At 38.1% G+C, this 144179-nt stretch overlaps 1 protein-coding gene, 1 long non-coding RNA gene and 1 gene segment (V, D, J or C); 2 read left to right on the top strand and 1 right to left on the bottom strand.

Annotated features, from left to right (window-relative positions):
- Nucleotides 1–22825: 22825 nt before the first annotated feature.
- Nucleotides 22826–35459, bottom strand: LOC148815475 (uncharacterized). Its single transcript, XR_016086086.1, has 5 exons — nucleotides 35425–35459; nucleotides 29273–29297; nucleotides 26897–27080; nucleotides 25933–26006; nucleotides 22826–24345 (listed from the first exon to the last, which is right to left on the bottom strand). It is a non-coding gene; the product is annotated as an uncharacterized LOC148815475 (long non-coding RNA).
- Nucleotides 35460–46943: 11484 nt separating this feature from the next.
- On the top strand, nucleotides 46944–53118 carry LOC148815476 (immunoglobulin heavy constant alpha 2-like). The segment is given in 5 exon segments: nucleotides 46944–47063; nucleotides 48725–49055; nucleotides 51079–51410; nucleotides 52926–53016; nucleotides 53114–53118. Coding segments are annotated over 5 exon segments (879 nt in total).
- A 3252-nt stretch (nucleotides 53119–56370) lies between these two features.
- On the top strand, nucleotides 56371–102930 carry LOC148815477 (immunoglobulin kappa light chain-like). The gene is made up of 6 exons (XM_088905113.1): nucleotides 56371–56389; nucleotides 81632–81937; nucleotides 82583–82903; nucleotides 84884–84985; nucleotides 85216–85271; nucleotides 102784–102930. The coding sequence occupies exons 1-6, from the start codon at nucleotides 56371–56373 to the stop codon at nucleotides 102928–102930; spliced, it is 951 nt and encodes a 316-aa protein (XP_088761239.1).
- The last annotated feature ends 41249 nt before the right edge of the window (nucleotides 102931–144179 follow it).

The raw sequence follows: 144179 nt of genomic DNA on the forward strand, positions 1-144179 counted from the left end.
GATCTCCCAGGTGATACACGAGTCATTCCAGCAGGAACGTGATGAAAAGGGGCCAGAGACTTTGGAGGGCAACCCCAAACATATGATGGTGTGGAGTAGGGAAAGCACTGGGTCTTGTTCTGAGGCTTGTTGAAGCTCCTGAAGAACAGACTGTGGCTCAGAGTGGTGTATGGAGAGTGTGTGTGTCAGAGTCTCCAGATGTGGTGGGAGTTGAGAGGAATAGCAAATCTTCCACTATGTTGTTGTATCCTGGAGTGAACTGCATGGAAAAATTGTACTGGTGAAGCCTGTCTGAGTGATGGAGCCTGAGTGCACAGTGACCCTTGCCTGATGTGGGAAGCCTGAGTGCCTGGTGGTTTATTTGCAGCATGAATGCACAGCCGTACAGGTACCTGTGTCACCTTCCGCGTGCCCAGAGTCTCCAAGGACTCTTGCTCACAAATATAATACTTCTGTTGAGCTTAGAGACTGGCAGCAAAAGCTAGGGGCCTCTCCATGCCATCATGAAGCTGGGACTGCACAGCCCCTACGGCTGTATTGAAGGCATCATAGATGACAAGGTTGTCTGAAGAGTCTGTTAAAGTGCACCAAGATGGGGGGCAAGGTAAACAGGGCCTTCAGGAGGGGAATGGCATCTAGGCCCAAGGTGAAACGTTTTCCAGCAGCTGACACAGTGGGGCTATAGTGGCTGAGTAGTGTGGTACAAACTTCAGGTGGTAAGCAGTCAACACATCAGTCATTAGAAGTCATATGCATAAGGCAGTAACCAATCATTCCAAGGAAGGAAGCAAGTAGAGTTGGTGTGGTGGGTTCAGGGATGTTCTGAATGGACTTTTTTTTAGACTGCAGGTGGGCGAAACTGACTGCTGTTGTGCAGACACACACAAACTCAATGACATCCACGCAAAGACATATTTTTTAACATTAAGGGTGAGGTAGTAGTAGTGAATCTTTCCAGAGACAATCATCATGACTTGCAACTACTGGGTCATAGAGGTAGCTGACTGACCTTCTGGAAACAGCAGGGAGTGGAGCTCAGTCCAAAAGGTGGAAGACAGTAGTATTCATGATGAAAGCGTGAATACGTGAAAGGTGAGGTTCTGGCTGTCAGAGTGGAGAGGAACATTAAGGTTATCCTGTCAGAGGGAAAGTTTTGTGAAAATGGTGGAGCCAGAGAATCGTGTGGTGAGCACCTCCGCTGTGGGGAGGGGGTACTTGTCTGGTATAACAGCATTGTTCAGTGCCCTCAGGTCCACACAGACTCGCAAGCCCCCTGACTTCTTCCCACCAGCCACCAGATTGGATATCAATGTGGAGACATTGACCGGTTCAATGATGCCAGCTGCCTGGAGTTTCTGGAACTCTGCAGTGACAAAATCAAAAAAGGGCCAGTAGGATGCAGAACAATGACTGAATGACTGGACGCACTGGGGTGTTGAGGAGGGGCTGGTGATTGAAAGCACAACGGCAGAGACCCTGGAATGCTGTAGGCCACTGAGACTACAACAGAGAGCTGACAGTGTAGATGTCTGACACACTGATAAACTGAGAGAGCCCTAAATATCAATCTAAGCATTGCTGTAGCCAAATGGGGTAGTGGATGGTGCATTTAGAAGCAGTTGAGAGAAAAGGTGCTCCAATGTAGAAAGGGTCAGGATTGAGACCATAGCCCCAGTGTCTAATAGCAGACGGATGCACACATTGTCCAGCTCGACAGTGCATGTTTTGAATGCTCTAAACACTGAGAGAATAGTGTTGATTGTGGTGGTAATAGCAGAAAAAGGTGAAGGTGGAGGGAAGTGCAGGGAAGAAGCAGGTGCAGAGCAACAAACTCTGGCAAAGTACTGTAGTTGTATTTCTCACAGCCCTGACATTGATGTCCTCAGCCAGGACAGTTCTGAGCCCTGGTGACATGAGAGGCTAAGACACAGTTCATGCAACGCAGATGAGAGGATGCACATAGCTAGCATGCATGAAGGAGTCGGGGCTAGACGATTGCAGTGGCTGTTCCATGTGACATGCAGCGAGAGTAGAGATAGAGGGAGAGGCCATAGAAGCAGCCTCCATTTGAGAAGGTATTCGAATAGTTCTACTTAGAGTCAATGCGTCAGGTTCTGTTAGTAATCTCTCTTTTACTTTAGGTTTATTAGAATTTTCAGCTAATTAGTATCTGATAAACTCATCCTCCAGTGTGCCAAACTGAAAAGAAAATGCAAGGGCCCACAATTCCGCTACATACTGAAGTTCTGACTCATCTGCTTGCAAAAGTGTGTTTGGACTTGAATATTTTCCTTCCGAAGAATTATGTTTTAAGGAGAGGAGAAGTGAGAGTTCAGAACAGCCATGACATCAGCACATTTTACGGCAGGGCTGAGAGTTTTGAAGGTGTGCTATCCCTAAGCAATATAGGAGGATTACTTTGTTTGGGGGCATCTGGCATGTTTTTCAGATCCAGTGCAACCAAGTATCGTATGTTTCAAGTGACTCTAGTCAGCAAGTCCAGGGCACAGATGTCTTGCAAGGCAAAACCAGGAGGGGGAGGTGGTGGGTGAAGGCTCCATCCTTATTGCCAATGTTATGTCACAAAAAAGGCAGGGACTGTACAGACATGTTTAGCAAACGTCTGCCATTTATTGTGCATTTCACAGAACTGCCACAAAATGGCTATGTGCCATCAAGACCCCCTTGTAATGAGGTATACCAAACATTAGCACAACAGTGTCGTAACAATGAACTAACACTGCATGCTGACATCACAGACTATTGACATTTGTAGCTGTAATTGCTGCCAGTAGTTCTTCCACCAAGTACTGATATCAAGGGTAGAAAGAATACAACGCAATGGAACGTGTTTTTTCAGGTTTAAATAGGCATTAAAATGTATTTTATCTGTGATTAGTCAGAACACAAAGCGCAAGAGACCAGAGAGTGACGGAACACCCGCAGAGACCCAGCTTAATGAGGGCTCATGAGCCCAGGCTGGTCAGTACTGAGAGGGAAAATGGAAAAAATGAAAACAGAACTGGATGGCCCCAGCCGATCAGCAAGAAAGAAACCAAGAGAGACATGAGGGTCTAGGAGATGTCATCTCTTTGTGATCCTTGTTAACTAAAGAGACTACAAAGCACTAGTCCCAAGTGAAACTGATCATCCCAGATCGCCGACCAGGACCCTTGGCTTCAGGATGGACTCAACCACTGAGCCCCCAAAAGAAAGGGGGCTGCATGGTTCTGGGAGACAGCCCTCTGGGGCACAGGCAGGGATGCAAACCCATAGGTTGAGGCACTGGACAGGGATAAGAAAAGCCTCCTCAAGGCACAGCAGTGAAATTCCTGTAAAATACCCCCATACTGTGGCCACTGTAGTACAGCTTCTCAGATATTTAAACTTCACCCTTCTTATGCAAGACTGGTTCCTTTCATCTTGCAGGACGAAAGAAGGATACAAGCAGCCCAGACTGTTGCTTGATAAACCTTTTTAATAAAAGGTTCTTCTAATTCTCTCTATTCATTTGTAGGTTTTGTTTCACACCTTTCCTCACCTCTCTTGACCTCGCACCACTTGATTGGCCTCTCCCCTGCTCCCGCGTCCTCCTCACTCCTGGCTTGTGTTTTCCCATGCTATATTATCTTTGCTGACGGCTCTTTCTTACACCCAAAGAAGGCTCGTTGTGTTTTCTTTCTTCTTTTTTCAGCATGGAATAAACCTTTTACTTATTCCTTTAGTCTACACATGCTGACGCAGCTACCCACCTGAACTACTTCAACCTTTTTAATAGCCTTGCAAATGCACTCACACTACTGAATTTGTACTCGTTGTGCCACAAGCACATTAGAGTGTGAAGTCTGATTTTCAATGTTTTAAACTTCAGTAGCATCCAAACAACATCACCTGTCATTCTTTCAAATGTCAAAGGATGTTTTTGCATTTTCTTGTTGATGATTTTGTGAAATTTTTATTAACTTTCATTTCATCCTTTATATTTATTTTGGAGACAATATTTCAATGTCAATAACTTTAGAAGGAGAGCACATAGAACTTTCAAACCACTAATGTACACAAGACCACTTCCAGCTATATACTATATTTATATTCATAAATTAACGTTGTTAATGATATTCAGAAACATTATTATACTTTGGCTATTTTTATTTTCAAATACCAAATTTTCCCTTAAGTTACATTATTCTATATTAAGTGGATTTAAAAAAGTACAACAAATTAATGTCACGATCGCAACCCCTCTTCTTAAGGGCACTCCAGCCTTTCCTTGTTAGTTTCATCTCCCACACCTGTTCCCCGTTCCAGCCCCTTTTCTGTTCCCCCTTAAAAGCCAGACGCAGGTGCTAATCTGGGCTCTGCATTGGTTTCCGCATCATGCGAGCCTGGGACCTGGATGCGCCTGGCTCCGTTATGGTTTTAAGTTTCTGTTTCTGTTCCCATTCCCATTTTCCTTGCCGGTCACGACCTGGTTCTGGTTTTTAATCGTCTGTCTCAGATGGATCGCTTGGCCTTGGATTTTTGCCGTTTTTGGATTTCCCATTTGTCTCATCCCTGGATCGTTTGCCTAGGCCACACCTACCCCCAACCACCAGCACTCCATGGACACGCCCCCCCGTTTTCATCCCCGTATCCTGCATGCCTTTTTTCCTAGTGTTTTCTCACTCAACCCTGGATCGTGTCGTGTGCATAAGGTCCAGAGAGAACTCTCCTTGACAATTAAATAAAGCTACAGTTTCACTAACATCTTATGCAACCCACAAGTGTCAACTATCAGTCTCCTTTAGCCAGTGAAAAAGCTAAATTCAGCCTTTTGGATAATAACACAGACAAGAGTTTTGATGCACATTTTGAATGGCTGCATCTGCATATGATCAACGTAAGACACAGGATGGAAATATTTTTTGTAATTTCATTATAAAAAGTAATTTAGTAAAGTTATAGGAACAAGTGCTCATATTTCCTTTCTTAGACAAGTGTGTATTCAGCAAAATTGTATTTTTATAAAACCATCTAACAATCCATCCAACAAACATTTAGTCATTAATAAACCTTCTTAGAATGAACATATATCTTCCCATTCATTTCTTGATTAATGAGTTTATTCCATTAATCCATGACCTTTTGTCTGAATTCACCACCTGAAACACTGTCATTTGGGATGGTGGTTATGTTCCTCATTTTGTTTGACCTCAAACTTTGATAACTGACTTACTGTGCACTGTATGTTCTCCCTAGTCCTACATTTTTAAGACAAACACAGATGTCCCACTCTATCATCTATTAATCTGTTGTGGAATTCCTGCTCTTCATGGGACCCTGTGTCGATTGCAAAAGGTAATCTCATAGGACTTTCAATGGTAAAGTGCCAAGACAGCTATTCCATTTTATTAATATGTTAATAACATGTTCATATGGCCCAGTAATTTAAACCACTAAATGAAGTCTGAGTATTTGAGATATATTCTACAATCAACATATTTGAGTATTTTAAATAATGTTTTTTATTTTATGAACTGCCTTTCAGGCACCTTCCCTAATTCCTTTTGAGTATGTTTAGATGTTCTGTAATATAGTATGTTATTTCTCAGGTTAAGGAGTAAAGATCTTTTCCTTTGCATATGATTGTGGCAGACTAGCAGTAATAATGTATTAGTTTCTGCAGACCTGCCACTAAAGGTTGTTTGGGCCTGAATCACATGTACAGTATATAGATCCACAAGGGGTGAATTAGATTCTCACAGGGATTTCAATTAGGCAAGGTTTGGTATACTGATATATGGCTATACAGTATATTGCCAAGTATGGCTATAGTGAGAGTTGGTGTTCAGTTATTAGATGTGTTTTTATTTGTTTGAATAAAGCTTGAAGAGCTTTATTAAAATAAAACTTTTGTACCATATTTTCATTGTGGTTTGTCCGTGTGCTCAGGCCTCACAAGCCATCTAAGGACAGTTGTCATACTAATGTAGACACAAAGATTTTTTTATAATAATAATAATAATTGCTTACAATTATATGGCGCTTTTCTGGACACTCCACTCAAAGCGCTTTACAGGTAATGGGGACTCCCCTCCACCACCACCAATGTGCAGCCCCACCTGGATGATGCGACGGCAGCAATAGTGCGCCAGAACGCTCCCCACACATCAGCTATCAGTGGGGAGGAGAGCAGAGTAATGAAGCCAATTCATAGAGGGGGATTATTAGGAGGCCATGATTGGTAAGGGCCAATGGGAAATTTGGCCAGGACGCCGGGGTAACACCCCTACTCTTTTCGAGAAACGCCCTGGGATTTTTAATGACCACAGAGAGTCAGGACCTTGGTTTTACGTCTCATCCGAAGGATGATTTTTAGGCTGATATTTATCTAACAATAACTTCATGAACTCACTTGATCTTAATTAAGCACTTCTTAAGTAGTTTTTTGGTTCCTTTGTAAATCAGACACTGTAAATATGAAAAAAACTACTTATTTGGAAAAGTAATTGTTTTTGCTTTGTCTTTATACATGTACGGGTACAGTGTATATTGTTTATACAAAATGAGAAACATGGGAAAGTGATGTCTACATATAATAATGTAACAACCGTGGGGGTCGGTAAGGAATGGAGCAGGCGTAGGACTCAGGAAAAGGGGTTGAACAATTTATTAACCAGAACCGGGGAAAGGTACACACACAGGGTCAGGGGTTACAGTGCTTCACCTACACTAACACAGACACAGAAGGGAAAAGGCATCCTCACAGCCCTGCCCCCCTATATACAGTCCGGTTCCCCCAAGTCCCACCCCTCGGGCGCAGTTCCCAGCTCGCCTTGCGTGCATATGGCTGAAGGGGACGGAGCAGCTGTTATATAATGTGACCCAGTGGTGAATAGCGGCCTGTTATGCCAAATCCACTAGATGGCGCTACCTCTTAGCTCGCGGTTCCTGTCAGTTGAGTTCAGCGTTCTGCGCGTGGGCAGTAGGGACTAAGAGGCAGTGAGTTACCGTTAAAAAGAACCCGAAATTACTACAGAGAGTTGTAACGGTAAGTACGGTGTTGTTTTCCTATTTACACCCTAAATAAGTATAAAGGGGTATTCATAGGATTGAGACAAGATTAGCAAGATGGATATTAGATTTTAACGGAGTACACTGAGGCGGTAGCCAGTTTTTAGACAACTATTCGGGCTGGGGATATCTGTTTATTGATTTGTAAGTAATGGGTTTCACATGCTCCTTGTATTTTCTGTTCCTTCATTGTTTACAGGGACTTATGTTTAGCACCGTTTGTTAAGTGTACACAATTGTAAGTATTGTAACGCAACGGGGGCTCCGGCGGGCGCCCTTGCCGCATCTGGTCGGCCCCATCCCGACTGAGGCTCGAACCCGGGACTTCCGCGTCTCTCTGCAGCGACCTAGCCCCGTGAGCTAAAGAGAGATCTCTCTACAGCCCAGTAGCTGTAGTCCTGCTATCACAGGGAAGGGCGGTGACGTCACCTGCTCTGGTACGCCGGCTCTTACACAGTACCTGTCGGCCGTAAGCGTTACAGTATTATACTAATTATTGTCGTAATGTAGTTCTCAGGGAGGGCTGAGAGGTGACCTGCGCAGCCTGTGAGCGGCTTATTTCTGCACGCGCTGCGTGGTGAGTTGTTTCAACTTCAACTGTGACGTCATTTATTTATTTTTTTGTTGTTCAGTGTAGATGCGTTTCTGTAACGGTCAGATGGAATGTAAAAAAAACTGTAAAACTAAACGTTTTCTTTGTTTTCCCCTCTGCGTCAAAGAACCACTGCCGTATTTTGTGTATATAGAAATATCGTTATATGTCATTTCTTTTGTTTTTTTTATTTTTATTTTTTAAACTAAGAACAGATCAGACCACATACTCACCTAGAAATAAAGAACCCCAAAATTATATTTGTGTCCTGTGCTGATTATTCTTTGCCAGGCTACAATAATGAAAAATTAAATAATAGTTTAATAATAATGAAATACTTTGGATTTATATCCAAAGAAGAACTTCACATATAGGAGGTTACCCACTTTATACATCACCACTGCCAGCTGCCCCACTACTCAATAGAACAGGTGGAGAAAACAGAGACTGGTTTATCAATTAAATTAATGGCCAATTTAATTAAGGCATAACTTGAATTAGGCCAGACTGTGCAAATGTAGAGTAGAAATTAGGAATATTTATGCCCAAGAGGTTAGGTACTCAGTTCAGTATCTCACCTAAAGAATGGAACCTCCTCCCCGCAACTAACATGAATCTGAAATGAACAATCCAAACCTCAGTAAATGGCAAAATTATTGAAGACCTGGTCATGAAAGTTGCACTAGATAGTACTGAAACTCATTGTGGAATGTTATTTACTCTCCAAAATATCAGATATCTGTCTTTTTAATATACAGTATTTAAAGTGATGCTGGATGCGAACAACAATAGAAAAAGGATCTCATGGATTAAATTAGCAGTTCTGTAGTTCATATTAACTTTTCTTGTAAATTGTTTGTTTAGTTTATTTTCCCACTGCTGCAGAATTTTCACATGACAAAAAGAACAGTTTTTACAACAATATAATTTATATAAAACAGTGACTAAAACTGTCAACTAGAAAGTAAAACTAATACTGTATGCTTGGCAAATTACTAATACCAACATGTACCCATTTCCCTTATTTTTGAATTGGTTCTCCTTTGGTATTTTAATTTTCTCAACATTTTGCAATAGTATACTTGCCTTCTCTACTCTAGGTTACAATGGTTTCATGTCCTTGCCTTTATTTTGGGGGATAGAATCTAAACACATTACTACGTTATCCTAGATTTGTGTCATGCCAGGTATCATGCCTCTAGACAGCACCCCTGCTCTCTGTCAAAAAAGTGAAATACTATTTCTTGCATTTATAGTGTACTTTGCAAAAACATTCCTTCACTGATATTGAATGTGTGCTGAACAAATACAGAAGTGAGAGTGCTTACAACATGTGCCAGCAGCCATGTCACCCTGCAACTTACAATTGGCAGCCCACTGAAGCTAAGCAGGTTAGTACCTGGATGGGAGACCTACTGGGAAAAACTAAGGTTGCTGCTGGAAGAGGTGTTAGTGGAGCCAGTAGGGGGCGCTCACCCTGCGGTCCATGTGGGTCCTAATGCCCCAGTATAGTGACGGGGACACTATACTGTAAACAAGCGCCATCTTTCGGATGAGATGTAAAACCGAGGTCCTGACTCTCTGTGGTCATTAAAAATCCCAGGGTGTTTCTCGAAAAGAGTAGGGGTGTAACCCCAGCATCCTGGCCAAATTTCCTATGCCTCCAAAGTAATTGGCTACATTACTTTGTTCTCCTCCCCCACTCTGACGGCAGGCGGAGCGATGCGCTGGTTGGAGTATTCTCAGTCGCATTTAATGGCAACGTCAGCTCAAAGATTTGGTTCAAACCACCAAATGGAGACGGGCCTGCCGATAAGCGGACCCTGCTGATGCGGGATTAACGCTAGGTTGCGAGAGAGTGCTTACAACATAATTATTTGGGTGGGACAGATCCAAAACCACAAGAAGAGCAAACTTAGTTCAGAAGAAAAGCAGTTGCACAATACTAGTTAACAGTAAATTAAAACTGTAATATTTGTAAAGCTTGTATGAAATCCTCAGAGATGAAGAACAACAAATCAGGGAAAAAAATTGTAACGTATACAGTATCACAGCTTTTACACTTTCCATTGGAAAATAATGAAACATTTGTATAATACAGTATGATGTAGAGTGGTACTGTTTCACTGTAACACTGAAACATAATATGGAATCAAATATTAGATTATTCCCTCAATGACTGAGGGAACAACCGTCTGATGATAAGGAAAACTACTGAAAAACCCCAGTACATGGAATAAACTAAGAACCTGTGAGAGGGTGGTGATGACATTGAGGAAGGGATGCAAAGAGATCAAGTTTTTACAAACCTGATACTGTTTCCAAGGTGGAGAGTGTGAAATTTGGGGATGTCATTCTCCTAAACCTTCAACTACAACTCTGAAATACATGGAGTTAGTAAAAACAAAAAAATATTATACCATGGATTTATAAACTTTTATTACAGAAAACATAGATCATAAATAGAAATATGGACCTAAATGTGCAGATAAAGTAATTCTTTGGCTTAAACTTAATTCTAAAAATTTGCATTTAGCATAGTTTTCCTTTGTAGCACAAACACACTGTTTCATTAATAACATGATGATAATTTATGCTTCTACCTCCACCATATTGTCTTAGGGTAGGGGGAGCAAAATGGGAATGATGTAACTGAAGCACTATGCAGAGTTCTGTTCTTTCTTCAGTGAAGCAGAAGGAGGTGCTCTAATACAATGGACATGAGCGGATTTGGGAGAGTAATGCTGTTTTTGGATGTTTTTTCTGTTTGTTATGCTGGGGACTATAGGGTCCAATTTTGTTAGAGTAATTAAAGTACAATTGTGTGGTCTTGTGGTGTTCTGTAGGTGCACTGGTGGCTCTGGGATATACAAAGAACTGCTGGCAAGGAGAAGAGTCCTAATGCCCTTAAAATTGCTAGGTGGTATAGTCAACAGACATCAGACATCAGGCACTTGTAGCTTATTTCTGCCAGAACTCCATACCTGCCACACTAGCATTTTTTATAAAAAAATCTTTTGTTATTTGTCTAATACTGAAACCATATCATTACTTCTAGAAATAACTTATTGAGAAGGGTTCATTAAATAACAGACTTAAATTTTTTTGTGCAGAAAAAATGAATAAGTGAAATTTTCTCTTTCTCCTTGTGTTTCATTTTTTCCTACATGTCATCACTGTATTGTCACAGACATGCCCTTAACAGGGCAGTGGATTAACCCACTGTTTCCCACACCCGGTTACTGTGACAAATATTTAATGTTTCTTTCAAAAAGCATAAACAATGAATTCCATCACAAACACTTCTTTCTTTTAGAATAAAATATTATTGTCTGCATTTGTGAGGTAGGTTGCACTTTTTTAATTTTATGGATAATGCACACATTGAAAATAATATACAGCTATTACTTCAAAGAGAGAAGATACCCCTACCCATGGACAGGCTGAGAAATTAATTATTAGACATCAACAGTGGCTAAAACAAAACAACTAATAGGTTGATTCCATGCTGAAAAAAAAGGGAGAAAGAAAACACAACGTTTCGGCCATGAAGCTTTCTTCAGGTGTGAGAAAGACAAGGCAGTAAGCAAAGGTAATGTAGCGGGAGAACAGAAGCTGGGAGAGAGGAGGAGCGAGAGGCGGGAGCAGGGGACAGAAAGAGAGGCCAATCAAGAGATGTGAAGTCAGAATAGGTGTAGAGAGGTGTGAAATGAAACCTTCAATGAATAGAGAGAATTTAGAAGAAAAGTAGTCTGTCATTAAGAGATGGGGGAGGTGTGATCCTAGCTTTCTGATTTATGAGTTCGGAAAACTGTGTTTGAGAACACAGACGGAGAGATTAGAGTGGTCATGGCCGTCAGAGGTGAAATGAAAAAAAAATGGGCTTGGAAAGATCTTTAATCTTCACAGCCCTAACATGTTCTCTGAAGTGGTCTCCGAGTCTCCTTCTTGTTTCCCCAGTGTAGATGGCTGGGCATTTACTGCAAGAGATACAGTAAATAAGGTTGCTGGAGGTACAAGATGCCATCTGGGTGATCTGGAATTGTCCTGAGGGGCCTTGAATGAGTGTGGTGTTAGATGTGTACTTGCTGGTGATACAGTGAGCTCTGTTGCAAGGGAAGGTGCCTGGTGTGGATGGTTGCTGAGGGCGGTCAAGGGAGCTGTGAACAAGAAGGTTGCGCAGATTAGGTGGTCGGCGATATGAGATAATGGGGCGGTCAGAAAAGAGGGCTTCAATGGAGGGATCATCCTCGGATGGAAAAGTTGTCTTTAATAGTCCTGGGGATAGGAAGTGTGTTGGGGTTATAGGGAAGCACCAAAGGAATGCAGTTGTTACGGCGGGAGTTCCTGATTGAGCTGATCGTCCGAGGGGTGTTTTTGGCTCAGGCAAGGGCCCTGTCAATAACACTGCTGGGGTATCCTCTGTTGATGAAAAAGGAGTACATTTTGAGGGCTTGGTTCTGGAAGTCGATGTCGTCGCCGCATAATTGTCGTAGCGGAAGGAACTGTGAAAAAGAGAGAGTTTTTAGTTTGTTTGGGGTGAAATGAGCTATACAGGAGATAGCTGTGTAGATCCGTGGGTTTGTAATAGACCGAAGTGGAAAGTAGGGGGTAGTTGATGGAGAAGTTGATGTCTAGAAACGGAAGAGTAGTGGAAGATATGTTAACTGTATATTTGAGGGACAGGTGGAAGTTGGTGAAATAATGCAGAAAGCGCTCAAGCTGGTCGTTAGAGCATGTGGAGACACCGACACAGTCATCAATGTATCGCTTGTAGAGGTCAGGGACATAGCCAGTGTAGGAAGCGAAGAAGCGTTCTTCTATCCAGCCAACAAAAATATTGGCATAGCTGGGTCCCATTCTGGTGCCCAATGCAAAAACAAAACAATTTGTGATGTAAATTTGTGTTATTTTATTTTGAACAAAGTAAAAACCTACAAATAGGGCAGTACCGAGCCTCTTCATAGTAAAATAAAAAAATAGATAAAACTCCACAGTAGTTCACCACTACATCAAGTTGGCATAACTCAGTGGTTATCAGTATTTACATAAGTGCCTATTTTGTTATTAAACATTGGACTACTTTATGGAGGTCAGATCCTTTTCCAAAACTGTAAAGTTGCATGGAAGAGTGACATCACTTACTTCTAAAAGAAAGTATCTCTAATATCTTAGAAATCAAAAGCACAAACCATGGTGTCAATGGCACAAACCAAATAAATTGGAAGTCCACACAATCTATATCCCCCAAGAGAATATCTGTAGTATAGTGAAGAAATTCTCAACAATCTCCACACAAGGATTCAGCTTCTACTTCTGGGAAAATGTGCTGATCTGTGGAGACCTCATATATGTATATGGACTATCTCCTTTGTAACACACAACTCACACTTTATACAAGTGCAGCCATGACAATACGTTTACCAAGAACTGTCATTTGGGGTCATCTCCTTGATATCTGATATGTTTGCTGATGACACAGCCCTGGTCAGTTAATTAAAGGACACAGAATACCATCATGGGCTCATTCTAAATGATTTTACTAACTGGTGCAACGAGTTCTCCCTAAAGTTAAATGTTTCAAAAACACAGGAACTGGTTATTGATTTTAGGAAAAATACCACACCCCCTCAACCCACTATAATTGATGGTCAGTCTGACTGGTCATTGACAAAAATCTAAAATGGGACAAATGTTGTGACACGATCTATAAAAAAGGCCAACAGAGACTCTTATTTCTTAGAAAACTCAGCTACTTTAAGGTAGATAAAACTTTTCTTACACTTTTCTACAAATCATTCATTGAAAGTGTCTTAACATACTGCTTCACTTGTTGGTTTGGCAACATAAGTACCGGTAATTGTAATAGGCTGGTAAATTAGTGAATATAAGTGGCAAAATAATCGTGAATAATCAAATCAACTTAAGCATCCTTTACAAACAGAGGGTGACTAAGAAAGCCAAAAGCATCAAGGAGTGTGTGTCTCACCCCCTCCATTGCGGATTCACACTTCTCCCATCTGGGAGACGCCTCTATGCCCTTAGGTGTAAAACCAACAGACTCAGGAAATCTTTCATTCCCACTGCAATTACACTATTAAACAATGCAAAGTACAGTAACTACCTTGTTTCCTGTTTCTTTTCTCCTGTTACACTACTGTATTCTCTTCCCTTTTGATGATGTTTATTTGTCATTGTGTTGTTTGACTGTGCCATAAAAATTTCCCCTAGGGGACAATAAAGCTTGAATTGAATTGAATTAATACTCCTTGGAAGTTAGGCCTGGGAGAACCAAAAGACTAGATGTTAGGACCACAAGACTGGAAAAAGTTAGTCCCAAGAGGACTGGACATCAAGACCCAAGGAAGCCAGCATACAAAGGACAAGAATAGCAAAGAGCTCCACTAGACCAGAGAAGCAAAGTCTGATATGCTGCTCCACCCTCTCCAGCCAGCAGTCCACACCCCTTGCCTTTTACCTTGAATAATAATTCAAGTTTATTAACACCATTCAAAAGTGCAACTTGCACTTTTCTAATTCTTTATTTTCAACCATTTCCTCATCTCTTTGTATACGCCTTTGTTTGAATTAAGTTTATTTTAATAATAAACTCACCTGTTTTAATAAACAGAAGCAGTCCTGATTTGAATTCCCACAGATCAACCTCACCACTATCTTGAATTCGGGTTGTTACTGTAAGCACTGTGTTAATTATCACATTAATCTGGCTGTGTTTTCACTGGACATGGTCATATAAGGGTTGGTGTGATGATTATCACTAGATCACGAGATCTGTCTTATACATGCTCTTGGTGTGTCAGAATCCCGGGACACGTGGTTTTGGTCTTGTGGTCGAACGTGCTTACAACAGGGTCTAAGGTTTAGTTACATGTGCTATCCTCCCAGAATATATACATGATTGACTGGAGGTTCAGGTAACCCTCTAAAACCACACTAAAATGGTGAATATAGTGAATTTTCATGTAGCTCAATCTGCATTGCCACACAGACAGTTTCAAAGTCTGCTATGAGCCTGAAATTGGAGTCTATAACTAAAGTTCGGGAGGGATGACAACAACCAAGCTCAGACTCAGCTGTCAGTAATTAGCAATCACTCCTGACAATCTATTCCCCTCCCAAATGCTATAAATACCTACGAGATCACTATTTCTCTCTCTCTTGCATGTCTCTTGCATGAGCCTCGCTGTCTTGCGTGTGTCCTTGCATAGATACAGTAGTACTACGGCCCTGCCTACACCATTCAATCAATATAAGCCAGGAACCGCAGATTTCCTTGTTCTCTGCGTACCAGGTAGCAATTGATCTGACTCTTCATTGCTTTTCAACATCTGCCAGCTTCATCTGCAGGTCATGCCTTTCCCAAGACCGTGACCCGCCGAGCTGTTGCTGATGTTTCTTCCAACTCAAGGCTGCCTCCTTGCTGCTCATGCGTATTTATTTTAATAAGCAACTCGCCTACTGTAGGTCTTCGGAAGCCTTCCTTCTTTACATACAGTAACCCTAAACAAACACTCCCCCAGCTGCTATCCAACCTCCGCAATGACCCACAGTTCGTACCAAAAATTCTTCTCACCTCCTCCATGCTTCATCATTCTGCATTGGTTGTTATGGGGTACCGCTTGATTCTTTTGGGGGCCCTGGTCTCCTTGTCCTCTGGCCAGGAGGCCAGCCCTCAACCAAGCGGGTTAAGCCACAACTTCACTCCATGACGCTTTCATCTTGGGTGTGGTCGTTCCTTGTGAATTCTAAATATAATATGTGCAAATTGAGTTATTGAGATATTATTTCAATATTAATTTTTATCAACCAAACTGTAAGTAGGGCTATTATTGACATTAAACAATTATTAATGATACATAATAATGATAAATCTGTAAAAACAAGTGCATGAGATAACTCTTGGCATTCACCTTCTGAAAGGTTACTGTCCCCTCACCCAGAGCAATACCAGTAAGCATTGACTGATCAGAAAATTCAGATATTATTGAACACATTCATGCATACACCTGGCTATAAAAAATTTAAATAGCATATTTAGTTTTGCATACCTCTTGAAGTGTTGGTTAGGAATAGTGCACCAATACTCTCACCACACATCACATAATTAAGAGTTTAGAACATCATGATTAACAACAGTATATGCATCAATTATCATGTGGACCAATTGAACAGAGGCCTTTCTGAGAATTTTCTTACTGGACACTCACAGTCCAGTATTTTTTCAGATAGTTATATTGTATAAATGCAACCATCGAGAATGTGTATCAAAATTCACGTCAGTTGAAAGCACACTGTGCTACAATTCTATTTAGCATGCTGGATTCAGCCATTCAATGCTCAAGGACAATTTATAGGAGGCACTTGTGTTGTAACATTGTATTAGATGTTACTGCAATTATAGCTTCATTTAATCTATTTTTCTTAGTCTAATCATATTTCTTGAAAATATAAACATATGTTGTACAAAATACAGTCTACTACCATTTTAAAATATAATGTGGCTGTACTTTTTTTTCTGAAAAGGAGATTATAAACCACAAATGGAATTGGCCTTACAGTGAACCTGTAAAGTACCACAGTTGTCAGACAAGTCAGTACAATATCAGATGTTTATTAATCCATTAGTGCTTTCCTACTATTGACAATTTCATTAAATATATTGATTACGTTTTTGAAACAGTATGTTGTTACCAAGTTGCACCAGGTGATATGTCACAATGCTGGACAATGCAAATAGAATTCTTGTTTTTTTATTTACATACAGTATACAGAATTATTAGTAATTGTGTAAATAAATAGTAATTGGAAAACAACTTTATTTTAATTATAAAAATATATTACACATAGTGGCTTTAGAAACATATCATATTTAAAAAGAAATGCTGTAAACATGCAAAAAACAAAAAAGCCCAGATTAAAATAAGTTTTGAGAAGTGATTTGAATGACGGTCCGATTGTAGCTGTCTATACTATATTTAGATCAATAAATTTAAATTGTTAATTGTCATGGAAATATAACTATCAAGGAAGCCACAAGAGAGAGTTCTCACCTGAGCAAGGTCTTTATTTCAATATTGCAATATTGGGAGCCCTGTCGCCACTTTACAAAGTGCAACCAGAGACTCAATTTGTTACAAGCAGTACAGGGTTTTTATAAGATGTTGCGCTGTAAGAGAAAGCTCAGCACTTTGTCCCTTCTAACACTTCCCCTTTCCTTAAGACAAAACAGATTACATCATAAAAACGAAAGAAGAAGCACCACTAGATTTGTTTTCAAAGCTTATCAGTAACTTTCGGCTAATCTAATGACCCAGACAGCATATATTGTTTTGGTACATTGTCTTCTAAAGTAACCTAAACAGGGCGTACTTTGTTGACACACTGTTTTCTAAAATTCTGCCCGTAGCACAGCAGTTACATCCTTGAAATATATTTTGTAAAAGCACCAATATATTTTTTGCAAAGCTCTCTACATTTTAAGAATCAATTTATTTATTAGATTTCCATTTCAATTCCCTCCTTTTTATTCTTAAAATATTTAAAAGTTAGATTCTTCATATGGATTCCCAGGAGGCTCCCATACTTTGGATTCTTGCGTTCTTATCAGAATATACTGATGCGTAAACATATTCATTACCATATTTCGAAGCATTGGAATAATACATGTCATACAACAACATAAAAACAGGAAGACAAGTATCACAGCCCCTATAATCGGTGTTAGTAACTTAAAGAAAAACATTCCCCCTGGCCCAAACAGTGATTCTAACCAGGAGAGAAATGGGTGAGGCTGTAGGATGAGGCATTTAAGCACATACATAACAAGATGCATTAAATTTCTTTAACTTTACAGTATGATTTATAAATTTATACCACAAATTACTCATATCTCCCTCATTATCAGTTTCATTCAGCCAGTTTGTATACAAAGAGGCTTCGCGTTTAGATTCTTCCTCTTTCTGGGTGGTGACAGGCTTCCACATAAAAAGGAAAAAGGCTGTGCACATCAGTCCCAAGCAGGTGATCCCCATCTGTCCTTGTGGAGACATCACTCCTGCGCTTTGCTCAGTTCGTTTGTGACCTTTTTACAGTGGGAAGCATGAATCCAGGGCACCTGGTACGGCCCCCTCCACCTGAGTGAACACCATTTCTTTTTCCTGAAGTCTTTCACCAGAATCCAGTCTCCTTTTTCACTCATTAGTTCTTACAGCACAGGTAAATCCCTGTGGGCTGGAGCCCAGCATCTTTCTTAGGGTTTTTTTAACAAGATTGGTCAACAGCTGGGTAATAACTCTTAGAAAAATCTACACATTGTTCCCCTGCCTCAGCTGTGCCGTTTTGCACAACAATTCTAGCTGAAGTTGTAAAACTTCTCTTTGTTCCGTTCCTGCAAAACATCTTATTATGAACAAACAAACCACAATAATCATTTGCATCTAGGGGAATCACACCCAAGGGTAACCCCCCTTAAAACTATATTGTTCTACCCATCAGGTTCTGTTCCTTCATTCCACTGTTCCAGCAGACTGAGGGTGATCTCAGTCCATCTCACCCCGAACAATGCAGCCACAGCCTGACACACCTTCCCTGTGAAGTGTGTCCCTTGATCATAATACAAGCGGTAGGGCAGTGCCCACCGAGGGCTTATCTCTGTCATCAAGTGTTTGGTAGACACAGAGGCAGTGGCAGCAACCCACTGGGAAAACAGATTATAAGAACCAAGGTTTCCCTTTACAATTGTCAATTTGCCAGTGCATGAAAGGTTCCTCAGGAGCAGGCCTTTTGAGCTGTAGCACCCGCACCTGAACTGTAGTTGAGTTCCTTTGATAAGCGTCACATTGAGATACCACATAAGTGGCTACTGCTTCAAACCCGGTCCCCACCCAGGTTTGGGTAACCGGCACACTATTTGACTCACACCCGGGTGTCCGACAGAGTGCATTTGTCGAGCTACAAAGGGCATTAGGCTGTGAGGGCATGCAGGGCATCCAGTGTGCTGGCAGCACCACACCCAATCATCATGCAGTCCCACATTCTTTTCTAACCATGTCCTTTTCTCTGCTTTAGAGGCCTCATCCTGAATATCCTGTAGCTGTCCCCTTTTCACCAACAGAGGTTTCACAGGGGTCTCAGACTCCTGTTCTACAAGTACTGCTCACCTGACAGCTGCATCTGCAAAGTTGTTCCCTCGAGTTACTGGAAACATTTCTTTATTATGTGATTTACCCTTTACCACAGCTACTTCAGTCAGTAGCTGCTAAGCTTCTAACAGTTCAGAGACAAACCCAGCATTCTTAACTGGAGTCCCTGCCATGTTGGGGAAATCCCTATTCCTCCACCGCCATCCAAAATTGTGGCATACACCAAATGTATATATGCAGTCTATATAAATCACTACAATTTTCCATTTAGCATATTTGCATGTTTCAATTAAATCTTTTCATTCGGTCTGCTAGTTCTACACCAGATTATTCACAGTTTATACAGCCAGGCAGGTAGCCTGCACAACACATAAACACGGCCCCTTGGCCACCGCATCGAGGGGTCCTGAATAACAATAACCCACCAGACGATGCCTATCTCCATGCTCCTGCACCAGCACAGCAGCTCACAACCCATTTCTTTCACTTACAGACAGATTACATACAGTACAGATGATCCGTCTGAGGGAATCCAGTCCAGGGCCAGTGCCTGCAAGAAAGCTTGTTTCAAAACATTAAAAACGGTTTCTGCTGCAGGGGTCAAGGCAATTTTGTTTTTAGACTGCACTACCCCCCTTAAGCCAATACGTCACCAGACGACCTCGTTCTGAGAATGCATTCACCCTGGCTTTATCATGTAGTTGGTTTTATACTTCTTTTTTTCCGTCTGAAGATCTAATACTTGGAGTAGCCCGGCCTTATGGATTCTCTCATTAGGTAAAACAATCACAATATCACATCACTCAAGTAAATTTGTTTTATTACTGTGGAAGTATCTTCATTCACTTCCTTTTCATCGGCTAACCCCGAGTATACTATCCATAAAGCTATAAACCTTTCTGTAAAATCTGAAACATCCTCACTTCCTTCTGCTTACATGCTGTTACTTTTCTCCAATCAGTTTTCGGTGGGTAATGCTCTTTCAAAAATCTCCACACTAATTCCCACCCTTCTCCCAGATTCTCTCTTAAGGCGTTCTATTTCTTCTTTTGCTTTTTCTTTTTCTGCATATATAACTTTGTTTCGTTCAGCCATTGCTTTTAGCTTTTCCATCAGGGTTTTTTGCGTCTCATCTATGATATTCTGTTGAATTCTCAAATATTCCTCTAAAATAAAAACCTTATCTGTTTATTTTTATCCCAATGTTCATACACTTTTCTACATTCCTGTTCAGCCTAAATTGCGTCTGACAGTCCATAACTTCGTTTTTAAGTTTCACTTTGTATTAATCTATTTTTTTTTCTTCACACCAAACCATTTTCACGTCTCCCACGTGCCCCGCGGAATCCCCCAGTTGAGACAAACTGACGAACTATCACAATTCGGGAACACGGACCAGGTTCCAAATCCTGGCCTTAAACACACAGTTGAATCGAGTTACCATTTTTGGCTCTTCTGCGAGTACAGTTCTAGTTACTACCTTCAGCCGTACTGCAGTCGTGTACCAGGATGCAACACCTGGATTTTTTCGCACGGGCAGGGTGAGACGCTATTCCATCAGCAATCCCTCTTTTTCTACCCCACCTTCACAAAACAGGCATCTACAAACACATACGCCATTAAGTCATTTTTCTGTTGTACCCGCTTCAGCTTCAGAAAAACCCTGAACCCACCACAGCAACATGGAGAGGACAAGGGACTTTTTAGAAAAGAGGAGTCCTTACCTCTTTTTAGAAGTGGCCACCTAACTTTTCCTCTCCATGTCCGTGTGGTTTAATTTAGATGGATACTTCTTCATCATTTGGGTCATGTATCCGCCAATCTGCCTCCTCCTTTTTAGAGGACGTTGTAAACCTTTAGGAACAATATGATCTAGCAACAAGGTTATGTCACTGTAATTAGGCTTAAGACAATCAAGAACAAGGCTTGCCTTTCTTCTAAATTCTTTACGATCATCAGGCAATTTAGGAAAAGACTTGACTGATCGAAATTTGCAATTGAGATATAGTAGGACCCTCTTGAAAAATATAAATATTATTTTAATGATTACTTGAAAAACAGAGTTGCTAAAATGGCATCTACATGAAGGAAGTCTGCAAGAGTATTAGTAGATAGAATTCTTTTAAAATGTGTGGCACATCGGGAAATGTACAGTAGCTTTTTTATGTCCATGTATTCAGCTCAATTGTGATTTCACATGCTGTGAAAGAGACTCTTCCTATTTAATTTTATATAGACCCTTTAAAAATAACAAAAATTGAAGTCTAAAATGATAAATGCCACTCAGAAAATCTCCAAAAGATTGGCAAATATTTGTCTTTTATCTTAGTCTCCTCATGTTAGGGCAAGCAGTCAAAATATATAATAAAGCCTGAGTTGGAGCCTGCAGGACAGCATGACTGAAAGGTAGATTAGCATGTCTGTGTGGTGCACTACGTAATAGTTTCTAAAATTATTAAACTCCATCAGATATCAACAATACAAAGCATTGTGTGGATCAAACTGTGTTTAAAAAGCTGCCAGAACGTCCTGATGTGGAGCACAGCACACACATACATACAGTACTGAAGAGCCAGGAAGTAGGAGAGAGAACAAGCACAGCAAATAAACTCCATAGGGAGTTTCACCCAGGGAAAAATTTGACCTTCAGTGTATTCCTTGCTAGTTGGCCTAGTGGTCGCTTTATTGACAATTAGTTTCCATTATACCTCAACGTGGTATTATTGAAACAATGAATATGTTTGCAAACTGCTCCAAAGCTGTATAGCTGGCTTTACAGCGTAAAAAGCTTTTGGTTTGTGCTTCTGCACTCCAAACACAGTCTCATAAAAGAAAGTAGGATGCCACGATTAACAGCATCAAAAGCAGCACAGAGGTATAGGAAAACAAAGGTAGATAGAGAACCCGAATCAGCAGCCATAAGACTATCATTAGTGATTTTAACAAGGGCAGTTTCTGTACTGTGTAATTGTCTCCAGATTGGAAGGGTTTCAAGAAGTTGTTTGTTAATGTGTACTAAGCTATAAAAACAAGCTACATTGGCCAAAGGGCCTCCTCTTTATGTTAAAATTGGTTGTAGATATATATGACTTACAAAGAGAAAAGACCTGTGCATCCAGAAGTGGAGCTGGTTTGGAATTGCAGAAAGACATGATGATATTCGGGTTTAATACTGTGCATCTTGGCTTGATCCAAATCCTTCTGAATGACATCAATAAAAGTAAAATGCAGTATCCAACAGCTTACAAGTAATAATAATAATAATAATAATAATAATAATAATAATTAATAATTGCTTACACTTACAGTATATAGCGCTTTTCTGGACACTGCACTCAAAGCGCTTTACAGGTAATGGGGACTCCCCTCCACCACCACCAATGTGTAGCCCCACCGGGATGATGCGACGACAGCCATAGTGCGCCAGAACGCTCACCACACATCAGCTATCAGTGAGAAGGAGATTAGAGTGACGAAGCCAGTTCACAGATGGGGATTTGGCCAGGTTGCACATTTCAAGTTGCACATTGAACTTATCGATGTGATTTCATATTTATGTTTTTGTATAAATTTTGGAATATTGTATATTTTGGGATATTGTAGACTTACCATTGTTATCCGAGATGTGCCCACCATAATTCAATTATCTTTTTTACTGTTGATGATCCATAAATGTGACTTAAAGCAGCAGAAAAGTGGTCAGTGTGCTGTGCTCTTAATGTGGAGTGAATTGAAGCCATTGTACCATTCTCCACGCCACAGTCTGCCCTCAAAAGCATAGGTGCAATACCCAGTTCTAACATACACCTGACATAGTTGTAGGCAATTGTGACAGGAATCCATACACCCACTTACATCAATGCCATAAGGCTTCAATTTGTCATACCGAAATGAAATTTGGCTCCAGAGAGTGACAGCTCCTGTAACACATTTGCCTCGCCCTCCATGCTGATGTACCAGATTAATTCATATGAGATAACAGATGCATCACATCATCTCTTCTGACTTTCAATTGGTATTTTTCCTTTAGAAGTTAAAACATTGACATGCAGTTGAATAACCTCTCTGGTCCTCTCACCTCCATATTAATTTCACTGCACACCACTTGCAGGGGTGTGTAATTGCCCCCTTTTTTAAACAGTGTTCAAAGTGACCTTTCAAACTCCTCAGACTCATCGACATGCTATCAAATGTTTGCGGAAAATATAAGATCAATATATACGTACAAACGTTACTGAAATACTTCTTCAGTAAGTCAAATTTGCCAAGGCTGTTTCCATTAACAACACCTGTAAGCAGACATTAGGGAAATTTATGTAGCTATACAGTAGCTTTGTGATATACAGTACTACAATATGTAAAAATTGTCCTAGGTTATGTCTCCTCACAGATTTACAGAAGTCCTATAGATTTGCACAGTGAGGGCAAAATGAATGGTTTTCACCAAACTGCCCTCCACAAAACAAGCAGAGCATCCTACTGTTGTGGTGTTTTTTAAAGTTTTAGAAAATTCACAAAAACATCTTATTATGGACTCAACATGTGCACTCCACTCAGTGATGCCCTTTCACCTTGCAACAGATGTCCATTGTAAGAACAATGTCAGTTTCCATTTTGAAAACATTTTTATTTGTGCACTCTTTTTAGCTTGTGTTGTGCCATTTTTTTGTGCACACAGTTTTGTTTTTGTTTAGCACTTCTAAATCTAGGTCACTATACTAAAATATTAAGTATTGTTTTTCTTCGCATGTCTGTATCAAACTAAAAAAAACACCAAGAAAACCTAAGTTCCTCTTTGAGTTGTCTCACTAACTTTAACTGTAAGAAACTTTGTCTATTAGATCTGGATTCTAAACTGCTTGTTAGTTCAAAACAATTCACTAAGACTACACCACACAAATGTCCACAACCCAATATTCAAATCTGTATAACTGTCCAAAACCCTACAAATTCACACAATACCAGTTTTCTTTCTTTGGGCAATATTTCCCCTCTATAACCCAATGCTGGCAACCTTACAGTATTTATATCATGTCCAGAAAGGTTGCTTTACATCGCCCAGCTGGGTTTTGAACTAAGGAGGTGGATGAAGTGGATATACAAATGCAAGATATTATGATTATAATTATTAATATACCAGTTTTTTTCTTCTTCTTATCATTCAGATATATTAGATTAGAATACTGTATATGTCATATTGTCAAATTAATCAGAAAGCCCTTTGTCACTAATTTGTCCTAGTGCCACTTCAGGAGAAATTGAACATGTATAGTCTTGTTTAGTATTTAATGTGTTTGCATTAAATAAACCTCCTTATGTGTGATCATGGTAGAAATACATTATTACTGAGTCTTTATTCAAGGTGTTAAAAAAATCATTGTTACATAAATGTTAAAGTTTTGTATTTAACATTTGTACAATTGCATCAAAGCTGAATTGTAGGACCCCTCATAAAATTAAATCATTTTTATTAAAAAAGCACACAGAGTGGTCCAAAGTCATGGTAAAGGTTCTGTTGACATCAAGCATATTTTCTCCCTGTGAAACAAGAAGAAAATACATTTTATATATTATTTTAATAAAAAATACTTTTTTCATTGGACTGAAAAGTTCAATCTTCAACATTTCATTAAATGTGATTTTCACAGAAATTGTTAAAAAATCCATGACTACTCAAATATATATATATACAGTATATACTGTACAAATGTATTTTTATTGTACATTATTATTGCATTAATCATTTTCAGCTTCTCTTTAATGACTCCTTTACATAGTTCAAGTTAAGAAAAAAGAAAATTAAAGAAACTGATTTATATAGACTGATCGGTTAATCAAAAAAATCTAAAAAAGCAACCACAGTAAGTCATACACTGTAATTATTTACAAAAATTTCACTATTGTGAAACACATTCTTTAATAAAGATATTCTTTAAACAAATGCATAACACACCATTGAAAATAAAACTCAAGAGTGTTTATTCAGATTACTTTAATGTTTTATTCAGTAATTCAGTAAAGTTTATGTTCCTTTTTAACTTTGTTCTATTTTTCTGTTAAACTACATTGGAAGATAGTTTTATATTAAGATAAATGGGTGGTACGGTGGCACAGTGGTTAGCATCACTGCCTTGCAGTGTGGATGACATGTCATGTAATTTGCCAAACCACTTTATACCATACGGTGTCGCAGGAAGCTAGAGCCTACCCAGTAAGCAACGAGCTTCCTAGGAGGTCTCATATCCAGGTGCTGACCAGGCTTAACCCTGCTTAGCTTCAGAGCTGGCTGCTGGCCCAGTGTGGATGTTCTGGGTTCAATTCTGGACGTGGGGTGATATCTGTGTGACATTTGTATGTAATCCCTGTGTTCATGTTGGTTATCTTCAGGTGCTGTGTTTCTTTCACAATCCATAGACATACTGGTGGGTTAATTGACCTCTAGGAAAAGTGGTCCTGGTGTGAGTGTATTTGTTTGTGTGTGCCCTGTGATGGGCTGGCATCCTCTCCAAGGGTTTATCCTGCCTTGCTTGCCAGAATAGGCTCCAGCTCCCCCATGACCATGAATTGGATGGTGTTAGAAAATGGATGAGTGTTAAGACAGATCTATTGGCACCTCTTGTTTTCAACAATGGTATTTACTGATACATCAACGTAAAAAAAATATTAAAAAGAAGATGATAGAATACCTAGAGAAGGCACTATATCTGAAACATTTTATGCTAAACTATATTTTTAGTTTTTGTGTTGTAAAACTCTACAATTATTAAATTATTGGAATTAAAATATTGACTTTTATGTAATTGTAAAATGTGTGTTCCCTTACTGATAATGATATTTTATTGAAAAAAGTAAAAACCCTTGCATTTCAAGTATATTTTTAAAAATATTGTTCAGAATGATTCTATTTTATTTTTAAAGTATAAAAGTAATTTTGCTAGTCGGAAACTATCTGTTATCTGTTTTTTTTTATAAAACTAAATATGAATAATCATGTAAAATAATATTGAACATAAAATCCAGAGGGAAATTTGTTATAATATATTCTGTTATAATATATCTATTAGGTGATCTACAGAGGGTAGTGCTTACTTACATGACTTACTGTATGTACAGTATACATCTTACCTTCATCTAATCTAATAACAACAACCATATTCATCTTTCCGATTTCCTTCTAAGAATCGGATAGCAAAAGATCCCTAGAAAGGAAACAGATTTTATTTGTTTTTGGTCATTTCTCCTTTTCTCCTTTCAAAGATCATTTACTGCATATGAATGGATCAATCTTATGAAGCCTTATGTTCATACAAACATGGTATATGACATGATTAAGAATCTCACCAGTGATAAAATTCGTTAGCTAAGGAAGAGGTGGGCCCAGTAAAGAGCCAGATAGGATATTAGACCATCACATTGGTGCTTCAATTCAGGACCAAACACTTCAATGGTGTTATTGAACAAATGTGCTATTAATCAAAACTCTCAGTCATATCAGCTATGGATTTAACTAAATTAATTAATGAAATCAATGTTACTTGTAAAGAGAAGGTCCTGATCAGGAACATCTTTGATTCTGTGACAGTAAAAATGCTTGCAGGATTAAATGATAGAATACTTGCCGACACCCACACATTGATAAAATGATTGTGTTGTCATGTCTGTTGTCAGATTTTCATTGACTTTTAGGATTGAAACCCTCAGAATTTGCTTCTATAATCAGTTGCTGAAGGTGACGTTCAAGACCAAAGATGTTCTAGATATGACCAAAACAACAAGACTGTCTACTGGAATTAAAAGAAAGCTAGAAGGTGCGGAAATCTGGTCAGGTGATAAGACAAGAACTTTTAGATATTGCAAGAGATTCCAGGAATGTGACTTCAGGAAAGACCAAACTGTTAGCTAGAGGACATCTAGCAACATACTGCAATCAGCCACACAAGACCAGCTTGTGGAGGTGTTTAGTAGGTGTTACCACAAACATAAGGTAGAAAAAAGCAGTGAGGAGGTCAGCTCTAGAATACAAGTTACATATCTTCATTTTTGTGAGCAGTAAAGCAAGACACATAGAAAGCTGGAACATAAGACTCACTGATCTGGATTTAGCACATCTCTTTGCTTTGTCCAGTGTGCTGTGAAAATGACCTTCACAATTACTTCCATCTACAGTTGCATTGAAAGTGTTTCCATGATCTTTAAAATTATCAAGTATTTTTTCATATTCTTTCCACACTCCACCTTGAGGTTGGTATTTCATTATTTTCACTTGAGTGCCACTGAAAAGGTAAAGCATTTGAGCTTCTCAATAACACATCCAATGATTATATATACATTTTTGAAGAAATAGATGTTTCTTTCCATGTTTAGTTGATAGTTGATGTTTGTTAGTTGATGATAGCTGATGTTTTTTATGTTGCTGTGTTTTATTTTCGATACTTCCACTTCCCTTCTCAAGAAGTTCCAGTCTAAAGCATGACCCATGAGGTCTAATGTACCAATAGCAACTTTGTCACACTGCTTTTATGATTTGAGATTAGCAGCTCCAGAGGTTAATGGCAGGAAGCTCCTCTGGTTTGCATTGATTAGAATGACTTAACAGAACAAACAAAGTTGATTATTTTCAACACTTCACCCATTTTAATTCATCATGAACTGCAGAATCACTACCTGTACAGCCTGCCAGATTCTGGCTCCTGAGGACTAGAGAAGCTCAATTCTGAGACAGATAATTCAAAGTAATTTGCGCCTTATTGAATTAAAATCGTTTTCCAAATTCAGATTTTTGGTTCAGTGCTTGTCCACACACTGAATCACCAATTAACATTTAGGTTTGATTCCAAATGAGCCCTCCATTACTTAATGGACCACATGGTTATGCATCTACTTAAATGATTAATTCTGACCTTATTGTCTTGTTCAGCTTGGATTTACAATACATAAAAATACTTTATATTTGCAGGAGCTCATTAGAGTATGGGCCCATCAACATTGGGCACTGGAAAGATAATTAAAAGAGTTATTGCCCTTGAGACACAAAATTAGCATGAAATATGCTTTTTAATTAAACTTTATTTTGATTACTGAAAGGCAGTATTACAAAGCAACATACCGTAATAAACAGCTGTCGCCATAGGATATATACAATGCTGCTGGTGATGAAAACCACAGTTTGGCCCTGTGATGTTTCACTTGTGAACTTGGTATTCTTTTACAAGTACTTACCTGGGATTTCATAAAAATGGAAAAAACAAACAAACAAAAACAGGCCAAACTGCCCATAACTCAGTTTGACAGTTTTCGTTGATAAACAGACTGAAGGGTAATATATTTTTTTTATGAATAACAGCATTTGTCTATCAAGAAATTCTACACTGAAAACAGAAGAGAGAGAAGACAACATTTTGGCTATGAAGCCTTCCTCAGGTGTGACACCTGAAGAAGGCTTCACAGCCGAAATGTTGTCTTTTCTTTCTTCTCTTTTCAGCATGGAATAAACCTATAACTTGTTCCTTTGCAGACTACGCACGCTGACGCAGCTACCCACCTGAAGAAATTCTACAGTTCATTAAAAGGCAACCAAGAAATATATCTTAAAAAGGGGTAAAGAAGTGTAAAGAACTAAATAATCTACTGAACTAATGTCTCTACAATAACTTTCCTTAAATCTAATCAGGTACTGTATGTTTCTTTCAGTCATTGCAGGACATTCATACAGTACATACATACACTTCCAGAGCTACACTGTCTATTTTTAATGTGTCAAAGAAATTTAGATCCAGCATTCGAACATCTTACAAATGCACTTTTAATTAAACTATCATTCTTTGTGAGAGCAAAGCCTTGCAGGGACCACATTAACCAGATTCCAAAGGGAGAATGAGCTGCTGCTCTCAGCCATCTGACCTGTTGCGGGAAGTCAACTGTTCAGGTGACTGTTTAAAACAAAGGCTTCCTGGGTCAGTCTGGGAGAGTGCATGGCCACTGTTGAGGGGAGCAGAACACTGAATCCTTGAGTGTGCACCACTCACTAGGAGGAGGACAGACCAACAACTGAAGGAACGGTACTTTTTGAGACTTTGTTGGACATTTTGAGAAGAGTCTCAATATTTCTGGTTATCCTAAATAAGATGTGGTTATTCCTTGTCTATGATGATTTTGGATAGATGTGCAAATAGCCAGTTGCAACATTGCAACCTCTGGTAAACTAATACTGGCAAATAATGAAATCCTGAAAATAGTTTAATAGTTCAAATTATGATTTGAATTGCCTCAGGAATATCAGGGAAAAGCAGATTTCATAACCAGTGGTGAGCAACTACTAAAATTTAAAGTAACTAAATATCATTAATCAGAAAATAGCATCAGTTCTGTGGAAACTGATTTGTATGTATAGGTCTTTGTTTTGTTTTGTTGGAACTTTACTGAGAAGTGTTGATTCACACTGGTAAATAAAAAGTTTAACACTTACCCCATTTTACTCTGTTTTCTTTAGACTGTAAGTGAACACAAGCAAATTAATCTTAACATGGGATTGAAGTTAAAAAGGACTTTTCTGTGAGCACTGCATGATTAGAATATGACACATACTATACTGTACAAATTTCTGTATAATTTCCCCAGTTACTTGCAACTCAGACAATAATAAACAATTCACAAATTTAAATGTCCTGTTCAGTTTGGAATAGAAAGACAATGCCAGACTTGGTATATATGTTTTATCTCATGCACATATTTCCCTAATAAAGAACACCTTTCAATGGTTTCTGTTTTAAACCACATCCATCATTTCTTTTGATTTTGAGACACTACTTTATTGTGCATTCACATTCTGCTCATGTCTGAATGCATTTTAATTGTGAAAATTTCCAATAATACTCTATAGCCATTCAGTCCACATTTTCAGGGCTTTCTGCTTTAAAGGGAAACCACAATAATATTTTTATATTTCAATGTTAGAAAGAATCAGCATTAATGAGAGCATTTCTTACCACAATAAAAGTAAAATGTACACAGTAACTTGTAAAACCTCCAATTTACATCACAAAATAAATTTTCAGGTACAGTATGTGCAGCGTCGGGTTTATTTTGTTACTGAGATTTGATAACTGGTCTGAGAATTTGGGACTGTGATTGCTTTTTAAACCTCTCTTCCTTTGCATAATTAAATTGTAGTGTTTTGGGCAGGCTCTGTGTAACCTATATAAAATTATATTGATATAATTATTGTGAGCATATTGTGATGCAATATGATTGTTTAGCTGTAATGTTCTATTCCAGCCTGGGTTTTAAAACTAAGCATAAAGAAGGAAAAAATCTAATCTTTATTAGAGTGTCTAATTTGACACTTGAAGATACTTGGTTTCTTTCATTTGAGAGCATATTCACTGTCTTATAGAAAAGACTTCAGACCCTTCACAGACTTAAAAGCTTGCAGTCAACTTTACTTTGAAGTAACAAGTAGTACTTGTTATATACACAATCTACTCCATACTTTTAAAAAACATAAAAACAAAGAAATAAGTAAATAGATAATTAATATGAAGGGGAATGAAAATGCAATGATTGCATAATTGTTCAAATCTTTTGTTGTGAAAAACCTAAATTAATTTAGGTGTACAATTACCTTTACAAGCCACAACAATTATTTGAACTTTGTATGAGAGCATTAGCAGTGCTCTCATATTCACATGAATACAGAACACACCTGTCTCTGTATGATCACTCTGTCAGGTAGTCAATTTCATGCAAAGATTCAACTATCTAACCAACTCTGGGATAACTCTGCCTGGGCACAGAGGAGAGCACAGAAAAGAGTGCTTTGGGAAGCAATTATGAGGTTAATTCCAACTTTGAGAAGGTTACAGAGTTTACTGGCTGAGATGGGAGAAAATGTCCATGGGTCAGCAATATAAGTTCACCACATAAATGAAACCTATATGGAACTGAAAAAAATTCAAATCCCACATTGGGTTTGCAATAAAGCACCCTACTGATTCTGTAAAAAATGACTGAGGGTTTTGTGGTCAGGTGAAATGAAACTGGAAATGTTCAACATTGCTGCCTCACAGAGCTGGGGCCCTGGGTTCAATTCTAGATCGAGGGTGCTATCTGCATGGAGTTTTTGTTCTTTATGTTTTATGGGTTTCCTCCCAGAGTACAAAAACATACTGGCAGGTTAGTTGTCATCTTGAAAAACTGCATCTGCCCTGCAATGGATTAATGTCCTGTCCAAGAAGAACCACCTTACTCCCATTGCTCTAGCTGCCCAGTGACAGTCAATTGGAAGAAGTGGTTAGAAAATGGATGAATGGTCTAAATGGCAAAATGCTGATCCAATACAACACATCTCCTAGTGAGTACTGTTCCTGCAGAACAAAGGACAATGATCCAAAGCTACAGTGGAGTGGCTTTAAAATAAGAAAATGTATTTCCTTGAGTAATCCAGTTAAGACCTCTTAAATATTTGGAAATCCTGTGGAAATATTTGAGAACTGCCACCCATACTGTATGTACGTCAACTACACCATCTATACAGCTGGATTTTAATTTGCATGGCTTTCGCCTGACGCACCTCCTGCAGTACCTATAGACCAGCTACAGGGTCTTCAGCTGGGGGACACCTTTCATCGATGTTTCACCCCCTTACCCCGGTACATCTCCTAGTGTTGGGGCAGCGACAAGGATGTCTCCCTGCCACCCCCTGCAGCTGGCCTCTCCCTAATTAAGGGTTTTGGTCCCCCATCTCCTATCTCTTCTCCTCAGCCATAAACCTCTTCAGCTAGCTCCTTTACTACCCTCTTCAGTGTTATCCCAGCCACCCCCACATCCCTGAGGAGGTGCAACATTGTGCTTATAAAGCCTCGGCATCCCACTTCCCCAGGGCAGATGTACTGTAGGTAAAGTTAATGTAACATCCTGGTTGGGGTTCAAAAATGTGAAATGAAGTGATTGTTCAATGAAAGTCATTTTTAAAAATTCATCTAACAATCTAAATCACATACTGTACATACAACATGAATAAATCTACATACTGTGGGCATAACAGCATTTTTTGCTGAATTTGTTGATTGTGGTCCATATTTCATTAAACCTTGACCTGACCTCACCTGAAGAAGGTGGTTATGCACCTTGTTTTGAGCTCAAGCTTCAATAACTCTACTGTTGCACTTTTAAAACATATACAATCATATGCCTCAGTTTATCAGCTTTCAATTTTTTCATGCTCCTATTCAGGAGTTCCTGGGATTTAACTCTGTGCTTATTACAAAGAGTAATAGTTACTCCCATGATATTGTATAAACCACGAGATTTGAGCCTGAAGTGTCTGTTCGTCAAGCCAAGCTTTATTTTATGTATACAAGGAACTACACATTTGAGGCTTATTGTTGTATTGCTCAAAAGGGGATATGGCTCTACACAGCTTATATATATACTTATCTCTACACCCTTCCCCTCCTGTCTTTAAGGTAGCTTTCTCAAGAAACTCCAGGACTCAGAAAGCACTTTAAACATTCCCTCCTTTTCTGGGAGTTTAGTATAAACATTCCCCATCAGGAAGTTTAGTACAGAAGATGGGGATGAAGTTATACATATATCGTATTACGTATTTTAATTAATTTTTATGTAATACTTGTCAGTTACACACGCTAATTTTTATTGACAGAGTACTGTATTTCAAGATTGGTAATATCAGAAGCATCATAATATTAGGAAACTGAATTTCATACCTAGGATTATAAATCAACAACAGCTAAAACATTAACTTGTAATAGTGCATTTGGATGTTCTATGATATATTGTTCTTACATTTAGTAATAGAGATGTTTTATTTTATATACAGGGGGGGCTCCTCGCTCTTACACCATTGGCACTAGTAAAATCATTGTAAAATAGCTTGTAAATCAGTATACAGTACATACATTACTGTGTTACTTTATACAGTAACTATATATTTGAGATGTTAATGCAATTATTACGTTACATCCTTTGAATAGAGAGCCCCTAACAAAGTTCAGAAAAACATCTAGAAGCGCAAGCAGCCTCCGATGCTATGTAAAATATATGTAACTGTATTCTACACATATTAGATATCCCTATATTTGCCAAGTACAGTATTTAATTAAGTTGTATACGGTATGGTCCATAAGTTGAATTTAAAAGCTTTTAATACTTTTAACGTTTGAAAAATGTTGTTAATCCCTCACACAAGCTATCATATTCACTTTTAGTTTCAAATTAGAGACTGGATAAAATATGTAACACTGGAACACATATAATAACTGGCCAGGTATTTTTTTATACTGGTCTACATTTCTACAATTCTGTAACGTTTTCTAAAAGTCAATAACATTTCTAGAAAAAAATATTATTTACTATAGATTTAAAAATTCTGAGGGCTTTGTTTTAAAATGAGTGGGCCCAATATAATTTCACTTTTTTTCCTGCATGAGAAAGGTGTACTTAACTGAAACATAATAGTTTTGACCCAGAGCACAATTCCAGGAAGCCCTCAGAACTTTGTGTTCATTATCCTTTGTAAGTCAGAGACTGTAATTGTAGGGAAAACAGCTTGTTTTAAAAAGAGGGAAATTAATATGGGAAAATAGTTTTTGTTTTATTTCTATTCAGTTCACTCAAAATTTTGAAAGATGGGAAAGTAATGTCTACTTATAAAAATAGTAATTAAAAAATCCTTGGTTTCATATAGAGAGATCTGAAAGGATCATGGACTTCACATACTGTACAGTTGGTGACCCATTTTTCAACATAGTGAAAACTGACAAGAACAACCTAAAGCTCAGTAAATGGCAAATTGACTAAAGGTCTGATCATTAAGTTTACACTAGAAAATCCTGAAACTCATGACAGAATGTGAATTACTGTAATCCCCAAAATCAAGTCTGTCCTTCATTTTACAAATATTGTATATTTACAGAGACGCTAATGCTAATAACAGAAAAGGAGATCGGGTATAATGTATGGATCTCCTACTTCAATATTAACTTTTCTTATAAAATATATATATATAGTTATCTTCTGATTTCCCACAGAAATGTCTTCTTGTTTGTATTATTTTTGCATGAACAATAGAAGTTGTACATATACTGTATCAGGAGGGAAACCATGAAAACACAGGGAGTGAAAGTGTTAACTAGAAAGCAAAACTTATAATGTCCTTGTGGCATATTACTAGTACCTACATGCACCTACTTGTCTGGTTATTTTTTAATTGTTTCTCTCTTTGCATTGCTTTACTTTTCTTGAATCCACACAACAGGCCAGGAACAGGCAGTCTCAAATGTTATATGCCTAGACACTTCAAACCCCTGTGGTTTTGATAAGAAAACAAATGATTCAGGTAATTAAGCTCAGTGCATCCAGTGATCTACACACTGAGCCAGCACTTACATGCAAAGTATGATAAAAAAGAGATTTGTTTTGAATTTTGTGTTCAAGCACTCCTATCATGCTGAAAAAAAAGCTGAAAAAGCTTAAATTTAAAAATGACATTTCTTGCATTTACAGTCTAATAACGATATTTTCTTCACTATTTTTCTCATGTGTGCTAGAGAAACACAGAAGTGAGAATGTTACAGCATAATTATTTGACTGGAACACATCCAAAACCACAAGAATAGAGCAAAAGAAAAGCAATTGCACAATCCCAGTTGCAAAAATGAAAACTTTAGTAAATGATATCCGTAAAGCTGGTATGACGAGAGAGAAAGAAAAACAAAACCAGTGAATTTAACAAATGAGATCACTGTTACACTTCGTACTCAAAAATAAATTAAGTATAATATACTGTATTACGTTTACATAGTTTAGATGATGCAAAAACATACAGAATAAAGAGGTACAGTAATTACTTTAAGTTGTTAAGTTGGGTGAATTGATTGAGGTTGGTTAGCATAACCACTCCAACTGAGGGAACAACAGCCTTGCCATAGGGAAGACCAGTGAACACCCCAGTAAGTGCAATAAACCAAAGACCTGCTGTGAGGGTGATGATGGCATTGAGGAAGGGGTTCAAAGAAATTCAAGACTTTTTACAATCTGATACTTTTACCAAGGTGAGTGAAGTGTATGAAATTTGGGGATGTCTTTCTCCTAAACCTTCATTTAAAACACTGAAATTTGTTTCTTAAGAAACAAATTATACTCTGCTAAGAATTATTAGTTTCATTTAAATCTCTGCAAAATCTATGAGTGGTTTTAAGAAACAAAAACTATATTATGTTGCAGGCTTATAGAGTTTGTTACAGACAATATATAGCTTAGACATGCTGATGAGTTATAATTGTCAGGTTGGATTAAAAGGTTTTCATCTAAATTAAATTAACTTAATTGGCTGAAATGCTCTCTTTTACATTATTTCATGGTTTCTTATTTTCTCCCTAATGCTTTTAAAACGTATCTTATAATTTTTATAGCATTTTCTTTTCTATTCTAACAAACACACGCATCATTAACAGTATTAGAATTTATACTTGTTCCTGGTTATTAACATTTGTACAAACAATACCTCTCAACCTGTTTGGCTGTTATTTGAAGGCATGTCATTGTTTCTAGAATTTACTCTCACCAACGAGAAGAGTACATGAGAAGTAATAGACTTACCTTAGGAGATGTCTGGTGTAGAGATAACTGTAAGCAAGGGAATTAGTGAAACTTCCGTGTTTTTATAGTGGGAGGCTGTATTGCATGTTTTCCTATCACTCGTCACTGTATTTTCCCTGGAATTTGCAAAGCAGGGGATTTTCCTAAAACAATTACCATAATGCACATTAAAGCTTTGAAGTTTAGCTCAGAACTTTTTTTGATTAAAAGAAATGGGAAGTAAAACTGATAAGTAGAAAGCAAACCGAAAATGCTTTCGGATAAGTAAAATAAAATTTATTTAATAGAATGATTTGTAAGAACATCTATTTTTTAAATTTGTTGAAATGTTTAATCAAAAAATATAAAAATAAAACCAGTAATCTCATCAATAGTCTCATCTGTTTTGATTTGTGTCCTATCTTGGGTGGCACCAAATTACTGGACCCACGAAAGTCATGAATCTAAATCAGAACAATTCGATTATACAATCCTATGACACTGCATATAGTACATGTTGTGCTGGAAGCACATATAATTTTGATTTCATAAGACTGAACAGTTATTTGTTTTCTGAAGTCATTTTTGATTTATTCCAAATCACTTAATTAAGGATACTCCTGTTCTCATCCTTCACTTTTTGTGAAGTTACTTTCAAGCACTCACACAGACCAAAATGAATGAGCTAAAGTAAAAACAGTAACTTAAAGAAAATCCGTTATGACAATGTCTTGGACTTTTACCTTTAATAATTGCTTACACTTATATAGCGCTTTTCCAGACACTCCACTCAAAGCACTTTACAGGTAATGGGGATCCCCTCCACCACCACCACTGTGCTGCATCCACCTGGATGATGCAACGGCAGCCATAGTGCACCACACATCAGCTATCAGTGGGGAGGAGCGCAGAGTAATGAAGCCAATTCATAGATGGGGATTATTAGGAGGCCATGATTGGTAAGGGCCAATGGGAAATTCGGCCAGGACACCAAGGTTACACCCCCTACTCTTTTCGAGAAACGCCCTGGGATTTTTAATGACCACAGAGAGTCAGGACCTCAGTTTTACATCTCATCCGAAGGATAGCATCTGTTTACAGCATAGCGTCCCTGTCACTATACTGGGGCATTAGGCCCCAAATGGACCGCAGGGTGAGTGTCCCCTGCTGGCCCCACTAACACCTCTTCCAGCAGCAGCCTTAGTTTTTCCCAGGAGGTCTCCCATCCAGGTACTGACCAGGCTCACACCTGCTTAGCTTCAGTGGGTTGCCAGTTGTGAGTTGCAGGGTGATATAGCTGCTGGCTGCTTTATATTTTCATTCCATTTTGCTTTCTTTGAAAATAAATACATTATCATATAAATGTTCTGGGGTCATAAATTTAAGAAATTTGATGAGAGTAACCAATAATATGAGCATTGCCAAATACTGTATAAACAGGATACAAATAGAAACCTAGAATTCGAGCACCTCAGTAGTAACCCTCAGTATGGCTGGCAAATGAAGGTCATCAGCCCAAATAAGTTTGGTAATGGCAATAGGGAAGAGGGAATTTAAAATATTATATAATATAATAAGAGGCCAGGTAAAGCATTTTTCTCTGTAAAAAACACCAAAACCTTTAGAAGGTGTGTCATCAGGTACAATTGCTGTAGCCTTAACGTTGGCGGCCACAGTGTGATGCCCATGATCAGGTCAGAGGAGAGATCAGACTGAGGGGGTGACAAATGGAAAAGCACGCCTGAGGGATAACTGAAGAGGGAGCTCAGGGGTACCCTGCGATTTGGAAAAGCTGGAAGAAGGGAGTGTACTTGGCCACATTTTGGATGCATGAAGGATCTAGCAGGAGGAAGAGCCTGAATGGTATGGCTGACAAAGAGACAAAGGCCTAGGTGCCAGAGAATTTGTGGGTAGCCTTGTATGGATGCTGAGTGGAGTAACAGAGCTGACCATTAGAGGACCTGCAGAAATTCTGTGATGTGGTTAGTAGTTATTAAACTTATATTGTTTCAAACCTATGGACAAATGACAGATCACCAATGTTATAGCCAAATTAGTCTTTCATTCAAACAAAAAAGAAAAATAAAACAGAAAAAACTTTCTGTGGCTTGTTGTATTCTGATAGTCGGTTCAGTCTTTCCGATCATGGCTGATCTCAGCTCCTTCTCTCCACCTACCTCAGACACCTGAAGAGACTGGATCCACATTTTTATGAGGAGCTCAGCTTTCAGGGATGGGCATGTTAAAGACCGACCGCTGGCTCCCTCCAGATGATCATGAGGGATGACAGCCTGTTACATGTTTCTCAGGGAACCATTGTTCCCACAGACCACTGAGAGATCAAGAGCCGGTCTTGGGGATTTTCCATGATATAATACCAACGCAGGTTATGCAACTTTCCAGTTATAAAATAGTTAAACAATATGTGTAGTCATGTATAGGAAGTTTTTAAATATTCCAAAATCAGTGTATTTAGGTTTTTTCAGTGTGAAGTTCTTTATTTATATTGGATGTTTTGGAAATAACATGAACAGAGAGGAAACTATTAGAGGTTGAAAAGTACAATAAAAATCAGTAATCCAAGTATCATAGTGAAGAATATTCACCGGTACCATCCCTACTTAATCTTATGGTGGTGTTTCTAAAATGTAATAATGATAAAAATAGTAATTCTTTTACCAAAATTAATATGCAAAAACTGCATTCAGAATAAAATGAATTCAATGAGTTGCTCTCATACTTATACTTATACTTAATGTGAGTAATATAGAACGTAAAAACACATAATATTGTAGGGTTTGAGTCCCCTACTCTCTATACGCACTGCTGTCATATATTTGACCAGGAAATGTATCCTAGCTGATGCAGCTTTATAGTTGTATAAAAAAAGGGTTCTAGCATTACTGTGGCTAATTCTGTGACTTGCTTCCCATCCAAGGAGAAACAATATACTTTCAGCTTTGAAGAAGGACAATACAGTATCTAGCCTTTTTCTGGAGGTCAGACTTAACTGGTCAGACTTTGGGCATGGTTCAAGCATCTGGACTATGTTTTTAATTAAAATTGTTGAATCTTTAAAACTTGATTTGTTCTGTTTAAGATGATGTATAGCTTTTATGCCTTTCTGCAATGGCAATAATTGGACAAAGTCTACAACACTTTGAACACACCAAATTCTTTGTTGTTATGATCGCTTCTCACACGACGTCTGTTGGCTAGTGGTTGCCCTGGGAAACCATCGCATTCTCACAAGGACTCAAGGCTTTCCAGGGCTTGCTGCATAAACCATTTTAATTAACAATTATTCCGCTCCCTACTTACTCAATTTCTCTATTTTAAAAACCAGATTACTCCAGTTTCAGGACTTCACTCAGCACTGTTCCTGATTGCAAGGCAATCCCAGACCTTCTTCCTGGATTCCCTGGGCTCTTTTAGACCTCCCTTCCCTGTGGTTCTGCCCCACTTACAGGAGGCAGTTTCTACTGTCCAGGATCTCAGGGCTCTCTGCTTCTCCATTCCCAATTCCACTCCACTCTAGGATTTCTCTGTGCACCACAGCCTCTGAACCGGTCTCTGCCCTAGACACCTTGGACTTTTCCCCTGTTGGACTCCCAGGCGGCAGCTTCTGTCGACCAGGACTGCAGGACTGTGGGCTACTCCATGCAGCCCACTCACCTCCTTTACTCCCTGTCTAGAAGTCCTGTTTTTGTTCCTGTTTAGTGTCACGAATGTCAGAAAGGGATGAACCATGGAATGGCAGGAGACAGGAAAAAGACCCTATGCGTACTGGGGGGACGGGGGTTTGCTCCGGCTCAGCAGTTCAGGAGTCATATAGAAACCAATGCCCTCAGGCAGTGGACGTGGGGCGACCTGGTGCTAGGCGGGTCTAGGACATCCGAACGTCAATGCTGAGCAAAGGGGAATGAGTGACCTGGAAATATATAGCCCCAGAGAGAGAGACACTGGAAGGACAGGGTAGGAGCACCCTCTGGCTGCAGAGGGCGTGAGAGTACCCCCCTTCATGGGCTGCTCCTGTTGCCCATATAAATAAATGAGCTTCACAGCAGTGGGGGGGGCAAAAACCTCATTTAACTGAAAGGAAACCTCCGGGAGTCCACAGCTAAAAGCTGCCCCCTCCTCCAGGGTATATAACTTTATTGGGTAGTGGAAGGGGAGGTCAGGTAGAGGTCTGGAGACTTAAAACAAAAAAAAGACAAGGACACAAGCACAAACCACAACAAAAATAAAATCTGGGAGACCAGGGAAATAAACCACAAAAAACAGATAGGAACCAAGTTCTGAGACACAGGGGACAGGGGGACCAGAGAGAAGGGAAAACCAGGAAGTAAAAAAATCAAAAACACCAAGCAAAAAACAAAAATATAACCACAAAACCCCAGGAAAAATACAGCAGACTGGGCAATAGGCACATTCAACATTCTATCATTGAAATCGGAGTGGACAACCCGAGGAATGACAGGCACTAGACCCGCTCACAGGCACGTATGTCTGGAGTGATATCCAGCAATACGAATAGAAGAATGGCAAAAAGGCTCACCAATCTATCGCTGATATCGGCAGAAGAGAACCCAAGGAAAGCCTGGCACTAGACCCGCTCACAGGCACAGATGGCAGGAAGGTGATATCCAGCAATGAGAATGGGAGAGGAAAAAAGGCTCACCACCCTATCGCTGATATTGGAGTGGACAACCCGATGAAAGCCAGGCACAAGGCTCGCTCACAGGCACGGATGACTGGAGTGATATCCAGCAATGAGGATAGGAGGGCCAGCTCAACATTCAATCACGGATGCCAGAATGACAACCTGAGGAAAGCCAGGCTGAGGCCTGCTCACAGGCATGGATGTCGGGAGAAGGATCCCACGATTAGAATAGGAGAGCTGAGGAAAAAAAAGCCCAGAGAGAGAAAAAAACTGTGGGAAAACAAAAAGCACCGGTCGCGTTTCAGTAGGAGGCTCAGCATTCTGTCACGGATGTCGGAAGGGACGAACCGTCAGGAGAGCGGAAAAAGACCCTATGCGTAGCGGTGGGACAGGGGTTTGCTCGTGCTCAGCAGTTGTATAGAAACCAATGCCCTCAGGCAGCGGACGTGGGGCGACCTGGTGCTAGGCAGGTGGTGCTGTCCTCTTTCTGGCCACCTTTCTGGCTCCTCATTAAGGTGACTTCCTCTCTTGGTTCAGGGCTCTTTCCTATTCCTCACCCTCCTGTCTCTCGGGCTGTCTGGATTCTATTCTTTTTTTCTCCTTTTTTCCTAGTATCCTTCCAGAGTTCCAACAAAGACTTCTGTTTCTTCCTGGGGAGCCAGGCATCCCGTGTCCACTCTGTCTGGAGAGAATTTCCCTGTTAGCCTGGCCTCCCTCTGGATTCTTGTTCCTGGCCTCTGACTGGGACCGCTCCCTGCAGCTGTACTGACTCAGGGTCCAACTGTAGGCTGCCATTGATCAAGCGGAGCATTCACGTTGGTTGTTGCAGAATTCTGAGTACGTACGGGATCCTCAGCCTCCCACTTAGAGCAAAGTCCAAGTCCCAGTGAAGACAACACCGGTTGTCACATGATTGTCTCTGAGGGTGCACGAAAATGGCCAAGGAGAGCAATGACCTGAGCTTGTGCCGCCGTTTAAACCAACACACAGATGTGTGATGATTGGTTGAGAGTTTGGCGGGCGTTAGAGACCCACATGGTGTTACCACGTCCTGCAAGTCCCTGACTGGTTGATCAATGTGAGAGATGAGTCACTGACCCCTGACACCTAGGACTGCAATCTAGATGTCCCCCAGAATTCCATAGACAGATAGGCACCAAGGATGACCATTGATCATGATGGCCAGGCTTAGCTAAGTGCATCCTCATTTGGGAGTTGTTCCTTATCAAAAAGAAAACATCTTAAATCAGCCTGCATGAATAGTTTCTCTGTGGCTGCACCACAGAGATGAAGAGAGAGAGATGGGGCCTTATTTAGGAAAGGACAGCAACGCTTAATTCTGTCTTAATACCAAGCATTGCCGCTACACTTGCCTGGGCTAATCATCACCTTTCTGTTTTCACTTTCCCTTTCTCCAGGAGCATCCTAGCCCTCAATCAGTCAGGTATCCTTAAGTTTTCCACATTAATGCAGCCACGTTCAGTTCTTGCTGCTTCTTTACTTGTTCTGGCTTCAATCTTTTCTTTAGCTTGTCAAATGTATGACCAATTATATTTAAAGCTGGAGATCATCTTTGCAGTCTAAGATTTTCCACTTTTTTTTCCTGCTGAGGAGTTGTTCATGTTTTGGGTCACTGTCATACTGCAAAGATAATACTTACTTTCATTGCTGTATTTTTCCAAAAGTAATGGCAGTACAACACTTGAATGTAAAGCAGTTTAAAAAATAGAATATGGGCAGTTCAGAATTTAGAAGCCATGACAATACTGTACATCAGATTTTAACTGTGTTATCTTCTCTGTGATGCTGCAGGGCGCACGGTCACCAAAACAGGCAGACGTGCCTCACAGACAGACCCCAGGTCTGTTTCAGTGATCAACAGCAGTTTTATTTTTTCATACCAAAAGGTAAAAAATAAACTAATATAAACCTAGCTCTTTGTTTAAGCACCTGTCTGCCACAAGTATGTCTACATAAGCTGCCATTGAAAAAAAGAAAAAAAAGTTTTCTTCCACATTCACAAGCCAGTTCTCTTTTCAAGGTCAGTATTTATATACAGTAGCATCGTTCTCCAGTCCATGAGTTTAATCTTAAATCCTTCTCTTTTAAGCAGCTGGTTCCACATTCTCCCCTCGCTTCTTTCAGTTTCACTTTCAGGACCTGTCCATGGTTTTTGTTCTCCTGGCCTTAAATGAGATGTTGTTTTATTTAGTTTTCCTACTTAAAGTAGCTCAGGGGTTATAATAAATGGCAATCTTCTTATTCATATGCAGATTCCCACTAACTAATCTACCATTAAGTGGTTTTTAGATCTTTCCTCTGTTGAACTTCTTAATTCTATCACTCAGATGATGCTAGAGGGCAGTGTATTCCATCTTTGAGTGTGCTGTTGTATCTTGCTCACACAGCATAGCAATGAGACCTCATGTATTTTTCAGGCATTTTTATGTAACTATGAATATCATGGTTATGTATATCATGAAAAAGTGTACTGAAAATTCTCCATGTGTTTTTAAGGTTAGAGGACTGTCAGGTCATCAGTGTGGAGCTGTACTGTATGTAGGACTCTAATGTGAGTTACTACTTCTTTAAGCATGGTTCATTTCTTCAATTTGTTTAACAAGCTTAACTGTATAAATGCTTACCAAAATGTAACTGTATATAGCAATAAACACATATAAGATATTAATGATGTTCATCATTCAAACCAGATTTTTTGTTTTCAATTCTCAGAATCAGAGTTTCCATTTCACTACTAATATTAACACAAAAGGATTTCATACGTGAAAGCTTTTTAAAAATGTCAGTCCACACAAATCCACATGAAGTTCAAGTGGGGATCTGAATTAGTACGTAGTCCACAAAGAAATAAAGGAGGTCAACTGAAAAGTAGAAAAGAAAAAAATGGTTTGACTGTTGGTACTTCAGATATGATAATCCAGTTTACAAATTCTACATGATGTATTTTCATAAACATCGACAGGGATACAGGTGATTACACAAATGATTATTGTAGTATGATAAGCATGAAAAGATATTCTTGAATTCTGAATACTGATATTTTTGTGTCACTTGGATGAATTAATCGTTCATGACTGATAGTGATGCACTCAAGTAACTTTGACTGTTTCATAAACACTAAATCCCCACAATGATAGAGTTGACTGGGCACTGATCAAATCCACAGTTCTCACAGCCACCAACCTGGAAAGACATTGCAGCAAAACACAAAAATCATCGGCAAGTCAGTTATGGGTACAATTTCCCATCAATATTCATCAACAATTATCAAAGTGATTTCAACAAAAAGTCAGGTGGACTCACTGGTAATGAAACCAAGACCTCTTTAGTGATGAATCAAGGTTTTGTGCAGACCATCCTGGCTATCATTTACAGTGGTATAGATGTACAAAAAATGGAAATTGTGTGCAACAGTCCCATTGAAATAGAGATGTAACGCTCTGGGCAGCAGTGTCTAGTAACTCCACTTTTAGTTATTGATTGCTAGATGACTGCATGGTGCTACATTGATCAAGTCTTCAAATGTGACTTGCTGCTCTTCCTGTGGGCTCATGACAACATGACAGCAGGACAATGCATGTTGAAGAATTTCCTAATTTATGGAATCAGATGGGATAAGGTCTCTATGCTCCACCAAGCATGTCATAGAGGAATTGGAAGGGCTTCCTAGAATGATGATGCCGATTCATGAAATACTGAACACAGCTCATAGCCATGGCAAGTGTCTCATAGCCAGTGTCTCACTTTAATATTTTTTCCATCTTGTGTACAGAACCCCTCCAGGCTACAATGTGTTCTGGTGACTCTATGTTTAATTATTTTGGTAATACATTTGTGAATGTCATGCAGTTGTAAATATGTTTCTTCTGGTGCTCAGAACGTAAATAAGTAAATAAATACTTTACCAAGCCATAATACTTATCCTTCTCCATGACACCTAACCTCATTATGTATCCTGTGATCAAGGTGAAGTGGAAATATATTATGTTTTCCACCCACCATCTCTTAAGAGATATGACCTGATTTTCCTGTAACCACTGTTGCAGAGCTGTTAATATGTTAGCAGCCCAAGCATTGTGCAAATATAGTGTAATAAAACACCTCAATAGTTAAGCACACATTTATATTACATTTACTTTTTTCTTTCTTGCCTGACCACCACATTGTGACACTGACACTCTTTACAGGGTGAGGAAGGGAGGATGGAAACAAAATTGTGTAAATTATTTAAGCAAGAGACTTGCAAAACCATTTATATTAAACACCCACACAACCATAGCACATTGCTCTGTGTTGGGTGAGATAACCTGTGTTACACTGAAACTAATAATTTTTTTTACATCAGTACAGGTTGCTGAAAAGTGTTTGCCACAGAAATGATTTTTGTAGCTGCTAAAGACATGCAAAACAATTGTAGGTTGCATCTAGATATTTCTGAAGTTTTTGCAAGTTGAAAATATAATGAAAATATTGCAGGGCATAAAACATTCTTGATATTTTAGAAGAGCATTGCAAATGTACTGTACATGCCCACAGTAAGAAACTTCTTAGAGGGAACAACATGAGATGCAGGAAAACAAGAGCTCAAGGTTTGTATTTTTACTGTTCAGGAGGCAGTTTATTGGTGGGTACAGTATGCATACTGCAATTGTGATTATTTCAGCACAAATAAAGTGGTATTAAAAGCAAAGAGTTCCTCTGCATTTTTAATTATGCCAATATACACAGAATATTATGTATTACCTAATATCATTATATGAATAATATCATAATATTGTCTATTTATTATCTTATAGATGCAGCCATCTAGAATGTATGAGATGCCAGGTGGTATGCTGTAGTAAGATCCACGGTATAACTAACAGCGCTGCATCATGATGTTTTTTGTTTTTCAGATAATCTGATCTGCACTACTCTAAAACTGCCAGATGATGCAGTGAATCCTTAAAGGACTGTAGCTGTGTGTGACTGTCAGAAAAAGTGGTACCGTAATAGATGTTTATTACACCATTGATGTTTATTAAACCATTAAATACAATAATCACATTGTTGAGACAGGATATTGTAAAGATTTTGCTACCAGGACTTGAAATAAGGTGTCACAATACTATATGGCATTAATACAATTTCACTAATGTTAAAATGAGTAAGTAAAGTTACTCAGTTAAAGATTTCTTTGAATATCTATACAGATTCAAACTTTATTATTACAAAACACTGCCTTCATCTAGATGCAATTATTTACTTAATATTAATGTTTCCCGAAAGCAGGCAGTAGCTACTAGTTCACTTTGCCTGTTAAGGCATATGAGTTAACATCAGTCGGAGGGGAGCCAGGTACAGAAACAGACTAAAATTGCTCACAGACACCGAATTAGCTTAGAAACTCAAATTCCCATAAAACCCACTGGATCACTTCCTGGCATCTCCGTCATGATGTCCTGTGCTGCCTGGCTGTGGTGACGTCCTGCAGGTCCCACCCAGTGCTGGTGCTTCACTGTTAGTTGTCTGGTGTCACCTACACACATGCAGAAGGAATTTACAGGCACCCCTTTTTTAAATGCTTATTTTACTTTGTAAAAAAATATGTCTTGACTACTTATAACTTAATTTAGCATTCAGACAAAATATAGCTTATTTAAATGCATATGTAAACCTGCAAAGACGCATCTATAACGGACTATAACAATAAACTATTTCTAATATAAAGTATATGGCTGAGTAATTTTGCATTGTGAAACAGACCAACTTTTATTTTTAATAATAATTTAATATTCAATATATTTTGATATAAAAAATTAATAAAAGATGTCAATAGAGTATACTACTTAAATATTTTTTCTCCAATAATAACATCTTCCAGGAGGCAGGCATTGGCCTGGAATCAAACTTGAGCGTTTTGTAGCAGCCAAGAATTCTTCCACTAAGCCACCAATGCCTCTCACAGAGACAGATTTACAGCATATGATCATAAGTCATTCTTAGACTCATTCAAAAAAAAACAAAAAGAGGTCAGTAGTTATGTTTAATTGCTTTTAAATATAGCAAGTTTTGAAAGGGATAATGTATTTTACTGTTAAAACCTAAAATGAAATTGTCTTCTAATTACTATTTATTACGACTTGCTAATAATTCTGTGAACTGTTTTTAACTAAAAAATACAAAAACTTATACGTTTTGAAGCACATTCTAAATGGTTGCATCTGTATACAGATTTTAACGTACATTTAAACAAATATTACCCACGGAATATGAATTGAATCAAAATACTAAATATTACTCTCACATAAAATATTTTTATAAATTTATAACATTTCAACTAAAAATATCCTTAATTCTGAATGTTTTTATTTTGAAATTAGCTGTTCTAAACAGGGAAGATGTTAGATGATTAACAGAATTGCTCACATAATACACAGACAGAGCTGAGTCTTTTTAATAGAATGGATAATAAATTAATCTAAAATCCTGACAGATGTGGATAAAGTGCAAACAATTATATAATGAATTAGACCTGAGGACAGACTAAAAAACTTAAAACAGAACAAATGTGACAGTCTCTGATATTTTGCTGTAGCAAGTTTTGCACAGAAAGTCTGAGCTTTTGTACAGTACGCAAACCATACAGGAAAGACAATATCTGAAGTATTGATCATACAAGAAATTCATGAAGAAGCTAAAGTGCGTAGATACAGTTGTACGGATTTCTCACAAATCTGAAAATCGAAAAGCAGAGGAGAACTTTCTATTTCAGCTGTAGCATTAGAAGAAACTGGACAACAGGGCAGTTCAGGCTTTTGAAATTAAAATGTTTTTGATAGATGACTGTCACAAACGTAAACCTCTCCTCTTAAGGATGCTCCAGCCCTTCCTAGTTCAGTACTCATTCCCTGCACTTGCCTCCAGTTCCTGCCCCCCGTCCTATAAAAGGCAGGCGCTAACTCTGTTCCGGGCTCTGCATTGGTTCCTGTACCAGGCAAGTCCAGGACCTGGAGCGCCTGGTCCCGTCAAGGTTTTAAGTTCCTGTTCCTGTACCGGTTCCGACCCGGTTCTTGTTTTAATTCTGTTCATTTTGGATGGACCGCCCGGCTCTAGACTTTTGCCTTCTCTCGGATTCCCCATTGGACTCAGTTTTGGACAGTTTGCCTTGGCCACACCTTCCCCAAACACCAGCGCACCATGGACACGCTCCCTGTTTTCATTCCTGACCCCTGCATGTTTTTTTTCCTGTGTTTTCCTTACTGTACCCCAGATTGTGTCATCTGCATAGGGTCCGGAAAGAACGCCTTTGTGACAGATGACCTTTAATTTGATAGCAATACTGAAAGAATGCTCCATCAAAGAATAAATAACATGAAACATGTTCTGTTTTTTCCATTCTGTGGTTTTGCAAATGAATAGAACCCACTCTTGCAATCTGTGAAAAAAGTAGTTCTCAAAAGTGCCTCATAACAACCACCCACTCCTTTCCTCTGCTCTGTCTGAGGTGACCACGTTTGGTGATGACCACAAACTCACGTCTTCTCATTGTTAAAGTGACACAAGTGTTTTTCAGCTTTTTTAATTTTATCAAATCTTCCGGCTATCGAAATGTGGGCCCGTCTTCTGATTTTCTATTTAATCAATCAAGGTAAAAATTAATTTGTTTGTGTTTTTTACGTTCTATTTGACATGAAGTGTCGCTTTTTCTGCTCTCATTCTTTTATGTGTACATACAGTATTTAAATATTGAATAATGTTTCAGATGAAATTGATACATTTTGTTTTAAGAGGAAATGGAGAAATTCTTATTTTACATACAGAAGAATACATAGAGTATTTTTATGCTGATAATGAAAACGAATTATACCAATGTTATTTGTTTCACGGGCGAAGATGTTGAAGACTGTATACATTTGCAGAAATGCTTTTATGAGTTGAAAAAAATGTTAAAAGAAATGCTTTCATTTGTTAAAACATAATTTAGTATTAGTATTTAGACATTATAGGGGTTTAATGCTCAATAAAAAGGATTGAAATTTCAATGATGATAATACTGCATGGATTATTTAATATTTACCATGTTACATTTGTGCACAGTTATGGACATTTAGATATGTACATTATGTTTGTAAACATATGGACAGTATGTTTGTACTCTTTAGGATATGGTATTTTATTACGTCACTGAAATCAACACAAAATAAATTCAATGAGGAATACCATTCTGTAAATATATATAATATATTATAATAGTAATATAATATAATAGTAATGTGCAGTAATACATGTGCAGTATTTCCATACAATGTTTCCATACAATGTTCTGTTAAGTTTTATGTATTTTCAGCTGCATACTGCATGCTGATATACACATATACCTGTCACTCCAAAGTGTTAATGATGACTGATAAAGGAGATGTTTCATGTAGTCAAAACACTGTACACAGAAAAAAAGCAATAAAGTGATTAGTAGTTCAGGTGGGTAGTTGCATCAGCATGCGTAGGCTGCAAAGGAACAAGTAATAGGTTTATTCCACGCTGAAAAGAGAAGAAAGAAAACACAACGTTTCGGCCGTGGGGCCTTCTTCAGGTGTCTTCTTCTTCTTCTCTTTCAGCATGGAATAAACCTTTTACTTGTTCCAATAAAGTAATTAGTTTAATTTGCTTTGTGTATTTTCAGCTGTATTTACACAGGATTTCTACAGACCCCTCCACATGAACGCTACAGCAGGCAGCACAGTCAATCTGACATGTCTAGCTCATGGCTTGATGTCCTGCACTAGTGTTACATGGCTCAAGGTGGAATCTGACAGCAGTCTCCTTGTTTCATCACTCTATTCAGATCGGAATACTGTCACTAGTAACAACGAGAAAGGCTGCATGCTGACAATAAAGCACTTACAGTACAGCGACTCTGGGGTTTATTACTGTGCTTATGATTCCAGACCTCTGAGGTTTAATAATGGAACCAAACTCATTGTGAAAAGTAAGTGTGAATCCTCTTTTTGTAAATCTTCTTTTAAAAATGAATGTTCAGCCTCTCTTCCATTGCCAAACTGCAGGCTGGGAAATAGACTGATTTCGACAAGTGTAAATTGCAAAGCTTCATTTTTGTAATCTTTTCAACTATTTTTGAAGAGAGCAAATTTATTAATATAGTGCATTCGTTTTGTGTTTTATTTATTATGCCCATAAGTCATGCTCTTTACACCATTGTAGTTTTGTACAAATGCTACATATTATAGCAATAGGATAGCAACCTGCACTGAAACATTGTCTCTGAACTTGTCTACAGTTGAGTAGTTTGCTTCCACCATACAGTACTTAACAGAAACTAGAGCACCGAAGAAACCAAATATATAATGTGTGTTGTGCATGAAAATTGAACACTCTATTGACCTTTTGAAAACAGAAAGAAAGAAAGAATATGCAAGAGTGCAATACTGGATCATTTCTAGCAACTCTTGTCCCTTGTAAAGTCTGTTATAAAGAATCAGATTAAAGCTTCTCTTTGCACTCAAACCAGTCATTATTTAATCTGGCTAACATTACAGTTCTGAATTAGGGAGATAAACACAATCGCCATGTATAAACCTCAAGTGCATCATGTAAAATAAAATTAGCAGGTTAAATTGAGTTTTTCCCATATAAAGCAGATAAATGTTGATATTTTCTGTATTGTTCCAATAAGCATATTAAGTACAGTAACAGTATACTACAAGTGTATTACAACATAGTACAGGGGTGCCCAACCAGTCGATCGCGGAGTGCTTGCCAGTCGATTGATCATAAGAATTTTTGGCAAAAAATAAATGGGCTATTTGACTATTTACTTTTTTCGATAGCCTGAAAATTTATTCAGATCTGTGAATGTAATGTCATACATTGTAACACCTGCCGAATGGGTTGTAAAAGTCTCTGAGTGCTGCCTGACACTGAAAAAAAGGCTACAGGAGCTCCATAAATTGTGTTTTGTGTGCTACCCAAGAATGTTCTCTTGGTTATTGACAAATTCTCCAACAGTTTGATAAGTTTGATTGCCTATTTGATAGTTGTAGTGTTTGAGTGAAAATGATGAAGCAAAGAGACCAAAAACTTACCGTTACCACAGGGAATGGGAGCATGATTTATTTTTTTGTAATTTTGCATTCAAATCTGCAATGCTAGCATCTATGCAAAAAAGGAAAATATAGAACAACATTTCAAAACTGCATACAAAATATATGATGTGGACTTTCCCGCTAAAAGTGAGTTACGCAAAAGAAAAGTGGAAAAATTAAAATGTCAACTAGCAGCAGTCGGTTTTCACGAGGCCTAATACAAGAGTAAAAGCGGCAATCATCACATCATTCTGTGTGAGCCACATCCTGGCTCAACACAACAAGTCATTCAGGGATCAAGGAGTAATAAAAAAAAGCATTTGCTGAGACTGCTGACTTGCTGTTTGGAGATTTCAAAAACAAACATTTTTGTCGAGGTTCAGACTGCTGTTGCCTTAAATCCAAGGGTTTCTCAAGTCATCTAAACATGGTGAATATGCCCAATTAGAGGATGACCAATGGCTTCTGGATTTAGCATTCCTCACAGACTTGGCTGAACTGCTGAATGAGCTGAATATCGAGCTGCAGGGACAAAATAAAAATGTCACCGACATGATCAGCAGTGTCAACACGTTAAAAAAAAATGAAAGTGTTCTCAAGTAAGCTTCTCAGTGCCAATGCTCACATTAAGGTAGGATATTCTTTTGTCTAAAATGGAGAACATTACTTGTTCACTGTAGCCTGAGTCACTTGCTTTTATTTGCTGTTATTTTAGTGATGGGCATCGTTATTGTACTGTATTGTACTGTAGTCTGTTTTTCCTATATTAGAGCTTCAAATTCACATTGGTAGATCGCGCTGGACTGGCAAATGAAAAAGTAGATCTTACATTAAAAAAGGTTGGGCACCCCTGGCATAGTACAAGTACATTAATGTACATTAATAAAGTAATGTCTTCTCTTCCTTCAGATGACACCACTTTAGACCCTTCAGTCTATGTTATCCCTCCCTCAGACCAGCTTGTTTTCTCAGATGGCTTGGCCACTCTTGTGTGTTTGGTGATTGGGAAGATTCCTGACTCAGACTCCGTTTACTGGGAAACCCCAGTTAATCTGAAGAGCATTGGATCCAACAAGACTAGGACAGTCAAACACTCTATTGGCGAGGACTTGTACTTTATCATTAAAGAAGTGATGGTCCCAGAAGAGACCTGGAAGAGCGGAGAGTCTTTCAGTTGTACTGTGAAAATGGAAAGCAAGAAATTCTTCAGCAAAACTATACAATTTCCAGGTACGAGATTTGTTTTCAGGCTAGCCGATTGTCAGTGTGCTTTGCAACATTTAATCAACATGGTCTTGGGAAATAATTGTATCAATCTAATATTTCCTACATATTATTCTAATACATTCATAATCTATCCTGAAGATAAATTTGAGGTAATTATCTTAAATTAAATTTGGACTCTTTTTGGAAATACACTATTGCATAATATCGTGATTGTGAATATAACATTCATGTTATCTATATCATTTTTCTAACCACATCATCCAATTCAGGGTCATGGGGGAGCCTGATCTGGAGCATATTCCTGCAAGCAACAAGCTCACATGCTCACACCAGGGCCAGTTTTCCCAGAAGCTAGTTATAATTATCCTTAATAATTAAATTCCACAAGACACAAAGGTTGTGTTTTTTCAAACCTTTAAGTACTTATTAAAATTAAAAAATATAAATTACAATTGAAATTGTGCAGTTTTCCATTTTCCATTAGTATAGAAGTACAGTATAAAAAGTGGGAAGACAGCACTACCACTTTTCAGTGTTGTTAGAATCTGAAATTAAGGCTACAGGTAATAAAGGTATAGTGACATCCTTTAGAGCACAAGCAGTTCGGGAGACAGGCATACATCCAAAGGCTCCAACACAATGATCCTCAATCAACAGAAACCATCAGGATACAAAGTGCTATTATTGATACTCAAGGTTGCCTGCATGAATGTTGTATTAATAACTGGGATGCAAGGGTGATCCACACCCGAATGACAACTGAACTGTGTTTTATGATCAAATGAAAAAAAAGTTTTTTGGACATTCTCTTGCATTGAGAACTGAATTTTTTTAATTGGTCAAAATCAATTACAGTAAGCTGTTGTCAGCCAAGAGAACTCAACCAAAATGACTATTGGCCATTTAAAAAATGCTCCCACAATTGTTAATGAAGCATCTTAACACAATTTAGCATACATTTAGCATATATTTCCAAACCCAGAGCTAAACATACATCTAGCTGTTATCTGAAATTCTAAACTGATACAATATTGAGTTTTCTATACTTTGCTACAGTGTTGTGGAAAAGTGTAATCTTCAGATGTTGGTTTAGGCCAGGGATCCCCAAAACAACTCCTGAAAAAAAACCCTATCCAGAAAGTATTATATGAAACCATTTCAGGAATCACAGGATCCTAAAGATCTGGAGTCATATAACTGTTATCAGTTAAACAGGTGGTTTCATTAAAAATTAAGATATTTAGAGATTGTAGCAAAACTTTCTGGCTTCAAGAGCCAAAGTCTACTTAATTTACCAAATTACACAACAACCTTGATTTCGACTCTCAAGGACCAGGGTCAGAGACCTCTGGATTAGGTCAAATAAAGAGACTATGGGTGACATTAGGTAGATGTTGACTGAAGTTTAATTTTTGTCATGTGATTAATGTGATGGAGATATGAGTCATGTTGCTCAACTTCACATTCCAATAAAGACTGTATTATACTGTATGTATATTGCAGTAGAAGTATATGAAGAAAGAAGAAAGAAGATAATTCTGTATGGACTGTTGACAACTGTTTCTCTGATTCTTCTGGTTGTGTTGGCTTTATTTTTCTATGGACAAAGGAATTGCACAGGTAAATTACAAAAATGTCTCATAATATTCAATATATGTACAGATACAGCCATTCCAAATGCGCAGTAAAACCCCGTACTGCGCGAAATTATCTGCAGTTTAGCGCGTTATACCACAGTACGTGATTGGCTGGCCAAAATGACCGATAGGCGGCAGTCATGGTGCATTGGTTGTTAGTGAAACGATTGCTTCATTTAATCTCTTTACTGTACATGTTTAAATCCACTTAATATTGAATATTTATATGGAATTTTACAACTAAAGGGAAATTTTAGTAGCTGAGCATAAAAAGAAGATCAGCATTACATGTCTGAAGGTCATAAACGACATTAATTTAGGAATATAAATATTATGTAAACTGTATATGGCTGGTATTGGTGGTTTAAATAAAAAATACACACCAGTATTCCACTTTCTTCATAAACGTTTTAAGCATCAAAGTTACATCACAGTTTCATTCGGTTACATACTGTGGTTATTTTTTCTAAAAGGTTTTATGTGCTCCTTCTGACTATATTAAGTTTATAGACTATAAAAAGTTATAATGTTTTAACCTTTTCTATGAATATTTGCGCTCGTTATTGCGATAAAAAAATGCATACTTTTTAGAATTTGATTAATAGGGAATATAGTAGGAATCGGGTATCTAATGAAATTAATAACGATATAATTATATTCATATGGCTTAAATTATTACTGGAGCACACTTTCTTTGTAAACATCTGCATCAATTTGACTCATTCACTCGCAATTACTTTTTGTCTGTATTCAGTTATAGCTTAAGTTGTCAAGCGGTTGTTGGTGTAATGTCTGTGCCTTACATGCTGGAAGTTGAGGGTTCGAACTCGGCTATGACCATGAGTTTTCTTTTAACAAATAAACATTTCTTTGAAAAACTAAAATAGTAAATATTATCGACACTATATTGAATTTGTTGGTATTTCTAAATATCACAACACGTTCAAAGTTAAGTGATTTTTTAACAACTAATAATTTCAAACTGCTTGCATTTTAAAATTGTATTTTGTTCGGGGTGATTTGTCAAGAAAGCAATCTTGCTTTTATAAAATATACCAACTTTTTAATGTTTAACATGCTGTAATACACAGTTTAAAATTATTAAAAGTCTAAAAAGTATTCTTAACTGGAAAAAGATTATCCCTCAGCAGTGCCCAGGATTTGAAAAAGGGTGTTTTCTAGCGACAGCTCAAATGCTGTACTTGAGACGTTAAGCTTTATTAGTTCCACCTGGCAGTTTTACAAGATACTTCCAGATATTATTATCCTATTTAAAAAAAACATGCGGTATGATGCAGTATATTGCGCCACGTACCACCATGTTTTAAAGCAGCTTACCTCACACATTTTGAATAGCTGGATCTGTAGGTGCCTAAATCTAAATAGAAAAAAATGAAAGCTAAGCATCTGTTTCCAGTATAGAGCTATAATTTCTAATATACTAGTGAGCATCAATTTAATTTATATACTTTTTGTCATGCTCGTCACCTGGATGAGTGGCGGGGCGACCTAGTTTTTACACTGTAGCCAGACGTTCACTGCCAGGTACTGTGGTAATTCACTACCTCACTCGCTGTTCATCCATGACAATGCAATTTTTGACACTGTTGACACTATTGACACTGTCTTTTTTCACAATTACTGCTATTAAAATATATTTTTTTGTTAGGAGATCAAAGACCTAAATGTGCTTCTAGTACACAGCAACATACAAGAGAAAACTCATGGACAAATACGGTAAATCATTTCTTTTTTTTATAAATCTTGTTTTAAAAAAGTATTTTTATAATATTGTAGTTACAGTTTAGTCCATGTTATATAATAATATATATTTGTTATATTCAATGTTAATGAAAACATAACTCAGAGTCTAGCTTTACCTGGCTAAGAGTCAGTTCATTAACTAGTCTATTGATAGCATCTTTTCTGTAAAAAGCACAGAGCCATTACTATGGTACATTTACTTGGACCTTGGTGTAAGGTGTTATAGGTGTTATATTCGTTTTGTATGTTATGATTTCGGGGTAAGGATTACTGTCACAGAGATGACTGAGGTTTGGCTTTCTTTGCTCTGCCACTGGCATGGTTCCTGTCCAGCTGGACCTTAAAGCAGTTTCATACCTCAGATGCTGGGCAGTCTCATCTACAACATGAGAGCCACAGAATCGCAGGACTTGGAAATTTCAATTGGGATTAACATTCTTCTGAGTTAATTTTAAGTATGGAAAAGGGGTCCTAGACCAAAGTATTTATAATCTAAAAAATATATCATGTTTCAGTGGTAATACTGCTATACTCACAGTGATGGTGAAGCAATCTGGGACAGAAGACAAGATTCAAGCACAGGTTGAGAGAGCAAATGCAAATGCATGAAGTTTAGGCCAAGGGAACCCCAGAATCTAAGGGCACTGAGGAGATAAGAAACATAACAGGGAGATACTCTCATTGAGAGTGAGATAATCCAACAATGACTTGAATAGAAACATTTTGTTGAGTAACAACCCCCAGACCAGTAGACTGATCGTCCAAAGCTTGCATGTGAGTTGGTACATTGCAAGGCATTAACAGAATCCCCAATCTGTTTCGTTAACTCATGATTGATGAATTTCCCCACTGCCCCAGAGTCCACAAAATCATTCAAACAAAACTGGTGGGAATCCCAAGACAAAGCAATTGGCAATGTAAGGTGTTGAGTAAAGTGTGGAGAAGATTGAACCCCACTCGATAAGTACTCCTCCTTACTGACCATGACATTTCCCTGCAAGTCTGGACATCTGTTATGAAGGTTCCCTTCCCTCCACAGCAGAGACAGAAAGTTGACACTGCTGGGGGAAGCCTGGGTCTGCTGATTTTTATGGGTTCCTGTTCCAGGTGAATCTCCATGGAAGATGCAACTCTGGTCACAGGGAGTCATGAATACAGACATAGTCTCTGCAGATTTATCATCACATCTCTCACAATGTCTTTCCTGAAGACGTACTGTAGATCAAAGCAGAGAGCCGGACTACTACTAATCACTAGGTAGATCTCTAGAGGCAAATTTATCTTTAGGTTCATCCAAAAGACCAATTTGATACATTTATAATTTAAAGTAGATCAGAACCTATAACTTTCATTTTCGTTTTTAATTCTAACATTTAATTTCACATTTTTCATTCCGTTTACACTCAGTTTTTTTAAACTATTTTTAGGAAACTTCAAAAGTAACTGGTCTTTACTGCACCCTGTTTGATAAACACAGCCATTAGAAAAATGTGACAAAAAGGAATGAATGCCTGTGCTCTACAAAGCTTGGTAGTTTATGGAAGTGAAGTCAGCACAGAAGGACTGGATGACAATGGCATTTCTACAGGAAGGTAATCACGCTGGTTGCTCTGTCTAACTGCTTTAAATTTCTAAACAGCAACTGAAAGAAGATGGGAGTTTTGTTTTTAAATTTGAACAAGAATATCATGCTTTTCTAGAAGGGTTTGAGACTTAACATTCTAAACAATTCATTTACTGTATTTCACTTGTCTAATTAGTTTATGAATTTAGACAATTTCTGCAAAACATTCTGTCCAAACGTAAATATATATATTGTAATGTAATGTTACTAATTTTAGAATCTTTCATGTCAATGAAACTCCATTCATCAAGATGATTTGAACTTTATATATCATCTTAATTTAATTATTTATTTGGGTTACAAAGTCAAGCTGTCCATTTCTAAGTATAATTCAAGTGCCAATTGAAAAGAGTCTGTAAACAGTGCAGAAAAATTAAATATGGACTTTATTAAAATACACACATTCTGTACAGTGCTGGAAAATTATTGACTTTCAACCCAAAGGCACCACCTGCAGTGATTATAACTAAACCTCAGCCGTCTTTCTGATCACAAGGATCATATTTGTTATTATGAGTCACAATGTGCTTTAGGCAGTATAGCAGGCTAAGGATACTTCCTCTCGTAAGTTCAATACTTATTTGTACGTACAGTAGAATTGGCTTATAATTCCAAATTCCAAGTTTTGAATTGAATTCCAACCAAGGCTGTGACCGCACCTGCAAGTGGATTAGACCGAGTCTGCAGGCCGAATTTGTGACTCCTCAATTATATGGAATGTCTGCTTATAAGAGAGTAGATTATTCTTTTTATAGCGTATAAACAAGTACACAGTTACTGTATTAGATGTTTTCTCTAGAGCAAACTGTTTTCTAAATAGCTCAATTTGCTATTTCAATTGCATTTAGGGCTAGCAGACCCTGTATCCCTCCAGGTTACCAGGATACCAACACAGTACACTGTATGTGTAATTTAAGGATCAGCTTGATTTAAGAAATGATGGGAAATCTGAAATTAATGCATCTGTGTTTTTTTCCTAAGAGCAAAATGTCTTAATTGCAATTTATATCATGTCTAGTCACTTGTTATCTCACCTGTATATAGATGTAGTCTACTATGATGAATAAAATGTAGCAGCATTTGGTCAGAACATATTGTTTTATGTATTTTTGTTGCTTTTTAAGATATAATCTTATTTTGTAAACTTTTTAATTGTACTCTTTCTTATTTATCTTTGCCTTCCATCATATCGTTTTCACTTTTGAAAAGTTGTATATTAAGGCATCTAAATTATAGATAACAGTATTTCATATTTGTGACAAAATGTGTTAACTTAAAAGTCATATTGTCTTTAATATCATGTATATTCTTGTATGTATACTATTTAATAGTAAAGCAACATTTTGTTTTATTTAAACTGTAGATTTCACAATACAATTATAACTGATAACTTAAACATCTAATGTAAGTTAATAAATATAATCATAACATCTACTATTGTGATGGTTTCATTTTATGGAATATTTTTCACCAATCAAAACACACCCCCATGTCAGCACCCATGTCCTATTAATTTTACTTTTTTTATTTTCTTCATAAAATGAATGCCAAATTTCTCAAATTTGTTGAACAATATTCTGCCCAGATGAAGTTATAAGGACTGCCGATATAAGGTGACTGTTACGACCCCACGTGTCTAGGGGTGAAGGGGTGTAACATTTAGGATCATTTTTGGATGCAGGTAGGTTCTGGTGAGGGACTTAGGAAGCATGACAACGAGGGTTGGTGCAAAAGTGATTATTTTAAGGTGAATAAGTGACTGGTATGTAAATAGGACACAATAACACACAGGGAAAGGGAACTAGAGCTGTGCCAAAGAAAATAAAATAACAAACAAAATGTAGCTAGATAATAAAGTGAGGGGAAGGTGACCTAACTACAAAAGAAAACCCGAAACACTTGGTCTTCGGAGTCTTCAATCACCCTACAGTAGCTAACCTCCACTGACTACCCAAAACCATATAAGACAAAAGGCACTCACCCATCCTAAACTAGTGTTACGAATACAAAAATCAACTATGTGTGTAAAATGTACCCAACAACCCAAACTAACCCTATACACAAAAGTTCACACAAATACACAAGTGAACTATGAATAGCAATAAGGGAAAACGAGAGTAGACACGAGTAACAGGGTACAAAAGAACACAGAGGTTGAACATATAACATATAACAAGTTTGAGCAAGGTAATGGCTAAATAAGGATAAACACACAAATGAAAGTACGAGGAGACGAACATCAACCAACAAACCAACAAACCAACAAACCAACAAAGCCAAAGGTATACGAAAACACACACACGAAGTGAAACGAAGCCCAAGCAAAACCAAAAGCGAACCTGAACCTGAACCTGAACCGAGCGGGACCAAAGTCAAATGAAAGGCCCCTTCAGTCTGAAAACCACCAGTATATTGAATAAACTGAGTTCTGATTGGCTGAGAAGCTGATTCATGATGATGTAATATGGAAACAATGGTGTAATGATGGACCAATGGCGGAGGGAGAACAATCAAAGTTAGAAAGTGTGGAACATAGTAACAAAAAAACACATGGACCACACACTGGGACGTAACAATGACTTAAGATTCAAGTGCTTTGTACTGACATTCCATTAATTTAGATTGATTTTACTTTTTACTTCTTTTATTAATTCAAGTAGGTAGTGGCAGCATGCGTAGGCTGCAAAGGAACAAGGAACACACCCGAAGAAGGCTCCAGAGCCGAAACATTGTGTTTCTTTTTTTCTCTTTTCAGCATGGAATAAACCTTTACTTGTTCTTTTATTAAGGTCCTTTTAAATATTTTAGCATGATGTTATTAAAGACTAGAACACACCAGTAACCAGAGAACCAAACTTTACTGCCCTTAAACATTAAAATCAAAGACAAGCGCAAATGAACTTAGAACTGCAGTTGAATGTTTGAGAGTGTAAAGGAAATCTGATCCAAAAGTGTCTGTGCTCACAGTTTTAGACACCTGCTTGGGATGAAACAAGCAGTTCCAGCCCTTATCTCCCCTGAGGAATAAACAGGGGCTTCCACCTCTGGCCTCAGCCACTCTAGACCCAGGGTGTGTACATGCCCCAGAACTGAACCAATGGCCTACCCACAAGCAGCAATCTTAACCACTTTCACTGCTTTGTCCGAAAGATACGGAGGATACTCCGACGTAACATGAAGGCAAAAATTTGTTGAGAATTTCTGTGAAAAAATCCATTTTAAAGCACTGTCACAGGATAGGTCCACAAGGCTGTCTTGCTCCTTTGCGCTCAAACTTGCGAGAGCCTCTTCGCATAGGTTTACAGAAGGAAAGAACATTTACAGCTGAACCGAACATCTGGAGCCGGGAAGTAGTCCCGCAGTTGGGTCCTCAAACTTTGCAGGTGCTCTGTAATTAGCTTTGTGACAGAGGCTGGTAGCTGCATTTGTTCTTTTGTTATTTAATCTGACAAATTTTGAAGCAAATCGTACTTTGACTGGTCGATACGTTTGGCCCACATTTCCAATTTCTTTATTGTGGCTTCTATTTTACTTTGGACATGAAAAGTCGTCACTGCTTTACCTTGAAGAATTTGGTAACACTTCGGAACTCACAACACACAGCGGCAGCGGCTAGATCTCAGTTCCCACGCACCTTAAGCCCAGAGCCAGGTACTCACTGCTCTATTTTCTCTTTTTTAATTTGGGTTTGGATTTTGGGTTATCAGTATGAGACACTGAAGTGGTTTCTTTGCTTGTAGATGGGCCTTCCTCTGTGTCTTTCCTTGTAAGAGAACCAAACGCAAGGCACTTATCCATGATATGAAGGGTAATTAGGCAGTTATACTACATTCTGCATTAGCTTTCTTGTCATGTCACATATAATGGCGCTAAATGGCGGTCACGTCCTCCTCACTGATAGCTGATGTGTGGTGAGAGTTCTGGCGCACTATGGCTGCCGTCGCATCATCCAGGTGGATGCTGTACATTGGTGGTGGTGGAGGGGATCCCCATTACCTGTAAAGCGGTTTGAGTGGAGTGTCCAGAAAAGTGCTATGTAAGTGTAAGCAATTATTATTATTATTATTATTATTATTATTATTATTATTAATCCTTACCCTGTGTGTGTAACCCCTTCGGAGAGTTCCAATCTCTGTCTGTCAAAGCCCAACGGGAGGAGGTAAATAAACGTGTTGTTGCCACCACATCAGAGGTGTGCAAACTTCATTCTGTGTCAATCCCCCAGTCATTACAATAACGTTATCCTTGAGTGTGTGTGTTTGATTCTCTATGAATAACCAGAACTGATTCCGAAGTACAATGTGGTTATGTTTTCGCATGTATGAAATGGGAAACCCCGAGCCCCTAGTGTGCACCCTTGCGAGTTAGCTACATGTAGCTAACAGGAAAATAGATGTATGAACGTGTGTAATTTAAGTAGGATAACATGTGTTGTGTACTGTACTGTCTGCAGATGTTTTTTCAGTTTTTTCCAGTTGTGCATAAGGAAATGAGGAAATTTGCACATACTGTAGACCTTTATAAAAATTCAGTTGCCACTAAAGATTTAATCTATTCCTACAGATATTAAAAAATGCAAATACTGTATAATATCCTATACCTATTATTCTAAATGTGCTTATTCCTGGTCACGGGGCAGAAGGTTTGAGTACACCCTGGGAGGTGTACAGGTTAATCACAGGACACACATATATAAACACACACAGATAATTTTGAGACCTCATACCACCCCACAGCTGAGAAAAAGTCATTCTTACTTCAGTTACTGGTGTTGATATGGAAATAAAGCTTAGAATAAGCAATAATGACAGTAGGCATTTCCACCATTGACTGGGTCTTGAGGAAAATACCATCTCAGAATGAAACAACCTTACATTAATCTTAATCTTAATCTTAATCTTTTATTATATAACTTTATTGTTCATCCAAAAGGATTAAAACTTGTTAGTGTCCAGTGAAAACAGTATGCAATAAAGGAGATGAGGCTCCAGTTCAGTATACTGATGGGGAAAAAGAAATGCAATATTTTCTGGAATGAGAATACTATAGTTATAGCTTATGTACTTTCACAAAAAGTTGTCAATTTGTTTTAAGCCCTCCGACCAGCAATACAGCTTGTGCAGTGAGGCATTGCAACTTGCCAATCACACGAAAGCTCGTTAGGTGCACTTTTACCCAACAAGGTCCAGGTGGAACAATGCCTGATCAGGTCACCTTTAAAAAGGCCTTAATTCAAAGCTTAGGTCAGTGCAAGAAAAAGGCCACACTTAGTCAGTTTTCTGTGCATTCCATAATGCCTCGAATGTCACCAGAAGCAAGGGAGAGGGCCATTGGCATGCTGCAGGCAGGCATGTCATTTGCCAGCATTGCCAGACACTATGGAGTAAGCCCACTGTGTCCCAACTGCAGAGAAGGTTTCAGGAGACCGGTTTCAACAAATGACCGTCCAAGATCTGGTCGCCCTCGAGTGACCACAGCAGAGCAGGACCTACACATCAGACTGATCCATCTGATAGATTGTTTCAGATCTTCCACTCGTAATGCTGCTGACACTGCTGGCAGACAACGCCCGCATCAATGACAGGACAGTGAGGCTCCAGGTGACCTCTCAGAGGCCTTCTGCTCACACCTCCTAACATCACACCCGACTGGCTTGGGCCACACAGAGGCTGTGATGGACTCGTCAGCAGTGGCATCAGGTCCTCTTCATGGATGAGTCACTCTTCAGCCTGTTCCATGCAGATGGAAGAGCCAGAGTGTGGAGGTGTTGCGTTTCTTTTTTGCATCAGTATACTGTGTATATATAGGTAAGTCTTATTTTCACAATCCATCTAATTGTACGTTTTGCAGAACATTGAATGATTTAGTATTTTACAACATGTTTTATGTGATGTATGTAAATGTCAAATAATATGTTTTTACTATAAATGGTGCACTTTTATATTTTTTTTTCAGACAATACTGCAACTTGAAGCCAGTGAAACTCTACTACCTTCTCTCACTGAAGTATCATAAACCACACTAGAGTCATCACAGCAGCAGTCAGACATGTCAATCAACTGGTTGCTGTGACAACCCGATCAGGCAAAAATGACCTGTCCCACCTGTGTACTCTTGAACACCTGGCTATTTAAGACCTGCTCATGTGATATTTTGGCACTCAGTATTAGTGATTCTTTGTTTACTTTGTTTCCTGACTGTGCTTCATTCAGCTTTGTTTCTTAGATTTTCCTCTGGATCACTCACTCAAGTTTTCCCTGGTTTTGCAGTATACTCTGTTTATGGATTTGCTTTGGTGCCTTAATTATGAGTCTTCCTGGCTACAGCCCTTACTTGTTTTTTTACTTCTGCTTTGGACTATATTTTCTACTGTTTGCTCGTCTCAGCCAATCACTACTTAAATGCTCTTGGATCCCACTTTAAGTCTCAGACTGCTGCAGTTTGACAAGTGAGTGCAGCCTGTTACAGTAAGAATAAGCCATAACAAGGATCCAACAGGAAGAGAAGAAATCCACAGTGTTTTGGCAAGTCATGGGTCTGCTGTTTGGGTTTGAAGGAAGTTAAGTGTATCAGACATTCACTGTGTTTAATTCAATAGCTCTTCCTGTTATAGTTTCCCCTGTGGCTCCACCTCCACCAATTTCTCCTGCTAGAAGCACAAATGAGCCTCACATGTTCTCCTCAAGCTTTCTGTGAAGAATTTTCTCATTGTCATGAGTTTCTCACTCAGTGTAACACAATCCTTTCCTTACAACTTTCAACTTTCCCCATGGACCACAGTAAACTGGCCTACAAAACTTCTTTGCTCTCTGGAGAAGCTGTAGCCTTGGTTACAGAACTTTGGGAAGACGATGACCCTATTTAAAGAGGTTTAAGTCTGTTTAAAGATATGTTTTGCTTAGTTTTCAATCTCCCTGGACCCAAGTGTTTGTGTAAATAGATGAAGTGGACTTCATCATTTGGCTACAATCATGGAGAACCACAGTTAATGTGCCGGGGAAACATCAAAATGTGTGCTTCCACCTCTGAATTGTGTCATTGCCCAAATCCATAAGATTGGATGATATAGTGTAATACTGAATGCCTAGTGGCATTCTTGTAGGTGATGTATGACAGACTTGTCCCCAGGAAGAGACAAATATAAAGTTTGACATACAGGTATCTATCGTTGTCCCTATATGAGACAACATAAGCTTTCATCATTCAGCCATCAATGAGCCAATGGTATGTGGGGCACCCACATCCGTAAATGATTTCCCTGCCTCCATATTCACCATTCCTGACTATTATATAATTGAAGAGTTATTTTCCCCATGGAAAGTGTACTGCAGTCAACCACACATCTAGATAGATATAGAGGAGTTCATTTGCCGTACAGTATGTATTGTACACGTACACTGGGATTCTTATTCGTGCTGTTGTCTCAGGACATGCAAAGAACAACAGACAACACAACACAATGTGGGCAGGACATTAGAATATCAGTAAAAAATAGTAACAGTACTGTATGTTGTTAATTGTTAGTTGTTAATAATGAGCACTGTTGTAGGATAGAAGCTCTTCTTAAGTCTAATGGTCTGTGTTTTAATGGTGTGGTACCGCTTGGCAGAGTGCAGGGGGGAGAACAGTTTGTGGTCAGGATAGTTGGAATCCTGAATAATGGATCATGCTTTACTGTGACAGAGGATGGTGTGAATCTCATCGATTGATAGTAAAGTAAGTGAGATCCAATAGCCCTCTGTGTCATTGCCAGAACCCTTTGAGTGTCATGGTTATGTATGGTGGGACTGCCATACCATACAGTGATGCCACTAGTGAGGACAATTTCTATGGTGCTGTGGTAGAAGTTAATGAATAGTTGCTTCATTATATTGGTAGCTGTTATTTGTGCTGTTCTCTCGGGACCTACACAATACAACAGACAACACTTTCACACAATGTGCACAGAACATTACAAAACAGTCTTTCATTGTTATACTCTGGCTCAAACTGTCTGTAAGATAACTTCTAAGCTATAAATACCTATGGAGATGACAGTCAAGTAGGCAAATTTCTCAACCAAATCAAATTTATCAAATGTTGCAATGCAGTCTTTGTCAATTAGCTGACAGCAAAACCTTAAGCCCCTCAATGACCGTTCCTTGAAAAAATTATTTATTTTATTGAGTTTACAATCAGGGTCCCATGCTATTTCTCTCAATAGTATCGCACCATTCTTTAGATTGTTTAAATTAAATTTAATTAAAAATTATTCTCCATATTCATTTTTTAGGACTAGCCAGACTGAATGCAGCTTACCTGCATTAGATCATTAGATGGTTCAACACTGGATATAGCTTTACTATGTATCTGAACAGAGGGGCCTCTTCAATCAGTCAATCAATCAAAGTTTATTAATCAAATGCACAACAATACAGCGTATAGGAGTAGTTGCTGGCAATGAAATGTCTTTTCTATGAGCTTACTGGGGGGGGATAAAAATCACAAAATTAAAGTTACAAAATAAGGTTACATAATAATAGATAATAGTGTAATAGAAATTGAATAAAATAAACTTAGACAAAACTCAATTTAAATAGAGCTGCTGAGTATTCAGGGTGTATGCAATATATTACGTCCAAGTTGTGCAGTATGCTGAATACAATGAAAACTGTATGTCCATGTAGCCATTACAGGTGATTTGCTGAAGGAACTGCAGGTTGGCTATTTAGCAGTCTTATTACCTGGAGGTAGAAGCTGAGTAGATATCCTGGATGTTTGGAAGCTCACAGCCGGCAATGAGCTGCGCTGACTTCGCCACCCTCTGTAGTACTTTGTGATCCCGGGTAGAGCAGCTCCCATACCAGGCAGTGATGCAACCAGTCAGGATACTCTCAATAGTGCACCTTTAGAAGCTGACCTGGGTATGTGATGGCATGCCGAACTTCCTTAGCCTGCGGAGAAAGAATAGGTGCTGCCGTGCTGTTTTGACCACAATGTTGGTGTGGTGGGTCCAGGATAAGTCCTCTGTGATGTTAACTCCCAGGAACTTCAAACTGCTGACCCTCTCCACTACAGTCCCATTGATATAAATAGGTATGTGATCTCCTCCCTGGTGTTTCCTATAATCCACAATTATCTCCTTAGTCTTACTGATGCTCAGAGAGAGGTTGTTTTCCTGGCACCATACTGCCAGGGTTTCAACCTCCTCCCTGTACGCAGACTCCTCACCATCTGTGATCAGGCTGATGACTGTTGTATTGCCCGCAAACTTAATGATGGAGTTTGAGTTATGCCTGGCTACACAATCATGGGTAAATTAGGAGTAGAAGACAGGGCTAAGTACACAGCCTTGGGGGGCTTCAGTGTTTAGAGTCAGGGTAGAGATATGTTGGTGCCCACCCTCACCACCTGCGGACATCCTGTCAAGAAGTTCAAGATCCAATTACAAAGGGAGGTGTTCAGTCCTAGGTCCTGGAGCCTGATGACAAGCTTTGAGGGCACTATGGAATTGAATGCTGAGCTGTAATCAACAAACAGCATTCTCATATATGTAGTTCAGGTGGGTAGCTGCGTCAGCATGCATGTTTTCTTTCTTCTCTTTTCAGCATGGAATAAACCTATTACTTGTTCCTTCTCACATATGTTCCTTTCTTATCCAGGTGTGAGAGGGCAGTATGGAGGGCAGTGGCAATAGCATCCTCTGTTGACCTGTTCTGGCGATATGCAAATTGCAATGGGTCTAAGGTGTCACGCAGTGAGGAGGTGATGTATGCTTTGACCAACCGCTCGGAGCACTTCATGATAACTGATGTGACTGCAACAAGGAGGTAGTCCTTCAGGCAGCTGACTCTGGGTTTCTTAGGTACAGAGACAATGGTGGTTTTCTTAAATCAGGAAGGAACTAAGACTGAGCTAGAGAAAGATTTAATATGTCTTAGAAGACATCTGCCAGCTGGTCTGCACATGCCTTCAGAACATGGCCAGGGATAGCATCAGGGCCAGGAGCCTTGTGTGGATTGGTCTTTTTAAAAAACTTTACACACATCCGATCTGGATATGATCAGTGGGTTTCCGTCTTCAGTTTCTGGAATCCTCCTGGCTGGATCTATGTTACTGACCTCAAACTGAGCATAGGATGAATTTACTCATCAGGAAGAGAGGCAGACTGTTGTATGATATAGCTGGGTTGCGTTTTGTAGTCTGTAATGGTGCGTATACCACTCCACATGTTCCGTGTGTTGCAGCCATGATGATATGTCTCTAATTTAACTCTAAAGTTGTATTTAGCTATTTTGATGGCTTTCCTGACATCGTATCTGGATTTTTTGTATCTATCCATATCGCCAGAATTTAAAGCAACTGTCCTAGCTTTAAGTTTGGCGTGTATCTCACCATTTACCCATGGTTTTTGATTTGGGTATGTGTGAACAGTAATCCTGGGAACTACGTCTTCAATGCGTTTGTTGATGTAACCAGTAACATAGTCCGTATACAGATTGATATTATTTTTGGCAGCTTCGCAGAAGACCTGCCATACATGCCAGTTTTTATACCAGGCTCCCCTTAAGACTGGAATATGTCTTAAGGGGCGGTGCAGTGGCTCTGTGGCTAAGGATCTGTGCCTGTGGCTGGAAGGTTGCTGGTTCAAATCCCCTGTCTGACAGGCCCCTGAGCAAGGCCCTTTAACCCAACTGCTCCAGGGGCACTGTATAAAATGGCTGACCCTGTGCTCTGACCCCAAGTGTCTCTCCTTGTCTCTGTTTCTCATGGAGAGCAAGTTGGGGTATGTAAAAAGACAAATTCCTAAAACAAGAAATTATATATGGCCAATAAAGTGATCTTATCTTATATGTTTTTCACTTGGTTCCCTGGCATGGAAACTGGCTTAGTTCAACATTAGAGTTAACAAACAGAACTTGGAGTTTTTTAGTGGACGATTCTTAAAGGGAAATTATGGGTCATATACTTTATGTTTATAGGGGTTTGTGTTTGTTTTAAGAGTTTGATGACTGATAATATTTAGAGTTGAGTATTGCTAGTGGTTATTGTGCTAGGCTGGCATGTATGCATGTAACAGAGCCCTGGTCCACAGGATGACAACCTTATTCTGCGCTGCTTGAAGGTGCTGAGAATTGCCCCTTCCTGGAGGTGTGGGTGTGGGAAGTACCTGATGTTGATGGTGGGAAGACTGTGGTCTGTATTGGAAAACCACATTGGAAGTCATCCTGTCCAGATCCAGAGATCTGGAGAGGATTCTGCATGACTGGAATTTCAATCCTGTTGTAGGTAGTGAAGGTGGAAGCCCTCAGGTCAGATCCTGCTTCAGATGGTTATAACAAGGAAAGGGAAGTTGCTTATTGACTAATCTTTTCCAACTGCCTTACCATCAGAACCACTGGCGTAGTATCAAGAGATCAATAAGACGTGTCATGGTAGCTGAGTCTGATCAACCAAAGACGGCCTTTACTACAAATGGGCCTGTTTGAATGTAACAGAAAGCCTCAGCAACCTTCCAAAGACTAATGATAAGCTGCTTCGAGGAAGAGAATTTCTATAGCCTGCTGCTGTAACTGGATGACATCATCGTATTCAGCTGCACAGTTGAGGGACATCTGGCACATCTGGGGATGGTTTTCTGCCATCTGCAAGAACATGGATTGAACCTTAAGCACAAGAAGTGCAGCTTCCTGAAGACCCAACCTTGGCCACCTACTGTAGTATCAGAATAGGGGATTTTGACAGACCCTGAAAAGATACAACAATTACAAGCGTGACCGACTCCCATCAACAAATAGGAGGCTGACATGAGGACCTTCCAAGAGGAGGAAGAAGAAACCAGGCTCCCAAAATTTACCTCCCTTCAAGTGGATAGAACAATATGAATGAGCCTTCAAGAAAACAGAAGGAGGAGATTAGAACAACTAAGGTACTGGGATATGTGGACTACAGTAAGCCCTTCATCCTCCACACTGATGCCTTATTTAGCCCAGGAATAAGGAAAAAGGGAAAGAGTGATTTCCTTTGCTGTTTATTTCCAGTGGAGAAAAGGTACCCTGCCCATAAGCTTGTATTCCTTGTTTTGAAATGGAGACGTTCCCAGAGTATCTGTATGGCCATGTGTTCAGTCTTTTCAGACAACAATCCATATACTGTATGTGACTAGCACTGCAAATCTCAATGCACTGGGACAAAGAAATGTGGATCAGTTGGCTGGTTTTGACATCCAGTACAGGCCAGAACAGAGTGATGCCGATGCTGATGACTTATCCAGGATGCTCCATGATGAAAAGTTTGACCAGCAGACGTTATGTCAGCTGGTTGCCAAGTGGTTGTGTTTCAGTCAGGGAGAGAAGGGGACTGAGGTGATTCCAGGAAAGTCTCTGCAGGAGCTGTGAAAACTCCAGTTGGAAAACCCATCCTATTGAGAGTGATGCAGCACTGAGGGGGTAATCGGGCACCCAACAGTGTAGTCAGGAGTAGAGAGAACAATCAGGTGAGGCTCCTCTTGAAGTAATAGAATCAGCTATGCATCAAGGGAGACGTCCTGTTACAGCAGTCCCAACATGCAGAGGGAAAGGAGGTATTAAAGGATGGTCTTGCCCACTAGTATGTAGGAGGAGATCTTGGGAGAGCTACACAACTTGAGACACCCAGGCATGGAGCAGACGAATGACAGAATCAATAATTCTGTTATTGATTAATGCTTTGATTTTATATGAAAGGTTATGAAGAATTTATAACTGGAATTTGCAGCCTTTAATCTAACGTGGGATGGGGAAAAAAACATTGAAGGTCTTAATTTAAGGCCTTTAGTTTCAAGTTAATGTCAATCAGAAATCTGAGTTGGACAGAAAAGAAATTCTATTAAGTGAAATGACATCCAGATGTTACTAATTTAATGAATTAGTAAAAAACTACAATATAAAATATAAAACTACACAAAACTATCATATAGTTATAAAATAAAAAGCCTTACTTGTTCAAATTAATAACATAAATCTACTGTTACATTAAAGTTTTAATAATTTTTTTGTCAGTTCTTAACTTCTGTTAATTAAAGAATTTTCTGATTTTTATTTCAATTTCAAAAAAGGAGAAGAAAATCTGTTTCTCACACAAAATGTTGGGGAAATCACCTTATAACTGAACCTTATCATACTGTATAAACAACTTGTTCTTATTTTTCCATTTTGTTGGAAATACATTTTAGCCATCTCTGGTGTTGATAGATCCTGTCTCTGAAAGATGTGTTTGCAATTCAAAAATACAGCCGCCTACAGTTTTCCTATATGCTGCTTAGACTGTGCTGCCACACATTTTCTGTGACCAGTTACTTAGCTATGAGACAGGTTGTAGCGAGCAAGTGAGACCTTCACAAAATAAATTTATTTAAAAGAGGGGATTTCTATTTTTTTATAAAAATATAGAACAATTAACATGCTTCTCTTTTGGTTTCTGTTCATGGTAATCTATCAAGGTAAGAGTAAATTAATTTTAATTAAATTTTTAAACGTATTAAATTGTCTAAACAATTTTTATATTGTCTAAACAACAGTTTATATGAAGTGTATTTAATATTTTTATCTTTAGATCTTTAAGTACTACAAGCCATACAGATGCAGCCATTCAAAATGCGTGCGTTATTTTGCGGCATACCCCGGTGGGCGTGTCGCGGCATCACGCAGTGTCACGCAGTGTGACGTGGTTAATCGCGCGTCATTTGACGCTCTGCCGGAAACTATCCGGCGTCACCTTGTAAAACCGCCAGGGGGAGCTTAACCTCTCATGTACAGCATTTGAGCCTTTAATTTTGAACAGTGTATTACAGCATGTTAATCTTCAGTCATTAAAATGTTGGTATATTTTATGAAAGCAAGATTGCTCAGTTGGACAAAAGTACACAACCTACCTTTATCAGAAATATTTATGCATCAAAGCCTTTACCGAAGATATTACTAATAGTATTAATAATGGATGACTTTGGACAAGCTGTATACTCAAAGTATAATTTCTTTAGCACATTTGTACAAGCACTTGGAATCTGTCCAAACCATACTTTGTCAGGCATTTTGTTTTACTTCAACGGGCATAAAAACTTCCTTGCTTTTAACAGGGCGTTTCATAATTTCTAACTACGAAAATGATTTAAAATGCGACACCTATCATTCAACTAGAGCTTAAAATATCACAAGGAAAAATACACACCGGTATTCCATTTCTCCCTAAACATTGTAAGCTTCGAAGTCTTTAACTAACGTGATACCGGAGTCAACAAGCATACTTTTAGAATTTGATTAAAAGGGAATATAATATGGAATCGCGTATCTCAAGAATTTAATAACGGTATGATTATATCCGTGTACTGCGGCAGGGCTGTGTAGGGCTGTTTCGCCTGCCTGCTCATGCGAGCTGACTGTAGCCGACTGGTCTAGGTGCGTGCCTGCCAACGGGCAGGTTGTGTGCTCGAATCCAGCTGGTGCTGAACCTTCCAGTTTTATTTATTTATTTTTTAATCGCGTAACATATTACCGTATGCAAACTGTACTGTATACAGTATGTATATGTATATTTAATGTCTTAACTGTGCCCGTTTAATTGAATTTTAAAAAATTATTTAACACGAACATTAAGCTGTTTACATCTTCCGCCTGAGAACAGTCACCCGTTGCTACCCAACGCAGAATGGTGATTGGCTGACACCATCTGACACCCCTCTGATTGGAGAAAAAAGACGTGCTAGTTTGCTATACATACTGTAACAGGAAGAGGATTTCTTTCTATTCAAAACGTGTATTTTAAAAGTTTAAGAAGTAAAAACCTTACAGCGTACACAGATTTCTAAACTGATCAGGATCGTTATCTTTGTCTTATGCATAATAATATTCACCGCTCTGTGCAGCAAATTAATAATAAACTTTATTTTATATAGCGTTTTAAACGAATAAGTAATTAGATTGCTCATAAACCTAATCACTTGCTTTTTCTTTTTATTTAGGCTCAGATTTCAACTATAGATCGTATTATTAATAACCATAATAACAACCAACCAACAAAAACAACCATATAAACATAATACCAACCAAAAACATAGATAACAACCACAATACAAAATCAAATATATCAAACCATTTTACTCTCGCAAAGTCCTCCAATTATCATAATCCCGCCCCTTATGCAAAACCAAACCTTCCTCCCATCCCAGTTTATCCTGTTTATCATAAACAAAATCCACCTCAATTTTCAACATAAAGCATTACACAAAATCAATACCTCAACACTCCATACTCAACAACGATAATTCACAAACAGCCAGAACATGTAACTACACATTCCCAAACAGACCTAATTTCCATAGCCCAGCCCCTTATGCAAAACCAACATCCCTCCCCTGTTCTCTCTCTCCCCTGGCGGTTGTAATTGTTTTTATTTTCAAATAAATTTTAGCAAAGTCATGCATTTTAAAAATCTTAAGATTTTTATATTTATGTCTTTATTTAGTGGTTTCATTAGTGACAAAGGCTAAACTTTCTTGGAAAAATGTCTTTTATGTAAACCATGTTTGCTATTTATTCATTCAGGGCTAAAATATGTTCATTGTATTCTAATGAAAGAAGGGTTCCTTTCGCCGTAGTCGGGAGCCTAGCCTTTAACTAGTAAGTACTGTACTTACTGGGTTTTTGAGGGGGGGGGGAGAAAAATCGTTTTCCCAGCCTAACAGTATTGTTTTTAACCTGTAAATTTGCTGGACAGAGAGGTGAGCATTATCACACAGAAGACAAAGATAGCGATTTACGTTGCATTGTGTATCGTGCTGCTTTAATACAGTTTTAAATAATTGGAAGTCTAAACAGTATCAGCTTTATTTATGGGTTTTAAATAAAGGTGATTTAAACGCGATTTAAATCAATATAAATGTTTATATTGTAACGCATAGGTGACTATTCATTGTTATTAAAATGACTTAAATTCGATCATGTTGTGATATTTAGAAATATACATTTGTTTGGTGCGAGTGAAGTTTTATTTAATCTCTGAGCCATACTGATTCTTCTGGAAGCCAGTTTCCGCCAGGGAGTAAAAAAAAACACACTATGGTATTCTCTCCAATGCAGTGCAGTTAAAAACATACCTCTGATGCTGCTCCTAAATGAATATCGTTTATGACCATCAGAAGCTTTATGCTCCTTTTCTTTTTTCCAGTGGATTGAACAGGGAGAGGCATTTCATGATGTACTTTTCACTGATGAAACAACAGTGGCTCTGGAACAGTTTTCAACCATGTCGTTTTATAAAAAGGGGAGATATGTACACGTTACTGAAGCTAAACGTTTAGCCTTTGTCACTAATGTAAACACTAAATAAAGACGTATAGAAATCCCTACGTTACAGACTGTATATGGCTGGTATTGGTAGTTTAAAGAAAAAATACACACCAGTATTCCACTTTCTCCCTAAACATTTTAAGCATCAGAGTCTTACATGTGGTTATTTATTGCATAATTTAATTTTGAAAGCCACTGAGACATCAGGTACTACTGTTGTATGGTACAAGTGTGGTACTTTTAGGGGTACCACGGTACAGAACACTAGTTATTTAAATATGATTGATAGATAAATAGGCCCACTTTATTCATCCTGAAGAAGATAGAAGACATCCTGATGTCTTAACACAGATACTACAGTGCTTAAGTACTACTCACGTATATGTTTCTAGGTTTATATTATGCATTTCATACGGTCAAATTACTTTTGAGCAACTAATAAGAAGCGCGAAACGGTATGCGTTTTAGTTTCGTTTCGTGCTGGGACCCGTGGATTGATTAGAGATATCAAGTACATACAAGTCATTTTTTAAATGTTGTAGTTCGTCTTGAAAAAATGTTACGAGTACATCATCTATCAACAATTACACAGGTTCTGTTTCCATATTGCGGATTTTGGTTACGTAATATTATGTTCTAGATTTCACGTTGTGAATATATGATTTGGGCAAACAGAGCCGCAAAGAAGTACATTATGGGTGGTTGTTTTTTTTTTGCAGTTTTATCTAGAACAAGCGATGCTTAAACCTTTGTCTGATTCTTGTGAAACTATCCACACGACAGTTACAGTACCTAGGAGTTGACTTCAGTGATGTCACTGATGGGATGTTTCTAAAAATCCATCCTCTGTAAAACGTCTTCTCTAGTTGTCCTGCATATGTATTCGCTAATGAAGCTGTGTGTTCTGAGCCTGGATCTCTACATTTGTGTATGAACCAGCTTAGAGGGCTAAAGACAGCTTGTGTTTAAATTGAGTGTAAGGCAATTTATGCTTCTAAAGTCATGGTCAGCATTTTTGTACTGTGCTGTAAACTTGTTCTGTGCCAAGTCACATTATTTTATAGCGTTTTTATAGCGTTATCAAATCCGGTGGCGCGGTGTTAGTTTCCTGACTCCCATGTCACATGGTCTGTGATTGAAACCTGTAATACCGGTTTAATTCGTCACAGCCAGCACTCCGGTTGTAAAGTAGAAGCAGGCGAGATTTCCAGCGAAAAACACCTCCCCCTTCTTCAGGTGTGAGGGTCTTCTGCTCAGAATGAAACGCTAAAATGTAATGTAAGCTCTGAATGGGTTCAATTGTGATTTGGGCTTGATTAAGGTCGCTGCCTTTCATCTAAAACCCTACTTGAATCCTTCTAAACTAAAAATCAGTGTTAGTGAGTTCTAAATAAAGAGGTATCCAGGTAACAGTGAAACGGGCGGACAGTCTGGGGAGATCGCCCGTTTTCCATGTAAATAGTTCCCTGGTTCCGCACCCCTTGGTGTTTCTCTCGCTCTCTCTCGGGTCACCTGATCATTAGCTCGAAAGATTTGAGTGCTTTGTGTATATTCTAATGGTAGTGGGGGCAGGGTGTGTGGGAACAGGTTTGGTTGAAATTGCATTGGAGATCTATGTTCTTCACACCTGAAACATTTTCTCTGAAAGCATTTTCTTCGCAGTTTAACCGATCTTGTTACAGCATGTTACAGTTTACTATTATTAACCATATTAATTTTAAGTGCTTAATGTAAAATCTTGTAAAAATATATTTTCATTGTTCAAATATACATTAAGTCTGACTATCATATAATAAGTTAAATACAAAACTAAAGAAAAAATAGGGTTAAATATAATTCAAAATATTTTGCTAACAATGTTAACTGTTTATGAATAATAAAATGTATTAGCTAAGGAGTAGGATGGCACAGTTGTTAGTATGTTTTTTGTTTTGTTTCTTTTTCATAAATACAACAGTAGTACCTGATGTCTCAGTGGCTTTCAAAATTAAATTATGCATGCAAACCTGTGAACTAGAAAGATAACTAAGATATTCATCCATTTATAATGGTGGCAAAGTGGTTAGCATTGCTATCTTGCAGCACTGGGGTCCTAGGTTCAATTCCTGCCATCCTGTGTGTGTGGGGTTTACATGTTCTCTCTGGGTTACATGGTTTTTCTCCATATGTGTGATATGACTCCCTCTCGCACTCCAAAACATACTGGTAAGTTAATTAGTTTATGGGAAACCTGGCCCTGGTCTGTGTGTGTTTGTGTCTGTCTGTCCTGTGATGGACTGGCACTATGTCCAGGGTGTATTCTGCCTTGTGTCCGTTGCTTACTGGGATAGGCTCCAAATCCTCTGTACTGGATAAAGAGATTAGAAATGGAAGTAAAGGCACTGTGTGGATGGAACTATACACAGTGTTAGAAACCCACTATGAAATGGCAGCATCTCACTGAGAATAAAATATTTTATACTGCTGGCTTAAGGAAACAGCCTTTCCACCTCTCTTGCACATCAGTATCCATACCTAGTTATTTAAACAAATTGCCTCTAATTATAAACATCTTAATATGCTGGCTCTGTGGATCCGCATCAGCTATGTTTGCCCATTCCTTCAATTCATGTGCATCCAACACACAGTTCAATGCCAGCAACTACACATAATCTAAAATACAATCCTTATTTCAGTATCTATGTAAACATATAGTCTGTTAACTTCATCATCTTCATCAAAAGTATGCCTAACCCCATTAGGAAGTGTTCTTGTTATAAGTGTATTCCTCAGCTTTCCCCAAACTATCTTCTTCTTGCCAACATCTCTAGTCTTTTATCCTGCAATAACTCAGCCAACACTTAAATCTCCAAAAGCTGCTTGTGTTAATTTCTTTAAATCACAAATATCATGTGTAAATACTGGCCATGTAATACTCTGCATTGTGGAATAATAGTTTATTTTAAAGGGAACTAGAGAAACTAAGAACTAGAGAAATCAAGAAAGGCTTTTTTTCTAGAATTAATAAATGCACATCCTGTTCACTGGGGAAATTAAATCCACACTGAGCAATCTTCAATATGTTCAGAATATGACAGCAAGAATCCTATCAGGGATGCATTACACCTGTTTTCAAGTCCTTGCACTGGTTACCTATCAGATTTCGAGTCAACTTCAAAATCCTTATCCTCCTTATATACTGTCCTACAACTGGTATTATTGATCTCCGAATTATTGTACTTGACATGACTTCATTCAGCCTTTCCTGAACGTCTATGACAGGCAGAGAGAGTGCTGTTTCTGGTGCGATCTTTTACAGCTGACATTTCACTGTTTTAAACGAACAAGAAATTAGATTGCTCATAAATCACCTATTCTATATAAACACAGCGTAATTGCCCTCCGAAAATCTTCTTTTTCTTGTTCGTTTTAGAGACCTTGATCGAAACTGATTTTAGATGTCAGAAAGGATTTATTTTCTCTGTATTTCCTACATTGCTTTGTCGAGATTTTAACTTTATATCTAACTTTATATCTAGGCTCAGATTTCAACTATAAATCGTACAGTAATTAATAGCAGTAAATACTGATGTTTATACATAAAAAAGTCATGCCTTGGAGTATAGACCCCCAAAGGAATGCCATAGACTCAAACTGCAAAATAAACACATACAGAAAGAAAGTATTTGTATTGTAATTGCAAATCCTGGTACTGTATGAGTGATTGGTATGACTTTCCTCATTACAAATCTCTTATTAGAATTTAAATTTCTCTGTAACTCCAGGTCAGAACAGAGAAAATGTAACTGCCTTAAGGAGTTTACGATTATGAAAAATAGAAGGATAAGCATGATACGTATGTCTTCTGTCATTTTCTAAGTCATGTTACTGAGCACCAAATCTTATTGAGAATATGAATCCATTTAAGGTTTATACCATTAAAGTAACGGTTTATTCCATGCTGAAAATGTTTGTACCAGACTTTTTTGAGGCCTGTTTAATTGTGTCTGAAGTCTGATGTTGTAAATTTTATTGTTAAAAAGATCCATGAAAATGTCACTACTAAAGTTAGCTGGTACTGTTGGTACTGTAAGTGGCAAGTAGAGCTCATATTTTAGATTTTGTGTAGTTGCTAGCGTTGAACTGTGTGTTGGATGCACATGAATGAAGCGACGGACACAAGGCAGAATACACCCTGGACATAGCGCCAGTCCATCACAGGACAGACACAAACACACACACACACCAGGGCCAGTTTAAATCTAACCTCAGAACCTTTCTTTTCAGAAGACTTAGTGTCTGTATCTGCTTCATTTTCTAATTTTGGTAGCACCTCTAACTGCTTGTCTTTCTTATATGCATTTACTTTGTAATCTGTGGTCCTTTTATCTGTTTTTACATCTACTGTATTGCTTTGAGATGCCACCTTTAATGGTGATATATCAAATAAAGTTTTTTATTATTGTTATAGGGAAACATGATCAGATTGTCCCTGGTTCAGAAAAAAAAGATCTAAAGTATACTAGTTTGTCACTGTTCTAATTCCCTTTGCTAAATGACTTTTCATACTAATCTGATCAATCTAACTGCCAGTTTTCTGTGCTTTCTCTATCCTGCTAGATTTGCAATTATTCTGAAAATTTTCATCTTGAAATAACTCATTTCTAAATACCTTTTTCACTGTTAACATCTTGCAGCAACTCTGCGACAAAATATACACTCTGACAGTTCATCCTGCTACCAACATTAAATAAAACAAATCTTAAGATTTCTATATTTATGTCTTTATTTAGTGATTTCATTAGTGACAAAGGCTAAACTTTCTTGGAAAAATGTCTTTTATGTGTTGCGGAAAAAACTGACTTGCTTTAACAAAATATGTTTACAAATCCTTTCACCTGCCATTTTCGTAGTTAGAAATTATGGAACGCTCTATTAAAAGCAAGGGAGTTTTTATGTCCGTTGCAGTTCTTTTGCAACATGAATATAATTATATCGTTATTAATTTCTTGAGATACGCGATTCCATATTATATTCCCTTTTAATCAAATTCTAAAAGTATGCTTGTTGACTCCGGTATCGCGGTAGTTAAAGACTTCGATGCTTAAAATGTTTAGGGAGAAATGGAATACTGGTGTGTATGTTTTCTTTAAAGTACCGATACCAGCCATATACTGTATGTTTAAGTTCCAAAATTAATATCGTTTATGGACTTCACACGCGTTGCAGTATGCTCCTATTCTTTTTATGCTCAGGCACAAAGTAAAAGGGGATGCTTCATATTGCTTGACTAATTTTAAAAACTAAGTTAGAAATGCAGACGCTCCCTCGGTGCGCTGCTCTGGTGCGCCGGCTCTTACACAGTGCCTGTCTGCCGTAAGCGTTACAATATACATACCCAACACTGCTTGTACCCATCTGTCATGCAAATAAAACACCTTGAATTGAATTGAATTGAGGGGAGAGGGGGGGAATACTAAAGCCAATACTGGCTCAATACCCTCGATGGGCTTTGACGTGCTAATGCGTTGGTTTAAGAGTCCGGGTGTGGCAGGCTTCCAATGTCAACTCGACTCGATTGGAAGACAATGAACGTATTTTGTGATATTTAGAAATATAAATTTGTTTGGTGCGAGTGAGGTTTTATTTAATCTCTGACCAAGGGAAACGTTTCATTTTTTTCAAAGAAATGTTTGTTAAAAAATAAAGTCATAGTTCTATGGGATTCAATCACAGACCATGTGACATGGGAGTCACGAAACTACTGTAACACACAGCGCCACCAGATTTAATAACGCAATAAAAACGCTATAAAATAATGTGACTAGGCACAGAAAAAGTTTACAGCACAGTACGATAATAAATGCTGACCATGACTTTAGAAGCATAAATTACCTTACACTCAATTTAAACACAAGCTGTCTTTCTGTATGAACCTCTAAGCTGGTTCATACAGAAAATGTAGAAATGCATTAGCCTGATTATGATTAAAAAACACATAATTAAACACGCGTTTGCGATTTAAATCAGAACACGATTTAAATCAATATAAATGTTTATATTGTAACGCATACTGTCCAGCCTCCATTTCTCTATAAAAATTTACTCTGTTGCACACACACACACAATAGAAGGAGGAACCGCTGTCAGAAGGGAAGATATGTTCAAAATATCGCAAATATCGATCATGTTGCGATATTTTGAAATATAAAAGTCAATTGATTGTCCATAATATCGCTATTCTATTTTTTCGAAGAAATGTTTGTTAAAAGAAAAGTCCGGTACCAGCTGGATTTGAACACACAACCTACCAGTTGCTAGGCACGCACCTAGACCAGTCGGCTACAACACAGCTCGCATGAACAGGCAGGCGAAACAGCCCTACACAGCCCTGTCGCAGCACACGAATACCATTATTAAATTCCTTAGATACGCGATTCCATATTATATTCCCTTTTAATCAAATTCTAAAAGTATGCTTGTTGACTCCGGTATCACGTTAGTTAAATACTTCAAAGCTTAAAATGTTTAGGGAGAAATGGAATACTGGTGTGTATTTTTTTCTTTAAAGTACCAAGACCAGCTATATACTGTATGTTTATGTTCCAAAATTAATATCGTTTATGGCCTTCACACGCGTTACAGTATGCTCCTATTCTTTTTATGCTCAGCTACTAAGATTTCCCTTCATTGGTAAATTCAATATCTACAACGGGCACAGCAAAGACGTTTTTACTGTAAGTCTTTCTACGACAGACCAACGGACCACGAGTGCCCCTGTCGGTCAACCAATCACTTACTGCGGTGCCACGCGTCATCTTGCGTCATACTGAGCGACGTCACCTGCGGTACGTGTCTGTGACGCACACTTTGAATGGCTGCATCTGTATACACTCAGTTTTATGTTCTTTTAAAGCAATATATTTGTTCATGCTTTTATAGTATTTTTTTATTTTTCATTTTAGAATAGCCTTAATGGTTTGCTTAGTTGTTATTTTCATAACAAAAATAGCAACTATCAAATAATAGATATCTATATGTTTCTCTGTTTTTTAATATTCTATTTATTTTTTAGCATTTTTGAACTCTATGGAAATTTACAATATTTTTATGAATGTGCATCATAACATCACACCAACCATTGATCAGTTGTCAAATGAGTTTATAAATTAAATGATTCCGTTATAGTAATACATGCAATGACTCTTTGAATAAGATATAATTTTAACAAGATCTTATACAGTAATTGTGGATGATGAAACTGAAGTTATAAAGAAATAGATCAAGCATGAGCTAAAGAATTACAAAATTTTAAAAAAATCAGATTAATGTAAAATAATTATTTACATCCCATTTACATTAAGCCCTTGCTTCTTTATAATGCATATATTGTATATGCACATAAATATCTCTAATGAAACACCAACACTTTAGTGTGGTGCTTCTGCGAAAGTGTTCATTCATCTAACCCATAAACAAAACTACCTATCACTGTGGCTATTGCCCTCGGAAATTTTGCGCACCCACCACTATAGATTAAGATTCCTGCAAATGCGATATACAGTAGAATATACAGGAAATGTAAACATAAATGTTTCTGACAGTGTGTAAGCTTTAAGGTTTCAATCTTATAAAAAATTTGGAACAATAGAATTGGAATCACATTATACAGAAGATCCAGCTTTATTTTTGGATAATGTAATTAACAAATGACAGTCAGCTTTAAGAGCAAAAGTTCTGTTCTGGTTATTTATGTAATTTAAAATAAACACAGAAATGGAGCTAGCCCAATTACCTCTTAAATACACAAAGAAGAAAGGGAACAAAAGATCTTTCCTTAAATTATGATCACCTCTTATAGAGTATTTGCCAGTGGAGTTGACAGAATTGTTGCTGAAAGGTCAGTGTCTATATAAGAGGAATCCCTTATGGGATGGTATGTGAATTTTGTTGAAAATTAATTAAAATAAAGGAAAAAAAATCTTTAAGGAGAGAAAATGTAATGTAATTTTGCTATGCACAAATCCAAAGGCAGGAAAGGAAGTATTTTATCCATTACTATATTTTTTTACATTTTCAAGTTTCATTATTAAATTCAAATGTCCCATGTATTATAGTATAAAAACTAAATGCTAAAAACTTCTCCTTGGTTTTTGAAGGCCTCTGAAGCTCCTTCACATTATATTTAAATAATTCATATACAGTAGAAATGCACTTTCCTATGTGTAACTCTATCTAGAGCCGCAGAAGTTATTTTCTCCAAAATTACATCTAATTATGTGATAACAAATAAAAACCAATGCTGCTACCATGACTTTTAGAAAAGCAAAGGATACATTGTCGTCTTTGAAGGTCTAAAGTGACTCCCCATATCTCAGATGTTAAAATAACAAAGAAAATTCAAATTTCCTGAAACAGAAAAACAAACCTGGGAATTGCAGAGTGGGCAAGATAAGGGGTTTACCTTTTATTCAAACTACAGTAAATTAAGATAAATGTTTGGTGAAATATGGGAACTGAAAAGCTTTTCAAACACCAGTTTTCTACATTCCATTGTTCTCCTGTTTACTACAGTACATGCATCAGAGTATCCTTGTGCTGTGTACTTTGCACACCTCCAACAAATCATTTCTTCTGTTGCTTAGTCCCTTTGATGTCACTGTTACAGATGTTCAAAGAATTACATAAACAGAAGTAAATACAATGAAATATTTGCTTGTGTGTTTGTTTGTAAAAAGTATTTCAGTAGGTTTTTTATGCAAGGAATGTGAGGTAATGATTTACACATACACATGGCACTGTACAGTATAATCTGAATGATGCCTCTGTGACAAAATAATTATTTGATCTAGTCAAAACATGTTGAGCAAAGAAATGCACATAGATTGCAATAAATTTATTCATTTTCTTGCTTTGTGTATTTTCAGCTGTATTTACACAGGATTTCTACAGACCCCTCCACATGAACGCTACAGCAGGCAGCACAGTCAATCTGACATGTCTAGCTCATGGCTCGATGTCCTGCACTAGTGTTACATGGCTCAAGGTGGAATCTGACAGCAGTCTCATTGTTTCATCACTCTATTCAGATCGGAATACTGTCACTAGTAACAACGAGAAAGGCTGCATGCTGAAAATAAAGCACTTACAGCACAGCGACTCTGGGGTTTATTACTGTGCTTATGATTCCAGACCTCTGAGGTTTAGCAATGGAACCAAACTCATTGTAAAAAGTAAGTGTGAAGCCTCATGTTTTAAATTCTTTAAAAAAAATGAATGTTCAGCCTCTCTTCCATTGCCAGACTGCAAGAAGTGGAAGCAAACTGATTGTGACTAGTAAGTGTGAACTGCATACAGTATCTTCAAGTTTTAAATCTTCTGTAACACAACATCTCACTTTGTTTCCCTCAATGCCAGTGACTATTTTTAAAAGAGGTAATAAGTCATATCCTGACTATTGTAGGTCTGTATCATTTTTGCCTTATCATTCTGAGATGATGGAAAGGGTTTTTAACAAGCGGGTCAACTCACTTTAAGAGCATTACTACAGTATACATGTTATATGATACACAATATAGTCGGATGTTTATTTTCGATTACCAGTAGCCTTAGAGGAAATCAGTGATATATGTTTCTTAAGAAAAATCTCAGCTGTGCAGCTCTCTTTATAGGTTTTTCTAAGATTTTTTATACTGAATATCACTCTATTTTGAAATGTTGCAGAGCATTGGTTTTGATGTACTGTAAACTCTTTCACAGGTTCCAGAGATCAAACATTTTCCTCATTTATTTCTGTGATGCATTTATAATAGAATTTAAACAATTAGCTGTGCGTGGTTGCTAATATGTTCATCTCTTCATTCCTCTGGTTCCTCAAGATTCCACTATCAGAGCACCTTCAATTGAGATCATCCCGCCCTCAGACGAGGCTGTTATCTCTGAAGGCTTGGCCACTCTGGTGTGCATGGTGTTTGGGATGGTCTCTGACTCAAACTCCGTTTACTGGGATGTTCCACTTAATCTGGAGAGCAGTGGATCCAGCAAGACCAAGACAGAGATATACTCCATTGGAGAGGATTTCTATTTAATCAGAAAAGAAATGACAGTCCCAGCAGAGTCCTGGTGGAGCAGAGAGCCTTTTACATGTACCGTGAAAATGGAAGACAAGGGAGTGTTCAGAAAAACAGTGACACAGACAGGTAAGAGAATTTTAAAGGGGACATTATTTCTGTGAGCTAAACCATACAATTTATTTTATGTACAGTACTTTAGAATTCTTTATTGGTGAAAAACATTATGAAACAATGGTGAAATACATTATGAAATATGATTTCTATGGATACTGAAACGTATGTTATGAATGTACTTGATTTGTGAGGAATACTCCATATAAGATATGAAGCTTTTGTATAAAAATGTGTCTTTTATTGTAATTTAAACTGTTACTTAAGAACCATTTCTAAAAGCAGTTTTCTATTTCAAATTGATTTACCATTTTGGTGCCTATTTTTAAATACATAATTGTATTCAGATGCAGATAATGTACAGTGGATATATTACTTCCTATACTTTGGACGTAAAGCTGAATGGGGTATTGAGTTAATACGTCAGCTCAATACCTTGCCCCCTGCAATTTCAGTCATTAGATTTACTGTAAGTATACTGAACCGTTGCACTCCACAGAGGCAGCTTCTTGTAAACTGGAGAGCAAAGTTTCAGCTTTGAGAATACAACTGTATTCATAGAAGGAGCACCTGGATGAATATACTGTCGCTATGTCAAGGGCTACATCCAGCTATTTTTCTAATATGACTGAAAATGATCAAAATAATGCTAGATACCAGTTTTCCACTATTGATTAGTTGCAGATTTAACTGTCCTTTCACATGGCCTTCCTCACCTCATTATTCAAAGTGTTATTTAACTTTTAACAATTTAGCTTGATAACATTTGGCATAATAATAATAATAATAATAATAATAATAATAATAATAATAGCTTATACTTACATAGCACTTTTCTGGACACTCCACACAAAGCACTTTACAGGTAATGGGGACTCCCCTCCACCACCACCAATGTGCAGCCCCACCTGGATGATGCGACAGCAGCCATAGTGAGCCAGAACGCTCACCACACATCAGTTATCAGTGGGGAGGAGAGCAGAGTAATGAAACCAATTCATAGGTGGGGATTATTAGGAGGCCATGATTGGTAAAGGCTAATGGGAAATTTGGCCAGGACGCCGGGGTTACACCCCTACTCTTTTCGAGAAATGCCCTGGGATTTTTAATGACCACAGAGAGTCAGGACCTCAGTTTTACGTTTCATCCGAAGGACATAACATTCCTCCCTCTTTTCATTACATTACAATACTTCTTTGTATGCTTGACTTTAGCACTCTTCTTTTTCGTTTTACACATCTCAATCCTTCATGCCTTAGTGAATTGGTTTCACCATGGATTTCATGATTCATTTTATAGGAATTTCGCCTCCTGCTTCTTAGACCAAATTCCCATTGTTTATTTTCCTCATATTTCTGTGTTCTATGTCCCCATGGTGCTTGAAAGTCTATCCAAACAAAATGCAGGTAGCTTTTAAAACTACTGTCACCACACCATGCCTACTGCCCTAATATGATAACTGTCCTATAGCAATGTTGTTACAATACTGTAGATTAAAAGGCTTTGAATTTTAGCTGCTATCTTTTGCTTAGAAGCAATAGGAAATTTCAGAAGAAAAATGTGTTTTTTTATTAGTTCAATTGATTTGTGTTCTAAAACAAAAATAAACTAAATAAATGTTATCTATGGATAGTTTCATAACCAGTGTTTTAACACTGATATAAAGTCAATACAAAATCATCTGAAAAATAAATTTAAAATGTTTTATATTTGGAATCAATCACATTGAAAAAACTCTTGCTTCCGTGAAATCAATATAATACCTCAAAATATGTTAAAATAATCAAAATGTACAAGATGAACTCCAAAACAGTATTATTGAGACCTGGTAAATTTAGACCTATTATAAATGTGAAATTTTAAATAGTCAAAGGAGAAAACATACCAAGAGACATTAGTATATAAACTGGAAGATTTTGTCTGTTTTAGAGAATAGTCCCTTCGAGATTGTTAATATGTAAAATATTTCTTTTCAAATAATATTTTCATATACAGGACCAAGAAAGACGCCTGTTCTGTATGGACTTTTAACAGGCCTGTCTATGATTCTGTTGGCTGTGTTGGTGGTATTTTTGTACAGAGAAAAATCTAGAACAGGTAAATCCTATTACTTTAATATTTAATTAACTGTTCCACATCTCATTGTTATGATGATAACTTACAAATTTGCAGTTTGCTATAGTACAATTTTAACTACTTATAGTTCTATTAAAATCTTCTTTATATGTGTTGCTCTGTCAATAAAACCAAGCTGAATGCAACAACATCTACTGTACAATGGCAAAACTACAGCTTATTAAAAGCATACATTTTGTCTTTCTTCTTAGGGCATCACAATTCCAAGCATATAAAGCGTATAAAGGGAGAAATGGTGGCTAAAGAGGTAATATTTTAAAGCACCCTCTTTCATTAATTGCTGTTTTTATTGCTTTGGTCTATTCATGTCAATCATAAATCTATTTCAGTTCCTACAGAGGTAGTCATCATGTTTTCAATAAATTAGTTAAAAATATAATTTTCTGCTCTGCTTTATTAGTCAAGTAAACTAGATGATATACAGTTTAGACCTAGCTATTCCAATAGGTCCAGTTTTTGGTCCAATTTTTGTCTGCTGGGTAGAAGAATGCTTCTTTGTTTCCTATACCGGCTTTGTCCCTGACCTCTATAAGAATACATCGATGACTGTGTCGGTGCCGCTACATGCTCTATTGATCAGCTAGAGCACTTCCTGCATCTCTTCACTAACTCTCTCCCATACCTCAAATATACATTTAACATATCTTCCAACACTCTTCTGTTTCTAGACATAAATTTATCTGTTAACCATCCATGACTCTCATCCTCGGTCTATTACAAACCCACAGATTCACACAGCTATCTCCTGTACAGCTCTTTTCATCCCACTCAGACCAAAAACTCTCTCCCTTTTTCACAAGGCTAAGTCGACTCTGCAGTGATTACATGGATTTCCAGAACCAAGCAGTTAGAATGTATTCTTTTTTCATCAACAGAGGATACCCACCCATGTTATCGATAGGACCCTCACCCGGGCCAAAAATAGCCCTCAGATCATCAACTCGACAAGGAACTCCTGGTCTCACAACTGCATTCCTTTGGTGCTTCCCTACCACTCTAACACACTTTCTACCCCCAGAACCATTATTAACAACAACCCAATTTTACAGGGCGATCCCTCCATCGGTACCCTTTTTTCCAACCACCTAATCATCTCATACCACCCAATCTATGTAAACTTCTGGTTCACAGCTCCCTTGACCACACTTGGCAATCATCACCACCAGGCACCTTCCCCTGCAACAGAACTCGCTGCATCACCTACAAATACATATCTAACAACACACTCATTCAGGGCCCCTCATGTCAATTCCTAATCACCCAGATGGCATCCTGTATCTCCAGCAACCTTATTTACTGTATCTCTTGCAAAAAATGCCCAGCTATCTACGTAGGGGAAACCGGAAAGAGACCAGGAGACCGCTTCAGAGAACATGTTTGGGCTGTGAAGATTAAAGATTTCTCCAAATATTTACATTGAACATGTTGAATTTAAACCTTTGTTCTTTAAAATGTCCCATTCATTTCAAATGTAGACTTGTGTAGAAGTCTGAGTTTTTTTAATTTCATTTTTAGGAAACGGGGGAAAATGAAGTAATGTACAGCATGGTGAATTTCGACAAACACATCTATCAGAGGAATTTGTAAGACAGTAAAACAAAGCCGTTTATGCTTTTCCTCTACAAAGTGTTTCCTGTCTGTCTCCTTTGCAAGTGGACATAAAAAGACTCGGCTTTGATTGTTTCTAACCCCGAGTTACAACAGAAGCAACACGTCAGCGCAGCGAAAGCGTAGCACAAGCGACCATCGGTCCAATCCACACCAACACCGACAGTTGCGTTCCGTATTCAAACACTACAGGCATCAATAGAGGAACAGCAGCTCTCGTTTGTTTTCTGGAAAACGATATTTTGTGGTAAAATCGATTATCAGTTATGGGTAAGTGAAGGTACTGACGATGTTATTTTCGTTTTGAGTCTGTATTGATTGTTTAGAAGTTGAATTGGTTCATTAGCTTCCTAATTACAGCTGTTGTGGATGCACTGTATCAATGGACCACTCTGGGCCAGCATGATCATAATATTGTTGTAGATTGTGCTTATATACTGTAGCTCACAGGTTATAGAAAGTGTGAGATTTGTGTGACTTGAATGGATCCCTATTGGGGTTTACGCTTCACTCACATGCGCAGGTGGAAAAAACAAGATTCGGTGCGTAAAGAAACGCTGGAGGACGAAGGGGATGAATGTGAGACATGCATCTCACAGAGATGGATAGGTTTTCTGTTCCTTCCATCGGACGTGAGACGGATGACTGAAAAAACGCTTCAGAAACGCTTTCGGTTTGAATTGGCCTCAAGTGGGGTATCACTTTTGTGTTCCATTTTCTACAAGCTGAATGTTTCACTGTTCTTTAAGGGATCAAGAAGATGGGAAAGATCATGGAAGCTCCCCTTTAAATTTGACCAGAGGTAATGAGCCCATCTCGAGGCCTGAAACTCCTTACTTATCTTATTGGTTAATTTCTCTGAATAACAAGAAATGTTAAATGTTAAACTCTTACATTGAAGTCTGAAAGGTCATTCTATAGCCACTGTAATTCACACATTAAGGAGCACTAGTAGTAAATAATAAAACTGCATTCATCAAATTATAAATCATAAATGAAAAACCTCCCAGTAGCCCAAAATAATTATTATAAAAAAATTAAATAGCACAGTGTAGCAATAACATGGAGGCTGCAAAGGAACAAGTAATAGGTTTATTCCATGCTGAAAAAAAGAAGAAAGAGAACACAACGTTTCGGCCGTGGAGCCTTCTTCAGGTGTCTGAGCCTTCAGAAGGCTCCACGGCCGAAACGTTGTGTTCTCTTTCTTCTTTTTTTCAGCATGGAATAAACCTATTACTTGTTCCTTTGCAGCCTACGCATGCTGACGCAGCTACCCACCTGAACTAATAACATGGAGGTACTATTCACACTGTATAATATAAATGTCTTATACAGTGGTGTGAAAAAGTGTTTGCCCCCTTCTTGATTTTCTTATTTTTTTGCATGTTTGTCACACTGAAATGTTTCAGATCATCAAACAAATCACTTTTTCACACAGGGCCATGTAGGTTTGGATTTTTTTTCCCCTTAATAATAAAAACCTTCATTTAAAAACTGCATTTTGTGTTTACTTGTGTTATCTTTGTCTAATATTTCAATTTGTTTTATGATCTGAAACATTTCAGTGTGACAAACATGCAAAAAAATAAGAAATCAGGAAGGGGGCAAACACTTTTTCACACCACTGTATATTAGCAGGATTTCCTTAAAATGTATTCTAAACTTCACATACAATTTACAGAGCACAGGAGTTATAAGCTGATGCAAAGTACGTTTACTTTTATCTTTTAGCACACAGACCACAGAGGTATGGGCATACTCCAGTTCATCACTGAGCAGTGTAATACAATAAGAATTATTCCTAAAATGTGATCTTGTGACATATCTAACATGAGCTTTTAATGGTTTGGTTTGGTATGCTTTCTCCTATACTCTTCCCCACACCCTCTCTGAGACAGCACAGCATACCTGTCTGCGCATGTTATAGCTCTGGAGTACTCAGCATTTTCCCTGTGCTATCTCGATGCGTTGCTCTTATCGGTGGGGAGAAGATACACCACTACCTTGCCAGGCGACGCCCTACTTCTCTACCTCCTTAATCCAAAAGTCAAGGATTGGTCGATTAAATGTAGACATGAAGTTTATTTTATTTTGCTGTTAAGTTTGAATTGTATGTGTCTTTATTATTATAAATAAAAGCACCTTGAGCACTCTTCTTGAGACTGCTGATTAAATTTCCACACAAGAGAATGATGCTTGAAGAGTCGGCTATGGTTTTCAGCAGTCCCAATCTGTCTCCATTGTTTAATCTAAAGACCTAATTCAGTAATTTGGTTAAATCCTAATGAATGATGTCGAGGGGTAAAATATGTAGAATGTATTCAGCGTTGTCTAGCTAAGGGAATGGAAGCCAAGTTGTGTGGATACCCCCTCTCCCTATTGCCAGGAGTGAGCTAAGACTTGCTGCACGAGTGTAGATGGGGAGGAGGGAGGAATGTGAGAGACATATGCAAAGGTAGACATGCAGCCATCTAGAATGCGTGAGTTGTCAGTAGGCACCGTGGTATCACAGACTCATGAGACACATTTTTCAAATAAATACTTGTACCTGACAGAGCTCAGACCTCTCTCATTGAGTTTGGACAGAGACCTTCAGTGTTGTCTCTCTGTTTATTCCCATGTCCAGTTTCCTGTGTTCTCTGAGCACTGCTTTGTCCCTCAGCTGTGTTCCCAGATCACTCCTTGGCTTTGCTAACTGTTTGTTTTGGACTTTAACCCTGGATTTGAACTCTGACTGAACCCTAAACCTATCTCCGTGATCCTCCTATGCTTTGTCAGCTTCTGTGTCTCCATCCAGTTACAACCCTCACTTCATTTGTATTTCCAATCTGGACTGTGTTTTGCCCACAACACACTCTGGACTCCCTAGCTAGCCACAACTCCACTTCTGTCTGTGCGTGTGGCTACTTGGCTCACCAAGCAAGCTGCTTCCCGATCCATGAGTATGCATTCCCCACTCCCCTCACTTTCAGTAACATTCCCTGTGCAGGCTCCTCAACTCAGTCATCTGTTCATCCAGCAATTCAATTCTCTCACACTGCTGAATGGCATTCGAAGTCCCACCTCAGGAGCACAACATTACTGGTATTAAATATTTGTTAACCTATTAGTGCTTTCCTGTGCTAACTACAGTATACTACTGTATATAAATACGTTGAGTATGCTTGGTGAATGATACACATCCTATTCTGTTTTAAATAGACCCTTTAAAATTAAAAAAAGCTTTTAAATTATTTTAGAAATGTAAAATTAATAAAATTAGGAAACAATTGCATTTTCTTACAAAATGATTTCACTAACATCACAATTCTTCATTGCTGTGTCAATATTTTGGAAAACTGAAGAAGTAAATAAATCTGCAATTGAAAAGACTCTCAAGTTTCAAGGTTCAACCCATCTTAGATACCTATGTATCTAAATTGTTGGAGCAACATCCTATTTGAGCATTGTTTTATGAATAGCTTAATAATAATAATCATAATAAACATTATTTTATATAGTGCCTTATAAGTAACATTTTAAACTGCTTTACAATGGGTGTAATGGGTGTAGTTAAAATGAAAGAAAGCATTGGAAACTCTGCTAATCAGCCTTAGGGAGATTCGTGACAGTGATGAAGCCAGTTCAGAGATGGGGATTATTAGGAGGCCATGATTAGTAAGGGCCAATGGGAAATTTGGCCAGGATGCTGGGGTAACACCCCTACTCTTTTTGAGAAATGCCCTGGGAATTTTAATGACCACAGAGAGTCAGGACCTCGGTTTTACTTCTCATTCGAAGGACAGCGCCTTTTTACAGTATAGTGTCCCCGTCACTATACTGGGGCATTAGGACCCACATAGACCGCAGGGTAAGCGCCCCCTGCTGGCCCCACTAACACCTCTTCCAGCATCAACCTTAGTTTTTCCCAGGAGGTTCTTCCATCCAAGTACTGACCAGGCTCACACCTGCTTAGCTTCAGTGGATTGCCAGTTGTGAGTTGCAGGGTGATATTTTGAATATTATCTCTGACATGAGGGGACAAAGACAAAAAGATATTTACAAATAGTTTTGATTTTTGTGAGCGACAAAAAAAAACAAACTGAAAATGTAACTATAATTACTAATATTATTAGTACTATTATTAATAATGAATTAGTCATATTATTAAAACAGTATTAGTACTGATATTGTTAGTTATAATATTATTACTAATATTTCTCTCCTATATTATTAAATAATAATACATTTTTTAAAGGAGTTCAAGTAGTTAGCTGTGTCAGCATTCGTAGGCTGCAAAGGAACAAGTAAAGGTTTATTCCATGCTGAAAAGCGAAGAAAAGGAACATGATGTTGGTCGTGTTTGAGGATGTGGTCACTCTAAGAAGTGTTGGTCGTGTCTGTGCGTGTGGTTACTCGAAGAAAGCTCCACAGTGCTGGGAAGGAAAATGGAAAGCACCACAATAAGTAAGCAAGTGAAAAAATGTTGAGAAAAAAACTGATGCTAAAGAAACTGCGAGGTAGCAAATGCACAGTAGCTCTGCTAAAGACATAGTCCTGAGTGAAGGATGAGAGAAGTGTTTAAGGGACTTTATTTGACTCAAAAAAGAAAAACAATAATTAAATAATAGATGAATTGGCCATTGCACCGAGGTGGGAATGTATGTCTTCCCTTGAGGAAGGTTCTTGAAGACTAGCCTCATGAGTGGCCTTCCGGACATCTAGCAGGGTCTCACCAAGGATGTGGTCTGGAGGAATGATGGTACTGTAGGTTAGGTTCCTCGTCAGGCTTGTATTTCTTGACAGAGCGTTGGCCTTCCTATCTTGAATATCCTCAGATATTTAAGATTTTTGTGATCCATGAACAGTATGAAAGGGTGTGAGGCTCCCTCCAGGAGATGTCTCCACTCCTCTAGAGCCAGCTGCACAGCCAGTAGTTCCCATAGTAAGAGTGTGAGTGGTCTTGATGGACACGTAGGGGGCTATTTTCCCATTAAACCAAAATGTCTAAACCAGTGCCCCACTGTGGTGACGGGACATTGTGATAAAGGAGACGTGATCAGCTGAGTGTGTTGACCTAGTTATAGGGGTGTCAACCCTAGTCTACTGGATATGAAGGTAGAGGGTCATCCTGCCTGGGGTAAACATACATCATTCTGATTTTCCCTTCTATCAAATTCATTACAGTTTCTTTAAGTAAGTTATTTGGAAACAATGATGACAACTAAGCCACTTATTGAATGGGGACAGCCCATAGCTCTAAAGCTGCACCCATTTAGTTAAAAAACTACTTTACATCTGTAATTTACTTTGGTCTCAGCTGTTGTGAGTTATTATCATTCCCAGTGTAATTCCTCACAGCTACATCATTTGTACATCCCTCTCTTCTTGCATTTCATCTCTGCAGTTCTCCTGCACCCCATCTCTCCTCAGCTCACCCCTCAGTCCGCAGGGGATCCCAGCCTCCTTGTCCTCTGGCCAGGAGCACGGCTCTCAGCCAAGCCAAGCCAAGTTTCACTCTACCCAAATACTCAAACACCCCAACATAATTCATTCTTCGGGAGAAAGTTTACCGAAGAAGAAGGTGCATGGATGCAATTTAGGAGTATTACCTGATCTTTGGGACAAAACCTCACCTCAGACTCATCAACCCCAACCTGCTTAAAGAATGGGCACTGATATGAACTCTTTAACTCCTCCTGTGCTCCACAGCTCCGCTGTCCCTCTGGATTCTACTTCCCTATAGTGGAACCTTTCTTTTTGAGGTTGATAATAGGGGAATAGGGATGACCAGGATGCTGAAGTTACAGATAATTAAATTATAAATTATTCTGTAGTAATTTGCAAACCCAACAAAGTGTTGTATTTGTTTCAACGATGCAGGAGGTGGATAATCTTTGACAGAGACATGTTGGATGTGTTCGGGAAGGCTCTGAGAGAAAATGATACTGTTATTGAGATAAACCATTAGGAATTTGTCCATGAAATTCTTCATTGATAAAGGCCTGGAGCATTACACAAGCCAAAGGGCATGACCAGGTATTTGTATTGTCCGTTATCCATATTAAAGGCAGTCTTTCACACCTCACCCTCCCTGAAGAGATTATACGCCCCTTGCAGGTCAATTTTCATGAAGAAGGCCACCCGGCTGGCTTTCTCTTGAGCTTTTACATCAGCAGCTAGCCAGCAGTCCTATGTCCAGTCCAGGTTTGAGAGAGATAATAAAGACTTGCAAGGAATTTGTTAGGCATGGGATTTAATAATGACAGATGGATCCAGAGAGAATTTAGTCATCTTTCAGGTGTGTACTATAATGCTGGATTAGTTTGAATTCTCTTTAGTCTTTACCATATGGTAGATTAGTACTGTTTATATTTGGTAACTGGGTGCCAGAGGGCAAGGTGTGCCAGTAGTTCTCTAAAGAGACAGGGAACATGTATCTTCCAGGGTAGGGAAGAGTGGCTGTTGAAGGGTGAGCCTGGCTGAGTGTGCCAGGGGTCCATAGTAGGATTGGGACAGGTTGCTTCCAGGTAAAGGGAAGACCTGCCATGAATGGGAGAGTCTTGTTGAGTGTGTCACAGGTTCCAGGGAATGAGAGGAAATAATTAAATTGTATAAGAAGAGAAATGGAGAATTCGGGAGTTCATCAGGAATGTGTCTGTTCCAGTACTCTCAGAGGACTGAAGAGTTGTTTAATGTAAGAAGAGGAACTGAAGATCTTTTGGGGATTAATCTCTGTGAAGAACTGTTTTTTGGGACAGAGCAGGCTTCTCCGAAAGGGGACCATCGGTACATCTTTGGAGCCCAGAGGGATTCTGTAAGCAAACAGTGACAGAACATTGCTTCAGTCAATGTCAAAGTGCATGAGTCAACCATCTGAAAGAGACTGCACAACTTTGCCCTACATGCGAAGTCAGGAAGGAAGAAGCCTCTGCTCTCAAAAATGAATATAGATGCACGACTGAAGTTTGCTCGACAACACCTACAGTAGATGAAGATCAGGACTATTGAAACAATGTGCTCTGGATGGATGAGACAAAGGTAGAGCTGTTTGGTCACAATGCCAGACGTCATGTTTGGCGAAAACCAAAAACTGCCTTTGACCAAAAGAACCTCATACCAACTGTAAAGCATTGGTGGAAACATTGTTGTTTGGGGCTGCTCCTCTGCCTCAGGGCCTGGCCAGATTGCCATTATACAGTCAACCATAAATTTCACATTGTACCAGAGAGTACTTGAGGAGAATGTGAGGCCATCTGTCAAAAAGTTTAAGCTGAACCGTAAGTGGACCCTGCATCAGGACAATGACCCAAACTACTCAAGCTAATCCACAAAAGAATGTCTCAAAAAGACGAAATGGAGGGTTATGGAATGCCCAAATCAATGCCGCAATGCTGTGGGGGGACTTGAAGTGAGAAGTCCATGCAAGAGAGCCCTTAAACATCAAACAGTTGAAGGAGTTCTGTAAGTTGATGTAGGAGACTGATGGACAATTACAAGAAATGCCTACAAGAAGTAGGCAAAGGGGGCAACACCAGCTATTGAAGCTAGGGGTGTACTTATTTTTTCCACAGCAGACAATTGTATTTCTGACTTTTTTGTTGTTGGATAAATGATTGCAAAGAATGATTTTCATTGTTATTTGTTAAATTAGATAACCTTTATCTATCAATATTGTTGAAATGAAGATCAAATATCCATACATGCAAATATGTTGAAAAACACACACCTTTTCATGGGGTGTACTTACTTTTTCACAGCACTGTATGTAAACAACTTTCCATGTAGCAGCAAAATTATACAATGGAATTCAGAATTCAACATGAATTCAGAGTTCGTGTGGCAGTGGGAAATAAGCTGAGGTTGAAGTGGGCAGTCCTTGAGAGGAAGGATTTGAAATGTTTCCAGAAGGGAGAAGCTGAAAGAGATTATGAGCTGGATGAGAGGGGTCTGGGATGATTTTCTTGGCATGATTGTAGATATGGCTTGAATAGAGAGATGAAATGGAAGGGAGTTCACAGCCAACAATTTTTGCAGCTTTGGACACAATCCTTTCCTGTTTGCCTTTTGAGTAGTTATCCAAGCTCCCATACCAGACTGTAATGGAGGTTTGTCAGAACACTTTGGGTCATGGCTGTGTAGAATTGAAGGAGGAGTTGCCAGTTCACTCTGTGTTTTTGGAGTTGCATCAGAAGTCAATGATGATTTCCCTGGTTTTAGAAGCCTTGAGCAGGAGGTCGTTGTCCAAACACCAGGTTGTTCCCAAGTCAATCTGCTTTCGGTAACAAGTCTCATCATTATTCGAGATGAGGCCGACAATGGTAGTGTCATCTGCATATATGAAAATCTTGACAGAGTCATCCCGAGATGTGAGGTTATTTCTGAAAAGGGCAAAGAGCCATGTAGGTTGGACACAGCCTTGGGGAGCACCTGTGCTGAGAGTCAGAGGGCAAGATCTCCTATGATTCACCCTGATGCTCTGTTGGCGATGTGATAAAAAACCAAGAATCCAACAACACATAGCAGGGTTGATGTTCAAATCTGTCAGTTTATTGAATAATTTATGTGGATTAACGGTATTGAATGCTGAGCTGAAATCTAAAAGTAGGATTCGGGAATAGGAATTTGGCTTCTCCAAATGCTGGAGTATACAATGGAGAGCCAGGTTGATGGCATCTTCAACATATCTGTTGGCCCTGTAGGCAAACTGGTGAGCATCCAGCAGGGAAGATTTACAGTGCTTGAGGTGCTTAAGCACTAGACGCTCAAAAGCTTTCATAGTCACAGACGTCAAAGCAACTGGTTTGTAACCATTGATATAGATATTTTTGGAGATTTAGGAACAGGTATTATAGTGGATATTTTAAAACTGTGAGGGACTTTCTGCTGAAGAAGTGAAGTATTATAAATGTTGGTAAACACAGGTGCCAGCTGATCAGCACAATAGCTGAGGGCTGCAGCTGACAAATTTTCTGGGCCTGTGGCTTTTCTTTTATTTTGTTTTTTGAAGATTGCTCTTACTTTGTCGGTATGGATGGAGAAAGGAGGCCTTCACATCAGGTTTTTCAAAAGGAGCATAAAATTGGTTGAGTTTATATGGGAGACTGGGGTCATCATCCAATAAGGTGGTGGAGTTTTTTTCCCTGTAGTTGGTAATTTCCTGAATTTTCCTCCAAACTGTTCTTGAGTTGTTGTCAGCAAATTGTTCCTCTAGTTTTTTACTGTAGTTGCTCTTAGCTTTCCTCACTGCAGATCACAGTTCAAACTTGGCTGAGATACTGTATATTCAGTCCGGTCACCCTTAATAAAAGCCTTATGCTTCCTACGATGTAGGTCTTGCAGTTCTTTTGAGAATCATGGCTTCTTGTTGCCGTATGTCTTGAATGTTTTTGTAGAGATGCATACCTCTTCACAGAAACTTATATAGGATGTAACATAGTTAGTGTATTCAGAGCTAAATACATTCCAATCTGTACATTCAAGACACCCTCTCAGGCTTTCTATAGCTTCTGGGGACCAGACCTTGACTGATTTAACTTTTGATTGGATATTTTTTAATTTTTGTTTATAAATCAAAATAAGCAAAATGTCTATAGATCCAAAAATAAGAGAAAAGCTTATTTCTAAATAAAACAGAATGCAATACAACCTGCAGTTAAATCTCTTTCTGCAAAACCTGGATGCCACAAAATAAACAGAAGCCCATCTCCCGATTCTAAAAATGAACACCTAAGCAGGAAAGATCATTTTTAACAAGGTATTATTGGCTCAAAGACACAGAAAAGCAAGCCCTCTCTAGCAAGGTTCAATTACTCAGCACTAATTGGGTTTTGTATGGATGATCATGAAGTAGGGGTTCTCACCTGACGCTAAAATCAAGTTCTCACTCATCAACAAAATATCAGTGACGGAATCCATAGTAAAATAGTTGTAAATAAGGAAATATGTAAGAGAAATACACAAAATTCCAAAGCAGCATAAAATATTTGCACAGTATCTTAGTAAATCGTATAAATCATGATGATAGTTTACATTTTTTAATAATCTGTCATCTTTTTATTAATTTTGTTAATTATTTTTTTACTATGAAACAAAGCTGCCTCCAGGGCAAAAGAAGCTTCTTAAATCATTTCCGTTGTGATATGGTCTCATTTAATAGTTCTGGGAAGAAGCAGAGATATGGGTGCATGTTTGCCACTTTGTGGTTTTGACACACAGAACCCAACAGAGTCTCTGAGATATGTACCTTTGACAGTGTCAGCTTAGAAAACAACCAACTGTTTAGGTTTGACCTCAGCTCACCATATTATTCTTCCTGACTACTGACTGTGACTAAGTAACATAATCAAACAGCTCCAAACAAGAATGTGACAATGTAAATATACTGTATATTTTTTGCTTACTTCACAGACGTACTGTTCAACGTACTGTAGTGTCAGTGACTCAGGTCAACACCGTGAACTTTTAATGTACAGAAAGGGCTATTCCCAAACCAAACTGGCAACTGAAATATAACAGAAAGGCTGCAGATCAGTTCTGGCACAAATACACACACTTCCTGCATTTAATCAGCATCCCTTTGTTTCCTAGACAACCACTTCCTGAAGATATAGCAGCTCTAACCCCAGGGTGTCTCCCTGCCAAATGTCGGGCAATACGTACAGTATCTGTCAGCTTCTGTGCATAGCAATCAATCAAGGCTAGTTATTTTGTATCAATAATAGCCTTTAAAACACGTCAGATTAGGTTAAATATGAAAGAATGCAAATCCATGTAATAGTCACCTACATCAATTATTGTGTAAATACAATTAAATGCTTATATTTGACCATTAAATACAAAACATCACAGACATAGAGACATGCATATTTATTCTAAAATCATACACAGAGACCACTCAATTAACAGGGTGGCTAATTAAGGTAATTTTGAAGTAATTTAGGTTTGCCACAGCAAAGGGTTTGAATACTTATGCAATCATGAGTTTTCCATTGTTTCTTTCACATTAATTATTACCTTCTTTCTTTTTTAGCTTTGATTATGTAGAATAAGTTATGTATATTAAAACATGACCGCAAAAAAAACAAAATGTTAAATTTTGCATGACACTGTATAACCTTTTGTTAATGTTAAATTATTAAAATCGTCTTTACTTTTTTTGTTGTTTATGTCTGATTTGGATTTTCAGAAGATGTTCATACTGCTTGTCTCTTTGAGACATCAAAGAACAAAAAGGAGGAACACAGAATCGATGAGAAAGACAAGAATTACATTTCAATTTTAACTAAATGTTTATTTAACTTGAACTTTTAATTCAAATTTTAATTCTAATTGCATTATGCTTAATTGATTTAAAGCTGATTAAAGAGGTTTGTGAATTCTAAGTCCAAATCAAAAAGTTGTCTTCATATGTAGTAGTTTTACTAAATCAGAAAAGCTTATTGAAATCAAAATAGAAAATAGTTAAAACTAGAATAAATAAGGCTGGCAGGTGTAAGACAAGGACAACAGCATGTTTCTTGATTCTACTGCTAACATGTAATATGACAGATAATTGGCAGGTTTTGAGATTTGTGCATAAACATTTACTTGACAGCTTACTTTTCTTACAGTTCAGTTGTTAATTGTTTGTTTTTTTCTTTTCCACAAAATATGACCTGATGCAAACTCACAAAGAGCCTCACAGTAAGCAAGCCTGCTGGTCCTGGAAGCATCTCTGTGGCCGCTAGTTATCTTTCCAACTGAGCTGTTAACTCCAGGTCCTAATTTACTGCTTTAATCAATCTGTTTCTTTTGTATACAGATTTTTGCACTCAGTGCTTGGTTTAAAAAATACCCAACTTCTAGTATATTGTTTCAATAACTTCAGCACATGTAACCAATTCCAACTTGTTTAATCAGAGATTGATCCCTTACAATGTATATCCATGTCAACAACTATTCACAAGTAATTAATTTATGAAGAACAGACACAGGAAGGAAAGTCAATGCATGGGGAGTGGTAAGATGATTCTGTGACTATACTATAGTACCTATAGTATCCTACAGTATACTATAGGTGTTATTCACTGTACTATACTTAGTATAGTACCTATACTAAGTATAGGTACTATACTAACTATACTGTAGGTGTTCTGTTCAAGAGACAAGCAGATATCCAGTCATGTTCTAGTACTAATTGTACTCTGTGGATTGTATAGAAACCATTGTCACTGGAGAGGGGTAGCACCCATTGATGGTGAGTTGTCAATGTAGTGCCCAGTAATGAGAGAGATCTGCTGTCACATATCTAGCTATGGAATTTGAGTCATACCAGAAAAATGCTTATCCGGCCATTCCTAAAGGAATAGTATGCATGGGTTAAGGAAAAAGTAGGTCTTACCTACATTTATTGCAGAATTTTTGTTCCAGCAATAGCACTTATCCATGCAGTGTGTGTATATACACTGTACAGTACTTTGATACATTTAGAAATCCAGAAAGCCCTTAATATTTCTCACAGCAGATGACTGGTTTCAAAGTGTTGGTAGTCAACAGTCATTAAAAGTGTTACAAGTGAAAATGGTTACAATTGAAAACTGTTACAATTGAGAAAATCCTCATTTTTTTTCCTTTTGCAAGTGCGTCTGAACAATAAAAAAATGTAAAAGTGAGTTAATTGTTCATAAGATAAAACAGGATTGATAATACAATAAAGATATAGTAATCATGATACAGTAAATGAATGTTTCAAACTGGCATTTTAAGAGGCAACCAACATACAGTAGATCTAAAAAGGTAAGGATATTTACCTTTTTAGAATTCCATAAATAACAAGGATAGTAAATAAAGCTAAAGCATATTGTTTGCCATGGTATGTTAAGACTTCTGGAAAGCTTTTGAATAAAATTCCTCAGAAAAAAAAATAACTCTCAGATTAAAAGCCATAATCCATTGCAATGCATGCACATAGATTTAGGACTGGTTAACAAACTGGAAATGAGGGGAACATACTGTAGGGTAAATGAATGCAGTGATGTGCTACATGGAGCTGTTCTTGCACTTTCGAGTTGCACTTTCTAGTCTATACTAATGATTTAGATCTTACTATAGGTAAACCTCTGGACTCATGAATGATAGGTTGTGGGTTTAAGTTCCCAGTGCAGACACTGCTGTCAGGAACTTTAAGCCAGTTGCTCCAGTCCACCAGCTGTAGAAGTGGGGACTACGACTGTTGTAAAGTAATTCCTGTAATGGATCAGCTTTCTTTTTGCCTTAGTCTTAGTCAACAGAACCCAGGATGAGTTTTGGCCTGATGAGCTGCTTCTCTAGTATGAACTTTACCTTTTATAATGAGCAACCTAGTATGCTAGTAACCTAGTAACCTATAATGAGCAACCTAGTTAAATCTTCATATGAAACAAAACTAAGCAGAATGAAAAAACACTAAGTAGTCCACACTCATAATAAGAAAATACACTGCAAGTATCACATGGCTGATTCACATTTGCAGGAACTGTCTTCCTTAACCTACTGTTCTCTTCTTAGTTTGTTATTTTGTTAACTTGTTTGTAAAGTCCCAATGTTTGCTGGCCTGTATGGATACGAAACGTGGTTATGTCATAATGTATACAGATTTATCTACTGTAGCATACTCCTCAACACACAACAATATTGTGCTCATTTGAACCTAACACAGACACAAATAAAACATTACATCACTGTCACGCCCAGCACACCTAGAGGGCGCTCTACTTTCCTCCTGTTCCTAGTTCCCTGTGATTATTCTTGTCTTTCTGGTGTGTCTTGTTGTGTAGCCTATTTATTTCCTGCTTCTGCTCTGCTACTCGCTCAGCATTGACGTTCGGATGTCCTGAAACCCGCCTAGCACCAGGTCACCCCATGTCCGCTACCTGAGGGCATAGGTTTCTATACGGCATTCCCTGAACAGCTGAGCCCGGGCTAACCCCCGTCTTGCCGCTACGCATAGGGTCTTTTCGCTCTCCTGTCATTCCACAGTTCGTCCTTTCCGACATCCCTGACAATCACAAACAAAAAATAAAACTTCAGGAAGTGTTCAAAAAGAGCAACAAGAATGATTCTTGGTCACAAGCAATTGTTATATACAAATAGGTTAAGGCATCTGTTACTAGCTGGGGTAAAGAATAGGAGTGTACTGAGGAGGAAAAAATGAAGTGTGGCAGGCCTTTTTTAACTTCACATTCTCTAGAGTAAAATTAAATAAGTCATCTTTGCAGCCTTTATTTCTGACAGCTTTTTACTTTCTTTGCCAGAGCTTTTTTCAGAGCTTAGGCTGTCTCGCTTTCAGATTCGAGGAGTGTGGTCTTAAGATCTCTTTTTACAACACACACCAGTCAAGAAGGTGAAATTCTTTAAATTTTCAGGGTCTGGTTGAAGAGCTCCATCGGACATAGTCCAAGATAACTAACACAAACTGGTCCCCAATCAGTTTGTGATGGGCTGATTGGCTGGTGCGCTGATGGGCCAGTCTGTACCAATATGCTGAAATAAGGTCAAAACTAAAAGTACAAGTGGGACATATTGTCCTCCTGCTAGTTTGCTGGCATGTGAGACAGGTGGTGCACCATTTCTCCACCTCTACTTTTATCCTAGGCCAGTAAAACCCGACAACAATTTGGTCCAAAATCTTGTCTTTCGCTGTTTGTCCAGCTGTCAGTATCAAGTGGGCGGTGGAGAAAGCTAGCTGTTGGTGGCTCCTGGCAACTAATAACTGTTTCACTGTTTGCACTGTTTGCATGTACTGTATAGATAAGTGGCTTTCACATTTTCACACACATTTTCACTATCTCTACAACAAACCTTTCCCTGCTTAATCTTTAACATTTCTCTCTAGAATGCTGTTTGTTGCACAGCTTATATGTGAGAATGTTTTCCTCTTTTCTCACACTCACATTTTATTTCTCTCTCTATAAAAGCCATTTCAGATGAGTAAAGTGTGTTGCTCTCTTTGCAACTCTTCCTTTTCTTATTCCTTTATTTATGCAATCATGTGTATAAGAAATGTTCAAGCTCTTTGATGACAACAAATGCACACATTTGAGGCTATGAATCATAGTTACTCCCTTAGTTTTCCAGATTTTTTTATCTCAGATTTCACTCAGACCTTCATATTGTACTTATATAGTACAATATATAGTGTCATGAGATGGTCATTTATCTTCTCATCACATGGCTCACCTGTTATGACAAAAGGCCTATTGCCTTCTCTGTTTGACTTTCTTCTCATCTTAAATCTGCCCCCTTAATAGTGAAATTCAAAATAAGCTTTATTCACCTGACATTACACATGTATTTTCAAAGTACAGTATTTGTCAAGATCGAACAGTTTTACAGAATAGTATCAGTGTTTACAGTATGTCACAGCATACAATATAATACACTACTGAGGTATACAATAAGAGTACAATATGATATAGTACAAATCTGCACTTTATGGTACAATGCAATATACTGTAGCAGGAGTGGTCAACCCAGTCCAGGGAAACCACAGTCCAGCCAGTCTTAAATCATCCATTTTTAAATACTTGGAACATAAAAAAGTTTAATCAATTTAGCCAGTTAATTGGTTCAAATAATCAGGAATGACTGGTCTATAGCCCTTGACCAGTACTGCGTGTTAACAATTTCAATTCAATCAATATAGACAAACTACTTAATTGAACATACTACCTACTAGTGGATAAAATGAAATTGTTCCAGGTATTTAGAGGATCTTGATTTTAGCTGGGGCTTAAAAACCTGCTGGATTCTGGCTGCCCAGGACACCACTGCTTTATATCTTAATACAATATAGTAAGTCCCTCCCATAATCTTGTAAAAACTTAACATCCCTCACTCTGGATTACACAGGTATGTTCCCCCTCCATTTTGTGTAGGAACTAACATTGCAAACAGCACTGGCAACCTTCCAGCCAGAGGCACAGATCCTTAGCCACAGTGCCACAAGTGTAAATTTGAAATGTATTTCTGCTTTTCTAATAGTATCGAGTTTACATTTTTTTGAGTAATTTTTGTACGTGCCTTATAAAGCTCATGTGTGAAGGGCAAGGATATATAGATCGTTCATGATTAAAGTGCTTCATTGCTTCATCATTAATGCATAGAACAGGAGGATCCATGCCCTTTCATTTGACTTTATTTCCCCTCCTTAGGCTCCCTCTCCTGTGAGGTCCCACTGTCACAGGCTGGAACTAGGCCTGATGTCGTTCCGGCACCTGGGGCAGGGGCTGCCGTCAAGCCCCTCGATATCTCGGAAACCTTCGTCTACGATCTTCACCAGGCAGTGGCGGCAGAAGTAATGGCCACAGGGCAGTCTCCAGAGCTTCCTGTGCAGCTGCCCACAAAACAGACATCTGCGGACCTGCGTGGAGAAGCGTGGCGTCACCACTGGCATGCTGTGGTCAGAGTGGTTTTCTGTACTGCAAAGACACAAACATGACTCTCCTCAGTCACTGTTGTACATTTTGGCATTTTATGTCACACAACATGTTGTGCTCCACTCACCCCTTCTGCTCCGAGATTGTGAAGCATTCTCTGATGTTGACCTTTAGTATAACGCAATTTTCTCTGCTTGTCAGACTGTATTTTATCTCCATTCAGGTGAATGCTTTGCTGTACTTCAACAAGTTTGCACTGTGCTTTCCTTTACTATATTCTTCACTGTTTTTCCCATTAGCTTGTAACTGTTGAAAAGACCAGCTCTGACAATAAAGGCAGAGAAAGAATGCCGGTTTCTCAGAACTGGAAGATGCGGCCACCTGAAATTCGAACACACCCCTTCTAATGGCCCCTGGTTATGAGCTTAATAGCCTTGAGGTCACTTGGTCTTTATGTTTAATGACTGTTCAATATACAAACAACTTCTTTTGTAGAATACAGTGTTAAATGTATTTATTGTTTATTGCAAATTTAACAATTTGCAAACTTACTTATTTTTTAATAAATCTTCCCTTTGATAATTACTTGTGGGCAACTACAGGTTACCACAGAACTGTTTCAATTTTCTGTCAAAAACCTTTTAATGTGTATAGAAAATTATGACATTTAAATAGTAAAATTGTGGCTATTTTTTAATGGTTATCCTAAACATAATGACTAACCACTTTATTAAAAAAGTACATCTAAACTATTATTACTGTGTATAAATATATTTAGCAGTATCTATTGATTGCTTTTACTTTTAGACGTTTGGTGTTTTGGTAAATGTAAAATTAGAAATACAGAACGCTGGTTACTACTGTGGGCAATACTTAATCCTACAACTATGGTGCTACTCAGCATTTCAAAATGAAATATTTTCTACCAAAAATATCAGGTTAAAGACCATACTGGTATACTATATTTCACATCGATCCATACATAGATCAAAACAAATTTGATACAGCAAACATTACTGATAAAGAATAATACTGCAGCAATATAGCTAACATAAAGTAAACCCACATTTAATGCCATCATCGAATTATAAAAAAAATAAAGCAATGAAACTACACAAAGAGAGAGAGAGTACTTTAAAAACAGAACTGTGAGCACAGGAGGAAGCTCGTGGGGGTCAGATTTTGCCATGTGGCATGACTCACAGAGACGAGTCAGAATAAAGATGATACCAAAGGGGTCGCCCGGGTGTGTTTTTTTCTCTGTGAACCTCCTCCCAGTGCAAATACGTCTTGGCATAATAACATTTTCGTAATCACGACACGTGAGAATCTAATGGGAAATATGAATATGAAACAAAAAATGAAAACGGGTGGATCACTTCGCATTTCAAATGCGATGAAATCCTTCTCAATGTGTACGTGCTGTGTAATGTACTGTATTTTTGTCACCGTGCAACTGTTTTACGTATCGAAGTTGACAGCAGTGTTCAATGTAACTGTTCTATATTTTGTACTGTTCTGCCATTGTGAACCAATAAGATTATATACTGTATGTAGGTCGCCCTTGATAAAGCGTCAAATGCATAAATAAATGTAACTGATAACCTGTTGGGTGAACGCACGGTTGTATCCGCTTCGAGTAATATCCTGAAACCTGTTTGCATCTACGATGATTTGTATCCCCTACAGAAATCACGTTGCCCTCCTGATACCAACACGAAGGAAGTTGTGGTTAATTGACCATCTTTATAATGCGTTTACAACGTAACACACATCTTGCAAAGAAGGAACAGGGTATATTTAGACATTTTACAAACAACGAAGCAGTGTTGTTGTAAAAATATCTGTGGATCTCGCATTATTTTGAATCCATGTAGAGGTAATCACGAGTCCGTACAGGAGTGTAGCTGAATACGGTGAGAAACAGACACCATCGAAACACTCTCACCCTGTACCTGTCTTCTTCAGGCACCAGCCGCTCGCTCGGGCTGCAGCAGCGGCCCAGAGCGCACAGCATCTTCCAGCAGTCCTGCACTCTCGCCTTCATTCCTCCCCGCTCTCCTCGCAAACCGTAAGATAAAAAGCCTGGTGATTTTAAAGAGGGAAAAACAGAAGTATTTATAGCCCCTTTGTCGATTTTCGCTTTCATCAACACGAAGCCATATGCACTACCCAAGCTAGCTTGTCTGACATTTTATCTAGCGTTGTTTTTCTTTTTTAAGTATGATATCTGAGTGGCTGCTGCAAATGTTGTGTTCAATAGTACCTATCATACTGTACAGCATGTAGCGGAGGTAGGCTACTTTCATTTGCGCAATGATAATACGCATACTGTAATTTTGTTTATGCGAATCGATATATCACCTCAAAGAGGCTTTGCAAAACTTGGAAGATAAGTTTGTCGTAACGTTTTATAATAACGAATGAACAATGCGTCTTAGTTAAAAGAAAAGATATCGTACACGGTGCTTGATTAGTTTGGAATTTCTGCTTTGTTGGGACTTGGAACTTAGGACTTAGGAGACATTCATTACATCACAATTAAAATCCTACAGAGTGTGACGTATCACCCAGTACTGGACTACGTGGCTCAAGCGTGTTCCAATTGAGTTCTTCGTTATTTAATTCAATCCCAAATTTAACTAATACTAATTAAACTTTCTATAATCGTTTTGAGTTCTGGCATGTCACCAAGATAATCTTTTTGTTTATAAAAACTCTTAATAAATACTTAATCTCTTCAAAACATCCCTCCTAAATTGTATTTGACTTTTTGCACAGTTAAGTCGCCTTTTACCTGACATGATACATACGGTCTTTTTGAAAGGATGCTACAGTATACTGCATACTCATTTCCATTACTGAAAAAGATATATATTCTGTACAGCTCAATTACTTCACCACAATCAAGCTGTATTAAACAGGTGTCTGATCTATGATCTCTCCTTAAGATGCATGTGACAACCAACAGTGTTTCCCCCTATTAAGTTTTGTCCTTGGACTAAAAAGGTTTTTGATTAGCTAATAATATTATGCATTAAATGTTTAGGCAATGGTGCTGACAGGCATGTCAGGAATGTCTGCTTTCACCCTTTATTTGGAGTTTCTAGCACAGTCTATTCTTCTGTATATTCATCCGACTACTTTTAATCCTGTTAATAATGCTTCACGTCATACATCTCTCTATACAGATGAAAAATCGTTATATGTTAGTTGAAATGACACTACATGTCATCACAGTAAACAACTTTAATAGCATTTCTAAATAGACAGGAACTCACCGATAAAGGTGGACTAATTTCCCTAATTCTCTTTTGCTCCCGTTTCCATAATAAAAAATAAATTAGCTTCTTTGCTTAATATTTTTTAGTTTTAGGATTTATTTTTATTCACCTTGGGCTCTTGTGATAGATTGCGTTTCAGAAGTCAAAATTAATGTGTAAAATAATTTGAGAGGTTAGTATGCTGCCTTGCAGCAATGGGGTCCTGGGTTCAAGTTTATTGTCATTATACTCATACACAGGTATATGGTATAATGAAATGCTATTTAGCTAGCTCTCAGACGGTAAGTAGTACAAAAAAACAACAACAATACAATTGTATAAGAAAAGAAAGACAGAGACAACAGGCAATGTGCAAAACAACAACAATATGCAAAACAGCAACAGGTAACAGGTAATGTGCAAAACAACATCAGTAGTGCAAAATCATACATCAACAGAATGGAATAAAGGATAGAAAATTTGAAAAAGAGAGAAGGCACTGCAAGGGTTCAGATCATAGGTTTTCCAGATGGTAGAGGGTCAAACAGTCTGTAGCTGGGGTGTGTGGGGTCTTTGATGATGCTTAGAGCTTTCCTCAAGCACTGTCTGTCATAAATGTCCTGGATGGATGGGAGAGCAACCCCAGTGATGGACTGGGCAGTTTTCACCACCCGCTATAGGGCTTTGCAGTTTGCAATACTGCAGTTGCCATACCACACTGTGATGCAACCTGTCAGTATGCTTTCTGTAGTGTATCTGTAAAAGTTAGTGAGGATCTGGGGAGATATCTTAGCCTTTATTCATGTTACGTTCCACATCCCTCCTCTAGAGGGCGCTCCTACCCCTTTCGGTTATGATTCATTTCTATTATTTCCAGGTACGTCTCGTTTGCCTTTTGGTTAAAAGCCTAGCGTCTCTGCAGTTCTGGGCTCAGTATTGGAAGATAAACGCCACAAGGCTTGCCTCTTTTCCGGGTTCTCCGAAGGCAGGCCTTTTCTCCGGCGTGTGCCGGAGGTGTGTTTCTAAGCCTAACAGCCTGGGGTCTGCCTGTCAGGAAGTCCAGAATCCAGTTGCAGAGGGTGGTGTCAAGACCCAGTGCACTGAGTTTCTTGACTAATTTCTCTGGAATGATGGTGTTAAAAGCTGAGCTGAATTCGATGAATAGTAGTCTTGCCTATGTGTTCTTTTTATCCAGATGGGTTAGGGCAGTGTGTATAGCAATGGAGATTACTGTCACGCCCTCTGCAGCCAGAGGGCGCTCCTTCTCTGTCCTGTCCCTAGTTTCCTGTCTGCTGTCCTTCCGGTCCCTTTCTTTCCCTTGGGCTATATATTTCCGGGTCTTGCACTCTGCCCTGGCTCAGCATTGACGTTCGGATGTCCTGAGACCCGCCTAGGACCAGGTCGCCCCACGTCCGCTTCCTGAGGGCATAGGTTTCTATACGGCACTCCTGAACTCTTTGCACTAATGAGCCCGGGCCTTTTTCCCGTTCCGCTGCTACGCATATGGGTCCTTATCCGCTCTCCAGCTCTCCACGGTTTGTCCCTTTGGACGTCCGTGACAATTGCGTCATCTGCGGAGCTGTTGTCCCGAATTGGTATGAATTGGAACGCGTTCAGTGTGTCTGGAATGGTGTCCTTAATGTGCCCCATGACCAGCCTCTCCAAGCACTTCATGATAACAGGGTTTAGTGCCACCGGATGGTAATCATTAAGGCATGTTATTGTGGTTTCCATAGGTATTGGGATGATGGTGTTGTTTTGAAGCAGGTGAGGACAACAGCTTGGGCCAGGGACATGTTGAAAATGTCTGTGAATACACCCGACAGTAGTTTGGCACAGGCTCTGAGGACGCAACTGGGTCACTCTTCAGGTCCAGTTCAAATCAAGTCCTGGGGTGCTGTCTGTGTGGAGCTTGTATGTTCTCCCCAAGTTCAGATGCATTTCTTTTAGGTGCTCCACTTTCCTCCCACAGTCCAAAGACATGTTGGTCGTTTAATCGGCTTCTTAGATAATTGGCCCTAAGTGTGGGAGTTTGTGCATGTCTGTGTTTCTGTTAGTGTGTCTGCCCTGCGATGGACTGGCATCCTGTCCACAGTGTACCCTGCATCGTGCCCACTGCTTGCAGAAAAAGGGTCTGGCTCCTCTGCGACCCTGAAATGGAAGCATCAGTTATAAAATGGATGGAATAATATGACAGTATGTTTAATTCTCCACTGCACAGCGTGAAAGGTCTATGAGAAACCTGGCTTTGCCAAACTATCACTTGTATTTCCATTTCTTTATTTTGTGAATTGTTCATGTGGATAAATCCAGACACCTTTGTACTGTATCTTGGCATGAGAAGAAAGTTTAGTTTTTCTATGTAGACTTGATTTATACTGGAATACCTATTAAAAATAATATATTTTAGCTCAATAATAATAATGCAATTACATTATTAATATGGCCTCCTATCCTTCATAATAAACTCCAAAAAGACAATTATTTTTTTCATTTTTAATGGGGCAACAAATGGAAAGCCTAACGGATGTTTTCCAAGGTGATGGTCTTTAGTCATTCAGAGTTTTGCAGTATCAATATGAGTTGCTCTTTTTCTGTTCTACAATGTGTAACTATCATGTCCTCTACGGGGCGATGTTGTGAATGCATACAATGGTTCATAGGAATAAGTAATAGGTTTATTCCACTCTGAAAAAAAGAAGAAAGAGCCTTCTTCAGGTGTGAAGAAGGCTCCACGGCCGAAACGTTGAGTTCTTTCTTCTTTTTTTCAGCATGGAATAAACCTATTACTTGTTCCTTTGCATCCTACGCATGCTGACGCAGCTACCCACCTGAACTACTACAATGGTTCATGACACTTTATTGCTGTCTTTACATAATTCCATAGCAGGAGATAATATTGCGACTTGAATGTGACAAATGGGACCGTTACCTGAGCCAATATTTGGAATTATCGAGAATCTGCCTTCAAAAATCCTAACCATAAAATAATGTACAGTAATTATATTTCAGTGCATCTGATCCTTGACAAATGGTATGTTTTGAAATAAGCTCCTAGCACTATTGTGTGTATCCTGGCTATTGGAGTGTACAGTCTGCGCATTTTGAGAGTTTCCACAGTTGGTTAAATTATAGAAATGGGTCTTTTCTTGTTTGTACATTATTCTAAATTATTATTTTTTCTATCTTGTACTCATGGTCGATAAAGACCCCAATCCATGTCTCTCACAATGACAGAATTAGACCTGACAGTATCTAAAAAGTTGTTCTGCATTAAATTTCCTGGTATCCCTTGGTCCTGTAGTATGTAGATTAGATTTAGATAGCTAGGGGCTTGAAGTGCTGCTGCACTGGGGTTTCCATGAGAGCATAGTAGTCTGGGGTGAAGGGGGTGGAAGTCAGAAGACAGTAGCAATAGTTGAGGGGTGATTGTAGCCACACTCTCACAAGGTGCAACAGATTGTATTATTAATATTTTACTTACATTTATGAATGTTTATTTTTTAAAATAAAATCTATTAAAATTAAGTCAGGATATCTCATTAATGCCTCTAATAGGAGCGGAGATCTCCTGAGCTACACTACCAAAAGCAGGGATCTTTCACACTAAGTAGAAACTTGTCAAGGAGTACTATAGAGGAGGATAGGGGAATGTGTGAGGTTGTTTTATGTAGGGTGGGGGAAATGTCATTTTCTTATAGCTTACATAATCACATTGTCTCCACTAAAGATTCATTTTAGCAGCTGAAAGCCCAGATGGATTAAAAACAAGTGGCCCCTGGGACTCAGGGAGACCACAACCCAGCAGAATCTTCTTTTAGTGTCAGCAGCATTTCTACCTCAGATCCTAATATCATCAGATCTTAAAAGCTAAGCAGTGGAGGACCAGGTCAATACTGGTTTGAGAGACATCTATGGATACTCAAGCTGCAATTGTAAGTGGTATCTATGGGCCGATAAGCAGCACTGCTCTTCTGAACCTTAATGTCCAAACTATTTTCTTGGTTCAATCACCTATTACTTTCAAGGCAATGCAAACAGGCTTTGCATTCCCCATCTTTATTGTCTTTATATGTCTGTGAGTGCTGATAATGTAGATTACATTTCATCATCTCTGTTGTCTGTTAATTATTTCCTGGAATGATCTACATTACCTTACACTAAGTGTCTGCTTGGACAGCTCTAAGTGTGAAAAAATGAAAAATAAATAAAAAAATGAAAAAGAGCAGGATGATCAATAATAACAACCCCCAAACTGTAAAGATATGCCAATAATGTACTCAAGCGATTCCTATAATTAAAGGTACAGCTCTTATTTCTCTGGCACAGCTCTGATGAAAAAGTAATAAATCAGAGACAAATTGGGATTAACATTTATTAACAATAATAACAACACACAATACAACATACTGTATAACATAAAAGTTACCCTATTTACAAACGAGGAATCTGCAAGGCCTATATCCTGACCAACCAGAAATAAAACCCAGAATGCTAACCCTGTATTCAAAAATCCTCTATAAAACCTAAATGGGCCCACAGGAGAGAGAAATCTGCATCCTAAAAAAATAGAATAGAAACCAGAGCTAAATCTCTCTCCTTATAAATCCAGAATCTCCAAAGCGATTGGGACCCTATATCCCTATTCTAAAAATGCATCACTAATGCGAAGACAATGTCTTTTGCCTGGGAATTCCCCATCAAAAGTTCTTAAAATAAACAGACAGCAAGCAAACTAGAATCTGGTCTTTATGGTTGACTCAGACAAGGTCCTTGAGTCTGAGATACACTAATTCTCCTTTCTCTGTCTCTTTCTTTCACTGTTTTCTCCTTTTTCTTCTCTTTCTCCTTTTGCTTACCTCTTTCTGGACTGTTGATGACTCTTTGAGAAACATTTTCAAAAGAGGATTTTATGACTGTAGAATTCAAGTTTGTTGTCCATCTGGAAGACTTGGAGATAAAGTATAATACAGATGCAGCCATTCAAAATGCGCGGGCGATACCGCATTATTTTCCGGTACGCTGTACGCAGTCTACCGCAAGTTACCGGTAAATACCGCTAGCAAAATAATAGTATCCGGAATTTCCGCAAGGTGGAGCTAATAAAGCTCAACCTCTCATGTTTGAGCTGTAGCCATCAAAGTCTTTAACGAAGATATTACTAATAGTATTAATAATAAATGACCTTGGACAAGCTGTAAACTCAAAGTATTGCCCTGGTCCACATTCTTTTTTTCATTGACCGTCTTTGTAAAAGTAACACCACAGCATTTCGCAATCACGCATTTTTTTCCAATCATGCAAAGTACAGTAATTTTTGAGAATCGATTCACCATGCCTTACACATGCTCATAAAAGAGATTGATTTGGGAACATAAACATATTACCGTATGCAAACTGTACTGTATACAGTATGTATATGTATATTTAATGTCTTAACTGTGCCTGTTTAAGCATTGAATATTTATATGGAATTTTACCACTGAAGGGAAATCTTAGTGCCTGAGCATAAAAAGAATAGGAGCATACTGCAACGCGTGTGAAGGCCATAAACGATATTAATTTTGGAACATAAACATACAGTATATGGCTGGTCTCGGTACTTTAAAGAAAACATACACGAAACATGGTTTCATTATGACCAGAATCGGTCTTGAGATATTTTTAACTTGATTTACAGTATTTGAGAGGTATGTCTTGACACCGATACTACGTAAGTACTGCTCACGTACTGTATATGTTTCTAGGTTTATATTATGCATTTCATACGGTCAAATTACTTTTGAGCAACTGATAAGAAGCGCGAAACGGTATGCCCAGGGCGTTTTAGTTTCGTTTTGTGCGGGGACTGCTTTAACTATATCGCCGTGGATTGATTAGAGATATCAAGTACATACAAGTCATTTTTTAAATGTTGTAGTTTGTCTTGTAAAAATGTTACGAGAACATCATCTGTCAACAATTACACAGGTTCTGTTTCCATATTGCGGATTTTGGTTACGTAATATTATTTTCTAATTTCACGTTGTGAATATATGATTTGGGCAAACAGAACCGCAAAGAAGTATATTATGGGTTGTTGTTTTTTTTTGCAGTTTTATCTAGAACAAGCGATGCTTAAACCTTTGTCTGATTCTTGTGAAACTATCCACACGACAGTTACCTACAGTAGGAGTTGACTTCAGTGATGTCACTGATGGGATGTTTCTAAAAATCCATCCTCTGTAAAACGTCTTCTCTAGTTGTCCTGCATATGTATTCGCTAATGAAGCTGTGTGTTCTGAGCCTGGATCTCTACATTTCTGTATGAACCAGCTTAGAGGGCTAAAGACAGCTTGTGTTTAAATTGAGTGTAAGGTAATTTATGCTTCTAAAGTCATGGTCAGCATTTATTATTGTACTGTGCTGTAAACTTGTTCTGTGCCTAGTCACATTATTTTATAGCGTTTTTATAGCGTTATCAAATCTGGTGGCGCTGTGTGTTAGTTTCCTGACTCCCATGTCACATGGTCTGTGATTGAATCCCATGGAACTACTGTACAGTATGACTTTATTTTTTAACAAACATTTCTTTGAAAAAATGAAACGTTTCCCTTGGTCAGAGATTAAATAAAACCTCACTCGCACCAAACAAATTTATATTTCTAAATATCACAACATGATTGAATTTAAGTCTTTTTAATAACAATGAATAGTCACCTATGAGTTACAAAATAAACATTTATATTGATTTGAATCGCGTTTTGATTTAAATCGTAAACGCGTGTTTAAATATATGTGTTTAAAGGCGATATACTGTATAAAAGCGTTGATTCTTATGGAGTGTGTTCCGCCGGGGATTCAAAAAATTTATTTTTTTTAATCGCGTATCTAAGGAAAATTGCAGTATAACTTTGTTCATGCACAAACAGTGGCATGTTACATTATAATTTGGGTGTCTCCCCTTGCCAGAAAGCTCTAAATTGCATTTTGAGTGCGGTTTTTGACTTTTTCTAAATTGCAACCCATAAATAAAGCTGATAAAGCTTAGACTAACTGTATTCTAAACTGTATTACAACGTAAATTGCAAAAATGCACTTGGAATCTGTCCAAGCCCTCCTACGAAAATTATTTAAACTGCGACACTGATCATTCATCTCTAAATAAACTTTATTTTATATAGCGTTTTAGGCGAATAGGTAATTAGATTGCTCATAAACCTAATCGCTTTTTCTACATAAACACAGCGTGATTGCTCTCTGAAAATGCTTTTCCTTTATATTTAGGCTCAGATTTCAACTATAGATCGCATTATTATAAACTTTCTTGGAAAAATGTATTTTATGTAAACCATGTTTGCTATTAATTCATTTAGGGCTAAAATACGTTCATTGTCTTCCAATCGAGTCGAGTTGACATTAGAAGCTTGCCACGCCCGGACTGTTACACCAACGCATTAGCATGTTAAAGCGATTTAATTGAGGAGCCCAGCTACCAGTTAACACTGTACTTCCTACTTTGAAAATACCTGTGAAACCGGTTTAATTCGTCACAGCCAGCACTCCTGCAGAGAGGGGGTTGTACTCGTAAAGTAGAAGCAGGCGAGATTTCCAGCGAAAGACACCTCCCCCCCCCCTCAAAAACCCAGTAAGCAGTAATGCTTTATGTTGAAAATTGAGGTGGATTTTGTTTATGATAAAGAGGATAAACTGGGATGGGAGGAGGGTTTGGTTTTGCATAAGGGGCGGGATTATGATAAATGGAGGAATTTGCGAGAGTATAATGGTTTGATATATTTGATTTTGTATTGTGGTCGTTATCTATGTTTTTGGTTGGTATTATGTTTATATGGTTGTTTTTGTTGGTTGGTTGCTATTATGTTTATTAATAATACGATCTATAGTTGAAATCTGAGCCTAAATAAAAAGAAAAAGCAAGTGATTAGGTTTATGAGCAACCTAATTACTTATTCGTTTAAAACGCTATATAAAATAAAGTTTATTATTAATTTGCTGGACAGAGCGGTGAACATTATTATGCATAAGACAAAGATAACGATCCTGTTCAGTTTAGAAATCTGTGTACACTGTAAGGTTTTTACTTCTTAAACTTTTAAAATACACGTTTCGAATAGAAAGAAATCCTCTTCCTGGTACAGTCGCATGAAGAGAGAGGCGAAACAGTCCTAAACAGCCCTGTCGCAGTACTCGAATATAATCATATCGTTATTAAATTCTTTAGATACGCGATTCCATATTATATTAGCAGAAAAGCTTAAACTACCACTTTTTCACACGCTATTTCACATGTTAGTTAAATTTAATTTATTTATATATTATATATTTATATCTCTGACCAAGGGAAACGTCTCATTTTTTCAAAGAAATGTTTGTTCACAATGGCGACTGTCAGAAGATAGGACACAGCGGCTCAGGCACCCGCTGAATGGAAAAGGGACCTTTAATGTTCTGTATGGCTAATACTAAAGCCAATACTAATATTCAATACTTTAATATCCTTTTCTGTATGTTTAACAATAGTGGGTACTGGCCTAATTCGTCCCTGCTCCCGTTGTTAGGTGTTAATGTGTTGTTAAGTGTGAATTTGTACCTGTTTCCCTGAGGTCTGGCTTTTTTTCTGGAAAACCATAACTGGTCTTGTCCAGATTGACTGTCGGCGCCCAGGTCTGACAGTGCTGCTCCAGCAGTGCCAGGTTCTGGCGCAGCCTCTGTTCTGTGGGCGACAGCGGGACCAGGTCGTCTGCACAGAGCAGGAACTCGATTTCCATAATTAATGCAGATCAGTAAATCAAGGGACAAAACAATTATTGCGCCCGGGTCCTCAATGGGCTTTGACGTGCTAATGCGTTGGTTTAACAGTCCGGGTGTGGCAAGCCTCTAATGTCTCCCGACTTTGAAAACCAAGTAATAACTTAACTATATGTGCAAATGTTTCATATGTTGCTGTTGTGGATGCCTGTGGAGTGTATCTTATTTGCCGCGCACCCTTCCCCCCCTCTTTCCCTCAATTCAATTCAATTCAATTCAAGGTGTTTTATTAGCATGGCAGATGGGTTCAATCAGTGTTGGGTATTTACTTTGCTTTGAGATTCCACTTTTAAAGGTGATATATAAATTTTTGACTAAAATAAATTGATATCTTTGTCTTCTAGGCTCTCTGTGTACAGTGGAGCCTCCTGTCCAGCCAGCACATGTCCACAGACATTCACAACAGCGACATATCATAAAACGTTTGCACATATAAATTTACTAAAAATAAGACAGAGATACTGTATCAATTTATGTTGCATTAGCCTGATTATGATTAAAAAAACACATATAATTAAACACGCGTTTGCGATTTAAATCAAAACACGATTTAAATCAATATAAATGTTTATATTGTATCGCATACTGTCCAGCCTCCATTTCTCTATAAACATTTACTCTATTACACACACACACAATAGAAGCAGGAAGCAGAAGCAGGGACCGTTGTCAGAAGGGAAGAAGGTGACTATTCATTGTTATCAAAAATGACTTAGAATCGATCATGTTGTGATATTTTGAAATATAAAAGTCAATTGTTTGTCCATAATATCGCTATTCTATTTTTTCGAAGAAATGTTTGTTAAAAGAAAAGTCCAGCAGCAGCTGGAATTAAACACACAACCCGTGAGTTGGTAAGCGGGCACGTAGACCAGTAGGCTACAGGGGAAGTCGCATGAAGAGGGAGGCGAAACAGCCCTACACAGCCCTGTCGCAGTACACGAATATAATCATATCGTTATTAAATTCTTTAGATACGCGATTCCATATTATATTCCCTATTAATCAAATTCTAAAAGTATGCTTGTTGACTCCGGTATCTCTTTAGTTAAAGACTTCGATGCTTAAAATGTTAAGGGAGAAATGGAATACTGGTGTGTATTTTTTCTTTAAAGTACCAAGACCAGCCTTATACAGTACTGTATGTTTATGTTCCAAAATTAATATCGTTTATGGCCTTCACACACGTTACAGTACGCTCCTATTCTTTTTATGCTCAGCTACTAAGATTTCCCTTCAGTGGTAAAATTCAATATCTACAACGGGCACAGCAAAGACGTTTACTGTAAGTCTTTCTACAACAGACCAACGGACCACGAGTGCCCCTGCCGGTCAACCAATCACGTACTGCGGTACCGCGCGTCATCTTGCGTCACAATGCGCGACGCCACCTGCGGTACGTGTCTGTAACGCGCACTTTGAATGGCTGCACCTGTATGTCCGAATATTATAGAATATTTGTTTTCCAGATGATCAAATCCTTTAAAACTTGTTTTATGTGTACAGTGTGTTTACATTTTAGACATGTTTCTTTTGTTTGTTTGTTTTGTTGTCAGCATTTCTTCGTATGTTCTGGCAATGGCACTGAGTCACTGGCACGGTATAACTAAACTGGTGTAGTCCTATTATTTATTTAACAGATTGTCACATAAATGATAAATAAATAATTTACACAAAAGCAGGCTTACTGCTTCAAAGGATTGCTAAAAGTAAAATCTAAGCAACTTCATCTTGTTGGCTTTTTATTTTTAAGATGGAAAATACAGCTTTGCCAAGTAATAAAGGGGTCCCAAGGAGTAAGACTGCAGAGGTGATGATGATGTCACAATGCCCTGAGGTAGACTGTGACTTGTTGTCAGTTTTAATGCTTAGAACAACAAAATCACTAGTCTTCCACACTGCACTGAACCAAGACACAACTGTGCACATACAACCTCCTGGATTGCATGCAGACTTTGAACATTTTTTAAGCTATTGATTCAAAATCAGTGTAATTTAAAATAGTCTGACCAGAAACATTTTTCTGGGTGCCCTTGTCTGGAAGATATACTCTAATGTTTAATGTTTTATCAAGTTATCATCTCAGCCCGCACAACAAAAAAAAAATTCAGGATTTCAGGAAGATGAAAGGGGTCTTTACAGAATATAGATTTGTATAGACAAAAAAAAATGGTTTATAACCATTCATGCAATCACCATATAACCATAAAATGTTTACCATATAACCATAAAATCACATCAGAATGATTTTTCAATTGGGCTCCAAAAATAAAAATTGAGAACACAATACAAGAATTAAGTAGAATTGAATAAAGTTTAGTTAATATATACTGATGGAAAAAAGAAACGCATCACCTCCTCCTCCACACTCTGGCCCTCCCGTCTGCATGGAACAGGCTGAAGAGTGACTCATCTGTGAAGAGGACCTGATGCCACTGCTGATGAGTCCATCGCAGCCTCTGTCTGGCCCAAACCAGTCGTATGTGGCATCTAGGAGGTGTGAGCAGAGGGCCTCTGACAGGTTCCCCTTGCTTTAAGGCCAGCAGCATGAAGCCTCGCTGTCCTGTCACTGATGCGGGCATTGTGTCTGCCAGCAGCTTCAGCAGCAGTACTGTTGCAGATCTGAAATGATCTATCAGATGGACCAGTCTGATGTGTCAGTCCTGCTCTGGTGTGGTCACTCGAGGGCGACCGGATCTTGGATGGTCATCTGTCCTGCCGGTCTGCTGTAACCTTCTCTGTCGGGACACAGTGGAGCGGCTTACTCCATAGTGTCTGGCAACGCTGGCAAATGACATGCCTGCCTGCAGCATGCCAATGGCCCTCTCCTTTACTTCTGGTGACATTTGAGGCATTATGGAATGCACAGCAAACTGACTAAGTGTGGCCTTTTCTTGCAGTGACCTAAGCTTTGAATTAAGGCCTTTTTAAAGGTGACCTGATCAGGCATTGTTCCATCTAGACCTCATTGGGTAAAAGTGCACCTAACAAGCTTTTGTGTGAATGGTAAGTTGCAATGCCTCACTGCACAAGCTGTATTGCTGGTCAGAGGGCTTAAAACATATTTTGACAACTTTTTGTGAAAGTTTGTGAATTTCAGATTTCTGACTTATTTTTTAGTTCACAGCCTTATTAAAGATTCCCAAACTTTTTAGTACATCAGCTTTAACTATAGTACTCTCATTCCAGAAAATGTTGCGTTTCATTTTTCCATCAGTATATTTTAAAGTATGTACTGTAAGTAACTACAAAACTGCACATAGTGTGTTAAAACTATCATTTATAAAGGGCTGAATTCAATCATTTTAAAGATCAAGTATTATTACAAACCTTCTAGAAGATATGTAGAGCAGGTAACTAAAAACAGTTTGCATGCAATGGGGTGGCACAGTGAGCAGGTGGCTGTTGCTGCTGCCTCAGAGCTCCTGAATTGTAGCCTGGACACCTTCTATGAGGACTTTGGATGTTCTCCAAATCTTTTTTTTTTTCTGGGTGATCCATTTTTTCTCACCTCCAAAAGACATGGTGGTTAATTTACAACTCTTACTTATACAGTATGATACTTGTGCCTTGTACTGCTGGGATAGACTCCGTGGGCTATACCAGGAATAAGCAGCTTTCTGATAGTGTTTGGCAGTAAAGAAATGGAAATGGCAGACAGTAAAGGAAGCAGAAGTGATCAGAGACACAGAGCAAGAACACTATGTCACATTGGCTCCAAAGAGTTAAAGGTTAAAGGAACAGATGTCTTCAGATTAGTGCAATATGAAGGGTTTCAAATAAAAGGCAGTCATCTTGTTTATTTGTTTACAGGATCTTGTTAAATTATGGCATATAGTTGTTTTTTTCGTAGGATTCCAAATAACAGGTTTCAACAGCATTACTGAACACTTGGTACTGGACACATCTACTATACAGCTCACCATTAAAAGATATCATTCAGGTTTTTTTTTAAACATAGAAAGCATCCTTTATGCATTCAGGTCCAGCTTTCATTTTTGAGCCCCTGCTACAACGTTTTAATTCTGTAAGGAAGAACGTGTAAATGAAGCATGATAAGTGGCTTTTGGTTGTGCAGAGTAATGGAACAATTATTTAAGTGATACCTAACTAGCTGAGGAGCTGAAGGGTATGGCCCAGAGGGCATGACATTAAACAGAAGAAAGGACTAACATACTTTTAATATTTGAGAAATGTTTCTGTCTTGTAGTGAAGCCATTTTAGCTCATGTGGTCTGTATTTGTACCTGTCTCCAATGCTCAATTGTACTCCAAACTCCAAATCAGAACATGAAACATGAAAATTTGAAAACCTGATTTTTCTTTGAAAATGTAAATAAGTTTAAGTTTTAATTAATTGTAGCTAAAAAATATACAAATATATCTAAAGAATCATTCAGCTGGAGCCATAAATCCACGCTAATGGAGAAGTAGTATGTGTGTTTTTATTTTTATAGAAAATAGGACTTAGGACTAAGTCATCTTTTCTGTATATCATTGCACAATTTATTGATCCACATACACTAAGTAAAATCTTCAAAATAGTGAAATATTCCATTGAAGTGTCATGCAAAATAATTTGTTTCACTCGACTTGACACTTCTTTCACTTCACATGTAAGATAGATGGCAAGGAAGATGTAGCCTGACACATAGAGGAAAAAATGTCTTTATTCATAATGTCTTTTTGCATCATTATAACCTTGTCAGGATCTGATCATTTCTAGGATAAGGGACCTATAAGGAAAGCGAGGTTGTTGTTCTGAGTATTGGTGTTTGTGGACCGGTAGGTTGCCCTCTTCTCTCTGGACCAGTATTTCTAAACCACAGTTCCAGTAGGTGACTGGGACACTGTGCTCTTTTAGGTGTGATCCTTTAGAGGAAACGTTAAACTGAAGTCCTGACTACTTCATTAAAGATTCCATTAATACAAATTATTTATAATGGCTACTATTAAAAATATTTAACAAGGCAGTATAATCTACATGACATTATATGAAGCCTTATAACCTTATAGTTAACTTAAGGTTTCTTAACAATTATTTGAAACTAAACTCTTTTTTAACATTAAAATAACACTGTTGCTCAAAAACAAACTTGAAAAAAACAAAATCAATCATGATACTGGAATGTTCTGTATGTGAGGAATTTTTAAACCCCAGCTGTTCGGCCTACCTCAGACCTTGGCCTTCTCTGTTGCTAGGGAACAGCTGCACTCAAGATGGCCTCCCTGTGTTTTGCAATTTTTCTCTGCAGAACAGGAATTTGGGAGCTAATTACAGATTTTGCCTCACAGCATCTGTCCTGTCACAGCAGTCCAGCTGAAACCTTCAGCCACAAGGGCTTTGAAACCTGAAGGAGAGAAACAATGAGGTCTGAACAACCTTGTCCCCTTGAGCTTAAGTGAAAGAGCCAAGTAGTGTAATTTATCAAATATAAAAAGATACTGCTACATCCCCCTTGTTATTATCATTGGAAATATCAGTATTAGTTTAGGTTTTCCAATCACAGTAGCAACACTACTACTATATGTACACAACTGTAATATTGCATAGAATGTTTAAGTAATCCATCCCCCGGCACTAAACATTAGCCAGACATTTATAATTTGGTGTATATTATAGTTGGAATTAGGTTATTAATTTTCCTTTGTTTCATACTATTAAAACTCTTTTAGTCTCGGCTATCTTAAATGATATGTGAAATGTTGTTTACATCCAGAGTAAATGTACAGTATTTAAAGTGTGCTGTGGTTATTAAATATGCCCATATGTTAGGCACAGTTAAAAAGCTTCACATACATTGAAATATGTATTTTATCTATCCATTTCATCCAGTTTAGGGTCACAGGGGAACCAGAGACTATCCTGGCAAGCAACAGGTACAAGTGGGGTACCCTAAATAGGATGTCAGTCCATTTCAGACACACACACAACAGGGCCAATTTCAAAACCAATTAACCTACTAGTAGGGTTTTGGAATGTGGAAGGAAACTAGAGCACCCAGAGGAAATCCATCAGAGCAGAGGGAAAATCTACAAACAGCACACAGAGGAAACCCCAGGTCTGGAATTGAACCTTGGACCCCAGCACTGGGAGTTAGCAAAACTAACCACTACTCCACCAAGCAACTCATATGTATTTTTGATTATGTGAAATATTTCAATATTCAAAATCAAGACTCAGACCAAGGTGGTCTATTCCTTTTTAAGGACAGAGCAGAGACTTAGGATGTAAAGTCCATAGCAGGGAATACGTTGTAAAGAAAAAGTCATAACCTTTAATCTGAAACATACAAATGGCTTCTACCTACCTATTGAGTAGTAGTATCTGAGAGGATAGCAATTCTCTGTGACACCTCCATGTCTGAGGCAAAGAAGAAAATGTCAAAGATCAAAGGTTTGCGCATTTCTACTTTACCAGTAAAACACAGCTTCTTGACTGATAACTAGTAAACTGGACTGCTTACTAGTAATACCTATTAGGTATTGACTAATGCTTAATACTGTACATGCCAAAAAACATACAGTAGGATATATATTACCTATGAATTATTAAATATATTAAAGTACCTATCCCACTTTTATACAGTGATTGTACAACTTAAGGGGGATCTGCAACACTATTTTTGCATTTCAGGGTTATAATTAATTGACAATGATCAATGCATTTCAAACCACACTGAAACTAAAAAGTACAGTAATACGGTAACGTGTACAACCTCCATTTCACATCACAAAACAGACAAAGTTTCAAAGAATGCGTAGTGCAATATTGCCATCATTGTTTGCAATTCAGAACAAGGCAACAAAACGTTCGGTGATGTAGAAGAGGCCCTATTATATTGTAAACACGCTTCAGAAAAAGTGAATTTTGCTACAATATTAATTTTAAATATTTTCATTAAACCAACATATACAAGGGGGCATGTTTTTTAGATACTTAATCTAAGCATGGCAAAAAAGTTATAAGCCAGCATAAATACACTCATTCATTTTCAGGTTTTGCAAAAGTGCTCTTTTACATTGGTGGTTATTTTATGGTAAATAACACCTAGAAGAAAAAAAATTCAGCTGCATTTCTGTTTTTGGAGGGCTTGCTGTGGCACAGCCCAATGCCGTTGTCTGATTTGATTGAGTACAATTGAATTAAATTTAACATATCTACTTTGAGACGGTTTTGCTGACAAACACTACTTACTTGTTAACTCTGCATGCAGATTGTGTTGGAACATTTCTGGAGTGAAATGTCTGCTGCACAACCTGTTCTTATTCGCTCATACAACTTGCAGAAACTTGTCGATGGGACCAACATCAGTGCCCATGTTTATTACCCATCTCTTGGCTAGCTGAATAACCCTTGAAAAGGAAAGCAGATTGAATTTCTGCTGATCCGATCCTCTCTTTTGTGTGACCACTATGTTCTGAACAGCTAAATGTTCGTAAGTGAGTAATATTCTTTTGACTTTTGATTAATATCAGTAATAAACAGTGAGTTTAAAATATAAATGTAAACTGAGATACACAAAAAAGAAACAAGGTTGTTAGAAGACCTTGTTCCTCATTTGCTTACAGTGACTAGTGAGCATTAAGGGTTCGCTGTCACATCACAATTCTCTTTAACTCCCGCTCTCACCCACAGTGAGACCAGCAGGAAACGTATATATTAGTTCTGTAGGACCATATCCCCTTTGAGCTACAATAGGTACTATAACTATTATGGTCCTTATTGTGGTTCCTTGTATGCATACAATAAAGGTAGTAGTTCAGGTGGGTAGCTGTGTCATCATGCGTAGGCTGCAAAGGAACAAGTAATAGAAGAAAGAGAACACAACGTTTCGGCCGTGGAGCCTTCTTCAGGTGTGTCCAGTCAAGCTTTATTGCATACAATAAAGCTTGACTGGACGAACGAACACTTCAGGCTCGAATTTCTTGGTTTCTACATTACCAAGATTTAATAACTGGTTTGAGAAATTGGGACTACAGATCCCCTTTAAGAGTTTTATTCATACTTTACATATGAAGAATGTACGTGTCTTACAAGTGTCTCCTACTCTAAAGTTTTGCTGAAAGATTCAGTACAATTGTGCTAAAATGAATTTAGAATTGCAATTTGTATACTGTATATATAATGCTTAATAATTAAAAATTATTCAAACTAAAATATAAACAAACTTAAAAAGAATTGCAATGTATTATTCCAGTTGATTCACAATGAGCCCTTGCTCAGATGAGAGATTGTGACAGGGCCCAGATATGTGCTCTGAGAAAAGCAACAAATCACAGCTTTAGTGATTTGTTTTCCATTAGAAAAGGAAGTAAGTAAACAGCTGAGCTGTCAGCCAGAAAGTGACTAGAGTTCTTTTTGTCAATATTTAAGTCTCAATTGATTTGATATTTTTTTATTGTGATTAAAAGTATTTGCGGCCTTAGAAACAGCAACAGTAATGAGAATAACCAGACTAGTCCCTCATTTGAAAGGAAATTCATTCAGTCTAAGTGAATTAAATCTTGTTAGTCTTGTTCAAGATGTTTCAAGAAACATCCATATTAGAACCTAAAACCAATTACTTATTTGCAATCAACCAAACATAATGGATCTAATGGCCTACTCTTACTGTGCTTAAGGATAAAATTGCACTAAGATAAAGGACAAGGATGAGGTTGTGTGCAGAGCCAGTGTGGGTTGTTTGGGAGCTATAAATGGTTTGCACCTGTTTTTTTTAGACACAAAAATATATTTAAAGAAAATTACTCCAGTGTTTTATCAATTAAGAGGTTCGTTTTATTTTCCTACATCAGATGTATAACAACAACACTAACTGAATGGATAATTCTCGTTAATTATACACCAATATTTGGCCAGACATAGATTGTAAAGCTATTAGGAAAGTACAGACCTTAATCTGTCTACATTCAAAATTATAATAAAATTAGCATGTCTGAGAAAAAGTCAACACAGCTGAACACTCTCTAGCCAAAATATTAACAAACCCAAACAGTAATAGATTCTGTCAGAGCACGCTGTACATGGCTGGCTTAAGGAACATGAGACAGACTTTCATCAGTTTCCCTGACCAGAATGATACCTGAGATTTATTGATTGCATATGTATTTAGACTTGTGAACTTAATATCTGTTGGATGCTCCTTTGGCAGCAGTGACAGCTGCAGGACATTCTGAGTAAGTCTCTACCAACTTTTCATACCAGCTTTGTGCTGTTCTTACTGATTTCAAACTCTCTCATGTTATGGTTCAGGCTTCCTCTCGCAACAAGCCCTGTTGTTCAATTTATCATGGAAGGCGTAGATCTTGCAATTGAAGATCATCTAATCAGACCCCTTACTCACTACCACACCCCCAACCCCATAATATACTTAAACCACAGTTTACTCGTACTACTTCGCTCAGTACTGTAACCTCTTGCCTTGCGTTTCTGGTTTAAATTCTGTGATTGCTAGGACCTTGGAGTTTACTTAGTTTACTTTTGGACCTTGATTCTGGATTACGGCTTGGCTTTGGCACTATTGATACTACGGCTTGAGTCTCCTGGCTTTCTTATTTTTAAGATAGCCCAGCATGGTTTTGCCATTGTACTTTGGGTCATTGTCTTGATCAGTAAAATATAGCTTCTACCATCGTGTTTAACAGATAGTAGGAGTGATGTTGACTGAGTAATGAGCTACATTTGGTTTGCATCAAATGTTCCAGATTTGTCTGAGCATTAAATCTTTCGCAACATGCTTGAAGTAGAATGTGTAGTTCAGTTCTACAAATCCTTATGCTGAAGGTGGTCCTAAAAGCAGAGTGGAATAAGATTGAACACAAGCCAAGTTCAAGCTGTTCTTGCTTACTTCAGAGACCCACATTGTTTGATAGTCCTAATATTCTGCCTAGAGAATGTAACAACCTATCCTGAGAAGTGAAAACTGTTATCCACTCACTAACCATATGATAACTTTAAAGTGAACCAAGAAGTCATCTATAAACAAAGTTTTTTGTAATGCACCAATTATTGTCTGTATAGACTGTTGTCTATCTGTACAGACAAACTGACCTTTAGAACCAAGGTGGTGTACAGAATTAGAAGTATCTCCTCATTCAATACACAAACTCACACACAGTAATACTTTTACAAGGAAGCAACTAAGAAGTGTTGCAAGTTAAAGTCCTGTCTGCTCTCAGTTTGAAGAAGTCTAAACACAACATGCTGGGGTACTATAACAAAGGTTTGCAAATAATGGAACAAGAGTGTCAAAAATATGGCCCACAGGTCAACTGCCAAATCCGTTTGTTCAATGCATGAGGCAGCTGCAGTCAGAGCCATTACTAGGATTCAGTTAGTGCCTTGTATAAGCATGAATAGCAACCATACGAAGCAGGCTGCCTTGGTAGTGTCATTGTATCAGTATTACATATACGGCACTCTCTGTGTGATATCCATTTGATGATGTCACAGATCTATTTTGACTGGGTCATGTCATTACAAGAAAACACTGGGGAAACAAAATGAAAGATCTGTGCACACATTTTCTCCAAATGCCTCCTCCAAATTCTGGAACAACCTTAGCAATTGAATGACTATTGGATTAATCAAAACTGTACCTAAGGTTTTGTTTATGAATTCAGAAGGAGATTTTGAAATAGTAATAAGGGCTTTGTTGTGTTATCATAGAAACGATCAAACTAAGTCATGTGGTTAAGCAGAAGTGGAAAATGTGTCATAGCAATAGTTGTAACAGTGATTTAGTTACAAATTTATATCACTGACATCTTATAAATAGTATTGCACATTTCCAGTGTTTGTTGGTGTTTATTTTTAATGACCCTTTAACCCTGTTTCTTGCTACTTCTGTTTCCCATTTTAAAAACTCTGTTTAATACGATACAAGGCAAGCTGTTTCTCAATTATCACAAGCACTGTGTCAATGTTTATCAGTCCACCCAGCAGAGTTTACAGGTGCTGCTGATTTCCCATCACAGAGCTAGTATAAAAAGCATTTCAATCCTGCAGTATAACAACTGATACACATACATATCAATTTTGTCAGTTTTCAAATACAATGTGTTTCTCAAAAACTTCATAATGCAAGATTTTTCATAATAAAAAATAAATTCCCATAACTTTAACTCCTTAAAGCAAATCACTATATATTTAAATTGCACACTTCTAAAGGTTTTAGTATTGGATAATTTCAGAAGACTTTTGATTAGGTATTTGCCATTCACTTTCATGAAGAAGGGAGAAAAGAATGTAAATGAAGTGGATAAAGATTAATTAGAGGTTCACAGTTTTTTTTTTGTAGAAAAACATGCACAACAAATACTAATACTAAAAAGAAAACAGTTTCAATGTTGACAGCCAATTGCAAAAAGCTTACTCATTTTTATTAAATTGGATTTTCTTTTTCCATCTTGAACTTGACACCTGTGTGCATTGATCATTTTAAATAATTAATACAAAACACACTCCCTCTCTTGCATGCACGCTCGTAGAAAATATTGCAATTCCTCCCCCAAGAGACAGCTCCAATTTCTTTATATAAGATCTTGTGTTTCCTTGTCATTATGAATTTTTTTCCTCATTCCCCAGGCAGATAATGTTTTTTCCAGAGCAAAGCAAGAAATTAAAACTCAAATGAAGACACTCTATCCTTCTTGAGGGTGAGCTAATTATCTGGCCAAATATGTCTTCTTATTTGTTGCTTTATCTATGCATTTCTATTTAAAGCTACAGCATACCCATAGTGTGTCTCTATGTTGGCTGTGTCTCTATGTTGGCCCACCAGGTAGATACATCTGTTCTGACCAAACTATCCTATTCTCCTCCCTACATGTCCGGATGGCGCCCGGGCTGGGTACCACCTGAGTTGGATGCTCCATCACTGCCATGGATCCAAGAGGGACATCGTGGATATAGCTATCGATTAGGAGGAATTTACTGGTCTACAGAGATCTGCATGGAGTACTAACTCACAGAAGAGATGATGCATGGATGGATTAATACCCTCATCATTTCCTTTTTTTTAATTATATAATGTTAGCATGCCCAAAGGGATTGACTTTAGACCCCTAGAGTTTTTTTTTTTCCTCTCCTCCGTTGTCTTCTGGTCTTCTGTTCTGTATTGTCAATTGTATTGTTAAGCACCTTGGGGCAACCTTGTTGTGAAAGGCGCTATATAAAAATAAATTGTTGTTACTGTATAACATTGTTTATTGTTCTTATTTTCCATCACTTTCTGCAATGTGAAAGATCAACTGGTTATAAACCATTTTGACCAAGAAAAAAATTGTTCCTGATTTTGAGTCTAACCCACCAAGCAATAGGTACAAGTCAGGATGCACACATATAGCAGTGAACATACAGACACAAACATGCACGCACTTACTGTACATCAGGGCCAATTTTCACAGAAGCCAGTTAGTCTACTAATGTGTCTTTGAACTGGGAGAGGAAACCCACGCAAATACAGGGAGGTATTCCAGGGCCCCAATTCTGTGTAATAGCAATGCTGTCCACAGACCCTATGAGAGGGAGGGTCAACAGGGCCATTCGGCCCCGGGCCTCACCTCAGCCGAGGGTGCGTGGTCCTCCACTTTAACCCTTTGGTTGTGTTTCTCGACTTGAGTTGGACGTGGAACTTTTCCCATATACTGCGATTCTCCACTAAAGTCCACAGCTGTGAAAAAACTTCCCCCTTTCAGTGCTGAATCTACCATTCAAAATGCCCACCTTAATCTTCACATCATGCCATTCTTTACATTCAAATATATTTTTACCCAATGTGGGGGCCTCACAATGTGAAATGGCCCGGGCTTCATCTGAGCTCTAGGAGGGCCTGCTAACCACTGTGCCATCCATCCCTATCATGTTTAAAGAAAAACTTTAGTATGATCTTGAAAATAAAAAATAATACTTTATTTATATTCTCATCTATTTATAGACCTATGTTATTTCCATCTTAATTGACATCCTTGTATTTTCATAGTTATGTTCCAAAAATTAGGAGCAGTTTGATTTGGAAAATAAGCAATAATTTACTGTATGGGTGCCAATTTGTTGTTATTTTATGTCTTCCATCAGATGTGTCATGGGAAAGGTATCCATTTAGATTAGTGATTAGTGATTTAGATTAGTGCTTCTCCCAATTAAAGTTTACAATTACTTTATAACATTTACTGAAGCAAAAAATAAAGATTATTGACACCTGAAGAAGGCTCCACGGCCGAAACGTTGTGTTCTCTTTCTTCTTTTTTTCAGCATGGAATAAACCTATTACTTGTTCCTTTGCAAAAAATAAATATACCGTGTTGTTTACACCTTACTAGAGTTTGCTAAACAACTGATAGATTATTTTTTCTCCAGTCTATAATTGTAGTATTTTTGTATCTGCAGTATGAAGTGCACTATAGAACAAAGACTGATGAGCCTTGGTTGAATTGGGGAGGCAAACAGCAAACAGCAATTTTCACCATAACCCCAATAATCTTTCTTGAGGCTGGAATCCACTCTTCTAGAGAGTACAACAATCTGAAATCGAAGTCACAGAATCAAACAATCTGTTGTTTACAGGTACAGTAGTTCTCATGGTGTTCAGTAGCTGTAGAGACATTCCACTTTCCAGCCCACTCTGCTGTGAAGAACTTAAAAGATGCCTCCTTCAAATGCTAATCTGCAACATTTGTTTATGTCCCTGGTCCTAGATTGAAGTGCTCATCTACAGCAAAGTGTTCATGACATATTATCAACTTAATTGGACCGATTTACAAACTTCACAAAGGCAACATCTGGATGGCAATAAAATTTTAAGAGACAATCAATATGGTTTTAGAAAATAACTTGTTTAAATTTAAACTTAGAGATAGAGTTCACTGAACAAGAAGGCATAGTAATGAATCAAAAATGTATGACATGTTTTCACATTTTCGGATGAAGCTTGATAAAGGTCATTAAATAATTAATTATCAAAACATCAGGCATCAGGCATGCAAGGAAATGCAATGTGTATTTATATTAATAGCTGGTAAATGCTCAAATAGCAGTAATGTAATTAACGCAGTACTGTGGGTATCTGTAATATATCATGGCTCTTATTTATATTATGTATTAATTTATACGATTATACTGTATGTAGTGTATATGATTTACAGTACAGGTCTATACTGGTGTAGTGAGAAAACCATTTTGTAGATAATATAGATAATACCTAATTACGAAGATTAGAAAAATTGTAAAAGATGTAAAAATTGGACATTCAAAATTATTTACTGTAGATAAACATCAAGATTGTAAAAACATCTGTCAGACAGCTTTTATTTTAAACACATAGAGATTGTTACATTTTGTACTGCTAGCACAAGAATGAATTAAAATTGGGAAATGAGTTTGAAGTTTGAAGAATACTTTCTGTATTAAATATTATTAGCATAGAGAGGCTTCTCAAGATTAATAAACACCAGGGGGCTTTATGGCATCTTACCAATTGCACTAAAGGAAACGAGATGTTACTCAGAAACCATTGACACAACACTTGCTTAAGACAGGTAGTACCCAAGGACTGAAGAGATGCTAATAGATAGATACTTTATTGATCCTGTGAGGGAAATTGATGTGTCCATGAAGTGGAAGTGGAAGTGGAAGTGGAAGTCCATAATGAAGTGTCCATTCTTAAAAAGATGGTGAAAACTGAATCAGGTAATTATAGACCAATAGATCTAACTGCTATTGTATGTAGGGTCATGGAAATAATCATTAGACCTAGTGGCACAGTGAGTAGCCTTGCTGCCTTGCAGCGCCGGAGCCCTGGGTTCACTTCCAGACCCGGGCTGCTGTCTGTGTGGTTTGTATGTGCTCCTGGTGTTTGCATGGGTTTCTTCTGGATGCTGATTTCCGCCCACAGTCCAAAGACATACTGGTTAATTGGCTTCTGGGGAAACTGACTCTTGGTGTGAATGTGTGTCTGTGTCTGCCCTGTGATGGACTAGCATCCCCACAAGGGTGTACTCCCTTATACCTGATGCTTGCTGGGATAGGCTCTGGCACCCCTATGACCCCCTATTGGATAAAGTGTTTAGAAAAAGGGCGAATGGATATGTCTCTAATTTTTAATTTAATTTTTAGTAATTTTCATAAGTATACACCACTAACAGATACTGTATTTACAGTGTAATGTAAATGCACTGACTGTATTTAGCCAAAACTCTTTGTTGTCAAGACACATTGTGAAGTTGCTTACATTTTTTTTACAAACTAGGTTGACAAGATTCCAGAGAATCAACTGTTATTTGCATTTCAATTAACCTTAATGTAATTCCCGGGGCAGGATGTGTTAATACATATTTAATTGATTTTATGGCCATTCATCATTATATATTGTAGATGTTACATCACTTTTGCTTCTATTACACTGCAGGGTGTAGAACTATTATATATATTTTCACATGGGAGAGTGCAAGTGTTATTTATATTCACTTTTTGCATAAATTTAACTGTATCATATAAACCAGTATGGAGTACACTTTAAATGTTTAAAAAACGTGTTCGTATAGGGGTAATTTTAGATATTTTAGATCGATTTTGCCTGCTGCTTCTTTAAGTTTTGCTGTGTTTTTTAATCTTTTAAATTCTTTTGTATATATACACTTACCTATTTTTATTTATCTTTTGTTTTATTTCATTAGTTGGTTTCTGTCTGTTGCATGTGTTTCGATTTTAACTTTTTACAAACAGCTCAAGATTTTAAGTTCAAGTTCATGTTTATTTGTCATTCCAGCCATATACAAGTATACAGTGGAATGAAATATCCTTCCTCCTGGTCCACAGTGCAAATACAGACGTGACAGACAGGACACTGACATAGACATAGTAGAAAGAATACACATAGTGCAAAGTGCAATTTACAAGGTAAATACATATTACAATATACACAAAACACTGGGGGTATTTAAACCCTGTTTCTGGAATTGGAGTGGGTGCAAGTAGATTCCAAAGTGTTGAGGGGCCCATACAGTCTGGGGAAAGCAGCTGTTCCAGAGTCTGGTGGAGCTGGCCCGTATCCTGTGATATCTTTTCTCAGATGGTAGGTGGGCAAAGAGTTTATGGGAGGGGTGGGAGGGGTCATCTACTATACTGGAGGCCCTGTGTAAGCAGTGTTTGTGATACGTGACAGAAATGGAAGGGAGGGAGGCTCCAATGATCTTTTCAGATGTTTCCACAATTCGTTGAAGGGTCTTGCGGTCTGAAGCATTGCAATTCCCAAACCAAACAGTGATACAGCTAGTCAAGGTGCTCTCAATGGTTCTTCTGTAGAAGGTGATAAGAATGGGGGGGGGAAGGTTTGTCCTCCTCAATTGCCGCAGGAAATAGAGACGCTGCTGTGCTTTCTTGGCTAGGGAGGTGGAATTGAGGAACCAAGTGAGGTCATCTGTAATGTGTACACCAAGAAACATGGTGCTTCTAGATAGATAGATACTTTATTGATCCCGTGAGGGAAATTGCAGCTGTCTCCACAAGGAAGCCATTGATGTAAAGTGGGGAGTGATCAGCGTGGGCCCTCCTCAAGTCAATGATTATCTCTTTTGTTTTGTTTACATTAAGAGATATGTTGTTGTTTGTGCACCAGTCCACTAGTTGCTCCACATCCTCTCTGTATGGTGACTCATTGTTGCTAATGAGGCCCACCACTGTCATGTCATCGGCAAACTTGATGATGCAGTTTGAACTGTGCTGGGCAGTACAGTCATGAGTCATCAATGTGAACAGCACTGGGCTGAGCACACAGCCCTGGGGGGTTCCGGTGCTCATTATGATGGTGCTGAAGATGTTATTGCAGATCCGTACTGTCTGAGGTCTCTCGGTCAGAAAGTCCAGAATCCAGTTACAGAGGGAGGTATTAAGGTTAGCAAGCTCAATTTTTCTGTCAGCTTCTGGGGATGATTGTAATAAATGCTGAACTGAAGTCAATGAAAAGCATTCTTACATAAGAGTCTTTCTTATCCAGGTGGGACAGGGCCAGGTGAAGGGAGAGACATACAGCATCATCAGTAGACTGGTTGGGGTGGTATGCGAACTCAAGGGGGTCCAGAGGGGTAGGGAGTCTGGACTTTATGTGGCCCATGACTAGCCTCTCGAAGCACTTCATGATAATTGGTGTGAGTGCCACAGGGCGATAGTCATTGAGTCAGGACACGGCTGACTACTTTGGCACTGGTGTAATAGTGGTGGATTTGAAGCATATGGGATGACCACCTGGCACAAGGAGATATTAAAAATATCTGTGAGGACGTCGGCTAGCTGTTCTCCATATCACTTGAGCATGCCACCAGGTATGTTATCGGGTCCAGCAGCCTTACGTGGATTAACTTTGGCTAGTGTCCTCCTTACATCAGCTGCAGATAGGCAAAGCACCTGATCATCGGGAGGAAGTGTGGCTTTCAGGCACAAGGTTCATTGCTTCAAACCATGCATAGAAGTTGTTGAGCACATCTGGGAGGGAGGCATCACTGTCACTGGCATGTGGGATAGTCCTTCAATCAGTAATGGCCTGGATGCCCTGCCATTATGGATGCGCCGCGTGTCTCTGGTGTCCAGGAAGTGGCAATGGATTTTACGTGCATAGGTGCACTTTGCCTCCCAGATGGCACAGGACAGGTCAGCCCTCGCAGTCCTGAGGGCTGCCTTGTTGCCTGATCTGAATGCAGCATTACAGGTTCTTAGCAGTGTATGGACCTCTGCAGTCAGCCATGGCTTCTGGTTGGCCCGTGTGATGGTGGATTTGGAGACAGTGACATCATCTATAGACTTAACTGATGTAGCCAGTCACAGATGCTGCATACTCCTCTAAGTTGATGAGATGCAAATGGGTAGAATGCACATATTCCAGTCTGTGTACTCAAAACAGTCCTGTAATGCTGAGATGGCTCCATCTGGCCATACTCTGATCTGTTTCAGAACTGGTTTGGCACGTTTGAGCAGCGGTCTGTATGCTTGGATTAGCACAACAGAGATGTGGTCAGAGTAGTCCAGGTGGGGGCGGGGAACAGCCTTTTATGCGTCACGGATGTTTGTATAAACTAAGTGTAGTGTGTTCACACCTCTGGTTGTTAACACACATTGATCAAAAGTTAACATATTGATAAAATTTAGGGAGAACTGACAAGAGCCACGTGATTGTGGTCGCCGATGATGAGCAGTTTGCAGATCGCTGATGGCCCCGTAAAGGACTCTCAGCGCCTCTTTGGAGTCAGTGCTGAGCGGGATGTACACAGCCACAATAATAACTGTAGTAAATTCCCTTGGTAAATATTAGGGCTGACACTGGTGAGCAGTAACTAGAGACTACTGCAACATTTCCGCACCCTTTTTTGTTTATATTAACACACAAACCACCTCCGCGAGACTTGCCAGTCTCTGAAACTTTCCCTTGTTGCCGTGTTCTAGCACTGCTATGGACTCCAACTACTAAATTGCTCACCAGCTGTGAAGTAACACCTGCACATCTACCACGGCTGTGTTGAAGTTCTTCTTACCCCAGCCCCCGCGATTTGGCTCGCAGACCTACACTTCTCCTCCTGGCCTGCAGTCGCTCAGGGATCTGGACTGTCTTGTATGGTTTTAATTAAGTACGGAAACCACGCTCTGTTGGTTACAGTGGTCGTTTGGCTGTAGTCTACAGGCAGGATATAATTCTCAAGGAGCTGTTTATTTCGTCACCTCCTTTGAAAACCTTGTACTCTGCGGCTGCACTCAATCAATAATAATATTAAACTTTAATTTTGTATAGCGCCTTTAATGGTGTCATCTCAAAACCCTTTAAGGAATGACAACAAAAAAAACAATTAAAATACACAATGAGAGAAGTAGATGGGGGTTCAGAATATGGTAGGAGCAAAGCAGTATACACAGTAACAGAACCAGTTAAGGCCCTTCTAAAAAAGAAGGTTTTGAATCTAGATTTGAATATCCTTAGGGATAGAGTTCCAGAGCTTTAGGGCACAGCAGGAGAAGGGCCTGTCACCCATAGGGTGTAGATGGGCTTAAGGAATAAGGTTGTTTGAGGTTATCCCAACAAAGCTGGAACATTCTTAGCTAAATTAGAAGACATTAAGTCAATATGTATATTATTCATATTATTCTCCAAGAATAAAGATCCTCCTTAAATGTGACAAAATGAAAGTAAATCAGCAAACCCACCTTCATTAGGCTTGGGGGGGTTTATAGCAATGATAACAGATTGTTGATTTTACTTGTTTATTGTACTCCTAAGTCCTGCCCTGTCTTTGTATCTGAACTACTGACAACACTAAGTACTATGACATTTCCAGTATTAATGATTGGTGATTTTAATATTAATATTAACTCCTTGGACTGTATTGCTTCTAATTTTATATCCACCTTGAACAGCTTTGATCTCACTGAACTGGTCGATTTTCTCACCTATGTCTATGGTCACACCCTTGATCTTATTTGTGCTTCTGGCCAGAATGTTTAAAAAACTGCAATATTTTCTGATCGTAAAGCTGAGTTATTTGATGTCTGTATCCTTTTTTCCTCAGTAAACTGTAATCAGATGTAAACTCACAATCTGTTTTAGAAACCTTAAATCTGTGAACCACTCTGATTTCTCTAATGCTGTACTTAGTTCTTCCCTTTTATAAGATTGGTCATCTACGACAAATGACCTACTCAATAATCTAAACACTGTGTTGAATAGTACTTTGGATAAACTCGCACCCCTTAAAACTCGCTCAGTTTTGTTCAAGCACTCTTTTCCATGGTATACACCTGGAATACATTTCACAATCTGAAACTAGCTGGCCCAGTGGTTCACATCATGGCTCATAATGAACAAATGCAAGTCTATAGAGCTGCTGCAGCTTCTGCCAGATCCTCCTATATCTCTGATACAATTAACGTAGGACTAGGAAATCATGAAGTGCTCTTCTATGTTATTAACAAGCTCACTAAACCCACTTACAACTCTCCTCTTTCTTCCATTGCTGATGTCTGTCTTAAGTTTTTGCAATTCTTTCAATCAAATATTGATGCTGCAAATCAACAATTATCTGAATCAAGCCTCAGCCTTGCAATAAATTCAAGCCCTGGATTTTCCACTGATTTTCCCTCTGTACCAGAGTTTTCTGAATTTGGCTAAGTTAAATCAGATCAACTTCCAAAAAATATTAACAGCTGTAAAATAACTTCATGTTGCCTAGATCCCATCCCCAGCTCTTTATTGAAAGCTTTCCTCCCGGACATCTGCCTGTAAATTGTCAATATTATCAACAGCTCTCTTTTCCTGAGTGTGGTTCATACTGCCACCAATTCTATACTGAAAAAAAATAGATTCTGATATAATGATGAACTACAGACCTGTCTCTAGTTTACCATTTCTATCTCAGGTTTTAGAATGTGTGATTACACATCAATTACAGGTTCACATAATAGACAATGACTTGTTTGAGCCATTTCAGTCTGGCTTTCACTCAAAACATAGCACTGAGACTGCTCTTGTCAGGGTTGTGAATGATTTATTTATTGCATCTGACTCAGGGGGATATAAGTATCCTTATGCTCCTTGATCTTAGTCCTGCTTTTCATACAGTAAATCATTCAGTGTTGCTCAGTCGCTTGCAGACGTTCTTGTCTATCAGTGGTACTGTCTTTAACTGTTTCTGCTCTTATCTGACTAGCAGGCATCTTATTCCCCCCCTTAATCAATCTCCCTTAGTAAATCATAAATCTCCAATGGGTTAAATCTTGGGCCCTTTGCTTTTTATTATCTATATGCTTCCTCTTGGTCAGATTATATGCAAACATGGTCTTCAGTTTGACATATAACACTTTACATTAAAAATGTCTCCCCCCTCTGGCTCCCACTTCCATCACTTATCTCTTGTTTGAGTGACATCAAGCACTTGTTGACATGAAATTACCTGAAGCTAAATAGTGATAAAACAGAAATTTTACTGTTGAGATGGCTTCCCCATTCAACACCAGTTGTAGTTAAGAATATGGGAGTCACCCTTTATTTTTTTCCTGTCTTTTAAGCCACATGTGAAATGTGACATTTTTTTTCACAGTAGACGTATTGCCACATTAGACAATTTCTATCAAATGAGTGCCTGATTCTTGCATTTGTAGCATCAAGGCTTGATTTCTCCAACTCTTTACTCTATGGGCTCTCTAACTCTCTTTTCACCAAGTTGCAATATGTCAAAATTCTACAGCTAGACTATTAACACACCAGACCCAGGCAGCATATCACTCCTACACTTAAGTCTCTACATTAGTTCCCTATAAAGTCCCCTATTCAATATAAGATGTTGTTGCTGACTTTCAAGATTCTAAATAATCTAGCTCCATTATACATCTCTGAACTCCTCCATGTTTACACTCCCTCCTGTAACCTCTGTTCAGCTGAGGCTGGTCCTCTACGCACTGTTCCCAGGACTAAATCTTGGACTTTTGGTCACTGCTCCTGTGTTATGGAATGACTTTCCTCAGACTGTATGAGAGGCAGAGTCTGACTTTCTTGACATCCAAAATCAAAACTTACCTTTTTACCAGAGCCTGTGTCTGATTGCCCTACATTCTACCGTATAAACCTGAATGCTCTTGTTTATTTTTTCTCTTTTACTTTTTATTGTACCTTTATTTGCCTTTTTCTTTAGATCTTCACTGGGTTCCACGTGAGAAAGAATCCCAGCAGTCAATCCCCAAGATTAAACCTTAAAAACCAACCTGACAATTGCAAATTCCTCAATGATTGTGGTTTTCCATTGTATTAGACCAAACATCTTCTAGTAAACAGGAATAGGGTTTATGAAAGACGGATGTGTTAAAAATTAATCTGGTCTGGTGCTAACAAAGAGTAAAAAAAAGGAATCCAAATGATCTAATCTGTTCATCCTAAAACACAAACCTGGTGAAAAACCTGCACTGACCCACAGTGTCTTGCAGTTACAATGTCTTATGGGCAAAAGCAACCAACATGCACTGAATTCCTGCAGTAGACATTTAGAATATGGGACAGGAAATCAGTCACTGTGAGGACAAAAATTGCTTGAATTAAATAAATCCATCCCTCTATCTATTGTCAGCAAGATGTTTTTCCTGTGAGTGTCATGGAAAGTTAAAGCTCATGCCAGAAGCATACAGGTACAGTAGGTGTCTAGGCACTACTGAGAACACATTACAAGATCCTATATATTTCTATGCTGTGTACTGTACATTGGCTCTAATCAGTAGCATATTCAGATAGTAATTACAGTACCTGTAATCACTATTTACAACAATAGAAATACTGTATGTATATTTTTCCTTCCTTTCCTATGAGTGCAGTTACCCAGCAATATTGTAATCATTATTTGAATGGAAGGCTTTAAGGCTAAATGAAATTGTATTACTAATTTTTTGCTGAAAGAATCATTTTTACATAGAGACAGATTTTAGCAGCACAATGTTAATCCTTTAAAGCAGACTAGATTAAGCAACTGCCGATGCTTAAATTTCTCAGACAATTGGTTAATTATAAAGTATATCAGACAATAAGTTAATTATAAACTATATCAGACAATAAGTTAATTACAGTATAAAGCTTATGTTATATATTGTAGGCAAGTACAGTATATGCCTACTGTATATAGAGGCAATTGTAAAGTATAATGTTGTATCAGAAACAATTGCATAAACAGCCAATTTAACATTTGCCTTAGTTAAGCTTGGAGCTTTAGATTTTACTATGACAAAAGGTGTAATGAGGTATTTCTTTTACTGCTTCTACGACACAAAAACAAATCACATGAACAAAGTAATTCCTTGTTTCACCACACCCTGCTTCTGTCACTTGTAAAAATATATTATTATGCCAAAAGGTATAGAAAGTAATTTTCTTGTGTACTTTTCAAATGAAAAAAATTGTCAGGGTGTTATGGTATTACAGTATCGCTTAGAAGTGAATCACTGTACACACTGTTCAACTGGCTGTATAATTGCAATACTGGGGGTTTCCTTAATTGCTCAACCAGCACAGTTTTTTTCAATTTCACTTCAGGTGTGGCACGGCTCTTTCATGCCACCAGGTTCTCAGAGCAAAGTTGTTTTAATATGAGGTTTTTATAGATGACATTCAATTGTAATTAATCAGAAGAGAACAACAAAGGAGATACCAATGATGAAACACATTTGGTCTTTGCCTATGCACTAAATTCCTGAGTTTCTAATGCTCATAAACTGTTTTTATAAAAAGTTAAACCAGTTAACCTGATCATCCTTTTTTTTTTCCTTTGTCAAAGTAGCATAGCCTGTAATTAATTCTGCTTTTAATTTAATTTCTGAAGTGCAGAACTGGTTGAGCATTGTGTAAGGTTAGGTAGGATTAACCAGTGTCAGTGATGCCAGCTCTATTCCAGGTGATACTGTCTCTCCTGCTTGTCACGGTGAAGTTTGTGGCATGTCTAATGATGACACGCTCTGCTGGAACGCATGTCTGGGCATCTCACTCTGTCCTGCCACTACTCTGTGGGCCACATGTTACTGTATGGAATCTGTGACAGAGACATTTAAAGATTTGGGAATAAAACAATCTAGCAAACCCCATTCCAGTATGGGCTTGATTACTTTAGCTAATTCGAAAAGCAAATGGGTTTCCAACTGATAGTGATGTAATTTGGAATTAGATATTCAAAATAGATTTGAAATTGGAATAGATATCGGTAATGTTGACAGTCCCTAAATAATAAAAAGGTTCTGCTTTTTCCACATTTCTGCCTCATTACAAGTAATATTATCACCCTTCAGCCTAAAGCCCAAGGCGAAACCTCAAGATATGGAGGTGTTATGGTGTCCTCTATTTTGTGGTTGGTGTTGTGCCAAGGTTCTCCTGTCCTTGTATCAAGGTCAGTGATTTTAAGAAGGCAAGGCTGTGAAAATGTCCCAATGGTTTCAGATGCCTTTTTGCAGGTGCATATCATTTTTTTCTGATTTTATGTTTATTTTTGCATCAATGCCACTGTTATTTTAGTCCCACAGAGCTCAAGTGCAAGGTTTGTAGGTGCAATCATCTCAAAACATATAAAGTAGTGTAATTCTGAGTAATTGAGCAGCTAACTGGCAAAATTAAGTAATTAATTTAAGTACTGTAATTACTGAATTTATTAATTTAGTGATCATTTTAATCAAACATCCGAATATCTTTATTTCACAAAGAGTTGCCTGAATTAAATAAATCCATCCCTCTATTATCAGTAAGATGTTTTTCCTGTGAGTGTCATGGAAAGTTAAAGCTCATGCCAGAAGCATGCAGTAGGTGTCAAGGCACTATACTGTATATTGGCTCAGTATGTACACTTATTTACTTCTTCAGGAAACAATGTTTTAAACAATGTACAGTATGTATATTTTTTCCTTCATTTCCTATAGGTGCAGTTACCAGCAACCTTGCAATCATTAGTCAAAAGGAAGGCTTAAAGGCTAAATGAAATTGTTGCTAATTTATTGCTAAAAGAAGTACACACAGACAGATGTTAGCAGCACAATGTCAATCCTTTAAAGCAGACTAGATTAAGCAACTGATGATGCTTAAATTTCTCAGGCATTTCTCAGTAAAAGAGCATGTTTTTATTCAAACATAATTACTACAAAAACTTATTTTACAAGTTTTTGTTTTTATATTTATATACAAAAGCATAATTCATACAATATACAGTAAAGCTACATCACATGCTCTAATAAGAAGATTATTAATAACAATAATAAGAAGAATTAATTTACAGTAAATATTTATACCTGCTAAAATTCAGCTATCAAAGAAATGTATTTGTTATTAGCAAATTGTTTGAATTACAATGAAACTGTTTCACATTCTGAAATAAGTTTTCAGAAAGACAAACTAGAAGAAACACAAATACTTTGTAGTAATAAGAAGTCTTGATAATTTAGCGCAATTGAATGATTGTGTAAAATTTACATGGCCTGGTGGACTGACTTACAGTGTAAGAAACAGGCCACAAAAAAATCTAAAGTCCCTATTTAACTATAGTTAAATATTCCTGAATTCAGAGTGAAAAAGGTGTTTTCCCTATCCTTTTAAACTCAAAGTCAATTGACCTAATTGTCAAATGATTTAATTGACTAATCATGTTTTAATCTGCATACTAAATCCTACAATTACATGGAATTATACCCTAAATAGAAGTACTGAAATCTACCCTACCCTAAAAGTGTTTTCTTTTTTCTCTTTTCAGCATGGAATAAACCTATTACATGTTCCTTTGTACCCTAAATAAATTCTGTCAAAGGTTTATTATTTTTTATGAATCAGTAGCAAACCTTCATTTCTTTGAATAATAATGAAAATGCTATGTATAATCAAAGTAAAATAAGCAACGAGATTTTGCTTGCTTAAATATTGGTTATTTTAATGGTTCCTATAGTTTTCATTAGACTCCAAACTGATGTATAATATGTGTAATATGTGTAAATAGAAAATATTTGAAAAACAATGACATTTATAGCATGAAAGAGTTCTGGAAGGTGCTTGTTGGCATTTGCACATTTGGTGCTCTACGTTTCGTCTTCTTAAAATACCAACCTCTTAGTATCCAAGTTTACTCTGTATTATTGCTTCTGGTAGCTCTGCTTTCTCAGAACAAGGGAAGTGCACCCAAATAACAGGATAACTATGATATCTTGAGCAAATACCCAGACTGAGTTTCAGAAGCTATACTGTAGATTGATCTAGGAGGCCAATTATAAGCCTGGGTAGTGTTACAGAATACCGTATTTCCCCCATTAGATTGTTTTTTTCTTCTCAGGTGGAACAGATGTGTGGACTGTCTTCATGCAAATAAGATGAGACTGGAGCTGCTTTTCTGATGTGAGTGTGTGTAACAGTTAGTTCTGGTCTGTCGGTGGGATCTCTTATATTAATTGCAGATGCCTGGTTAGATAGGATTCATAAGATGCTGCAGAAAAAGAACAATTTAAATTGTTGGCCAAAATAGGCAACTTAGGTTATTCTAATTCCCAACACTTATACAGTATGGTGCTTTTTTGAACACTCCACTCAAAGTGCTATTTTTATAATAATAGTATAAATGACAAAGTATCATTGTATATCTCTGCAAACATCACCAGTTTTGAGCTCTAATGCTTTGAGGTGGCATGATAAAATGACCATGAAATATGTCTGGTACCCATGTTGTGTAAAAAACTGTTTACAATGCAATGTAATCAATGACAGTTTACCAATCATAAAAATTAGCACTCCCATCAGACAATTGTACAATGTTAAAATATTAAAAAACTTCTTGCTGTATTTCACAATCACAAACATTGTAGTAAACAGCATAATCTAATTTTAAATCAAATGGAATAAATGCTATTTTTAGGAATGGATAAAAAAATCCATAGAACATAAATTTGAGATAAAAAAAGTTTACGTGTGAAGTCTATTCAACAATTTATATACCAGCACATAAAATCTAGTACAATACTGTACTCAGTAGGTATACAATAAAAATCACTTACCGTATACAGATCACTCACTGTGGTGTGCTCTGCTGGATTTCGTTAACACACAAAAAATGGGGTTTGAATTGAAAGAACAGCGCTAGCCAAACTCCAGACCTCTCTCAATTGTACTCTTAAATAAAGAAAATAAAAAGAAAAAAGTGCCATTGATGCAGACCTCCGAACCCTTTAATAGGGGTGCAGGGAGAAAGGGGCAGAGGATAGGGTCGGGATGGGGGGGGGACCGCGGGCGACCTGCTCTTCCATTTTTTTGCCCTCAACTAAGGTGCCAGCAGCCCTGGCTGTGAGGGACTGGGCAAGCCCCAGGCTGCTGCGGCCTCTGTGCGATCTGACAGCACAACTTGCCTCCGTGGGCAGTGTTGGTGACGGACTGGATGATTTGGCAGGCACAGGTTGTGGTTTTAGCCAGTGCTAACAGACACACTAAAATGCACACGCATACACACACAGGTGCTGTCCAAGGCACTTGATGTACCAATGATGTCATCGAAAACTGAAATCCTTTCAACATAAAAGTCCTGCCTCCAAACCCACCCCACACCCTCCTCAATTGCTGCCCCACCCCCTCTGCACACATACACACAAATCTCTTTCAGTGTCTTCTTATTTACTAAGCTGTCATTGGCTCATTGAGTCACATAGTTCATAAAGAAAACCATCTATGAATTTCAAAAGAAATTGCAAAAAGAAAGAATCTGTCAATTTACACTTTTCTTCATGCAGTGAGTGCATCGCTTAATTTTTCAAAGAATGTACTGGAAAGTACTGAGTGGTCTGAGAAAACGTTTCATTCATGCACAGGACACATACAGTAGTTTTTGCAGAAATCAGTCCCACACTGAGTCAGACCACAGTATCTGTTCAGGTGAAAGAGGGTAGTTAAGTATCAATACCTGAGGGCCTGATACCTAAAACAGATTTTACAGAAAACAGATTTGAGGGAACGTTCTGGGTTTCATGCTTAGTTTTTACTGGTGTTTTAAGAGCATGAGGTGGAAATTGGACACACACCTCCCCAAACCTGTATTAAGAGGTGTGATTTGCTAGGCCATGGTATGTATAGTAGTTGAATAAAAAACTGAAATCTTCCTTAAAAAATATATCCATACACACATCTTGTTTTCTTTATAATGTCTTTATCATTCCAGAATAATCTCCCCTTTTCTTACACTATAGAACAATCCAAGAAGGTAAAAGCAAACAGGAACTGATGCAGGTGCTTTGCCCCAGCAACAATGGAGATCTGGCCTTGGCAATGGTTGCTAGGCGATGGAGGAAATACAGTGGCCTCCTTGGAAACTGAAGGCCCTTAAGTGGTTTTGAAAGAACAAAAAACGAAAAATGTTTTTTGTGGGTATACTGTATTTCATTTTGCTATGTTTAAGAGTCTGAAAGACATGTATTAAAAGAGAAATGGAATTTGTTTTAGGGACTGAAACAGAATAAAATACAGAAGGAATGGGTTTTGAATAACACCCCTCTTGGTCAGAAATTTGGGGTAAAAATTAAAAGTGTAACTGAAGAATTAACAAGCTTTTCTTCTTTTCTGTACTTCTAAAGGACCAGTGGAGATAGTGTGGCAGATAGTCTAGATAGTAGGCTGGGCAAACGTTCCGAGGTCAAATTCTTCCAGCACGGGGGTACCTTTAAAGCGGAGACGACGGCACCGAAATTTTTCGGCGCGCCTTCTCTTTAATGCCCTGGCCAAATATGAAGACAGTACGTACAGTTATAATTCAAACGGAATTAAAAACTACACATCCCAGTTACCATGGTGGTGCTTGTGATCATTGCGTTTAACCAACGAAACAGGGCGAAAAATCAGTCACATGACTTTGGGGCAGAGTTTCGAAAGCTTAACCTATCAGCAACAAAGCGAAATTTACACGATAGGCTACCTCAAACTGTCAGTTACACGACTGTGTATGTCGCTTAAGCCACTCCTATTTGGCATTTTAGTTATGGAGGCGAGAAGACGCCCCCCCGGGTCCGTGATTTGCCGCCATCTTTAACTGTTCCGTGTCCGAGTCGTAGTAGCTACGCGTACGAAATAAAGTTCATCCCAGCTACAAAACATATATATTTTTGTGGTAAGAGAGAGCATGATTCAGCAGCTTTTGAAAGTAACCTGTAATCCTTAGTTTCTAATGACCAATGTGAGTTTCTTATCAATTTAACAAAGGATTTATTCTTTGAAGAAAAGAAAGGCCAAAACAAATCCCTGATAACTTATCAAATATTGTAATCATATAACCTGTTAAACGTTTTTTTTTATTTTAATTTTAATTTTTAATTTGATTAATTACATTTGTCCTATATCTTCTGTTAGATAAGTCCTAGGAGTCAAGGGTGAAGAAATAAGTATACTTCTTAGGAAACTAAGAGGCTTTAAAAAGATAAGAAAGCTTACACAACAAACACATCTAGTGTATTTACCCTTCTGTAAATCATTGATCTGGATATCTAATAATATCTTGTTGAAGGATCCAAGGACTTCATTTTATCAATATTTCTAGGTTGTTTGTTACAGACTCACAATACATTATGTGAATCTAAAAAGTCTTAAATTAA

The sequence above is a fragment of the Atractosteus spatula genome, chromosome 25 (assembly GCF_055471065.1).
Source record: "Atractosteus spatula isolate fAtrSpa1 chromosome 25, fAtrSpa1.hap1, whole genome shotgun sequence".
Taxonomy (NCBI): Eukaryota; Metazoa; Chordata; class Actinopteri; order Semionotiformes; family Lepisosteidae; genus Atractosteus; species Atractosteus spatula.

What these genes read in the sequence shown, in the direction of transcription:
- LOC148815477 (XM_088905113.1), top strand. An exon ending in AAAAACAGTGACACAGACAG is followed by an intron (nt 82,904 to 84,883) that starts GTAAGAGAATTT and finishes TTTCATATACAG; the next exon opens with GACCAAGAAAGACGCCTGTT. An exon ending in CAGAGAAAAATCTAGAACAG is followed by an intron (nt 84,986 to 85,215) that starts GTAAATCCTATT and finishes CTTTCTTCTTAG; the next exon opens with GGCATCACAATTCCAAGCAT.